This window comes from Carassius auratus, chromosome 13 (assembly GCF_003368295.1).
Source record: "Carassius auratus strain Wakin chromosome 13, ASM336829v1, whole genome shotgun sequence".
NCBI classification, from domain to species: Eukaryota; Metazoa; Chordata; class Actinopteri; order Cypriniformes; family Cyprinidae; genus Carassius; species Carassius auratus.
In genome coordinates this window covers 7,308,404-7,432,803 of record NC_039255.1, presented here as the reverse complement: position 1 = coordinate 7,432,803, position 124,400 = coordinate 7,308,404, and the positions used below count along the sequence as shown (strand labels likewise).

At 37.5% G+C, this 124,400-nt stretch overlaps 6 protein-coding genes across 11 annotated transcripts; 1 reads left to right on the top strand and 5 right to left on the bottom strand.

Moving 5' to 3' along the window:
- Nucleotides 1-6,720: 6,720 nt before the first annotated feature.
- On the bottom strand, nt 6,721-13,622 carry LOC113112495 (legumain-like). Of its 2 annotated transcripts, none has more exons than XM_026278125.1 (14): nt 13,480-13,622; nt 12,566-12,725; nt 12,340-12,437; nt 11,253-11,334; nt 11,077-11,159; nt 10,737-10,812; nt 10,184-10,246; nt 10,030-10,096; nt 9,826-9,944; nt 9,596-9,685; nt 8,928-9,137; nt 8,162-8,332; nt 8,013-8,080; nt 6,721-7,772 (listed from the first exon to the last, which is right to left on the bottom strand). In XM_026278125.1, exons 2-14 carry the CDS (start codon nt 12,710-12,712, stop codon nt 7,718-7,720), a joined length of 1,329 nt encoding a protein of 442 aa, XP_026133910.1. In that variant the 5' UTR covers nt 12,713-12,725; nt 13,480-13,622; the 3' UTR covers nt 6,721-7,717. The 2 variants fall into 2 exon arrangements, with proteins under 2 accessions (XP_026133910.1, XP_026133911.1); XM_026278126.1 differs by having other exon boundaries at nt 12,566-12,721; nt 13,480-13,620.
- A 1,803-nt stretch (nt 13,623-15,425) lies between these two features.
- Nucleotides 15,426-51,596, bottom strand: LOC113112493 (pecanex-like protein 1). 2 transcript variants are annotated; one of them, XM_026278123.1, is made up of 36 exons: nt 51,311-51,596; nt 48,256-48,470; nt 46,931-47,036; nt 44,357-44,390; nt 43,786-43,842; nt 40,586-42,205; nt 34,959-35,088; nt 32,792-32,985; nt 31,203-31,296; nt 30,877-30,934; nt 30,416-30,648; nt 30,182-30,335; nt 30,072-30,104; nt 26,322-26,493; nt 26,007-26,117; nt 25,641-25,732; nt 25,435-25,544; nt 25,137-25,242; nt 24,947-25,039; nt 24,249-24,399; nt 23,994-24,135; nt 23,647-23,824; nt 23,425-23,533; nt 23,182-23,311; nt 23,023-23,081; nt 22,685-22,900; nt 21,550-21,803; nt 21,219-21,449; nt 20,585-20,685; nt 20,336-20,486; nt 19,984-20,214; nt 19,602-19,876; nt 19,350-19,522; nt 17,146-17,600; nt 16,920-17,060; nt 15,426-16,524 (listed from the first exon to the last, which is right to left on the bottom strand). In XM_026278123.1, exons 1-36 carry the CDS (start codon nt 51,461-51,463, stop codon nt 16,384-16,386), a joined length of 6,903 nt encoding a protein of 2,300 aa, XP_026133908.1. In that variant the 5' UTR covers nt 51,464-51,596; the 3' UTR covers nt 15,426-16,383. The 2 variants fall into 2 exon arrangements, with proteins under 2 accessions (XP_026133908.1, XP_026133907.1); XM_026278122.1 differs by having other exon boundaries at nt 16,384-16,524; nt 30,416-30,663; nt 51,311-51,463.
- A 629-nt stretch (nt 51,597-52,225) lies between these two features.
- Nucleotides 52,226-55,785, bottom strand: LOC113112494 (mediator of RNA polymerase II transcription subunit 6-like). The gene is made up of 8 exons (XM_026278124.1): nt 55,701-55,785; nt 55,263-55,422; nt 54,973-55,064; nt 54,164-54,246; nt 53,969-54,077; nt 53,762-53,877; nt 53,639-53,666; nt 52,226-52,638 (listed from the first exon to the last, which is right to left on the bottom strand). The coding sequence occupies exons 1-8, from the start codon at nt 55,720-55,722 to the stop codon at nt 52,484-52,486; spliced, it is 765 nt and encodes a 254-aa protein (XP_026133909.1). The 5' UTR covers nt 55,723-55,785; the 3' UTR covers nt 52,226-52,483.
- Nucleotides 55,786-57,431: 1,646 nt separating this feature from the next.
- On the top strand, nt 57,432-60,088 carry LOC113112492 (tetratricopeptide repeat protein 9A-like). The gene is made up of 3 exons (XM_026278121.1): nt 57,432-58,425; nt 58,812-58,994; nt 59,280-60,088. The coding sequence occupies exons 1-3, from the start codon at nt 57,984-57,986 to the stop codon at nt 59,360-59,362; spliced, it is 708 nt and encodes a 235-aa protein (XP_026133906.1). The 5' UTR covers nt 57,432-57,983; the 3' UTR covers nt 59,363-60,088.
- Nucleotides 60,089-64,123: 4,035 nt separating this feature from the next.
- Nucleotides 64,124-73,745, bottom strand: LOC113112491 (mitogen-activated protein kinase kinase kinase 9-like). The gene is made up of 11 exons (XM_026278120.1): nt 73,049-73,745; nt 71,553-71,966; nt 70,046-70,226; nt 68,575-68,723; nt 67,901-68,076; nt 66,929-67,169; nt 66,581-66,703; nt 66,354-66,477; nt 66,159-66,271; nt 64,836-65,564; nt 64,124-64,292 (listed from the first exon to the last, which is right to left on the bottom strand). The coding sequence occupies exons 1-11, from the start codon at nt 73,425-73,427 to the stop codon at nt 64,252-64,254; spliced, it is 2,670 nt and encodes an 889-aa protein (XP_026133905.1). The 5' UTR covers nt 73,428-73,745; the 3' UTR covers nt 64,124-64,251.
- A 693-nt stretch (nt 73,746-74,438) lies between these two features.
- On the bottom strand, nt 74,439-113,805 carry LOC113112490 (sodium/calcium exchanger 3). Of its 4 annotated transcripts, none has more exons than XM_026278115.1 (8): nt 113,120-113,805; nt 99,913-101,769; nt 87,394-87,500; nt 82,035-82,052; nt 81,142-81,266; nt 80,931-81,030; nt 79,561-79,833; nt 74,439-78,764 (listed from the first exon to the last, which is right to left on the bottom strand). In XM_026278115.1, the coding sequence occupies exons 2-8, from the start codon at nt 101,682-101,684 to the stop codon at nt 78,388-78,390; spliced, it is 2,772 nt and encodes a 923-aa protein (XP_026133900.1). In that variant the 5' UTR covers nt 101,685-101,769; nt 113,120-113,805; the 3' UTR covers nt 74,439-78,387. The 4 variants fall into 4 exon arrangements, with proteins under 4 accessions (XP_026133900.1, XP_026133901.1, XP_026133902.1 ...); XM_026278116.1 differs by having other exon boundaries at nt 79,561-79,830; XM_026278117.1 differs by lacking the exon at nt 82,035-82,052.
- Between the last annotated feature and the right edge of the window lie 10,595 nt (nt 113,806-124,400).

Genomic DNA, 124,400 nt, shown 5'->3' with positions numbered 1-124,400 from the left:
AAATATATAACTTTAACAGCATTAAAATACATTATAGCTACACATAAGATAGACTCAAAATACTGTATATAGAATTAAATATCTATTATATTTATATATGTAGTGTTTTATACACAGGTCTAATTTTCAATTACAATCTCTTGTTTTTAAGTGTCTGAGTATGTAGTAAATACAGATCTAGTGCAGGATCTCATTGTAGTTTTATCAATATCAGGCAGTCAGACATTGGTACCACAACATAATGCATCAAAGAACATGTCGTCATTCCCACCACAGTCACGTCCATGATTATGGACTTGCATGTATAAACACAATCCAAACATGATGAACATTGTGATCTTGTGGAAACCGCTGTGAGTCAAGTTTCCTGGCTTGTGAAATGTGCTGCTTTTTTTCTTTTTCTTTTTTGAGAACGTAAGGGTTGAATTATACCTTGTTGATTCTTGAATCATCACTTTCTGTTTTTTTTTTTTGTTTTTTTTGATGGACAGATCATCCACCCTCTACGTGCATTTCTCATATTTCTTTTGCATTGTGGAAAACTTGTAAGTTGCTACTATTTGTTCCTCTATGAAACATAAGCTATCATTCAAACCTATTATTCTAGATTTGGACAACTTTCTTCCTCCCATGTTATGTAGCATATTGGGCAGCAATCATTTTCCATCAACTTCGGTCTTGGGTGGCATCCCATGCTGTGTTAATGGTCTTCAGATCTTGTAGGAACATTCTTTGCCAGGTGCCAGGTGAGCACGTCCTCGTGGTTGTTTGGCGCCAAGGGGGACTCATCGCAACGATGTTATGAAGTTTGTACGCGCCACTCTTTAGAAGTACCTCTTCACTGATAATGTGTTCGTAAAATCTGATCTTCAGAATTTGGCGTAGACACCTCTGCTTCCTGACACCTTCCAGGTCTCACTGGTGTAGATGGCAGTCGGAACCACGATTGAGGAGATTAGTCAAAGCTTGACTTTCAACGAGATGGTCCAGATCTTATTCATCCTCTGAAAAAACGGCTGCCACCTTCCCAATGCGGCACTTGATGTCCAACTCTGTGTCGCTGTTCTGGGAGATCACACTACCCAAGTAGGTACATTTCTCTACTTCCTCCAATTTCTGTGGCCTGACTTTGACTCCCCATGTCTGGGCACGTGGATGATCTTAGACTTCTCGGCACTGATCCTGAGGCCAACTTTGCCTGCTTCTCCTTCCAGTGCGGTAATGGCATGCTACAACTTTGATTAATCTTCTTCAAGCAGAGCGATGTCATCTGTGCAATCCAGGTCACCGAGATGATCAAGTTCGAACCAGTGGATGCTGGCTAGGCCCCAACACATGCTCCAGCTCACCACGTGACATAATTGAGGGTGATAAGGAAGAGGAGGGTTACAGGATGCATCCTAGCCTGACCCCAGTCACAATCTTGAAGAAGTCTGTGTGGCCATTTTCGGTCTTGATGCAGATTTGCAATATTTTACAATATGTCTGTAAAGATAAACAGCTGGGAAAGAAATTGCATTCTTATATTAGATCTCTGTGGCAGGAGTCTAATATACAGTAAATACATCAACTTCTTCTTGTCTCTTCTAAGCTGGGACTCTAAATAGTGTTACACTATCCTGGCTCTTTTATCCAGGTTGGAGTGACTCCCTGACCTTCCACTTCTTAATAACGTACTTCACTGTGCTTCCATGCATTGATCAAGCCTTTGAAAAAATTTTTTTATTCATCTCCTGACTTGTGCCTGTCCACAACTTTATCCTTGATCTTTTGACAGTGCCTTGCCTCCCATAGTTGATTGTTTGCTTCAATTGCACATACAAGGACTGAAATGCTGAGCTAATCAAAATAAGCACCGCTGACCACTGTTGAAAGTCAAATGGCTTTTTGTGCCAAGAAGGTGATTAGCTACAACTGATTAAGTTTGCAAGTCATTTTTAGGAGACGGGTGATCAATCACTCTGTTTTTGCTTTTCTGACATGGTGTTATATCTTTCACTTGGTTGTTAGAAGTTGCACTTTGTAAATACAGCTGGATGAAACAAAAACTGTGTACATCATTATTTCAGCCTGCAAAGCAACAACATTTTATTATTGTAAAGGGGGTGATTCTTTTCTATACTGAATCACTGTATGTATTGCAAATATTCCCTACAACTAATGAGTTTTGTTGCTACATAATAAATGTTTTATATAATTTAATCTAATATGGCCAGGGGCGGATCTAGAAAAATATTGAAGGGGTGGCGAGAAGGGGGAAGGAATTTTTGAGGGGTGGCAACATATGGCAGACGTATATATACTGAATTTAGTCACAGTTATCACAGTTTGATGATAAATATATGTGCACACTACAAAAGGACACAGGCTGCCATTAACAAACTTAATCTCATGCAATCAATGTCTTGCATTTGAAACAGTTAATGTAAGGAATAAGTGACCATACCCGATAAGCACCACCACACTCACTAATGTATGCAGTATGCATCAACATGTAATTAAGAGCATAATAAAAAGGTTCAGTGTTATCAATATGTCAATTTATTATAAGAAACACAAGAATTTAACAGCCAATGACATTTACAGATGGGGAGACTCAACTGATTTTCTACTGTTTAGTGTTAATCACCATCTAACTCAACCAGTCAAGAGCTACATTTAGCCTTAGATATTATATGAATATGGTCCCTGAAGCATAGGTTTTATTAGCTGACAATAATAATAAATAAATAAGCATTATAGGCACAAATACAAATGTACTTTTAGAAATTGTTTTTGAAAAATATGGTGTTATTGGTTTGGCAAGCTTAAATTAAAACTCTGTCTATGAAAACTTGTGTGAAATTCCTTTAAAATAATGTTTTAGTATATCTTTTTTAAAGTGGGCTATATTTTACTGTGCAATTTCTTACATAATTTCTTCGAGTTAGACCAAACTTTTATTTTGGTGGGTTGTAACCAGAGTTTCTGTGTTTTTTAATTAACTATTATTATTAGCTATTAAGCCTACTTGACGTATAGCATACTCTACTGTGCAATAGTACTATAGTTCTGTTTGAATGTCTTCAAGTTATACCGAGATTTTATTTTGACAGGTTGTCATTAAGAAATTGCAGTTTCTGTCAGTCTGTGTATACGATAAGAATGAATGACGATAGTTTTATCAAATTAAATGGTGAAATCCTCTCATAGTGCGCTGACGTGCACATGTGTAGCCCACATCATGTGTCAATATAGTGAAGAGTTGAAAGACAAAACGTGCTTCAGTGTGTGTGTGTGTGTGTGTGTGTGTGTAGTAGTAGTAGAGCAGAGACGTGTATATCAACACCTTCAGGGCCGCTGCTGGCCAAATGGGTGTCCTGAGCAGGATTGTATTGTTGTGCCCCCTTCCTCAAATATGATGATGATAAAAACACCTACTATAGGCTGAAAAAAGAACTTTAATCAAATAAAAAAGTAAATGAATAAATTGTATTATTTACAAATCATAATTAATAGCTCTCGACATTTACCTATGGCTATGACTTTATTATGACTCAAATTTATTTTATAGTCTCAAGCATTCAGAAATCATGCAAAAGGAAATTAAGCATGTTTTTTAATAATGTTTTTTTTTTTGCAAGGGTTGTGATATGCACATTTTTTGTTGAAGAAATTATAAAGGCTGTGTCATCTATGGCAAAAAGGTGTCCAAAAATGAAAGATTTAGTGAATATTTGAATTAAATGTTTGGTCAGTAGCCTAAACAAGGATTTGATCGTCCTGTAAGTGTCACAGCAGCAATTACATGGCATTGGTAATAACATGTACATAAATTGTTTATTTTGTATTTGCCTACATTATGTATTGTAACAGTATTATTATTAACCAATCATTATTGCCTCATTATTTTTTTATATAATGCATTTTAAGTCGTTTTAAAGGCTTAGGTCTGTTTTTATAGCAACAACAACAACAACAACAAAAAATATTCCAGTATATAAATACTTTGTAAATTATTATTTGAAGTAACAAAATCATGGTTGATTTGCAGTTACCATGGCTACAAAAATAATAATTTGTGGTGTTATTGTTAAAACCATGTGTAATTTTCGTAAGGAAACCTGAAAAAAAAAAAAACTTTCACAGGAATGTGCCTGAAAGTGATAAACGGGCCTCATTTTTACCTAAATGATTTATACTTTATTTTAATATATATTAAAAATGTATAAGGTGTGAAATAGTAGCATAATTTACATATGATTTACAGATTATTTGAATAAATATCAAACATTTAATTAAATTGTGCATTATAGCTGACACCTACATGAACAATTACAGTTGTTTTTATGACTATAAGTCATTCTCCTCAAATGCTACTGACGTTAGAAAAGTGTATACCAATATCGCATGTAACTTTAAAGATGGTCCCTAAATTTGAGACTCGTCGTCCAACATCAAAGCCAACTTTATGTCTGTTTTTTTTTTTTTTACTTTTACTTTTCTTTTCTCTTTGCTGGATTGGATTCATCCATTAATTGTGAACATTCAGCCACAAAAATGAGGTGCGAGCGGTCGCGAGCGCGGATGGGAGAATGGAGGGAGTTTTTTTTTTTTTTTTTTTTTGGAGCAACTGGGATGGTGCCCCCTCTGGGAGTTGGTGCCCTAGGCAGATTCAGTCAGTTCGGGAGTTCGTGGGATCGCGAATCATTTGAGTCAGTTATGGGAATTGCGAATCATTTGAGTCAGTTTGGGAATTCGGAGCGGGTTCGCGAATCATTTGAGTCAGTTTGGGGATCAAAAATCATTTGAATCAGTTCGGGAGTTCGAAGCGGCTTCGCGGATCATTTGAGTCAATTCGAGAGTTCGGAGCGGGTTCGCGAATCATTTGAGTCAGTTATGGGGATTGCGAATCATTTGAATCAGTTTGAGAGTTCGGAGCGGGATCGCGAATCATTTGAGTCAGTTATGGGGATCGCGAATCATTTGAGTCAGTTTGAGAGTTCGGAGCGGGACCGCGAATCATTTGAGTTAGTTTGGGGATCGCAAATCATTTGAATCAGTTCGGGAGTTTCGGAGCGGCTTCGCGGATCATTTGAGTCAGTTATGGGGATCGCGAATCATTTGAGTCAGTTTGAGAGTTCGGAGCGGGATCGCGAATCATTTGAGTCAGTTTGAGAGTTCGGAGCGGGATCGCGAATCATTTGAGTTAGTTTGGGGATCGCAAATCATTTGAATCAGTTCGGGAGTTCGGAGCGGCTTCGCGGATCATTTGAATCAATTCGAGAGTTCGGAGGGGGTTCGCGAATCATTTGAATCAGTTCGGGAGTTCAAAGCGGGTTCGCGAATCACTTGAGTCAGTTTGGGGATCGCAAATCATTTGAATCAGTCCGGGAGTTCGGAGCGGGATCACGAATCATTTGAGTCAGTTTGGGGATCGCAAATCATTTGAGTCAGTTTGGGAATTCGGAGCGGGTTCGCGAATCATTTGAGTCAGTTTGGGGATCAAAAATCATTTGAATCAGTTCGGGAGTTCGAAGCGGCTTCGCGGATCATTTGAGTCAATTCGAGAGTTCGGAGCGGGTTCGCGAATCATTTGAGTCAGTTATGGGGATTGCGAATCATTTGAATCAGTTTGAGAGTTCGGAGCGGGATCGCGAATCATTTGAGTCAGTTATGGGGATCGCGAATCATTTGAGTCAGTTTGAGAGTTCGGAGCGGGACCGCGAATCATTTGAGTTAGTTTGGGGATCGCAAATCATTTGAATCAGTTCGGGAGTTCGGAGCGGCTTCGCGGATCATTTGAGTCAGTTATGGGGATCGCGAATCATTTGAGTCAGTTTGAGAGTTCGGAGCGGGATCGCGAATCATTTGAGTCAGTTTGAGAGTTCGGAGCGGGATCGCGAATCATTTGAGTTAGTTTGGGGATCGCAAATAATTTGAATCAGTTCGGGAGTTCGGAGCGGCTTCGCGGATCATTTGAATCAATTCGAGAGTTCGGAGGGGGTTCGCGAATCATTTGAATCAGTTCGGGAGTTCAAAGCGGGTTCGCGAATCACTTGAGTCAGTTTGGGGATCGCAAATCATTTGAATCAGTCCGGGAGTTCGGAGCGGGATCACGAATCATTTGAGTCAGTTTGGGGATCGCAAATCATTTGAATCAGTTCGGGAGTTCGGAGCGGGTTCGCAAATCATTTGAGTCAGTTTGAGAGTTCGGAGAGGGATCACGAATCATTTGAGTCAGTTTGGGGATCGCAAATCATTTGAAACAGTTCGGGAGTTCAGAGGTAAATTGTCAAAATGGCCATAAGCTTAATTCGTTGAGGGGTGGCAAGGCTTTCTTTTAGGGTGGTATTACACACCCTATGCCACCCCTTACGAAAATTAACCATGGTTTTACTACAAATAAAACCAAAAAACCATGGTTACTGTAGTTAAACCATGGTAACCACAAATTAACCATGGTTTTGCTATATTAACCATAGTTTAACCATGGTATTTGTAGTAAATCTGTGGTTTTACAAATGGCAGTCAATACGCCAAAAAACCATGGGTTACTACAGTTTTACTATAATAAAACCATGGTTATTAGATCCGCCCCTGAGAAAGAAAATGGGTTGCTATATGACATAAGAGAAAAAAAATGCAATTAAAATTTCCATCTAGTAACAAGTTTTTATTTGTCAGCAGAATTAAGCTGTAACTTGGACAGAAAGAAAATGAAAAAATACATTCAACAAATTCACCATTCAATTCAGGTTTATTATGGCTTTTATACTCAATAAATCACTGCTTAACACTGACAGTAGTTCAGTGTATCGTTTCACAAAGTGTTTAACCCATGTTGTCAGTGCAAAGTCACTTTTCTTACAGAGCTCAAACTCCAGCAAACACTCCTCAAACATTACATCTCCCTCAAGTTCAGTGGTCTCAAATTATTTTAAACAGAGGGCACTTGACATAATAGCACATCAACCATTACACTAAACACACCCACTCATTAACTGCTCAAACTACAGCTGTTTTCAAGCAGTGATCTCAGTTATTTAAGACACTTATTGTTATGTATGACCACAGCCTTCAGATATTTAGGTTAGTTTGCATTTTAGTTTAATAAGTATACATTTAGTCAGTAACCAAGGAAAAGTTCTTTGATTTAACTACAGGAAAGAAATTGTGTATTGTCATGGCTCTGTCAACAAGCGGATAAAAAAAAATAAAAATTTAAAATTAAATCTTAGTGCAGCGTTTAGTTAAACGTGTAGCTAGTGTTTGTTTTACATTGTTTGAATGCACCTGTTCAACATCCTGCGAGATTGGACTTCATTCACTGATTGGACATTTGGCTTCCAAAAACATCTTAAAATGTATTTTTAATTATGGTGACAGTAACTGAAGTGCAAAAATTGTGTCATTCTAAAGCTTTACTGACAAAATTTCTGTTGGTCTCATTAAGGAGGCATCTGAAGGGGGGAAAAATACACATAAAAAAAATATGAACAAATGTTAATGGCCCAAAGTGTTTGTCAGTGGTCACCGGGCGGCATCTTAAAGCACATTTCTTTCTTTAAAACAAAACAAAGATCAGTAAAACATCCCATTACATTTTCAGAAGTGCAAATCCTCATTAAAAGTAACATTTTCAAAAAGATCAGTCAAATTTGAAAGATGATAGAGATTTTCCCAACATTGTGATACTTTTGGGCAAAGTGAAGTCCATTCAAAAGTCCTCAGTGGCTCACAAGTTCATGTTTCTACTGAAGTAACACACATCATCCATGGCTGCTGTGATTCTGTGAGAAAGGACAGATATGAGATTTAAATAACAGATAAAAATGAGCTTTTCCATTCACATTCTAGAATAAAACATAACTCACTATCATGGGCAGGGGGCACAGTTTAAAATGGGATAACACTTCACAGCTTTTATGGTTCATTGTTTACAAAGTTTATAGACATCATCTAGACTAGAGAAAAGACATGGAAATGGAGAGAGAGAGAGAAAAAAAAAAAAAAGAGAGGTGTTTTTTTACCTCTGGGCCTGGTATCCTCCCTGACACAGGTTTACTAAAGCATACAGGTGTCTCAGAGCATATTCATACTGCAACAAGAGAGAAAAGATGTCACACAAAGCACAACACAACGAATCATGCAGATAATAGAGAACAAGGACTGTTCATACCTCCTGCTGGTGCCAGTTGAAGCAGTGTTTCTTGTAGTGCTCGACAGCAGTTTTGTAACATTCATACTCTGTGAGTTCTTCATGTCCATTCAGGTAATCCTGCACTTCCTCTTTTTCCTGCACCACACGCTCCACGATCTTACGCATGGTGTTACCAAGCAGCTCACGTACCTACACACACACACACACACAACAACATAAAATCCATTATAATATGATCATCTTGCCTGAAATGTATATCACATACATCACTTTCAGTATATGTTACAAACACTAGCATTTAAAAGTTTGGGGTCAGTAAGCTTTAAGTCTTTTAAAGAAGTATTTTATCCTTATCAAGGCTGTTTTTATTTGATCAAAAATGTAAAACTGGCAATAATGTTTATTTATTTAATATATTAAAAAGTAATTAATTTCTGCAATGCCAATGGAGAATTTTCAGCATCATTACTCCAGTCTTCAGTGTCACATGATCCTTCAGAAATCATTCTGATTGCTGATCTGGTGCCCAAGAAACATTTCTCATGATTATAAGAAACATCACTTATTTTAAATAATTTTTTTTTTTTTTTACATAAATGTCTTTACTCTCAGTTGATCAATTTAATTCATCCTTGCTGAATAAAAGTATTAATTTCATTAAAGAAATCTTAATGACACCATTCTTTTGAACGATAGTGTTAATTAACTTAACAAGTAAAATAAATGAATAAATCAATAATAATTATTTGTTTAAATTGTTTGGTAAAAAAGTAGTGCTTCAAACCTTTAGATGTTCATGGATTTCTTTCATGTAACCAACAACAGCATTAATGTCATTGGACTTCTGCAGTTTTCTCTTCATGATTGCAAGGGGCACATCGGGGCTGCTCATGAGGTCATGTTCAGTAATCACAGGCAACGACAGCGGCTCAGGTGCCTTCTCAAGACCTTTCGAATTACCCTGGAACACAATCACCTTCATGTGGGACAGCGTCTAAAACACAAACAAACCAAGAGAGTTACATTGGGCAAGTACAGACATGCAGACAGTACTCAGAGCAGCTATTTTGCTTTTATCAAACACTTCCTTGTCAAAATATACATGACTATAAATGGAAACTTTCTGAACTAGCCGAGAATGAGGCCAATGCTAAACCTTAACTCATAAAGAACTTCACAGCAGATCAATATACACCATACTGTTGATAAACTATTTTTAGGATGCTGTTCACAGATGCTACAATTTAGGGACCAGAATTAAATTAATATTTTTGTTCTTGTGACTAACTGCTTTAGTAATTTAGTAAATTAATTACTTCACAGCATCACTAATGCGAATCAACCTTGCATTTGGTGCTTGGGAGTGTAAAGACAGTGTTTGTTTTATTAATGCATGTGTTAATTTTTAATATTTATGAAATGTATTTCACATCTTGGTGTTTGTGAGTGTACCTTGTTTCCATACTGCATTACATGGCTGGTGTTGGTTTTGGCCTTTACGATTTTGAACTGTTTGGCCAAAGTCTCTTTATTCAAATCCTCCTAAAGAGACAAAATCGCACAACACCATTTAAACCACATTCCCACAGTCAGATGGCTCATGCTGAATAAATGCACTTTTCTATCTTCCGTCTCTTTGAAGATAGAATCTACACAAGGTTTGCTGTTAGAGATGTACGAACCACGTCGGAGTCTTCCATCCAGTTGACACTGTACCAGTCTCCCAGGTAGGTGTCTCTGGCCTCGTCATAATAACAGGCATATGAGGACTCATGAGGGTTGGCAGCAGTGGTAGCATAGACTGAGACACACAGAGAGAACACAGCCTGATTAAACATATGGTTATTTACACACAGCAGCATGTATGATGTCAAAGAAAAACTCACCATTAATGTTAGCTGGCAGAGGCTTCATCATAGAGCCAGATTCACAAGCTTCAATATACAAAACCATCTATGTGTGCGAGAAAAAAATAAAAAATGGCAACAGAAAATCTAGACTGTATCTTAATATCGATGAGCAAACACATTTAACAGTCACCTCCTTGTATTTGTTGTTTTGGTGCATGTACTTTAAGGTTTTCATCAGGTCGTCTACATGAAGCTAAAAACAGAAAAAAAGAAGTATGATTTACTGTTTGTTTCTAGAGATAAAGCCATCTATTTGACATTTACAACATTCCCATTAATTTATAAACTCACCATGCATAGGGAAGTGAAGCAATAACCCTCCCAACCCAATGATCATGCACGATTACCAGAAAAGTTGTCAGTGCAGCAAGTTTTTAATGCAACTCACAGCTAAAACTCCTACAAGTCAAATGTGTTACTCAACATTAAATCTTTCTAGCAGCTGACCTACTGTTTGAATGTTTTCAAAGTGTCAAATTAAGACCATCTGGGATTTTTTGTTTTTCAAATAAACTAACTACTTATGTTGATTAGAAAATTTGTAATGAAGTTAGATAAATATATTAGATAGAAGCATTTGCACTAGTAGTCTGAAACTTTGGAAAGAACTGTATACTGTGTGTAAAAAGGATCTGAAAGGATCACACTCAGCTAAACGACCACAGAAAGCAGAAAATGCTTACATCATCATTAGGGAAGGCCAGCAGACCCGGGGCTCCATGATCAGTGAAATACACAAACACATGATCATTTGGACCACTGCCAGTAGAAAGAACAATAAAAATACACTGAGAAAGGAAAGTATATCACAAGAGCTGTTTTTCCATGTATCTGCCTTAACATGCACAAACAGAAACAAAAGAGACAGAGATTTCACAGGGCAATACATTTAGTAAGTCACTACAATCTTATCAAAATGTACATTTCAAAACACACACCATCAACTCCCACCCCCCCAAAGAAATAAAAAAACATGCAAATGACCTCTAGCCCCCCTGTGCCAAAGTTTTTATGGTAACTTGCCTTTTGAGCACTTTTCCAGAGCCTCCCTTCACACCAGCAGAATCACCTTTCAACACTGCCAGGAAGTTCTGAGGAGTCACGTCCTATATTAAAAACAAACACTATTTTAATGAATGGCCAGCAAACACACCATTTCCCAACTCAATTCTCAGATTCAGAGGTACACGTTGACTCACATCACCAGTGTAGTCCTTCAGCACTCCTTTGTAAACATCCGTTCCATTGGGTCGGTTTATGATCACTCCTTTAGTAGGGTTTCTGGACACAAACAAAGACACCGTGTCATATGAACCTCTGCACTGTAAAGGCTTTTGGTTTTCAAGAATAAAAACTGGCTGATTGATTATTAAAAAGCATAACGATTATAAAAATACCGCAAACATAGGTTAAAATTTAACCATAAAACCATGTGGCTAAGTCAACAATCACCTCATCTCTTTCTTTCATTGTTTAATTCAGTTGGAACACCTGACCTACATATGAATTCATCAAAAAAAGCCACTGAAGCAATTAATGTCACAGCGATCCAACTTCCAAAAAATGTTTTACTTCTTTCAATCTGAGAAATATAAATATATATATTATATTATATAAATAACAATAACAATTAATCCATTTTTCCTGTTGGCACACTTAAATATTCTGGTGGTTGGATTAGATAGTTATGACTTCTGCAAAGGAACTGACTCAAAGCTTTGTTTCTGTGTGCGTGTGTGTACGCACCAATGCACGTGGTGGAGCTAAATAATTTTTCATGTCTGCCTTTGGAAGTCATCACTTCAACAAAACGATTTAGGGGAAGTGCACATTTTGGTGTTAGTGAGAAATTACCCAGATATATTTTTTCATATCTGAAACAGCTAACGGCAAATTTTCTACAATCTGAGGCCATGTGGGGTAAAGTGCTTCTGCATCACTATTGCATTTGCCCAAAGCAACTGGATATCATGACTCTCTTACATTAATCCAATAGCTCTTAGGTTACCAGTCCAGATCTCACTATACCATTGGTTCTCAACCAGGGGGGCCCCAATAAGTCTTAAAATTAATAGTATTGTTAATATACTAAATCTAAACTCTTAATTAACCAACAAACACAAATTATGTACAAGATTTTTTTTAAGTTTACGGATTTTAATTAAAACTAAAGTACCAGAGTACATATAAGCTTAAATAAAAGGGATTTTGAATATTGTTTTAGACATAGGAGGGCCTTGGAGTCATTACACAACAATTAGATTAAATCATAGATTTCATACTCACTCTTCGTTCTGAGCAAGATCGTCATACATCATCACCACAATCTGCTCATCGGGAATTCCATTTCTATGGACAATCTGATACGCATGGCACACATCGGCCTATTCACACACACACACACAAATAAAACACAATAAAAATCTAAAAAGACTTCAGATATGACACCTGACGAACAGTTTGGAAAAACCCATGTGCTTTTTCCACCTCGAAGATCCAGGTCAACTCTCACCTGGTGTCTGTAATTGTACCAGCCATTCGATCCGGCCACAATGACGACCCAGTGCTTCCCAGTATCTGACTGCTCGGCAGGAAAACCACTCGCTACCAGCCCCAGGCTCAGGGCGAGACCTAAAACCGCTCCTATCTGGGGACTCATCTCTGCGATCTACCTGGAACAGAGATGAATAATAACCAGCATTCTTGCAACATAATGCTTGCTATTATAAGTTTAAAGATTGTAAACTTCCTTTAAAAAGCATTTGTATTTATCAGAATACAAAAAGTACTTAACTTAATGACTTTAATTTTACTAATAATATAATATACATGTATATTTTAATTTAGGTATACTGTAAATACCCAACACAGTTTCATTTTCACTAAGCCTTTATAGTTATGCAAATTAAGCGGTGTTGACTTTATCATGTGACAACACATGCCTAAGGGTCTGTTTACAGTAAGCCAGAAATGAAGTATGAAGTGTGAAATTTTAAAATCTGTAAGCAAAGTTTCCCACTCTGCTGAACATTTCATATTTACAAAAATCAACCATAGTTAATTACAGTTATTGTTACACTATAAAACCATAACGAATTTCCTTCAAACAGAATAAGATTTTAAAAATTAGTTAAATGTCTTATTTAAGATGATAATGGTAGGAAACACTAACGGTTTAACAGACACAAATGACTGTTTACTATGGTATATTTTTGTTAGTGGTCTCGTGATCATCATATAAACATACAAGGACACCAGGCTACAATAATAGCACAGGCCATAGGGGGATTTAAACTGTACTCGTGTTAGCTGAATTTGGCATTTACCCCGGAGTTGACTAATTATACAAACTTCAACCAAACAAAATAAGTAGAACTAATTTAATTTACAATTAAATATAAATAATCGTCGTTTCAATGTTCTTACCTGTTCTGTACGCGCTGCCCGAGCTGCCCGTGGTGGAGCGACGCGACGCTTTACAGACGAGGACGCATACAAAGCAGCCAATCAGCGACACACAGCTCTGTGCAGCAACCAATCACATATGACTCCTGGGCGGAGCCTCAACTGACCGCGTGACTAGCCGGTCATGTGCAACGAGTTTGACTGAAAACAAAACAAGAAAAGAGGAAGCGTTTCTGAGCTTTTCGAAAGTTGTGCGTTGAAGTGGTCTGCCATTTGACAAGGAAAGTTGTTTTGTTTCAGGGGAAAAGCCTCAACTGTTTTAGGGGATTTAATAATGGTTAAAAAAACGAGAAGCCTCAGCATAAATATCTGCATGCCCTTCTTTTGTAATTATCTGAGCAGAAAATAATCGAGCACATGATCAGGTCGTCCGTTTGTCATATGATGATATTTCACTACACCACACATATTTTTATAGTTGGATTGATCTCACCTGTTGTGCTGTTTTTGCAGGTGTTGTAACAGTAACGTTAAAGCAGGAACAGACCATTTACATGCAACACTGAGACAAAATAGACCTGATACTCACTGTTGTTTCAGATCAGGCTATGTACTGTTTCTCACGGGTAAATCCCTTTTGCATCTTAAGTAATTTACCGAGTCTCATGGCTGGATTACTTTAAAAAAAACACACAGACTAATAATTGGAACATGAACAATTTATAATAACTTTGCCAAAACTCTTCATTTGATCTGATAAAGAAGCGTTCATCTGCTAATTTTATACAGTCTGTGCTTTTATCACTTTAAAGCGGCTCCTGCTGGCAGAGAACGAATTTACATTTTCAATAAGCCCGTCTCCAGCAACATTTCCTGGTTTTATTGTTGTTCAGTTTTTTTGTTGTTTTCTGTAGCACTTTTCATACTCTTTTTTTTTTTTTTTTTTTTTTGTCTATAAGAATAATCACCCTATACTAACAGTCAAACATATTTAAACAGTAAGATTTTTAGAATAAGAAATTATAAATTACTACTTTTATTTAGCAAGGATACATTAAACTGATCAGAAGTAATGCTAAAAACATTTACGTTATAAAAGATATCTATTTCAGATTAATTTTGTTCTTCTAAACTATTCATCAAAGAAACCTGAAAAATTATCCAGTGTTTTCAACACAATAATAAATGTGTTTTTTTTTAGCAGCAAATCAGAATATTAGAATGATTAGATTCAGTTTGATTTGGTGACCTGAATGATTCGTTTGCAAACCGGATATCACAAACTGCTTTGTTTTGATCTCTCTCACAACAAACACGGAAGAGAAGACAATACTGAATAAAGTCATAGTTTTTGCTATTTTTGGATCAAAATGTATTTTCGATGCTTCAAAAAATTCTAACTGACCCTCTGATGTCACATGGACTACTTTGATGATGTTTTTCTTACCTTTCTGGACATGGACAGTAGACCGTACACACAGCTTCAATGGAGGTACTGAGAGCTCTCGGACTAAATCTAAAATATCTTTAAACTGTGTTCCAAAGATAAACGGATGTCTCAGGAGTTATTAATGACATATTTAGATTTTTGGGTGAACTATCTCTTTAAGTGTAATAGGAAACCAGTTAAACAGGTTTAGCACACTGTGAAATGTAACATCTTCCCAAAATATCTTTATGTTTTTCTATTTCGAGATATCGGCTTTATACTAACTGCTTTTCTTTATCCTAAAGACATGATACTGATATACAGATTATGCAAGTGATCACAGCCAAAGCATTGAATCGCCACACTCAATAAGCATAAAAAAACATTAGTGATCAGCAAATTGAGCAATTTCCTTGTTTCCCAGTCTATTTAAGTGCTGCGTCCCCAAATCACATGAATAAGAGTTCATGTCCCAGATGCACTTAAATTCATCCTTCTCATAAAAGAATAACATCAATCACTTAGGAACAGGACTAAATCATATTTATGCATTGTCTTTATTTGTCCTGTAAATGAAAAACAATATAACAAAATGTAAATACAATAATAAATATTCAAAGCCAAATCTTTTTACAGACACATTTATATATTCATACATAACTACATGTGGTTAAACACCACTTCTGTCCGCAAGCTAAAGAAATAACTGTCAAAATGGCAGAAAAGAATGTTGATGATTTCGCATTTTGCATTCCAAAGGCATCGGTAACCATGATGATTCAAACCGTAGAGGAATAAATAAGGTGTGATCGTAGAAAGTAGTGCACAGCTGCAAATCAAAAACAAAACAAATCGTAGTGCAAGTTAAAGTCTCTCATAACACCTCTCTGTTGTCAAATGGATCCTCAAAAAAATAAACAAGGACGAAGAATAAGAATGACATAAGTGAGCTCCGTATCAGAAGCACCTGCTTCCGTTTTAATCCTCAGCATCCTCATCCTCAACGTGATCATCTGTCTGTCTTGGCAGCTAGTAAAAAACAGTCTGTCACATGATTCACTGCATGTCCAGGGCAGCACTGTGCGCCTGACTTAATTTGGCAGAAATACAAAATAAAACTTAATTATAGCTGTAATAAAAAAAACTCTTCTCTGCGTGAACATCAAGCTCGTTTGTAGTGTTCCCTGTGAGTGTGTTTACAGACTTCTGATGAGATGCATAGAACCTAAAAAAACCCCAATGAGACCGCAGCTGCTCGTAAAGGAGAGAAAAAGAGAGAGAAGAGTTTATAGAAGCTGATCTCTCATGCAGCATATCTGAGGAACACAAAGCAAGGCAGCTTTCTGTCCAGATTTGAGCAAGTGTGCTTCTTGCAGCGTGTGTGAGTGTGTATGCTCTCCATTTGCACGATTCCCTGGCATCCTGCGCCCTGATCAGCAGCTGGAAGTGAGTGTGGCCTCATTCTTCTTCTGGTCTGACATTTTACGAGTGTGTCCTCACACCTCTGCCCCCAGTTCAATCACTCCTGTCTCTATAATGGGAACCAGTTTATCATCCACCTGGACCAGCAGGATGGTCTTATCAATGTGAGACCGACTAACCGGATCACGACTGCAAGGCACCCAACGATGAACCACCTTATGTAGAGAGAGTGAGTAGTGGGAAATTAGGAAAGCAGGGTGAATCTGGGGGAAGAATGCTTAACTGTCCAAAAAGTCCAATAATATGGTCCTAAAACATGCTTTAATTCCTTAAAAAATATTCTAATTTTTCCCCCCTTTGATTTCAATGTGAAATTCACAGAGCGTGTTTTTTTATTTATTTATTTTTTATGTTTTTTATTTAGCTTTAATATATTTTTCATTATGTGTTAGTTTTAGTAATTGCAGTATTACTTTAAGACATTTTTAATATTAGTTTTTTCACTTTTTTCATTTTATTCAAATTACAATTTTTTTTTTTTCAATTTCAAAAATGTTTTTTTTTTTACATTTCAGTTAATAATAACAACACTAGTGTGTGATGTACTCACGTGACCCTCCATGCCTTCTAGGGGACTCCAGTCCCTCCAAAAGTTGCGTCCAGATCTTAGTCTCATGCTCTCATCTGGCCACACCAGCTCCTTCCTCCTGGGATGATTCATTACATCCAACACCTGACTCACATCCACAATCTACACACAAAACGTGCATATGCTTCATTATAACATTACATTTCACACAGTTAAAGGGCCAAATACGAGAAGGCCAGCTGCTCACCTGCACCCTGTAGGAGATGTCATCCCTTCTCAGACAGGACAGCGAGGGATTGTGATGATGATGGTGGATGTAGTGAAGATGATAGTGGGGGTGAGGATGGTTGTCCGTCCCCAGCCCTAAGGCTTCGTTTCCCAGAAGGCTGGCGAGTGTGTGGGTGTGTCGTTTGCAGGGTGGGATGGAGTGGGCGGAGAGGGAGCTGGAGGGGCCTGGCGGGTCGGAGCTGGCGGCTGAGGCGTTGGTGCCCAGCCGGAGTTGGAGGGAGGTTGGCAGCGTGCGGAGAGAAAGCTGGCTGCTGGAGGAACGTCTGCAGGGCTCCAGACCCGTCACAGATGTTCGGAGTGATGACTGGCGGCTGCTGCTGTGACGATATGAGGACGACTGACTGACGACAGACGCACGAGCAGGAGACTGACGAACCAAACCAGACTGCACTGACTGTGAACTCTGACTCGTACCTAAAGAGAGAGAGACTGTAGGTTACTTTCTTTCTTTTCTATCTATCTATGCATTTTCATCTTTTCATCCTTCCATCAATCTATCCATCATTCTTGTTCTCTTGTTATTTATCTATCTATCTGTTAATTTATTTTTTATATCTACCATGCTTCATCGATTAATTTATATATCCATCAGTCAGTCAATCCATCTGCTTACCTATTCTTTTTATCTATCATCCATCCATATATTTATCTTTTTATTTGTCCATCCATGAGATTATCTACCTTTTTTGTCCATCCATCAATATTTTTTTTATCTTTTTACACGTCCATCCAGCCATCAGTACAGAAAAGAATCACCCACTTTAAAATAATCACATTTTGTTGCTTTGCAGCCTGAAATGAAGATGGACACAGTTTTTGTGTTATCCAGCTGTATTTACACAGTAAAAAATTATTTGTGAACTCAATCAGTTGCCGCTAATCACCTTCTCAATGGCACACAAAGTCATTTGACTTTCAACCAAGATCAGCTTTTGTTATTTTGATAAGCTCAGCATGAAAAGAGCTTTCCTGGAGCATTTCAGTCCCTGGTAGTTCAGTTGAAGCTAACAATCAACTATGGGCATCCATCAAAAGATCTCCAGGATAAGTTGTGGAGAGGAACAAGTCAGTAGATGGATACCAAAAAAGCTTTATCAATGCCTAGAAGTCCATTATTAAGAAGAATTTGGTACAACACAGACCCTCCCTGGATCAGGACGTCAGTCCAAACTGAATGATAGAGCCTGGAGGAAACTGGTTACAGAGGCGACCAAGAGGCCTACAGCAACACTGAAGCAGCTGCAGGAATTTATGACAAAGAGTGGTCACTGTGTGCATGTGACAACAATATCACAAATTCTCCCCAAATATGACTATTGGAGGGTTGCAAGAAAAAAGCCAGTCCTCAAGAAAGACCACATGTAGTCACGACTGAGCTTTGCCAAAACACACCTTAAAGATCCTGAGGCAGATGAGACTAAAATTGAATTATTTGTCTTCAACACTAAATGGAAGAAGTCTGGAGGAAATCCAATACAGCTCACCATCCAAATAACAGCATTCCTCCAGTAAAGCATGGAGGTGGTGATATCGGATGTTTCTCTGTAGCAGGGACTGGAGCACTTGTCAGGATAGAAGGAAAAATGGATGGGTCATAATACTGTCAAATTAAGGAAAATCTGCTGCCCTCTGCTAGAAAGTTGTCAATGGGAAGAAGGTTTACCTTCCAACATGACAATGACACAAAGCACACAGGAAAACTGAGCACACAGTGATTGGAGGAGAAAGGTGAATGTCCTTGCATGGCCTAGTCAGAACCCAGACTTAAACCCCACTGAAAATCTGTGTAATGACTTGAAGATTGCAGTCCACAAACGGTCACCATCAAATTTAACTGAACTTAAGCATTTCTGCAAAGTCTACATGTGCAAAGTTAGTAGAGACATATCCCAACAGACTTAAAGGCTGTAATTAAAACAAAAGGTGGTTAAGTAAAATGCAGACACAAGGGGGTGATCTTTTTCAATTCTGATACTGATTTTAGATTTTTTTTCTGATATGTTGGTGTTATATCTTTCACAAGTTGCTAAAACAGCTGGAAAAAAAAACTGTGTCCATCTTCAGGCTGCAAAGCAACAAAATGTAACTACTTTAAAGAGGGTGATGAGAATTACACAGTAAACGTGCGTATGTACAACCAGCAAGTGACTGTGTTGACTTTACCTAGAGAATGAGGTGTGTAAGCGTGCAGTGCTGTGTGTCCCGAGCTGTGCTGGGAATCACTCGCTGCTGTCCCAGAATTCCCAGAATTCCCACTGCCACATGACAAGCCACCTGCATCACAATCTTCAACATTCCCGCCACTGTTACAGCCAGCACCGCAACCCTTACGCAGTCTGCAGTGAGAAAGATGAGCGTCATTATTATTCCTATCAAAACATGTCAATTCTCATTCATTCAACCACACACACAAACCTGTGCCACGTGTTGACAATAAAGTTTCGTATGTTGGCAATGCTGATTGGTCCTCCCAGTATGCGTCTTAGCTGTGGGTGTGTATTACAGTAAGATGTTGTCAGAGGCGACACATAGATGGGGTATCCGATTGGCTGGTCACATGAAGAATTTATCATGTTGCGTAGTGCTTGTTTGGCATTCTGGATGCTTCCACGCTCTGGGTTTCGGTTCCGCAAAAACACCAATTCCTGCTGCTGTCCCGCCCACAGGCCGCGTACACACTCCTTATTCACCTATGAACATGTAGATATAGAAAATCATTTACATGCTAATAAAATAAGTTGTCTTTTCTCTGCCAGTCTACTTTCTTCCATTTTATCCCATCTTTTTTGTTGCTCACTTTTATGACCCTGAAGCTGAGGTAGCGTCTGTTAAGCATGATGATCTTATATTCATTGGTCCCTTCGTCTAACACATGTCTAAGGGCGAGCAGAGAGGGAGAGTTGGACAGGACAGCACTGCGCCAGGCCGGGTCACCCTCGTGAGCGATCACCAGTGTCTGCTCGTGTGAAAAGATCGCCTCAAACAACACAGACGATTCCTCATACTCATCAGGGGAGGTGAAGTGATCCTGCAGAGAAAGTTTTAACTCTGGTTAAAATCAGAACCAAAAGCATAAAATAATAAGTCATATTTGATATGACACAGAGAACAGATGACATTAATATTTGTTTCACACACAAATGTCTCACCTGGTGCAGTTTAAGTGACATGCGAATTCCAGGGACAACCACCTTTCTCAGCAGTTCCATGTCAGTAAAGATCCACTCGTCTCTTACAGATGAGATCCGGAAATCTCCCTTAAACAAGGCATGCAGCCCATACAGGAAAGACTCCAGATTACTGTAAAAACACACCATTAGAACAAAACAAACCGCAAACAATGTCTTCAATTTGTTTTGGAAAAACTCCAGCACAGTAAATGATTTTTGCTCCCCCACCTGGACATATGGTGAGATGCAGTTCCTAGAGCTCTCCTTCCCAGGACACACAGGCCGTAACACAACAAAACCAACAGAGAGTCTTTCTCACTGTCCAGTGGCTGAGAGAAATAGAGAGACAGCAGTAAGGTAAAAAGTTTGTTTACTAACATTACAGTTCAAATGTTTGGGGTCAGTACCATTAGTTTTATTATATTTTTTCCAAAATAATTCATACTTTTATACAGCAAGGATGCATTAAATGTAAAACAAAAAAAAAACAAAAACTTTAAAATGCAGTTTGTCTTAATTTTCTAATGATAAATGGGTCCTTAAAAACATGTCACGGTTTCCTTATAATAGTAATAAACATGTCCTGAGACTCGTGTAATGATGCAAAAAAAAAAATCAGGTTTGTAGTCACAGGAATAAATTACATTTATTTTTTAATATAAAACAGAAAACAGGTATTTTAAAATAGCAATGATATTTAACAGGATTACTGGGTCTTTTTTTGTTGTTGTTGATCAGTTAAATGGAGTCTTGGTGAGCATCACTCACAAACTTACAAAAAACCTTACAGACACCAAACTTTTAAAAGGCAGTGTAGATGACTTTTCACCAGCTGACATGTTGTGTGGCTGAACATGTCTACCTTCTCTCTCCGTGAGTTGCAGTACTGGATCCAGCTGAGGTAGACAGAGCAGAAACTGTCTCTGGAGATTCCAGCCAGTCTGTGGTCATAGTCTTCATCAATATTGGGGTTGAAAGTCGGATCCAAGTCAACATAGTTTCGCTCTCTGCAGCTCTTCAAGCCCTCAAGAAGGCCTTCGTTTGCCAGCCACTCCTCCAGTTTAGGAGATGCAATGACATAATAAATTATGCCCTACAAACAAACAAACAAACATAAATAATAAAACAAATGATTTTCAACAATTTCAGGACAGAGCAGTTACAGGGACAGGACTGGAAGGTTGTCTGCTGACCTTAACGTAGTAGGTGGTGAGGATTCGCCGCAGATCAAACACCTGCAGCATTGACGCCGCACTGTTATCGGTGATGCTGTAGCCCTCCAGGGCGTATTTAGTGACCAGAACCTCCCAGGCCAGCCAGCGCTGTCCGAATGCAGCATTGAAGGACAGCAGATGGGGGAGATGACCGGGCTCACAGCAACAACAGCTTTCATCTTCTTCAACTCCCTCTGTTATCGCCTCCACCTCCCTCTGCTGGCAGTACGTCCCTGAGATAGAGAGGAGAAGGAAGGAGACAGAATATTTTAACTAGACTCATATAATCCTTTCAAAATTAACAACTAATTTAAATTGTTATAAATGTCTGTTTTGCTACTATGCGTGAAGATATGTAAATGATCTCTCTTAGGCCGGTGACACACTGGCTGCGTGGCGTCTCTGCTGCGTGCCAGAAGCGTGGCACGCGTGTCACACATGTGTCGCGTGAAAAATAGGCGTCGGTTCTATTTCTAGCATGCACGCGTTTTCCGCACGCACGTCTCACACAAGCAGTCTGCATGCTCTAACCTGTTAACATGGGAGCCGAATAAAAAACAGACACGCCACACAGCTGAGACGCTTGCGCCACGCATCCAGTGTGTCGTCGGCCTTATGAATGGTTACCTCCTCAAATCTCAATAACCACACCAGCTTATTATTTACAAATGGTTTGAGTGGATTGAGGAGAGAGCTTTAATTTCTAAATTTAGAGAACAGTGACCATTTCATTTAAAAAGAGCAAGAAAAATCCTGTTTTTACCTAATATGTAGGTAATAATTCTAAAATGCCAATTTCATACTCAAGAAACAAGTTTCTTATTTTGTTATTATGTTGAAAACTCCTTAATATTTGTGTGGAAATCATGATACATTTTTTTCAGCATTCTTTGATGAGTTTGAATTAGTTTGAAATATTAACATTAGGATTTTTTTTACATTATAAATATCTTTATTTTTATTTTTGATAAACTGAATGCATCTGTAATGAATAAAAGTATTAATTTCTTTAAAAAAGAAAAATTTTGTAATAAGTGTAACTATTTGATTTAGTGTATATTTCTCTTTCAAATGCTCATTTAGTCTCTCTCTCCTTAGCTTTTTCTCTCCTCACCTCTAAACTCAAGTCCTCTGAGCTGAAAGGTGATGAGGCCATTGCCGATCTCAACAAGGTGAACGAGAGCATTGAGGTAATCAGATGCCAGGATGAAGCAGTCTCCAATGCTGTAGTTTCCCCAGCGGCCCAGCTGCAGGTCTCCACACAGAGAATGCTGCAGGGAGCGCGTCAAATGCTCATAGAAGATGGAGTTCAAGTTATTATCATCTGAACCTGACAACATGAGAGATGAGAAGTGATGCCAAAGTCATGCCACACAAATCTACAACACCACAGGCAAGAAACTAAATTAAGAATGATTTTACATTTACAACATTCAGTGTATGTAGTTGTACCTGGGTTTCTGTCAAGCTGCGAAGCAAGTCTAGTGTTGGAGTGATCGACTCGCTTAGTACTAAAACACAAAAATTACATTCGAATCGTATAAATGTTTTGTGGTCTGGGCTAAAAAGGCTAAAGAAAACAGGAGATACTGATATTCAAGAGTGTCTTACTTGTATTCTCTCTCCCAAAAGCGCACCGGTCGTACATATGAGCTGATGAAGATGGCACTGCCAAGAAAAGGGTTTAATGGAGTGGAGAACACCGCAGACACAATGGCCTGTACGAACAACATGGCAGAGTCTGGAGTGGACCAAGTCAAGGAAGCACAGCACGAAACAACAAGAAAGACACCTGAATTTGACAAAGCCTGTAAACTGTGTTAAATCTAAAGCAGGTTTGTGTGTTCGGGATACGTGGCACTGCAAACGGCTGGGCGAAGGCATGGAAGGCAGAGCCCCAGGTAATCTGCCAGGGCGCGATGTAGGTATAAACAAACTTTAACTTGTAAAAGAGCTCCCATAACTACAAAAAACACAACACATCACACAGTTATACAACAGAACTTCTTAAAAAAAAAAAAAAAAAAAAAAAAAAAAAAAAAAAAGTAAAAGGATGCTATAGGAATTAGGACTGACCTTGCTGAAAACGATGGACATAATGAAAAGGTCCAGCAGCAAAGTCTCGGAAAACTGCCGGTAATCAAATGTGAAGAACAGGACCGTGAAGAGGACAGTGACATACTGATATGTTGGACTACTGAAGGAAGAACGCAGCAGCTTCAGTCCAGCAATGGTTATTACTAGAGCCCCGACCCTGAGAGAGAAAAATTATTAGCTGACTGCGTGTAAATGATAGCGCAGAACAATGTTGAGCTAATACACAATGATCTGGTGCAGACAGTCAGTCAGTTAGTCGATTAAACATCGTAACACTGGATGTAAGGAAGTAAGACAGGAGGTCAGATTGAAGAGGCAATACTGACTCTGTGTTGAGTTTCTTGGGGCTGGCAAGCTCCTGTGCGCTGCCACTCAGCTCATTAAGCACAATGAGTGGATAGAGGATGTTTTTCTCCACAAACAGCAGCCACACATGTGTACGCTCAAACCACATGACATGGGCGGCACCTAAATACAGAAAACACATGCTTCAGTACTGTTTGTGCTAACCGAGTCCCAGCAGAAAAAAAAGTGTTATCTTTGCATAACAATCAATTTGCAAAATCTGTAGGGTGACTTACCCCGGATTTCAAACTGATAGTACTCCCTGGTTTTGAGCAGCGGGTGTGAGAAGCAGTACCAGGGCAACTGTTTCCTCATCTGGGGCAACAGGTAGTGAGTTAACAGGCCTACTGCCCCAACCAGACCGTACAGAACATAGCTCAAAAAAGGCTAAAATAGAGGAAAGAGGGACAAGAAGTGTCAAGACCTGCCTATTTATTATCCTTTGGATATTTCACTACAGTTTTATTTGGACAGTTATTAACATTTTAAAGAGCTGTTTTCCATTTTAATTGTAATTTATTTCTGTGATGGCAAAGCTAAAACAAAATTTAATGGAATACTTAATGGAAGATTTATTATGCATGCTTATTTCTCCTAATTTATTTATTGATTTATTTTTATTTTTTACCTTTGCTGTAATCTTACACTCTCAGTTAATATTTAAAAACATGAATGATTTAATAACACTGTTAAATGTAATGTATAGCTAATCTCCAAATGAATATTAACTTTTAATAGTGTACATTATAATGCTGTGATGCCAAAATTAACTTGCAATGACTGATTTTAATTTTTAGCATTTTTTATTTTAGCAAAATAATGTAGAACATATTTTAATATGGCCATGTATCGGTTATCACCCACACAAATTAAAATTATCAGCATTTTATCACAAAATGTTAACATTGCTGCATTACTAATCATAATGTTTTACCTGTAAGGCAATGAAGACAGTGCTGACGTGAATAGCGAAATACAGGACAGCAATGACAACACACACAATCACATCTGACTGTAGTCTGTCATTCTGCAGTCAAAGAGAAAAACAGAGACACAGATGCATCATTCACAACAGAAGAGAGCATTGTATCTATGTTTGAGAGATTTATGTGTACATCACTCACCACAGAGCTGCGGAGTTTTTCTGGTAAAGGATCCTGAACTTCAGAAAGGGGATCCTCTGGATTTTTCTCTTTCACATTAGGGAAGACCTTTGATTGCACTAACGAACTATACAAACACAGGATAATATTCAAATTCAGAAAATTCTAATTAACCACTCTGCAGTCAAACAACAAAAGCTCCTGAGGCACTGAATCCCGAGAGGATACAAAGTCAAAGAACCTAAACTACTTAAAGCTGGAAAAGTGCAAGAATTATCTATCAAAAGCACAGACCCACACACTCAGAGTTAAGACTTACATGAGAACAGAGGGGTCACTGCTTTGGCGGCTGAGATGGTATGAAACAGCAACCAACAGCCCACAAAACACTGAGAAAAGCACAGGGATGTGTTGAGGATCCCACGAGTCCTGAAAACAAACATAATATTCAGAGGAATATTAATGTGCTCAACACAGAACAATCCAGCATCCATACAAATACAACCAAAATCAAGAAAGAATCACCTTTAGAGCACCATAGCAGAACCCATAGAGCATCGCTATGGTGATGATGCTGCGCACAACACTATAGAGAGCTGAGAGCAGACTGGTGCTCGCTGGGAGTGAAGACAGACATAATGAGTCTCTAAAACACAACACAGTTTTGTAGTTTATGAAATTAAATAGTAGAAACATTGGTAACTTTACGATGAGGTTCTATTTTTCCACATTAATTAACTAGATTTTTAAAAATGAGTTCATGTTCATTTCAAATTTTATTAAGACATTATTAATAACAATTTGTAACAATTCAAAGGAAAGAAAAGAAAGAATCCCAGTGCATATGCTTATTTTCCCCAGTCCTAATGTCAAAGTGTGCATATGTTTCACCGTTTCCTCCGAAGACATGAATATCAAGTTGCTCAAGCAGGTACATGACGAAAGTATTAATCTGAGGAAGCAGCCCAATGAAGAAGATGATGGGAAAGCACAAAGTGAAAACTGGAGAGAGAGAGAGAGAGAGATAATGTAACACTCGAGTACTTAAGTCTCGTCACATCAGCAGGATTTTCTCTGTACTCAGCTCTAGAATGTCTTTACTCTTTCATAGGAATGCTGAGAAAAATCGTACTGCATGCAGATTTCAATAAAAGAGCAAAACAATAACTCCTGTGAATCTATGTCCTCATGTGTATCAGTGCTCACCAATGAGGAGATCCCGCGCCTGAGACAGCAGGACGGAGCTGGTGAGAGCGACTCCATACAGAGACACTGCGGTGGAGCTGCTGTTTACACTCCCATAGTGCAACAGCCAGATCAGTCCACAGCACAGACAGAAATACACAGGCCTGCTGTAAGCGATGATTCGATTATGACCCTAAACAAACACGGACAGAAGGGTGAGAAAAACATAGAATCTATGAATTTAGACCCCCAATCTGTCATTTAACTTAATGTGGCGAGTGGGGCGGGGCCGAGAGGCGTGGGAACGAGAAGTGAGGCCAGGTGTAGTGATTGGAGATGAGCTACACCTGCGCCCCACCGCCGGTCTTGAGTCCCACGTAGGAGATGGAAGGATATAAAACTGGAGTGACGACCGTGAAGGACGAGAGAGGACCAGGCCTGGGACATTATTTTAATGTGTGTGCTTTTTATTTATGCGCACCAGTCGGCCGTGAGGGGCTGGTGCGCCGTTTTGTATTTATTTTGGATATTAAAATGAGTTTTGATTGTGCGCCGGTTCCCGCCTCCTTCTTCCCGATGAATAGGAAGTCTTTATTGTTACACTTTATTGTTACCCCCAAAGCAATCTAAAATAGTCCGAATATAAACACTTATTATAGGTGTACCCTAGTGATTCAGGACAAGCTAAAAACACGGTTTGGAAAATGGATTCATGGTGTACTCGCTTATTATGTTCATTTTTCTACATTTTGAACACAAACATAGTTACGGACCGCAGCTCTGATTGGTTGTTTTTTACAGGGAGCGCATGACTTTCTGCAAATGGCAATAGGACCACTGGGAGGAGCCATAGGAGCTTGAGTTTTTCACAGATTATCTGTCTCATATTCTACTGTCAGGACATAATGACAGGTTTAATAAATATGTAAAAAATATTTTTTTACAAAAGTTCCCTACAGCACCTTTAAACGCAATTAATCATGCTAGGTGCTATTACTTAAATAATAGGGGTGTAACGGTTCACAAAATTCACGGTTCGGTTCGATACGATACACTGATGTCACGGTTCGGTTCGGTTCGGTTCGATACGTTTTAGATACAGCAAAATGTAAAAACATCTCAACTTTTCAGAATGCCGCAAGCGCACCGCGGGTCATGTGACAAGAACCAACCAATCAGCTTCATCCTTTCCCGTAACAACGTTGAGAGCTCAGCCAAGATGAAGGAACAGCTGATCATAGTTGTATATGGATTGCAATTTTGAAATAAATTCAGTAGCAGAGCTACTGCAAGCGATTTTTAGAGCTGCAAATCCATTTATCCTTCGCTGAAATTTCCGCGTCTCATGGAGAGAGCACGTCATTGTTGCTTAGCAAAGACAGACGCCTCATGAGCGCTTCTGCCCGAGCGCTTTGGAAAGGAGGAGAAAGACGCGCTTAGCGTTTTCCATGCGTTTTTAGGCACGATATGTGAACGGCCCCTAAGGCGCTCGCTCACTCAGCACGCGCTGAAGGCTCGTTGCAAAATGTCTAATGCATTTAACAGACCAGAAATATAAGATCCTAAAATAACCAACAGGTCTGGTGTTTGGGTTGGATTCCCTGTAAGCTATAGTGTCTAAATGCTGCAGGGATAGTTTGCTGCGTGCATGTTTCTCCTTTTTTTCGTCTTTTCCCAGATAGTACTGACGCATATATCCCAGATATTCCCGCTGTTTTTTTTTTTTTTTTTTTTTTTGTAATCCCGCTGGTGTACCCTGTCATGTTGCAGATGCGACATACCGTTGTTTTTTTATCCACCACTCTCTTGCCATCACTATTATAGCTTAAAGCAGTGGTTTTCAACCTGTGGTCCGCGGCCTTGCAGGTGGGCCGCCAATTATTTTCTGTTCATTTCCAGTCCATTCTAGGGCTGTGCGATTAAAAGAAAACGTCCTAAAATCACGATTTGAGCGTGCGCATATGCCTAACTCCAGGTTCACACACTGTCTGTGATGCTCCTTTTTTTCTGAGCCAATGTTGATGGATCAGAGCGTTCTCACTGCGGTAAAAGGCTAGAAATAAAACGTGCGAAAATAATTCATGTCTAACACATGAGCATAGAGTGAATTTGTTAGTGAACAGGATGCAGTTTAAGTGAGAGGAGACACGTTTTAAGTGTGCACACTCTCTCCTCGCAAAGCAGCGTGTATCTGAGCAAGCACGTCCGGTTTTGTGACAGAGCAAAGGAAATCTGCTGCGAACAGAGAGATTCACACTCGTGCATTATTTTAATGTGCTTTCGCGTTATATTTATGCGCTCTCACTGCTGACCGCATACACATACTGTATACACACTGCAAACACCTGAGGCACCGCTACAATTAATGAGCTCTATGAACAATGCATGGCAAAAAAGAAAAAAAAGTCCCTGTATACAGGATTTTTTATTTATTTATTTTTTTTGCCACAAGTCTATAAATTTTTTTACATCTTCACTATAGTGATAATTTTGACTTATGTCTGTTCTAGAGATGTTACAACTTTTTGATAAAGCTCTGATTGGTTTTCTTTTGGAAATATGTTTCAAATTAATCCTGAATGCATTTATGACTGTAAAAGCACAATTGCAAAATTGATCAAAAAAATCGCGATAGTTTTTTTTTTTTTTTTTGTCCATATCGCACAGCCCTAGTTTATTCAATAAATATAGTTTAAAATCTAGCTTCTGAGTACTAAGTTATTAACCCAACAATAGCGGGGTCAGTTAATTTTTTTGAAGTGGGCCGCGCAAACATATGTGTTTGGTTGTGTGGGCCGCGAGTTGAAAAAGGTTGGGAACCACTGGCTTAAAGGGAATCCAAAGTGCACCCAAACACCAGACCTGTTGGTTATTGGAGGATCTTCTCATTTCTAGTCTGTTAAACGCATTGGCTATTTTGCAACGAGCCTTCAGCGTGTACTGAGTGAGCGAGCGCCTGCTGAGTAGCCTAACATAAACATATAAGATGTTGTTTTTTTCTTCTTCGGGAGTGTCAGGGGCGTTGCCTGTTACGTTGTTTGGGTTATTGGGCTACCTTGTTGAACGCATATCATTATATTTCTTTCTCTCTCTCTCTTTTTTTTTTTTTTCAAATATAATTAATTACTCCAACGAACCGTTCGGTATACATAATGCGTACCGCGTACCGAACCGAAAGCGTCGTACCGAACGGTTCAATACGAATACGCGTATCGTTACACCCCTATTAAATAATGTATAATCACGAATATACACCAAAGGGTTGAGGGCAATATGACTTAAATGTTTTTGAAAGAAGTCGATTTTCCTCATCAAGGCTGCATTTATTTGATCAACAATAAAGCAAAAACAGTAATACTGTGAAATTTTACTACAATTCAAAATGTAACTTTTTTTCGATTTTAAAATATTTTAGAAAGTAAATACATTTTGTGCGATGGCAAAGCCCCATTTTTAAGCAGCCATTACTCCAGACATTACAGACATTAATGTGATGATATGTTGCTCAAGAGACATTCTTTTCATTTTCAATGTTGAAAATGCTTTTGCAGCTCAATATTTTTTTGTAACGGTGTGGTTATCAACATTATACAATTTTCTTTTGTTTTCAGCAGAACAAAGAAATTCATACAGGTTTGAAACAAATTAAAGGTGATTAAATAATATCAGAACTTTCATTTTTGGGTTATTGATTTTTCCACCACTGATGTACATGCTTTTAGCTCACTGTAATGAAGTGTGTTATTGTATATGAATGTGTGTGTTACTCACATGTCGTGGTGATGAAGAGTCAGGTTGGACACTCTAATTGAAGAACAGAAATGTTTCATTAAAAATTAATCATTAGATTTGTATGTTTTTGAAAAGTGTGTGATTTTCACCTTCAGCAATGAGTACTGGCAACTGGCAATAACGAGGCAGAACTGAAAGACCCAAATGTCTGTGAAGAACCCATGAACTAGCAGCACAGAACCCAGGAAGGCCACGAGAACCGCCAGAGCCACTGAGAGCACATTCTCCAGAACCTCCCGGTTCCTGACAAACACATGCAGCATCATCAGGATATGAGCTGAGACACATCAGTAATACACATTAATGTGTGGGTTTGTGTGTACCTGTCGAAGAGGGCAAGTAATGTGAGTCTGTCAAAGTGCAGCCCGACCCACAGGTACGGCAGCAGCCAGAGGCGGTAGTACTGCTTGGTTTTGTGTGGGTGTGTGTGTGAGTGTGTGTGATTATGTGTGGAGTCCTGCGTGCAGTGCGGCGCCTCCTGCAGGTCAGGACTCCCGTCCACATCGTGCTGTTCCAACAATTCTGGGTCCATGGACAGCAAACGATTCAGACGCATCTGAGGAAAGGAGAACTAAGCCAGGGTGAGTTTACACACACACACACACACACACTGAGCTCATTGTTTCAACTGTGCTGCTTCTCATACAAGTGTTATTGTGAGCAATGCATAATCTTACTAACTAAACACTAAGTCAAATATTCAGTCTGTGGCTGAATTATATCTCAGAGTGTTTGCATGAAGAAAACATTCAGTCTGTGTTTGTGTGTATATGATAGCACTCACCAGATCATGAGGGTAAAAACGAACTGAGGTAGAACTGGAGAGGTGAGAGTCTGTTTCCCTGCAGAGATAAAGACTTTGTTAGTTCTGGGATATTTAACAAAGGATTCTGTTCTGCATTACAGTTAACTAAATCTAAAACAATTTAAGAAAACAATTAGTTATGTGTATATATACACACATTCACAAACACAAACACATATATACACTAATAATAATGACAAAACAACATTTTGTATGAAAAATATAATAAGTAATAATGTTTATAAAATACAAATATTAATGCTAATTATAGTAGTATCTCAAAGATAACACTAGGTGTAACTCACCAGAGGTTGTTGGATGCTCGTCTGGTTGTGGGCTCAAAATTCACCATGGACATGTCACATCCTCCGACCTCATAGAGAGGCGGTGTCAGCTTCCCTGAGTAACACAAACACACAGGGGGTCAGGGGTCACATAGCAGACATCACAAAGTGTCACATAAGTGTGGTACTTAAGCCTTTTGCCACATACAGGACACTGACCCCCAATGCCAGCTGGTTTTCAGAACAACAAGACCTCAATCTTGCAAGGCAGATGCCAACAAAACTAGATCACTCTAATCAGGAAAACTGTCTAAACTGAAAACACCCTACTATTCGGGTCCCTCTTCTGTGAATAATGCATTGCAAAGCGGCTTTAAAAGTTTTCTATAATAAAACCTTTTTATTTATACATTACATGTTACAGTTGATTACTATAAACTTTATTTCATGATTTAGTTTAATGACAATAACTAAATCATGTCTCTTATGCTCACCAGGGCTGCATTCATTTGATTAAAAATACTGTGAAAAAAGGTACTTTAATGTAATTTTTGATCAATTTAATACATCCATGGGGAACAAAAGTGTCAATTTCTTTAAAAAATAAAAATAAAAATGACTAAGAATGTTAAAATGTTCTTAAAATTAGGAATATGATATGACATCTAATTTGGAAGGGGTATGAGAGAACCACTGAGAATTTCTACACTACAGCATAACAAATTCTTAATATAATACAGCTGCAAGAATAAAATTCTAGAGGAAATTAAAAGAAATTTACACTTGACTGCCAGTAACAACATTAATTGTTATGGTTTACATTAAGTGATCTAAACACAAGTTGACAGCACTTTATACACGTGTAAATGGGGTCAAAAAAATTAGTGATCAGACAAAATAAAACCACTTTCAGACAAAATCTGAAACTCATGTTCAAATTTAAGCCAATAAATAGTCAAAAGAGCCAATAAGCCAATAAAATTCATGAATCATCTTCAATGCGACCAAAGTTAATACCAGGTGCACACAAAACCTAAACAATCCTTTCTTTACAAATGCAATGAGCCTCATCCACTCACAAAAACCCACTATACTGTGATTTTGTTCTCTTTGTCTATTCAAAAACAAGAGATATTTATAGACATATAGATGCATTATTGATCATGGGAGGAAACAAGCAAGCATGTTCCTTGACCGGAAGCAAACCTTAACCGCAGCAGTGGGAGTGCATCAATACCTCTAGACCACCAGGGAAAAGTTTGACTGACCAAAGAAAGACAATGTCACATGCACATGCATGCAAAATACGATATAAGATCATTATGTTAGTGGTGTAATCAGTGTGATCCCAAACACAGAAATACATGCAAAAAAAATCGGTAAACTGATAAATAACGATTAAGTTCCACAGCCAATTCAACCTGATGAAAACCTACAGATGCATACTGACTGAATATTTATACCAGAAAATTACATGCAAATGGAATGTGATAAGAAACAGCATGCAGTCGTGACAAATAGTGTGACTGACAGCATGCAAATGTGAGACACACAGGATGCAAATATAACAGGAAGGTGTGACAGACAGCAGGCAATTTTACAGTGCATACCAAAGTCATCCTGCAGGCTGGCCACGCCCACAGTGGACGCCTTATCCAGACAGCCCTCCAGCTGCGCACTTCCATTCCTGACCAGCAGGGAGGTGCTAGTGCTCAATACCGTCACTTGAGACGGTGTGCGGGATGGCTGACCTCTGACCTGTGACCCTGAAGCTTGAGATACCTGACTCAGAGCTTCCTGCAGACTGGAGGAGCAGATATATTCATGATTCAGAATGAGTAACAGACGTGAGTAACAGATGTGGGACACAGGGATGGGCGCTTTGGTCAACTTTAGTACTCGACAAAGAAGTCAACGGAGTACTCAGTACTCACCCTTTGATTGTGTACCCTTTGATGATAATGTTGCACCTGTGTTGTTATTGTTAACTACAATTAAGGCTGTTAGTTATTATTATTTTTTGGTTTTTTGATAATGAAAAAAAACATACATTTTAGATGGAAAAAATTTAAATACTCATTTAAAATACTAATAAATACTATAATAGTATATAAAATTACTACAACAACACTGATTGCATCATAAGCTTTACATTCAGTTTTGGTGTCAACAAAAAAATAGTTAAAATTTAAAAATGCTAATAATCTAATCTAATCTAATCAAATCAATCTAATATAATATGATATATGTTCAGTGGAATTTTTGGAAGGAGAAAAAGAACTGAATTTTTATGTTTTTGTGCCCATCCATAAAGTAAGAATGAGTGTGTGTGTGCGTGTATAAAGATAAGGAGCACAAAAATAGCACAAGATGCTGGAAGGAAGGGCAAGGTCAGATTTTAGAGAGGAAAAACAGACAAATGGTTGTGATAGAAGAAAGGGGGTTCTGGAGGTGTTATGAGAGCTGACAGGAAGTGTAAAATGAGAGGGGAGCTGAACGGGAAGAAAAGAGGATGAGTATTCTGATTTCACTGCTAGAAAAAGCACAAGCGATTTTGAGGTTTGTGTGTGTGTCTGTGTGTGTGTGTGTGCAAACAGAACAAACATTAACAAAAAAAGTGTAGTAAGGGAGTTGCTCACTGTCATTTTGGAAAGAGATGACGGAAAAATAGAAAACTGCTGAACTCATCAGTGCAACATAAGTGTTAGAGGCATCACTGTGTTTACACATTCATTTGGACGGTGTGTTAAATGCACACTTGCTTGCTCATTCACCATTATTACTATCATTGAAAATAGCTGCTTAATATTTTTGTGGAAACTGTTATGCATTTATCAGGATTCCTTGATGAATATAAAGTAAAAAAAAAAAAAAAAAGCATTACATTTATTTATTTTTTCGATCAACTTAATGCATCTTTCCTGAATAAAAAATAAACCCTAAACTTTTGTACTGTGGATTTGGTTTGGATCAGGTTTGTAGAAATAAATCTCCATGTGGATTTTACTCTTTGGCCGAAAAAACAACAAAACAAATTAAGTTGGATATGACAAAAAAATGAAATGGATTCTTGCTGACTGTCTGAACGAAGCCTGTGAGTGATTTCAGAGAACTTGACTGGAGAACCTGAAAGTTAGTCCACTGAAAGCATCATGATGATACTACTTCAAGAGAGACAGACATGCCCCAGGCCTGATGTTAAAACAAAGCACTCAAACACTCTCTCAGCATCTGAAGCGGTCTATGATGGCAAGGATGACTGTGTCTGGGGGTTATGGAGAAATTTAGTATATGAGAGAAGGACGCAGTGACTGTAACTCTTCAGGATACAGTAGTAAAGACCCCAGAAGCAGCATGTGTAAGTGTGTGACAGTGAGGGTGAAGTTAGACACCATGTGACGTGGTTCATCAGAACAGGATAAAACAAGTGAAAGCACATGAATAGATACTGGGCAAAAATAAACAGAAGTATGGAAACAACTCATGCAAGAAGAAAATAAGACTTGAATTGCATTGAAAAGGCAACATGCAAGAATGTTGGTTTCCTGTACCAGCAGAAGCAGAAAGAGATCAGCTTGGGCTTTAAGTCCGTACAGTAGTAAGAAGAGGGTAGCAAGCAAATTAAGGATTACATTTCATGCAATGCCCCAGAGAAGTGTGTTAGCAAAAGAGAAAGGAGGTGAAATGTGCTGATAAGAATAATGATGTGGGCATCAGCACAGATGAGTCAAAGCTGGTGTTCTGCAGCCATTCAATCCCTCCCCGGGTGAGTCGTACCTGAGTGGGGATCCGATGAGAGAGGCTGGGGGCGTGGAGTTACTTCCTGCGTTGTGCCGTCTACGCACCGCTTGTCGACGAAACGTACTTCGTTCTCTGCGAAACGTGACTGTGTCGTCATTCCCAGGGGCTGCCGTAAGAAGACAAAGACAGGAGGGCCACCAAAAATAAGCTTTTATTAAACTAGCAAAATGCAATGCTGCATGCAAGACCAGTGTAGACACAAGAATCATCAAACACACCGATTAAAAACAAAATGCAAAGAGCCTGATGATTTCATGCCATATGGTCAGGGGTGCACATAAATGGTCCGCAGGTCCGCATGCGCGACCAAAATAAAAAATATGTTCTGACAGCGCGTTTGCGAACCGAGATGGTTGACAGCTGTTAATACACAAATTACCATTTTAGATCACAAACTATACTACATAAGTTTTATTTTCAACCTGAAAGCATAAATCTTGGCTATGCCATGCTGTTTTCAAAGCACAATGCAAAACTGTAACATTCATCGGTAGCGCATATACTTACTTGCTGGCAACCTACCAAAATAAAAGCCTGCTGATTTTAAGTTTGAATATGATGAAATCGATTTTATTTATTTATTTTTAGATGCCTAAATGTTTTAAGTGACTTAAAACTGGGGAATACATAAAGCGGTTCTTCTTAAAGAGGCAAACAAAATAGTAGTAAATATTAGCATTTTATTTTTTAGTTTACTATAAAATAAATATATTTGTATTTAATTCTAGGACTGACTTATTTTTAATAATTTTATCACACAGTATTATTTGGTTTATTTACTATTATTTTATATATATATAACAAAATAAAGTGCAATCATATTTTAACTATTATTAATTCATTTTTTATAGTTATATTTAATGGGTCACGCTATATGCAGTGTGAGGACCAAACCAAATCTCCAGGTTCTCTTATGAGAACCAGGCTGAAAAAATTATGTGCACCCTTGCATATGGTATCAAAGAAAACATAAAAAAAAAAAAAAAAAAAAAATGCAAAAAAAGTAAATTCTAAGGCACAAGAAGTATAGTTTATTTGCACTACCGGTCAAAAGTTTGGAGTCAGTAAGACTTGTAATGTTTTCTCTTCTGTTCATCAAGGCTGCATTTATTTGATCAAAAATACAGAAAAATAAATGTAGCCTTGATGAGCACAAGAAACTCCTGTAAAAAAAATAAAATAAACATTAAAACTCTTTCTGATCCCAAACTTTTGTAATGTATATAGTTTATATATAAACACACACACTCATCTATTGTTTTAATGTATATACTTAATAAACTGTTATATAACATTAAATGAAAAAACTGATAATATTAAAATATATGTATACAGTATTTTTACATATTTATTTTTGAAATATATATATATATATATATATATATATATATATATATATATATATATATATACACACACACACACACACACACACACACACACATTTAAAATGTAATATCATAATAACTATATGTCCACAAAGTCTCCCAAAGTTTTCCTGAACATGGCACAGGCCAAGGAGAACTTGCAAAATTCAAGGTAATGTGGTTTCAACTTCCTGTGATAATTGCATTTTATAAACTAAATCTGCTTTGACATCTTCCTACAGATGGTTAAACGCATCGCCTTTGCAAGCAGTGTTAAACATGGACTTTAACTGCAGCACTCCCACTGCGGATGAACTTTGACCTTACCCGATGACTTATCACTGAAAGTAAAATGTTATTACTACAATAAAACAGTCTAAACAATCTCACGCTGGACTAAAAGGGGTGTTAGGACAGAATGGTTTACTCTAGAACAATACTTTTGCTATGTTCAGACCATTTAATTTGTGAGCAATAAGAAAGACATCAGAAGCATGACAACGAACATGAGACATTGCTCCCTCAAACGTTATCTAGTTACTGGTGCTGTGGAATAAACATCACACAGAAATGCACAGAGCTAAAATGTAAAACTCTCTAAACATTTGAACAAACTCACAAGAAAAGATATCAAACACGACACACGCATCTAAACATCACACACAACTCTGTATATCACATTCTGTGCATCCAAACACAGAAACACTGATGGAGAATGGAGAAAGAGGGCATTTATAAATTTGAAATTAAGATCCATTTCAAAACATCTGATCACAAGTGATTAGCAGTGGGTAAAGTTTTAAATAGGGGCCAAAGTGTTTTATGATTACTGAATCCACATTCACACTGCAATTCACAAGCAAATGCTGCACAAAGACTGTGGACCAGAGGAAAGAACAAACCCTGCAGATCTCCTATATATAGATTCAACAGGCTGTCAGAGTAAGACTTCAGTAATTCTGCAGGGGTTTGTAGGTCACAGCTGCACTGGCAAAACACACTGCTTGTACAGCTACAAGCTTCTGGGCAAAGCTTGTTTATCTGATCGGCTCCATTCTGCTGAAAAACATCCATCTGTGCTCTGACCTGCTGCAGACCTCCGATGTCTAGCACTTCAGACTGATCTCAGAATGAGATCATGACTTACAGTGATAGTTCACCCAGTAATTAAAATGTTGTCATCATTTACTCACCCTCATTTTATTCCAAACCTCTAAGATTTTCTTTCTTTTCATGTTGGGCAGAATGTGGTATGTTTTTTGCAATTCGTTGAAAGTGAAAGGTGACCAATGGCTTTCAAGACAAATATCTGTGAGGAATAGTCTTTTTTTACTGAAAATTTCATTTGTGTGATTCGATGTGCGCATATTCAGAATGGGTTAACAATCAGTTACAAATCATGGTGTACTGATCACTGCCTGCATTACTGATGTCAAACCTGCAATGCCATGTCTTGTCATGCACTATTTTAAAATATGCAAACATAAATGAGATTTGAAAGTGAATAATGACCTGGCGGCATGAAATGGAAACTATCCATGAAATGGGTTTCATTTATTCACCTCATAAATTTTAATAAAACTGCAATAACTGAATTTTTCATTAAAGCATCTCTGGACTCACTGATGACATATACCAGACTTCTCTCATCATTCAGTCTGCTTAAACCCCACTTCTTCTTACAACCCAACTGCAAGATTGCATTCAGATCTGCCTCCATCCATTCAGCAACCAGTGGACTGAACCAAGTCCCCATCCTACATTTTTTATTTTCGATAATCCATTTTACTTGCTTTATTTTCAGGTACAATAGGTGTATTTAGCAGGAACATTCAAAAACTGAATGAACAAATATAAACATAAAACACTATATAAACTGATTCCTGAAGCAACTGTATTAAATTTCTTCATTCAAGACCAGTGATTGGTTTTTCTCTTTGTGTTTTGTTGTTTTATTAACGTTAAAAGAATAGTTCACCCAAAAATAAAAATTCTGTCAGCTGTCTGTCAATTCTGTCATAATTTTTTATTTTAAAGGTCCCATGACATGGATAATTTCCTTTTCTTTAAATGCTTTTTAATGTTTCCTTAGGTGTACTTATATTGTTAGTATGATTTTTAGATTTAAAATTTAGAAATAAAAAAGCATTTTTTAGATCCTGATATTAGCCCTCTGGCTTGAATGCTCTGTTTGAAGGGGCGTGTCTGCTGTGAGACTCCGAGTAAACTACAACTGTTGTGATTGGCTGACATCTTTGCATTCAAAATGCGTATTACATGTGGAACCCCTCTCAAATATATATATATATATATATATATATATATATATATATATATATACTATAACGGCTGTCGAGATTAACAAATCGTGGATTTGTTGATTATATAATTATTTTTGCGATCTTTTCCCATCACATGAAAGGCTGCAGTGATGAGCACTGAGTAGACAGAGTCTGTTTATCGCGTGAATGCAGTGATCTCGTCATTATTGCAACACGTTTTCTCTCACAAAATGCTTTCACCACAGCTAACAGCAAACACATGAATACAGTAAGAGCTCCGTTGTGCAGCATAACAGCGTCATTCATTGTAACGGCAGTTTGGGCAAGTGTGCAGATATACTAGCGATGTGTAACAGCTCCGGAAAAAAAGGGAGCATTCTTTGATCGCTCTCTGTAGTTAAATCACAATTTAAATAACAGATTTGTTTAATGCTACTAAGAGAAACAACGTGAAGTTGATCGTTTAGTCACTGGCTTGATTCACTGATGCATAAACAGTATTAAACGATTTAGAAAGAAAGTCTGTGTGAACTTGAATGATTAGCTACACATCAGAAATCACTGATCACAGATCAGGCATTAATGAACACTGTTACTCACTGTTTGTGGCTGTGCTGTCGAATCCATATCATAAAAGTCTGTTTGTAACGCCTGTGCTGACATTGCGACTGAATTATGTGTAAGTACTTGGGCGGTCAAAGCAGAGAAAGGGGAGGTAACAATTCTCCTTACAACGTCACAATGAGGAGATTCAAGATCAGCCCGGTTGAGCTTCCATTTTCTCAAAGGCAGAGAAAGATAGCAAAATCTCAATTTACACCAATTTAAATTTCTAGAAACTTGGGCACCATATACAGGCTAGGAGAACTCATATTAATGTTAAAAAACCTCAGAAAGTGAAACTTTAATACCACCATTTACTCACTCAAAAGTGCTTTTAAACCTGAATGAGTTTCTTTCTTCTTCTGAACATAAATGCTATTTTAAGGGATAGGGGAAACTAAACAGTGACTTCCATAGTATTTTTTGTTACTATCAAATTCAATGTGGACCAGCAACTGTTTGGTTACCCATATTCTTCAAAATATATTCTTTTGTGTTCAGCAAAAGAAAGAAATTAATACAGGTTTGGAAATTTAATTTTAGGGTGATCTATGCCTTGACAGTAATGACAGTAAGCTGCATGTTTAATAGGCCTGCTGTCCCTTTAAGACCTGATATTCATAATATAGTAACCGTTTACTTTCATTTTAGACATAATCAACTGAGTCTACATGTAAACCTTGTGTGTTTTGACAGCATTAGCACAAAAGATAACTTAGTTCAATAATCAGGCGCCGTTGGACAAGCTTTAGTGCGTGCGCTTCGGGTGTACAGAAAAAGCACAGGTCAGACCAGTGCGGCAATGAAAAATTTAAAACCACATGCAAATAATGCGATAGTAACTCTACTGCTGAGTTAACACTGCTGTGAATGCATGTGGCGTTGTACAGTATATGACAGAACTGCAGCTGACAGAATGTGCGCTGTAGCACGATACTTTCTTCAAAAGCAGATTGTGGAGAGATTTTTATCATCCACTATCAAAAATCGCCATATTGCACACCCTTAGCCATAACATGAAATAAATTATCTGTCTATAGTTCTGTTACATTGCATCTTTAAATGTAAGTATGTTCCTGACACAAAGCTGTATGGCTTGGGTGTTTTATGTTTTAATCATTTGGACAGCTCCAGGTCACCATCCACTTCCAATATATCGAAAAGAGCAGCGTGAACATCCTGATAAACTTCGCCTTTTTGTGGGTTCATGAAACTAAATATACAGTTTGGATTGACATGAGGTTGAGTAAAGAATGACAGAACTTTTATTTCTAGGTTAACTACCATTTGAATCATCTCCCAGCCCTTAATGAATAAGTGCATGCACAAACTCGCATTACTGTGTGCTCACCTCGAGATCCCGTTGTTGCCTCTTGCGTTTGACTAAGGGAAATAGGGCAGGGCAGACTGTTTCTCGACCGGGTCACGGACTCAAGCTGAGAGGCCCTTCCCAGCAGGGAAGCCGCATCCAACACCTCCCCCTCTTTTGCCTCCAGGTCTGACTTGGAGGTGGTAAGGGGTCTGGAACTTGCTGGTGCCCCCAAATGGTGGGGGTCATTAAGGCAAGCAGTAGTGCTGCTGTCCAGGCTCAAGACCCGGGCATGAGTTTTGGCACTGCCTGTACTTGGAGTGCGTCGTGAAGCTTTGTGTTTGCCCTTTTCCTTGTCTTTCTCCCGTTCCTTTTCCTTGTACTTCTGACCGTGGGTTTGTACACCATTCATTTTGGGCCGTAACGAGGGGCCACGCCGATCCTCTGGAGAGGGGCAGGAGTGGAGTGTGCTGGATGAGGAGTCTGTGCTAAGCTGGTGGGAGGAGTGCAGGCTGGAGGCACAACTAAGTTCACTCTGATCACTGGAGTCTTCTTTCATGAACACTGCAGAGCGAGGCTTTGCCATGCCACGTCCGCAAATGTATTCCCGGTGTCTGCTGGCGTCAAAACTGCTTGCGCGCTGCTTACCATTGCGTCGCCGGCCACTATGGCTAGCGGCAGATGAGGAGGCAGCCCGGTGAACAAGATTGCCTGTTTTGGGACGCATTTTGTCTGGATCTGCCTCCTGGTGCTGGTGGGCAACAGCAGCAGAGACATCTGCACTAGTCCTTGATGCCGCCTCCACAGTTCCTTCCCCCTTTTGGCCCTCTAAGTTTGTGGGTTTGGAAGCATCGCCGACAGGCAATTTGGTAGCAAGTTCATTGGCATGGGGGTTTTTATTAGCCTCCCCCGAGGCCACATTAGAGTTACGTGGGTCGGTATGTCCTGCATTTGCCTTCTCATCCCCAGACAATGACAGTAGACTCTCTACATGTGTGGAGCTTGTCTGCTCGCTGTGCAGGCTGCTCAGAGTACTGTTGGTATCCCGGTCCGTCCCACTGCAGTAGCTTTCGGTGGAGCCACTACTGCGTGTGCTTAAACTCCGCAAACTTTCAGCACTTCGTCCACCTTTTCTTTCCCGACCACCCTGTACACCCTCTGACTGGTACAACCCAGAACCCCCTTCCCCAGCACACCCTCCTTCCCCTGTCTCTCGGGAAACAGATCGTGATACCCTGTGGTGCTCCTTCGGATGATATCTGTGATATTCCGTTCCTGAAGTGCTGGGAGTTCCAGAGTCTGGCTGCTCAGAGCTCTCTGTCGCCTTTTGTGACCTGGAGGCCTCCATTTCGCAGACAGGATCCAGTCCTCCCCGACGAGGTGGAGGGTACAGGCTGAACTCAGGCAGAGAAGGGTCTGGAAAAGCAGATCCAGCAGAACTTGAGGTCCGAGGCAATCCACGAGGTCGAGATGACTCTTTCCGGAAAGACTGTGAGTGAGTGGAAAGATGGGCAGTAATTTCTGTGTCACAAGAGGACAGGGACTGACTAAAAGGGTGAGGAGTGGAGCCATAAAGGTCCTGAGCCAATGAGGTTGATGGCTGCATGGAGGCAAAAGAGTCATTGGAGATGAGACAGAACATCTTTGGGTCTGACATCAAATCTAGAGGGAAAGAGAAATGTAAAAAAAAGTGTATGAAAATTAAAAATGTAAAATGTAATGACTTGCTCTTCCTGTGACTTTCCTTTTTCACTGAAGTCAGTTATGATGCATTTACTTTGGCAAAGATTGAGAGGAGGAGAGTGGGCGCTTTCAATTAATTCCTATGGGAGTCAAGCAACAAGCTTTTGCAATTGATTGTGAGATTGATAGCGGAAAAGAGAAACTGTTGAAAGGGTAAAACATTTCAGAATCATCAACTTTATATAGATGAATGCAGATTGTGCACAGATTTCTGCTGGATTTAGTGTGTAAATCATATTGTTTATGTTTACATATTGCACGCTTTCCAGTTGTTACATATAAGTTAAATATTCATTGTGAATGACGACTTGCAGACCTGGGTTAAGAAAATTATTAAATTGACACTGTATCTTTACTTTGGGCATTCGGAAGAAAAGCTTGAATCTTTCCAAATCTAACTGTGTGCATATATAACTGCTTATACTAGTAGTGTACTGAGAAAAACTAAAACTCATTTCACAACCCAAAGTGGCAGTGTTGTAGTATTTTGAATGTTACTGAGCTAAGTTTTTCCACTGCAATGTTCATGCATTGTTAGGCAGTGAAGGTTTTATGATAAAGTTAATCAATAACCAAATAGCCACTTTTTAATCACTGGATCACTGATTATCCAGCATTACAGTCCAAAATTTAAAAACAAGCCTGAGACCCCGTTGTGCTCCATTTAGCAGTTTTTGAATTCAAAAACATGTTTAAACTGCTTAAAGAAATCAGGATCAAGTCAAAATGTAGTCCTGTACATCCCTAATAAACACACAGTTTGCTGAGCACTAATGCAGTGTTAATAACCGATACAGTCATCTGCCAAAATCATTTGACCTACATACCCAAGAATCCATTCAGCACACTGTCCAAACACCACACTGTCCATAAGGTCTTTTGATTAAGTGCTTTAGAAAGGTGTGCAGTGCTGACATTACCTCTGTGTGTCATCTCATTATTCTCAAAAAGCTTTTATAGTGATCACAAACTTCTGGTTTGGAGAGACAGACATCCATTTTCATGTTAGTAAAATGAAACACTTTGCAGTTGAATAAAATTGTGGTCAGTAAGAATACGAGCCTAACCGACCAGTTCTCAGTTCTGCTAAGGACATGAAGACATATGTTCTAGTGCATTTGTAAATGAGAAACTTTCCCAAACCACCAAAGCACCTTGTGAGCCAGTAAAAAAAACACACACACACACACACACACACACAAAAATTGCCCATTTTCATTGCCATTAAAGTGAATGGAGAAACTGATTCCTGATGTTAATATCTTTTAAATCTATTCTATAAAAAAAGGATTTGACATGCATCAGGGTCTGTCTGGATGTTACATTAAAAAAAAATTATAATAATAATTTAGAATGGCACGAGGTTGCATAAACAATGACAGCATTTTCATTTTTGTGTGAACTATTTGTTAAAGAGAGATCAGTTGTGAACTTTTAGAGTTTTTAGAGCCTAATTTGCATTGCATTATATTATGGCTGATGGCAATTAAGATTCACACCTTGGTCCTGACTGCAAGTCAAACTGATATCATCGGGAGCCTTTCCAACACCTGCCCCTGAAAACACAGAGAGAGAAACAGAAGGTCAAGTTTTATAACTTATTCATTAACCTAACACATCCGCCCCCTCTCTCACACTCTCTCTCCTGCTCACCTTTGCAACTTTATTCAAACACATCCCTGACCTGGCCCTTGTCCGCAGTACTGCAGGTCTTCTGACATATCACTACTGTCTGCAGAAAACCTCTTCTCTTAGATCCTAAACACTTCTATTTATGGCTACAGTAAACCTGGTTCACAACACAGTGTCCTCTTTGTTTTTTAACAACTCAAAAAAAGTCGTACAACTATTACTGTACACTAAAGAATACCCTGTAATGTTCCTGCTGCTGTTATTTGACTCATCTTGTATATGCACACAGTTAATCAAGAGTGATCAAGAAACAGAAGATTAGTAATTTGTGTAAATGCAGGTAAATAATGTCAGAATTTTCCAGTTTCAACTATTCCTTAATTTTGTTGCCAGATACTAATACTGTCAGAAGTTTAAAAAACAAAATCTATGTCTCACGTTTGGTTGTGACAGAGCCTCCATGGGATGTTGTCTGTAGGGAAAGAAAGACAGATGAGATCAATGAAACAAGCTCCGATGAGTCATTTACATGAGATCATGACGTTTCTAACTTCCCATCACTGATACTAATTTAGCAGACTTGCACAAAAACACATCACAGTCATTTAATCACATGACATGACATTCAGCTTGAGATTCCTCTCTATGATTTCATTATTCAACCAACAGTTTCTGACCCAACACACACACAGACAGACTGCTTGTCTGGGACAAGCAGTACTATAATTCTGGGTACACACCAAAAGATTTTTTACATCTTTTAAGGTTTTTTTAAAATGTGATAGACCAAAAACAGGATAAAAAATCCTAGATTTAACCGTTTGCTCCTATAGTGTGTGGTGTGCCATGATGTGACAAAGACAGCACACGAACAGATTTTCAACCAGAGTCTCGACTGTGAACACAGGAAATATCGCAAGACTTCAGAATAAGCATTGCAGACTATTCGCGATCAGGGCTGCTCCGATGTTCTTTCGATCAAGTTAGGACACTCTTAACACATCTCACACCAAGGGTAAATCTGATAATACTCTATAGAACCATCAAGATAATCAGGACATAGCTAGGATTGTCGGAATGGGGGAAATCGGCCCAAATTCAGCTCGATTATCTTTTGGTGTGTACCCAGCATAAGCCAGAACATAACACCCTTGAGGTTTCACCAATTAAACTTCAGCGAAAGGCAAAGATTCTGACTGAAGGGCTGAACTCAAACAGACAAATACTCTAAACCAGGACAGCTTTATTTAGCTAATAACACTAATATTCACAAATGTTACAACCCAATCAGTGCGGGTATATGCAAAAAGTAGTACATAATAATAGGTATGTGAAATATAAAAAATATATATAAGTTAATATAAATATATATAATATATAAAATAGTTGAATATTATAAACATTGTGTAATTAAAATATTTATAAAAAATATATTATTTATATTCATTACACTGTAAAAAATAAGTGTAATTTTAACTGTAAAATTTTGTAAAAACGCTACGGAAAAAAACTGATAATAGGTTAACAGTAAGTTCCCGTACTATATACAGGGAAAAACTGTAAAAGATCTAACAAAGCATTTAATGTAAATTTACAGTAAAATTATGTTAATTATACAGCTTTTAGAAGTAAAAAAAGAACAAATCAATGTATAATTTACAGTCTAAAACTGTAAACTGATATTCCCAGAATTCCCTGCGTGACACTCCACGTTTGAAAGTATTTTGTTTAAATAATCATGTTTTTAAATAGTTCTTGTTATCAGTTATGTACATTTGAGCTTTATGTTACATCTTCTGTTGCTTAATGAAAGTTTTCTGCATTATTTAAGTATCACGTGTGTTACCATGATGGTGTTTTGTGTTTCCATAAATGTGCACCTTCTATATGTTAATATATACTTCTGCTTGTGGTGAAGCTACTTGTGATGAGCTTTGATACTTCATGTGGCTTTCTCTTATACAGTACCATCTTTATTATTATGGTGGTTGTCAGTATTTTCAAGGTACAAAACAGATTTAATTTTGTGTGTTGTTGAATTTACTGGTTTATATTCACATTTTCTTGTTTGTAAATTACAGCTTTATATTGTAAAATTAACAGTTTTTGACGTAAATGTGTTTACAGTTTTCTGTATTTTTACAAAATTATTCTGGCAACCACAGCTGCCAAAAAGTTTTTGTAAAAACAACAAGAAATTTTTTACAGTGTACCATACTAAAATTATATTAAATGTAATGTTAGAATCAGTGTTGGGTAAGTTACTCTAACAAAGTAATTAATTGCTAACTACTAATAACATCTTCAACAGTGTAATTATATTACTTTACTAAAGTATCGCAAATACTAATTTCTAATACTACAATCTCATATCAGCCTTGACCAGTTTTAAAGTACAAGGATTGACATGAAACGTTTTTTTTAATGCTTTCAAATAAATAATATAAAATTGCATTAATTATTTTTGAACTGTCCAATATATTTAAAGGGAGGTTACATCAAAAACATATATTTCAACATTAGATGTTAAACTTCGATGTTAAATCCACTAATGTTTTCTACAGAATTGCATTTAATGCAATAACATCAGAACTAACAGAAACAAAATTACTTTTACTTAATTATAGTAATTAATTACTTAGTAATACATTATCCCAACTCTGTTTAAAATGAACAATGCAATTTATAATAAATGTTCTCATTAGCAATTTCAGATGTTCTAGAAAATAAGATTTTTTACATTCAAGGTAACTAACTATTTCTGGGACAAAACAATTATTTCAGTCTTGTCTAATTGTGAAGAAAAGAAGTATTATTGTTAGATTCGAATTTATGGTCCCATTTGTAGCTAGTCCTCATCTGTTAGCATAATTGTTGTGACCTCCAAAAACATTTTTCACTGTGGTGGTACTGGTATATTGGAGTGGTAATGAATTTCTGTGAACTATATCACATTTTAGGAAAGATTTGGTTAATTAATCAAATCAGGTTATAAAGCACACACAAACACACCTGATGGTTGGAGTCCATTCCTACGTAAGAGTTTCGTGAACTGCAGTCGACCGGTGGCGTCTCCTCCCGTGCAAAATCAGACATCTCCATTCCACCCCCTGGATCCCTGCACACACACACACACACACACAAGGTTAGTTACCTAGCAACACTAACAGAGGAACAGCCCAAAGGGTTCAAGAGAGTTACCAATGTCATTTATGATCAAACTAGCAAAGCAGCTCAGGCATCGACAGAGAGATCATTTCTAGCGTCTCTCTATCTAATGTCTGCCACCCATTAGACAGAGATCCACCCATCCTCCCTATGGGAGATTATACCATTTTTTATATTTTTAGGAGGTTTATTTCGCTTGGCCCCCCCAAATGATAAAATGTTGTGGTGAATGGTAATCCCACGGCTAGAAATGGGCGGTTCATTAATTTCATTCAGGACGTCTCTGGAACAATTGGGAACACATGAGCTCTTCATATCAAGGGTCTGAAGCAGAAATATCATATATTTCCTCAATTACTGCTGACCATGTACAGACCTGGACAACCAGGAATGGCCCTGCAGATGTGAGTACATTTAAGACTCTCCATTTCTCTTTTACATATAGATAAGATTGCAAGAAAAAAAAGCCATGTGTTGTGGTCTAATAGATGAAGAGTTGTTGATGTCTTAATAAAAACTTTGCTAAAGTGCTTAATTCATTGATTTGAGCTACAGTGTTTAATGTGCTCTGACTCTGTCAGCAATGCTTGTTCTCGTAGAAAATGTGCAACCTAGCAATTATCTCACCTCTGAAAGTTTGCAGACTGTTTCTGACTCCTCTGAGTGAATGAGCAAAAGTATCAGCCCGTGTGTGTTGGTTTGTGATGCTCTATTTCAGTTCTCCTGATTAACACACCCATTTCCCTCCTCCCTTTTTCTCTGTCTCAGCGGGTGATGAATAGATCCAGCATGACAGCAGATTAGTTCTCAGAAACATCCCTACCGCTGAGCAACAGCACTGTCCCTTTATTCAGAGCTTTACCGAGCGGAACCAGAACCTTTCTGAGCAGAATCAGAATCTTTCCTGTGAAGATTCTAAACGTGAGATGATTTAAAAAGCTTTTCTTAAATTGAATCCTGAGCAAAAATCGGAACGTTTTCTGAGAAGATTCACAATGTGTCTTGGGATGATTCAGACTATGAGACGATTCAAACCTGTGTCTGAGCCAAAATCAGTGCCTTCCTAGGTTAAATCAAATCTGTTTATACAATATAAAAAATATTAACCTGTGCAGTGACTCTTTGGCTTATAACCGCTTTGGCTTATAAGAGAAACCCGTGATTCTTACCCAGGCCCGTTTGAGTCTTCCTGCCGGGTGCTGGTACCCTCACGTTGGCGCTCTGCCCCCTGGCCCCGTCCCACGCTTCCTTTGGCCCGCAGCTCCACCACCTCCCCTTCATCCAACGCAGTGTGCAGGCGATAATTCACTGCCTTCAGCAGTGCAAACATTCCTGCTATCACCCCGCAATAGATACCCACAATCACCAATGTGGGGGGCAATGCCTACAGAAAAAGAGAGACACAGCAGGAGATTTCAAATGAGTTGAGGTAAAAAGCATTTTTGTGATTTTGAACAAATATATATTTTTTACGTTTAAAGAAAATAACACTTTCATTCAGCAAAGAATGTATTAAATTGATAGTGATGTCAGACTTCCTCTGTCAAGTTCTTTTGAACTTTAAAATAACCCTGAAAAAAAGAAAATGCATCACAGCTTCCACAACAATATTAATCAGCATAACACATTTCAATATTACTGATAATAATAAAAAGATGTTTCTTCAGCAACAAATCAGCAAATCAGAATGATTTTTGAGGGATCATAGGACACTGAAGACTAGAGTAACCGCTGCTGAAAATTCAGCTTACTCCTTACAGAAATAATATATATTTTTAAATATAATAAAACAGAAAGCAGTTATTTAAACTTGTAAAAACAAAATTCTCTGGTTTTCACTGTATAAAATGCAGCCTTGGTGGCCAGAAAAGTCCTCTTTAAAAACATGAAAAAACCTTACCGACATAGACCTGCTCAGATACCTCACCCACAGAAAGAGCATGGCTAAAATTAATACAGAGCATTGTCTATTACAAGTATCTTCTTAAAAATAGACTGCAAACTGGAGTATAATGTTACATGGTCAAGGATTTCAATATGATGAAGGAGAGCGCAAGAGTTGTTATGACAAAGATGGAATCTGTACAGTTTTTCCTGCATTTTTTGTAATGGTTTTGGTGTGAAATATGTTGAATTACTTTAAATATGGTAAACTGTGTCTACAACTACACTTTGGTGGCTGAAAGCATAATAAAAATGAGCTGATATGCGTTATAAACAAAGCCACAGTGGGATGGTGGGAAGGTTTTGACAACTATGTTTCCATGTTAAAATCTTTAACATTTGGAAGGAAATGCAGGAAGAGAGTAGAAAACAAGCCATTTTGGTACATTTGGGGTCAGTATTATTCGTTTTAAATAATTCAGCAAAAACCATTCACTGTAAAAAACTGAACGAGCTATTTACTTAAAAATTTATGGTAACAATATTACACATAACACTTTTGAGTAGTTTTTCCAGGATTTAATTTTAATGGAATCACATGAAATCTCCTAAACTAATTAATCTATGACACAATGAATTTAATATAAATAGTGAAATGTGCTCATTTATTTTATGCTGATTCTCAAAAAGATTTTGAGTGAGGTCGTATTTGATGTCAAGTTTTTTTGTACATTTAAAAGACTGTATACAGCTAAACAAATCAAGTGGGAAAATATTGCACTAGCACTAGCAAAGCTACTGCACGTTGATCAAGGCTTAATGCTTTAGAGTAGTATCCATAACCATAAGCTCTACTCTTCTGCACAATGGTAATGATTACACTAAGCAATGGAAACTACTGTGTAACAGAAACTCTTTCAAATGTCAAACATAACTGAACATTAATCATTAATAGAAGTTTCCCTTCACTAAAAACACATAAAATAACATTTAATTAAAAAATCTTATCTACATATCCAGCCATATACAAAACATGCTGGGAACTAACAATCACCTCCAAGGAGGAAAACACATCTCTTGTTTTTATTGGTAAAAAGTCCTCAATATTTTCTCTACAACACTGAATCACAGTTTCTTTAATTAAATATACACAATATTTTTGATTATCATCTTCATTTTTTTTAATTAAAAGTACACCTTTTTTCAGTAAAGACAATTATAATGTAAAAAATATATATTTACAGAAATGTATCCTGGTTTCCACATCATTATTTAATCAGCAGATCTATTTTCAACATTCATAACAAGAATGTTTCTTGAGTACTAAATCAGAATATTAGAATGACTTCTGAAAGGATCATGTGACACTGAAGACTGAAGTAATGATGCTGAAAATTCAGCTAAATTTTATGGGACTACGCCACCTTTACTTACATAAAGTTTTTTTGTAGTGGAAAAGGGTTTTTGAGATTATTAGTATTATTGTATTTTATTAACTATTGATTAAAAAGTTCTTTTTTAAAGCCAAAATGTGTCTTCTATGGCAGGGTCAGTGTGTTAATGTATGGTAAAGTTCTTTATTCTGTGTATTTCTTTCTAAACAAGAGAAGTCAAACAGTTTGGCCCACTACAATTCTTTAAAATAACTTATTTTGTGTTCCACAAGTCAGTCAGTCATACAGTTTTGAGAAGACATGAGGGTCAATTCTGACAGAATATTCATATTCATATTTGTGTGAACTATCCTTTTAAAGCAGACAGAGACCAAACACAGACCAAACCGCATGACAGCAGGTCTGAAACACCCAACTCTGCTGAAAAACCAAATCAAAACCACAACAAATACCCGTCAAACCAGAACAGAACTGATTCAGCGGTTTGACCCTCATCGCTGTCAAGGACTCCACACCTTTGGAACAACACATTTCCACGACTCTTCCAATTGTTTGCGAACACTGGAAATTCTGTTTTTTTCAGAATACTACATTAGCAGAAATTCCATTCACATAAAACAATGGATAAGCAATGAACTATCACAGACCTGAGCATAACCAGAAAACACACACGTCATATAAATTTCCTTGACCTTCTCAGATCTGCAAATCACATTTCTAAAATTCACTGATATTTCTGGGTTTTCCTTGACCACGGAAACACCGTGGGGGGGGAGATGAAGAGAAATACAGCCTGTGTGTGTACTGGAAACAGAGAGATGAGCTAGAGAGAAACAGAGGGGGATGGAGAGGCAGATGAAGAATGAGGAAAGAACAGACAGATAAAGACGGGCTGATAACGACTAAAGGATGGAGAGAAGAAAACACCGACGGCTGCGTCTCTCACCATGTACAGCGTGAACGGGAGGCAGAGCAGCAGCAGCCACAGGTAAAGGTGAAGCGCGTTCACGAAGGTGTTCTGGTGGGGGTCGTAGTACCATCCTCCCGTCACCGACGCCCACACGCCCTGCCGCAGGATCTGGAGGGTCTGCGACCCCATATTTACCCCCTGTCCCCCCTCTAACCGTCTCGGCGCAGGAGATACTGCGCTGGCCCGTCAAGACCCGTCGCAGCCATCTTCTTCTCTGTGGTCCTCCAGCGCTGCGCTTCCCGTCCCATCGTGCTATGCGCGCACCCGCCAGCTCGCGTACAGCTCGCGCAGAGAGTGGCGCTGCGAGTGCTAGAGATGCGTTATTTTGCAGCGCCCCCGCGTGACGAACGCGAGTATCGACGAACAAAAACATCTGGGGCGATACTGTGATTTTTTTTATTATTTTTTTTTTTTGCAACCTGTTTACTTAAATACATTATTTAATAAATAAGCCAATCCCTCTCGAGATTCCTTTAGTCCATTTGATTGTACACGAATAAATATCGTGGAAACGTTTAAAAAGAAGTGAATATATCCCGTTATGTATGTTATGTTTACTGTAAGCATGATTACCGTGCGCATCCAGTTGCAATAAATTAGGTCAGGTCTGGCAGTATTTGAGTTGAGCTAATTTTTACAGTTATATGAAGAAAAAAACGAAATTCTCTTCAGAACATTTCTGCTGGCTATGAATATGTTTTAGTGCACTAAAGAGAGTTCACATTCACGAAGCAGAGCAAGAGATGCTCGTACCCATATGAACACAAGAGGGCGCTGTCTTATCTTTATCGGAAACCATTACACGCAATCAAATAGACATTTTTTTTATTGAATCACTCACAAAGGACATATATGAACATTTTAATCAGAAAAAAAAACAACAACAACCCGTTACAGGTATTGAATTATAATTTTTTTTTTACTTTGAGTGACAGAATTGTATAATATTACAACTCAGTAACACTGAAATATAGAAAATAACGTGATACAGACACATTTCTGTTCCCTTATTACAAAAAGTATTAAATTATAAAGAAAAGGTCTTTATGTACAATAACCGTAACAGTCCACCCTTGGTTAGCTGGTGCAAAGAACGGTCCACATAAGTCCTGCAACATCACAGTTGTTTGTGGCTGGCCAGTATGTGTGTCACTGTAAGCGTGCACGTTTCTCAGGTGGAGGTTTGTTGGGTGTAGTTTGTGGGGCTGGCCGAGCAGGGCCGGGAGGGGCCGGGGGCTTTGTTTCTCGCTCTTCTGGAGGCTTCACGATCTCAACTGGCACTTCAGGTTCTTTCTTTACCTCCACTATGGATATAGAATAAGAGTTTTTTTAATATATATATATATATATATATATATATATATATATTTATATATATATATATATACATAAACCCTTCTCATCAGCACTGAGCGAAGGATACTTCTATTGCCAACAAAGCTTTAACTTTCTTGTCTTCTGTATTAGAGATGAAATTATTTATTCTGCTAAATTTTTTAACGGCTTGTCAAGTCTTCAATCAAACCACATATAAACAGTAATACCAGGCTCATCTCTATAAATTAGAATGTCGTGGAGAAGTTAGTTTATTTTAGTAATTCAACTCAAATTGTGAAACTTGTGTATTTAATAAATTCATTGCACACAGACTGAAGTAGTTTCTTTCTTTTCATTCATGAAGTATTTGGTTCTTTTAATTGTGTTCATTTTGGCTCACATTTAACAAAAACCCACCAATTCACTATCTCAACAAATTAAAATACTTCATGTATTTTACAAAGACCAATGTAAAAAACTATTTTAGTGAATTGTTGGCCTTCTGGAAAGTATGTTCATTTACTTTACATGTACTCAGTACTTGTTAGGGGCTCCTTTAGCTTTAATTACTGCCTCAATTCGGCGTGGCATGGAGGTGATCAGTTTGTGGCACTGCTGAGGTGGTATGGAAGTTGATTAGTTGATTGGCATATTCTAATTTGCTGAGATGGTGGGTTTTTGTTAAATGTGAGCCAAAATCATCACAATTAAAAGAACCAAAGACTTAAACTACTTCAGTCTGTGTGAATTGAATTCATTTAATATACAAGTTTCACAATTTGAGTTGAATTACTGAAATAAATGAACTTTTCCACAACATTATCATTTATTGAGATGCACCTGTATATTATGCTGCTTTTTCAAATATACGAATTACACATGTAATTACATTCAAGTATTTTTTAAATGCCTATATACAGATGAGTTTAATCATTTACAAATTTTCAGCTATAGCATGCAATGAGACGGAGTCAAGTATTTGGGTACCTGGGACAGGCTTCTCTCCTGGTTTGGGCTGAAACAGACATAAAATGAGAATTTAAATGTTGCTCTAATTAGAACAAGATTCATAAACCAGTTAGAAATGTTTCATGTGCATATTAGTAATACCTGATAGAAAGTTGGGGGAAATTTATTGCGCAGGTCCAGTAGCAGCGTGTCAACTCTCTGCCTTTGGAACAAAGAACTCGGCTCCTCTTTCCGCTTAGATTTAGGCTTTACCCTTTCTATAAATACCAAAAACAAAACACAATTTAAGATAGGTACAGTTGTACTTGGTGAATGATGCTTCCTGCTGCTGTGTGTGTGTGTTCTCACCTCTCTCCTCCTGGTCTTTAAAGTGCCACCAGTACCCTTTGGATGGGTGGTACCTGCAGAAGGACATCGACTCATCAAACGCAGACTGAATCCCATGAACCGCTGAGAGCTAGGACACAACAAAACAAACAAAATATTAAATATCATACTGATAGAGGTAGAAGTTAGAGAGATTGTTCTAGGGTTATAACGCACCAATCTGGAACTGATGACTGATCCCAGGTCAGGAGCTTGATACACCACTCCAGCTATGATATAGTAGTCAGCAAGAGGGATAACTGCAGGAAAAGTACAGCAAGGGAAACACATACATGTTTTTATTCTGCAAAGAAATGTAACGGAAGCATATTTAATGTAAAGGCAACAAAAAGGATTCCATTTATTGTGATAAAGAACATTCCTGGTCTTTCAGAATTAAAAAAATTGTATTGCAATAACAATAATAGTAGTAGGTAATACTAAAATGCAAGAATTCACCTAAAATTCTCTTGCAATTCAGTCTCTCAAAGATTTAATGTATAAGCGAAAAAACTTGATGTATTAGTGATGAAAGCATTTGATCTATTAAATCTTCAAATTCATAGTCATAGTCAGCAAACCACATGTAGAAAGCTTGCAAATATGCTAAAACATCATTCTATGTTTAAAATGTTTTGAAATTGCATTATTGTTCTTTTTTTTATTCTCGTGCACTTTGAGAGCAAAATTAAGAGACTGAACCTTTTCAGTGTTCTTTAGTGCTAGTGTCTCATTCCACATTAAACATTTATTAGTATTACTTTTATTAATATGCCTAACAATCAAGCTATCCCGTTGAAACTGTATCAGACAATGTCCTTTGTTTTAAGTATCATGTCAAACTCTACTTGACCTGGACTGACAGTCAACATTACACCTAATACAAAAAAGCATAATCTGAAAATACAATGCAGACCCCAAACAAAAAATATCCTTATTTTACAATATTAAAAGCAAATACATCAACACAGGCAGCAGAAACTCACCTTGTGTTGGTGACTGTCTCTGCTGTTTTCTGATGATGTACAGAATCGGCTCCTGTGCGTGAAGTAAAATATATTCCACACCCACCATCTGACTATACACACAGAAAACACAATTAGACACAAACAACACAGCTCTGCCTGTTTTATCGAAAAATAAATAAATCAGTAGTGAGAGTAAAATAAACACACGTGCATGCTTTATACATCTATTTCAAAAATATAACCGACATGACTAAGAGTATACATCTGATTCATGCATAACAGTTTTAATGGCATAGTGCAGTGCTTACTTGAGGTGATCCAGGGTTAATCTCTGCATTTTCACCACCTCGTTGTTGCAGGTTCGATCATAGAAGGGGTTGCTCCTTTCGGAGAAATAATCCAACACGTTGCTGGGGTTCAGGATGGGCACCCAGCCACTGTCCACCCACGAGATGCCCAGCAAATTGTCTGACCGACACAAAACACAAAACCATATTCAAATGGGGCAAGGAATGAAAAAATAAAATAAAAACATTGTATAAATGCAGATAATTCTGCTCGCCTACTTCTACAACAAACTATAGTGACAATGCAAGAGCAGTAATGGGATTGCCTTATCCTGATAAAGCAAACATTCTGATAAGATGTTTTACATTTATTTTACAGCATTTTAATATGACGAAGAAAGGAAATTAACAGAAATAAAGATAAAACTATTTGTAAAATAATTCGCGAAGTATAAGTACCTCTTAAATCCACCGACGCCATCTTCGCATTCAGACGCAGGCTGATGACGCAATAATCGTCGACACTCTATGACGCTTTACTTTCATTTACTACATATAGCAGCCTACAATAACAAAACAAAACCAATCCAAATTATGAATAAAAAAAACACATTCTATTTTGTTTTACAATTAACATTCAGGATTGAAAAATTCTCATACTGAGGGGCATCCATATCATTTTGTGTGGTTCTTTTTTAATTAAAAAAGATTTGCTGATAGTCTACTTTTCTCACTCTCTTTTGAATATACAAAACAAAATAGTTTTTCTATCTTTTTTTATTTCTTAATGTTTTAATCAACACTTATTTGATTTGCTCCTGTAACCTAGTTTGCTTAAAGTATTGCCTATTTAATATGTTTTATTAGGCTATCATGTCTGCATTGTGTGTGTAAATATGACATTTTATAAATTCAGTCCTTTAATTGCAAGTCTTTAATTCAGTTAAAATCATAGATTAGTCTAAGTTGAATCTGCAAAATAAGAATGATTACCCCTTAGTTAACAGCTAGTCGGCTAATTCTTATGACACAGTCTTAACGTAGCCCCCATGAATAAGATCATATATTAATACTACATCAGTAAGGTCTTGCTATGTTACATGTGTTCATTCACACACACACACAACAATATTATTTTAAAAGAGTGCAGTTAAGACAAAAATAATTATATATTCTTAAAAAGGCATAGTCAACATGACCATGAAAGCAATTTTTTGAATTGCATTTGGACATAATTAAAAATGCATTGGAACATCATCACTACAGAAGAATTCATCAGATGGGACAAATTCCCAAAAAACTCCCTGCAGGCACAATTCTGTAAGAATATCCTATATGAGTGTGGCGCAGTAGAAAACACCACATAATTCCTACAGAGCAAAAATAGGATTAAACTCATAAAAGCCCAGAAAATCACTGACTTTAACATTTTCTAGTTTAAATTAAAATAAAAAAAAATTAAAAATAGAAAGAAAATTCTATCTGTTCCTAAACAGAATTTTCAATTATGTGACTGTGAACAAACAAAAATAAGTAAAGTCCTGACTACTGTGTACAAACTCAGCATGCTTTGCCATAAAGACAGGCGGAGCAAGCTGTGCTCTGTGCTCTAATCATAGAAGCAATTATAACATTTTCCTTTATAATGTACACATATACACTAAGAAAGACAGCATTTTATTAAAACATATTGATCAGGAAATATACTGTAGAATAGGATATAAATAAAAATATATTTAAATAATATCAGCTACCACCCTGCAGTCACATTAAAATTGTATGAGTTAAGCATCTGACATTAGAGCAAACTTTCAATCAGTTGTGATAAAACAGAAGAAAAAAAAATGAAAAACTTAGACAGTAGAGGAAAAGTACTGGATAATAAAGAAAGACACTAATGCCCTTGGTTTTTTCTCAGTCCGATCGAACTATAATATGTGCATGACATGCAAATGTGTTTGTAAGTGAAGAAAATAACAGACTGAGCAAGGCAGAGCTCCCCTCCCAGCACGATTTACCGCAATCACGACACACCCAGACACAACCTCTTATAACACACACACCCAGACACACACACACACACACACACACACCTGTGGGACAAACATGACGTTTATTCCATGAAGCAGATGTTCAAAATGACTTATTAAATAAATAAATGTGGGTAACAATAACTCTATTGCTAGCATAATGAAAGAGAGAAGACCAGCTCTTCTGAATCAAGGGAAGATCAAAAGAAATAGGGATAAACTGTGTTTAAACAGCTGTTTTCAGTGTCCAGCAGCAGCTGTTTTGTGTTTTGGCGACAGAAATCACAGCACACTAAATCGTTTGAGCAAGTGAATACGCGTTTGTTAACGGCTGAGTTGCGCTCAGCTGGATTTCAATGAAAACGGGACCTCGCGCAGGGGGGCTGACAGACCAGTTAGCGCGCACCATCCGTGATGACCGCATTTCTTGAGGGCAGCGCGTGCTGTGGCTTCATGCGCACGCTCACTCCCTTCTGAATCATTTGGTGAGAACAGGACGTACCGATCTCTATCCGTTCCTCCAGACAAGAAAAAAGACAGAGGAGGCGAAAAAGAGGAAAAAAATCACAGAATTGTGTGTTTGAATCAGCCGGGAATCCATCTTTAAAACAGGACCGTGTAGACGTGGTCGTCACGCGGGCATGTAAACGCGCAAAGAGGCAACGAACGGATCTCGGAAACGTGAGTTTTAGAGAATTATCAAATCGGTGGGATGAGTGTGGAGCAGGGCAGATTTGAAGGAATGATTCGTAAGGGAAACGGCGCGATGAGCGTCATTAGCGGCAGCGCGAACTCCACCGTCGTGCAGCTTCCCGGTGGCCGGAGCCGCGGAGACGCGCGCTACCAGCAGCACGCACCCCATCAGAGCGGTTCGATGGTGAAACCCCAAAATGAACCCGCGGACCTGGTGAAACGAGCACTGGACTTCAAGACGCAAGGCACGCAGTGCTACAAGGATAAAAAATACCGCGAGGCCATCGGCAAGTACCACCGCGCGCTGCTGGAAATGAAGGGTCTGTGTCGCGTGCTGGGGGATCCGGACACCAGTAAGTCCCCGTCTGCCGTCCTGACCAGCATCAGCAAGTCCAGCCTGACGGACGAGCAGAAGGGCGCGGTGGAGAACGCGGAGCTGGAGTGCTACAACAGCCTTGCAGGTGGGAACACACATCATGTTTACCACTTTGACCCGAGGATTTTCAATGCACTTAGGTCTGTTTTCTATGTATCCCACCTGTTAAGACTGAATGCAGACCAAAATTTTAAAATAAGCACTGGGTTCCAGTGGCAAACTGCTAGATTTGTCCACCCGATCTTGAAAATGCCTTGAAAGAAAGTGATCTGTGAGAGAATGTCTTAAATTCTGCATGCAGAATGATGTCATGGTTTGTCTGTATTACAGGACCTATACCTACATTTCATTATTAAACTGTAAAAACGTGATTTAGTCATGTAAAAACAAAACAAAAAAAAACATGATATTACAAACTCATATCCTCAAATTTGCATTGGTGTAATTTGTTTTGTCTGTGTTTGTATGTAGCATGTCTGTTGCAGATGGAGCTAGTGAATTATGAACGAGTGAAGGAGTACTGTCTGAAGGTTTTGAGAAAGGAGGGTGAGAATTTTAAAGCCCTGTATCGCTCCGGTGTGGCATATTATCATCTGGGAGACTTCAACAAAGCCCTGCACTACCTAAAAGAGTCACACAAACAGCAGCCCACAGGTCAGTCAAATCAAACTCTCACACATACATCAGCGTTTCTCAAACTGGGGTTCATGGACCTCTGGAAGTCTGTCTCAAATCGTTAAATCTCACTACTAAACCAAAAGCCATTAGAGTGCAACACCAAACACAACATTTTCCAGTGGCCCTGGTTCCATAATGTATTTGCTGACAAGTTAATAATAAATCATCACTAACTGAAATGATTTATATTTCACTACACTTCCTCCACACACTTTCTCAGTTAAATCAGCTGTTTCCTCTTTGTCCATGCATGTGGAACAGACACAAATGTCATCCGCTACATCCAACTCACGGAAATGAAGATTCGACGAAATGCCCAGAGAGAGAAATCAGAAGTTCCATAAAAACAGCTCCCGCTCGAAAAGCTTTCCACTGCGGACACCCCACACTTCCCTCATCACACTCTCTGTGGACGAGGTTCGGCATTTCATGGAAGACTTTATTCCAGTGCAGCTCAACACACCTGTCTCAGTCCTGTCAGAAACAGTCTGGCTAAGACTGAAGAGCTGAATCAGGTGTGCTGTGCCCTGCAGTAGACTGTGGAGAACAGGGATGGAGGCCACCAGAGATCTCAATGGCATTTGGTATGCTTTTTGAAGTAAAGTAGTGCTGTCAAAATGTTTGCTTTTGTTCCTCAATTAAAAACCGATGTAGGTCTCTTAAGGTGGTTGGGGTCTGAATATGTGCTCCACAGAACACCCTCAGATCATTTTGTGGCTGGTGAAATACATGTACTGTACATATTCCTGCATTTTCGTTCGCATATTGTTTCCAGATCATGACAAAGATGTTTTATTAGAGATTCTGCTTGAGTTTTGCTAGAAACACCTGAAGCTTCTTCATTTGAAGTGCAGTTAAGAGAAAACGATGCCAATCATATACAACCTACTCTTCACTTAACACCCACATTCAAATCGCAGTGGGAAAGATCTCACACGCACAGAGTGGGCGTAAGTGTACAAACATACACACATACACACAGTGGACATGAGTGTAAGCATGTGAATAAAACACAGTCTGACACACATATACAAAAGCATGGAGTACAATAAACTGTAGTCATTTTTATATTTAGGAGTGTGTGTTTTTGTTCATGCTGGCTGATTTATCTCTGATTCTTACTGAGAGTGAGAACAGAGAAGGGAGTTTTTATATATTTCCACTGTTCCCAACTGTTTATTATGGGTTTTACTTGCAGCTAAACAGCAGGTTTACAAAACAGTCCAATTCAGCGCTCCATTCTGGTTGCTATGGTGAGGTTGCACAGAAATCATTCTTGGAGACAGATGGGGATGGTGTCCTAGACATGCTCGCTTAGACAGATCTGTGTAAAACAGAAGAATGAAATTTTAATCTGTTGAATGTTTAAATTACATTAAATTGCTGATGAAGTATTTCGTATTGCAGTGATGAGAGCCAGTGAAGCTGTATTGCTACAGAGCAATAATCTCACACTAAATAAGTCCCACATATCTATAATTATTATCTATAATTAACAGTACATTGATTGTTTTTTTAACAGTTTATTTGTGCTATGCATTTAACCCATAAAAGTGCACACACACAGCAGTGAGTAGTGAACACACATACACACACACACAGAGAGAGCAGTGGCCAGCCATGTGCTGTGGCACGCAGGGAGCAGTTTGGGGGCCTTGCACTCGTCATTCACTCCCCCCACCTACAATCCTACAATCCATTCACATCCCCCTCCTACAATCTTTGGGTTACATGTCCGACTCTAACCATCAGGCCACGACTGACCCCAGAATGCCCAGAACAGAAATCTGAACACTAAATAAACCCAGGTTCAAAATGTTTATTTTTTTATTTTTTAAATTCTTGTTTTATATAATATATATTTTGATCCCTTCCATAAATCAGAAAATACTGTCCACTGCCACAAAATAAATTCAACATTTTGATGAATTATAAATAAATAACAAACTTTAGAATATAGTTGTTGTTGTTGTTTTTTAAATGGGAAGGTTTGGTGTACGTAAGTGAAGGGGAGAAGAGATTTCTGGCTCGGTGCATGAAAAAAATTTTTTTTTTAAGAAAATCTTTTAAAATACATTACTGTAATCTACAGATTCAAACAGATAAAGTAATAAAACAAACACTTAAATGTGTATTTTTGGATGTTTTCCATTTACTAGTTTTAAACGAGACTAGTGCATGGAAAAATAATGGGGTTGTCTTTTCTTAATGCTTATGTTAAGTGAAACAGAGAATGCATTTAGTCTAGTCTCATTCACCTGCTGTGATGATTATAATAATATGTGTAAATCATCCTCTAGTACTCTACCCCAAGACAGTCAGTCACAAAACACCACATCTCAGCATTTCAGGGCTTTAATTCAGCTCTTACACAAGTCTAATGTGCTCAGGTGCAAATACAAGTTTCCTAACAGCAGCGTCTGAACCCAAAATATCTGCTCTTCAGGACAACAGTGATTGTGCTGATAAATGATAGCAGATGCTACTGATGATGGCTACACATTCCTTTAAGCCAGAAAAATACACCCTGTTCCACATCCAGATGGAATGAAGTGAAAGTTCGTCAGCCAAATTTCCTTGCCAGTACTCTGCATTCTACTGCTAGTTCATTTTGTTATGTGCATGAAAAATTAGGTTCTAAATCTGGTTTCAGGTGAAAGAAATGGGTAGACAGAAACAAGCACTACTGTGTTTTGGCTAAAAAATTTTGTTTTGTCTTTTAGAGGACATTTTTGCCAGTGTAGAGTTGAAAGACTGGATTGAGAGACGGAGGATAACACTGCTGTGAATATGAGCAAAAGAATGTTCACCTTGCATGTCTGAACATGTCCAGAAATTCAGACAGAAAAGTTTCTTAGCAATTTGTCAAAAATAATAATAATTTAAATAAATAAATATGTGTAAACTTACATTAACAAATATAGCAAAAAAACCTACTAAAAATTTAAAACTACTTCAATATGAATTCTCAAAAATGTCCAACAAAATTCAATGTACGTACACCTTGAAAACCACCAGTTACATTGAATTGCATGCATAACAGCACACACACACACACACACATACTCATCACACCACACATACTGCCAATGCACAACTCCGAAAGACTGCAATAATGTACCTGATTATTGTATAGCTGCAAATTTAGAGCCAATAAATTCTAACCTTTCTCTTAAAGATGTTTCCCCATGTTTAATTCTGGTGGTTTGGATGGTGAAGAGGTCACTAAACAAGCATATTATTTGTAAAGACTATGTGTTTTATGCTACAGTGAAAACCACAAAAAAATGTGTGATCTCGAATGGTCTAAATATGACAAGTATGACAGAACTATACATTCATGAGACTGGAAGAAGCATTTCTAAAGGTGTACAATCTGAATCATGTATGACAAATAAAACCTGAAAACTGCAAAGAGTACCAGAAATAAACTGTCCAATATTCCCCAGCTAATTCAGTGCCGTGTTCAGGGAGCTAAATCTACTATAAACACGCAGAGCTGTGTACAGTACATACAGAGAGGAAGTCAATACAGTGCAGCAGGACAGCTGAGATAATACACTCTCAGTAAGAATAAAAAAATAAGTTTTTTTTTGCAAATAAAAAAAGCTGCAGACCCTGTACTTTTTTTCTATAGCACTCAGAAATCAGTCCGGCAATTAAAGAAACATTTGGACTGTATTTTTATATGATAGCTTATTATTCCCGCTGGAGATTCGATTGACATTACTCAAGAAGAGTTTTTCAAACAGTTAGGCCCCACTCTGCAAAAAAAAAAACAACACATATTCTTTCTCAGTATATTTGTCTTGTTTCCCAGAATAAATATCTAAACATTCTTAAATAAAGACAAAAACGTTTTAGCAGCAAAATTACTAAATCGTTTCTGTAAAAAAATAAAAAAATTGGATTAACTTTTTTTCTTTTTTTCTTTTTCTCTTTTCTAACAGGACTTAAAATCTTAAGTCATTTTGATTCCCAAGTTAATGTATCTTGATTTAAGAATGTTTAGATATTTAAACTGGAAAGTGAGACAAAAAAAAACTGAGGAGTGTACGTGTGTGTTGAAAATCTGTAATATTAAATTGAATATTGAATAGTTTAGACCAGAACAGCATCTGGATTATGCAAAACCAAGCACCTTTGGTTTATGCAGGGTAATTAATCCATATCACTAAGATCAATTCTTAACATAGAGAATAGTTATATACACATCGAAAAAAAAAACCGGGAAAAAAAAACCTTTCCAACCAGGCCAAGTTCGTTTGCTGGTCTTAGATGGTCTTCTAGTCCAATATAGTTGGTCTGTTAAGAGGGGTTTTGAGCACTTGAGCGACCAGTTGTCCATCTTGACCAAGCTTGGAGACTATCTTAAACCAGCTAAAACCATCTTTAATCTAAAGTTTGCTGAAGGTAAAGAAACATTCTTAGTCTGGTTTAAGCAGGGTTTTGTTCTCCATGGTATCCAGAATTCCCCCTTGCATTGACTTGATAGTCTAAGTGCTACATCTGATACCAAGTAGGATAAAATTATGAGCGAGGGGTGAAATCAGGAGCAAAACCCTGATCGCACTCTGCAAGGTGAGTCTCTGGGATCTGATGAGAGAGACCGTGTCCCATCCCTGTATTGTCCTTTATCCAGTTGGTCCCAAGGGGAACCGGGGGTTGGTGGTTCCATTGGTGTAGGCAGGACAGCCACACCTCCTCCAAACTTCACAGTGGATTGCGTTTAAGTGCTGGACGTGTGGGTGGGAGATTCACCCCACTGGGATCCACAGCGAGCTCGTGGACAAGTACGGGGCCTACCCAGGAAGTCCAGAGTCTTGGGACGCTCAGGTAGGAAGCGCTAACATGGGCGTAGGTGGGAAGATCCAAGATTTGCAAGTCACTGCACAAACAGCATTACAGAAGGCACAAAATGAAAACAAATTATAGCTATGAACTGAATCAATTTATGTAAAATGAATTCAAACCACTTGTTGTGTTAATTTAAAGGGGGCATAGGATGCAAAATTCACTTTTACATGTTGTTTGAATACAAATGTGTCTTATCAGCGTATGTACACAACCACCCCACAATGATACAAATCCATTCACTTCTCTTTTTTTTTTAATCCCCCCAAAAACTTAAACAGTCTCAATTATCAAGTCATCCATCATACCGTCATACTGCTCAAGCCCCACCCAGGAACGCTAACGGTCTGTCCCGTATTTGTATATTTCTGCCCATCAGTCAGTTGTACGCTGTCCACCATTTTCTCCGTGCTTGAGCAGCTGTAGTGACAATAAATTTCTTGTAAGCAATGCAGGTGTTTTGTAGTTGAATGAAAGTGTGAACAAGAGTCAGATCCACTGAGGATGTAATGGATTAGTATATATATATATATATTATATTTGTATTTATTTATAATATATGAATTAATATGACAATTAATGAATCTAATTTTAAAAGACTTGTGATTTTGAAACAGTCAAAGTCCTAAAATATATATATATATATTTCTGTATTTTTGGCATGTTGGTTGCCACATGACTTTGACAACTATTTGAAACAAAAAAGTTAACAATTATTATTTTACAAATATTGAGGAATATTTTAATATGAATAAACAAGAAAGTTGCTTTTTTTCTGAATAAATATTAATGAAAGATGATGCCAAACTACCTAATAAGAGTTCATTTTTAAGAATGGCATTCTTCTATTGAGACTTATTCTTTATTATATCAGAACAGTACCAAGCCTATTTTTTTTATTAATATCCAGGCAAAAACATAAGCATCCTGTCATTGACCCAGAGGTTTGCATTAATTTCTCACCTGTTGTTTTGGAGGGTGTGGTAGGGGTGGGATTGTGGTTGTTAGGGAGCGGTGGGCACCCCATATTTATCGCGCCATCTGAAGGTGTACGATGAAGCCTGCAGGCAGCAATAGGCACAGAGGGCAAGTGTGTGGGCGTCAGAGACTGCCAAGGGTGGCATTTAAAGCTCTCCAGATGGGTTATAACCAGTGGGTTCAGTGGAGGTGGGGTCTGTCTAGGGAGCGGAGCAAGGGGCATAGGTGGATGTAGCACAAGCAGCTCTTCACTGTCAGAGTGCAGGAGAGAACGGGTTGAGTTACAATCAGACACAGATGAATGAGACAGGAGTGTGAGAGATGTGGGGAGAGGGGGAGGGCGACGGGGGCTTTCCCGTTTGAACAGTTTGCGCATGGGGGGACTGGCGCCATGACTTTGACCCCCGGTACGGTGAAACAACCCTTCCCATCGGGGACGTACACTCTCTTCCACACGCACCAGGTCCAATAGATTTTGACCTAAACTGACAGCAGCCAGAGCCGCCCCGCAGCTCAGCAACACCAGTTCTGATCTACGGCATCCACTGGGGCTCCGCCGTGTATAACTGGGGGAAACATCAGGATCCATTCCAGTTATGCCACACTCCATGCCGTAACTGTCCACAGTGGATCCATCCCTGTGGAACGGGATGCAGAGGTACGATTGGCCAGGGGAGTCAGCTGACTCTGAGTGGAAGCAGCAGTCCTCATTTTCTACAGAGACGGGTGGCGAGAGAAAGATTTCACAATGTTGCACCATAACCACCATAACTCACATCTTGTCAGTTACATGATGAAGTTTTTTGATTTATGTTTTTTTTCCCTTTGTTGTTTATATTATAATGTAAAAATATGTGACATTTCTGTGACATTTCTGCCTCATTAGATGAGCTTAAACTAGTCTATTATTAGTGAGATGACAGAAATGTCAAAATAATGAAAACATTTCATCAGCATGATGCAATGATGCCAACATAATGTCAGCGTCACAAATTTTCAATGTTATGTGATTGAAAGTATCCACTTAGGAGTGCATGGCCTTGTGACACAGAGTTGGGCAAAAATGTAAATTTTTCCAGAATCCACAGGTTGCAGAATTGGAATTTTAACTTGAATTACTGAATTTATTTGTGGATTATTTTTTCACAATAAGATCAATAAGATGCATTTAGAAAATTGACGTGTGAAGTCCAGTGCATCAGTATTATTGTGACTGCATCTAGGAGGTAGTGTAGGCAAAAATTACAAATGGAGATTCTAAAAAGAAAACATTCCGAATCCAAAAATCAAGTGTAATGTGATTGTTACCCGTCTCTGCCAGGCTGCACACGCCAGGAACAGCAGGACTGTGTCTGGGGGAACGTCGCAGGTTTGGAGCACTGCAGGAACGTTGCCGACTGTCCTCTTTAGGAGTCCTCAGACTGAGTGAGGAATACATGCTGTTATTGAATAAACATTTGATAAAGGTTTATGCTTTGTTTAGAAACACACATAAACGCACACCTCTCATCAGCGCTGTGTTCCCTTTGCGTTCTGCCTTTCTTACAAGTCTTCCTCTCCTCCTCTTCGTCATACTGGAATGCAGCAGCATTACGACCCCAGGCTTGACCTCCAACCCCAGGGGTCACTGTCAGCATGAAGGATGTTCTATATCAAGAACTTGGCCATATACAGACCCAAATATTCACAATTATATACACAAAATCAAACAGATCCATGAACACACTTACATTGGATTGCTCGGAGGCGTGGCAGAACAGAGGGGCTGTTTGGAGGGGTGGAGTTACTGCCCAAGAGACTCCACCTCCTGTCCAAAGAAGGAGAAGCTTGGACTGTAATCTTATGCTGGAAATCTGAAACATATACATACCATTATATAAACAAACATTCATATTACATAAACTTGCATTCAGGCAATTCCACAATACACTGTGAAAAACTCCAAGATAACAGACAAAGTGTGAGAAATGCTTCAATTACTGTAATTTATTTAAGAGCAAGGAGTATCAATAAAATAGTCAAAGTACTTAGTACTGCTATTTGTATGAATTCTTCATTTAATACTATGAAATATTAACCAGAGGGCAGGCTGATGCGGTTCCCATCACGCAGTTTGAGTCGACTGCACCTGAACTTTCCATGACGGTTTTGAACCTGTGGTTTCTCTTGGTACAGCTGGTGAATGATGACATTGAGCTCTCGCTCCAGAATGTGAATTTCTCTCTCTGCCAGTTCCTGTTCCCGCTGCCGTAAAGCCTCTTCCTGGTACTTCTGCTGTACAGCTGCACGACTCAGTTCTTCCTCCCAGGATCTCAACTCCTACAGCAAGACAGAGAAGTTGTGAGATCCAGCCTACTCATCATTGTGCTCTATGTAGTGTGTATAGTCTGCTAAATTCTTTTGGCACACATCCATTAAGGAGTTTAATGAGCATTACCACCACAACAGTAAATTGAACAGAGATTAGACTGCAAATAAAATGTTTACTCAATGTTTTGACTGCTGTGTCCTGATACTTTTTCTGATTAATATATTTCAAGATGAAATTAAAGTTCTTTTGCTACTTTTACTTAGTAAGTGTGAGTGATTTAAGAATTTTATTGAAAGAAATGAATACTTCCATGCATTAAATTTATGAAATATGTGACATAAAAGACAATGTTACAACAGATTTCAATCTCAAATAAATGCTTTCTAAATATCAAAGAATCTTAATTTATCACGGTTTCTACAAAAATTGTTAAGCAGCACAGGAATAAATTACATTTTAAAGTATAAGAAAACAGAAACTATTTGTTTAAACTGTAACAATATTTCCCAACATATGTGCTTTTACTGTATTTGTGATCAAATAAAAAGCAAACCTTTTTAAATCGCAAACTTTTGATAAGTATATGCTTTTTTATTTTAAAAATACAAAAGGTTTTCTTTGAGGCTTTGAGGCAAAGTGTTTGAATTATTCAGTAGTACAATGTATTTTTATAGTTTTATATATATAAAAAAAGTCAATGGTATGTCCTTATTTAGACAGCTTTTGAGAACACGTAAACCTTCTCTTTGGCTCTGAGCTGGCTGAACATCTCCTGAACCTCCAGCTTCCAGTCATCCTGCAGGGATTGGAAGGATTCTGCCGGCATTTCAAAGAAGCCCGACTCCTCGATAGCCGTCAGCTGGTCTAGAACACTGGTGAAGAGGGGTCTTGCATGAGGGTCCACATTCCAGCAGTCTACAGCAGGTGAGAAAAACAAACACTTCAGACTGACGGTCAGCTGAAAAGAACACCAGCTGAGCACTCAGAGATGGGGTGTGAGTGGGACAATGAGCCTTCTATATATTGTCTTCAAACTTATTCAATTTAAAAGAAAGTTCGAACAAAAATGAAAATTTTATGTTAACCTTAAGAGCTAAATTACTTCTATTTAGTATTACTTCATTATTAAAAAGTTTTTAAAATAAACTGTATATATATTTTATATAGTATTTAATTTTGTTCTATTTATTTATTTAACGTTGTAAAATATTAAGGCGTCCCAATACTACAAACAATGTCAAAATACTTTTTATGGTGAATTTCTGGCAAGCATAGCTGCCGGTTTTTGATACTTGTTATGCTGACTTGTCACTTTTGGAGGTCGAGTAAATGATGACAGTATTTTAATTTAGTTACATACAGTTCTTAAGTTAATATGTTACAGTAGAACTGTTGTATATGAGATTTTCATGCCTTCCATCAGCCGGGCAAATGGCTCAGGGCATGTGGAGGGGATCGGCAGGGACAGTTTGTTCATGGCCACACCATAAGCTACTGCCAGACCATCAATGCCACGAAATGGAACCTCTCCTGTCAGCAGCTCCCACAGCAAAACACCATAACTGAGAGAAAGAGACAGACAGACAGAGAGTTTGAAGTTTAAACAAAACTACTAATGTAATAAGCTGTCACCAACATTTTTTGTACAGTGACTAGCAGAATCCTATAAAAATGCAACACTATAAAATGGATGACAGGTATTGTGTTCCCAAGTAAACAGAAAAACTTGTATTAACATTTCAAAATGTGTCTTTGTAGTGTCATATTCTTTCAAAATGTAAAATATGTGCTTCAGTGGCAAACTGGGCAAAAAAGATTTGCCTTGTTGACAGTCTGAAAGAATCCTGATAGAAAAGACAGAAAGACATGAGCAACTGTTTGGTGAAAAAAAAAAGGTTTGGTACAGTTTGGCTATAAATGAACACTAAAAAACACTATAAATTATACATATACATATATATGTATAATTATATATATACATATATATATATATATATATATATATATATATATATATATATATATATATATATATATATATATATATATATATATTACTGTAGATTTAAACTTACAGTAACAGTAAATCAAACGGAGTACAACCAGCTGTTTCTGCAGCCACACAGACACAACAGACACATCACACCTTGTTAATGCAGGTAGAGAACAAAGTATCTAAAGAAGTTAAGAACCACAGTGCTTTGACACGTATCGAGAAGCTTTCTATTTATATCTCTTTACTATCCATCACTCCTCTTCTGTACTCTGTAATCAGAACTTGTGATGAGAAGCAAAATTCAGACACTAATAGCTAAGCACAGCACAGCACCAAAAACTGGGCTAATGACACCATTTGTTTGTTACCATGGTAACCAAAACCTTTATTGGACACTGCTATCTGAGACCTATAGTTTGATAAATAAAACTGTACTTTGGTTATACAAGTCGTGTTACAACTGTATGATTTTCTCCCTTTATATATATATTTATATAATACATATAATAAGGTGATTGTAAGGTAAACTGTGTGTGTGTTTGTATGTGTGTGTATACATACACATGCAAATTGTAAAAAAACAAATACTATATGGAAAAAAAAAAGATTTCATATAGTATTTATAGCAAATGACAGAAACTACAGACTAATCAAAAACTAATCTAATTTCATTGTATGGACATTTCATAAACAATATATGTTTTTGACGTTTATTTTAACCTTTATGACATTTCTGGAGAATATTCTCAAATGAATTGTGTTATTTTTTTTACACAGGGACAGTATAAGATGCTGAAGCCAAGATGGCTGCCATGTGGAATAACTTGCCTTTAGTATAGCTAGGTCACAAACACACACACAAACACACACACATTTCTTTGCACCTACCTCCAAACATCACTGCCCTTGGAGAAGGTAGAGGAGCGTATGACCTCAGGGGCCATCCAGGCATACGTCCCCGCCGCGCTCATCTTGGTGGTCCGATGCCATTCCCGAGCCAAACCGAAATCTGTCACCTTCAGAGTCTTGTTGCTCAGATCATCATTCTCCACACGCTCCAGAATCAGAACTGTGGGACGGAGTTAATGTCAATAGTGATGATGAAGTACATGAAACAGAGGTTTGGCATTTAAATGACAGCCAGCTTTGTATAAGAGCTGTCCACCAGAGTGGTGCTGAATTGGTCAAAGCCGTCACTGTAACAACTTCAGCAACTCTAAACCTCATTAGAACATTGTATTACATGAATGAAAAAGGTAATGAATTAAATCCAGTGATGGTTGGTTGAGTAGATTTACAGTTCAAATGCTTCTTTATGTACATCACAACTTGGATGTGACATTATGCGTGTTTTTGTCTAAGTTTGGGTTATTAAAATTAAATGACTTAGTTTTTCATAACACAGCCAATGAAAAGCTTATAGACTTATCTTTGAACTACATCATCCAATTGTCAGCAAGGTCCTATCCTAAACATAACTAAATGGCCTATGAGAGGCCAGGACATGCTTCGAGAGGCCAATCAAGTGGCAGGGAGTGAAGGTGAGAGCAAATCCTCTGTAAAATGCTTTGGGTTTACAGGATCCAATCAGACAAGTCAACTGCCAAACATAGGATTACAAACCACTTACACACATTTATAGAGCCAATACACCAGCCAAGCCCTCCAGCTACAAAAACACACACCAACACACACTCCTTCCATTAATACATTACAATACACAAACAACCACATACACATGAAAAAAGCAGACAATAAAACTGCTCCATGTTCCATGAGTTTTCAAATCTGGGGCCACAAAGGGGTGTTGGGGGAAATCTGAGAACAAAAAAAAAGGTTTTGCAAAATTATTATTATTATTTTTAAAGTTGTCAAAGTTACCATTTTAACTTTTGGTATTAATTATCTGAATATCTCAGAATTAAATGTTAACAAAATACTAATAATAATACATTTGAGATTATTTCTGTTTCATTCATTTTCATTTTACTTTTTAAACATTTATTGAAAACTTATTTAATTCCATTGAAAGTCCTAGTATACTAAATTTGAAAACAAATCGTTTTAAAGGTTCGTACATCTTACATTATTCTAATAGTGGGCAGAAAGAAAACGGAAATATATTTAAGATACACTATCAACTTAATATAAAATAAATACTCTGCTTTCTTTACATAAAATATATCAAAATATAAATTATATTATCCTATTAATTTATTTTAGAAACAAAATTTATTCTCTTTATAATATGTACAAATGTATATTTCTACTTGAATTTATATGGCTGCCATTATATTTTAGGAAGAGGGGCCCTAGAAAGGAGATTATAATAATTTTGGGCACTTGGCACTAAAACTTTTTAAAATGGCTGGCATAGGGTCTAATAATATCTTACTGTTGCTGGACTTGAGGTCTCTGTGAATGACGGGTACAATGGCCTGGCAGTGCAGGTACAGCATGGCATGTGCGATCTGTACCGCCCAGTCCACCAGTATGCTTGGAGGGATGCGTTTCCCAGCCAGGGCCCGGTTGAGCGGCCCACCACGTGCATATTCCATCACTAGGCAGAGGTTGGGCTCCTGCAGACAAACTCCCAGAAGGCCCATGATGTTAGGGTGTTTTAGCATGGCAAAGAGCTTGGCCTCCTGACGGACACTCTCCAGTGTCTGCGATATATCCTCATCGGGGTCCCGTTGAGCTGCTTTCACTGCCACCTCCTTCCCTTTCCAAATGGCACGGTACACTTTTCCAAAACCTCCTACCCCAATCATTTCCTCCAGCACCAGCTCACTGAAATCTATCTGAAGAACTGAAGAGAAAGAGAGAATATAGGTTAAAAACACTGCTACAGATGTGTCCTGTTTACTTTAAATAATTAATTGATAACACAAGGGCACTAAGATGATAACAGAGAGCATGAAAGGATGCAAAACATAACAGATATGCTTCTAAATCTCAAGCATAGAGCACAACACAAACACACATTAAATTTGCATAAAAATAATTAAAGGAAGACCCCTTATCAACAAACACACTATATGACCTAAAGTATGAGGAAAAACCTTGCCACCAATAAAATGTTTTACTAGTCTGGTGTGGCATACGAATCGAGATGTGCACTGCACTGAATAACGCTGGAATGAATTGGAATGAGACCCATCAATAAAAATCAGTGCCTGACTTGAATCTGAATGTGAGGAGGCTGCTGGAAAATCCTTATGAAGGGAACATTCACCCAAAATGAAAAATATTTTGAAAAATGTCTCAGGTTTTTTTTGTCGATACAGTGAAGTCAATGGGGCCCAATCCTGTTTTCAAAATATCTTATTTTGTGTTGCAAATAGATAAAAGTAAGTCATTCAGGTTTGGAGTAAATATGGGTCAGTAAATGATGACAAAATTATAATTTTAAGGTGAACTATTCCTTTAAGATTGTAGCAGTCTTTTGGAACATGACAGCTATTAGCTGATAGTCAATCTTTGACTAGATATCAGCTGGTTTTTGGAAAACAAGTGCTGATAAACCAGCTAAAGACCATTTTGGGACAGCCTGAAACCTGTTACCATGTCTAAGCTTGTTTGGTCTTAGTCTTCTAACATAGTCAGTTGACTGAATTTAGAGGGTTTTTTGGGACTTCTTAACTAGTCAGGTTGGGAGGCCAGAACTCCAATTTAGACATGATGGAAGATCAGCAAACTATCTTAGATTGGTTTAGGGATTTTTCCCCCCTCAGTAACGTTAGATGGAGAACATGTGCAGTACAAGCTGTGTTAATGTGGTTACTGATTAGTGTGGGGCACAACAACTAAACCCAATACATAAAGCATACTACGAAGGTAAATGTATTATATGTTTATGTAGTAGGCCTACATAGGTATAAGGTTACTTACAGTGTAACCGAGGCAACGAATAATCGCAATAGGCCTGCGGCGTGTCCCGAATCTTCTCCGAGATGTCGTTACTCACGTAGTTACTAGGGAAAATACCGACCCGGTCCCCGATCACACCTGTCCACCACCCCTCATCCCCGGACACCAGCGAGTCCTTGGACAGCACCTCTACCCGATCCCCCTTCCGCAGGCTGAGCTCATCCTCGGCGGTAGCTTCGTAATCGAACACAGCGGTCCAGTATCCGGCTCCGGACGGGGTCGCCACCGCCTCAGGGCCAATCCCGAGGAGACAAGCTCCCGGCCAGGGCTCTGCGGCTTCATCGCCGTCTTTGCTGTCCGGGTCGCCGCTGCTGTTAAAGGGGAAACTGAAAGCATCCATGCTGCCGATCCATAAGGGAGACCCGCCCCGGTTCAGCTCCTCACCTGTCGCAGGACTCAAGACCGGGCGCAAAGCCGCAGCATTAGTAGCAATTAATCCGAGAAACCTCTCGCCTCAACGAGCTCCAGACCTGCTGCACGTTAGATGATCATTAGATGATCTTTCGGTCCCGAACATAGGCCACATTTTGCTGTAATTGACTACAACAATGTCCCGCACCCCTCATCCTCTCCTGAGCCAGCATTCAACCCCTCCCAGTCCCAGCACGATTCCAGTGCGTTAACGAATTCCTGATTGCTGCGCTTTGATTGACGCAGTAGTGCATCAATCGTCTCTCCTCTTTATTAGACCCGCCCACTAAATCTCTATCACAGCAAATGCGGGAGAATCATTTCAGCACCACGGGGCTGGACAGCGCGCCGTCGCACTAGAAAAAGGTTGAGTCGAGAAGAAAGATCAATACATTTCTGACACAACAAATAGTCCAAAATACCGTTAGTAGCTTGTTTTAGCACATTTTCTTTGAAAGGGACAAGGAGATCAGTTTATAAAACTAGATTGGGGTTAGTTGTCACACATTTTCACCAGTGAATAGCTTTTTGTACATACTCTATACGACTTTAAATAACATGCCACAATCAGGAAAATAATTATGAAAAAAAAATCCAGCAACAAAAATAATCCATGCAATAATAATAATAAAAAAAAAAATCTTTATCACACAAACATCGTATTTAAGAAATGTGTTTTAATATAAGTATTTATGGTATTATAACATGCGTGACAACTTTCCCCACCCATGACTTATGAAAAAAAAAGTTTTTGCTAAGAAAGCTAAAGTGTGAGGTTAAAATGTACTTAATTATATATTCAGTTACCTCAATTGTTACCCTACTAATATAGCAAGAATGTGATTTTATGATCAAATGAGATACATTTGTAACTGTCGGTGACAATGTGGCACAATCTGATGGAAATACTTAGACCAGATAAAATGAATCCAAACTGATATCAGATTTTTCAAATACATTTTATTTTTTATTTTTCTGTTGACCAAAAGAATTCAAAATAAATCAGCGGACATAAATTAAGGTAAATTTCATGCATAATTCCCTGAAAATAAAACATTTTTTTTTGTTTTTGTTTTGGTGAGAGAAGAGTAAAAAACAAAACAAAAAGAAAGAAAACAACAATAGATGAATATAACCACCATCTGCTTCATCACCAGGCTGAAGAGGAGTGTGTTTGTGTGTGAGAGAGAGAGACTCAGACCCCTGATACATTTATAAGACTTGTGTGACTTTACGGTTATAAGTGACATCATCTGAAATCTCTTGTAAACCAGTTCACCTGCATCTAAACAGCTGGAAGTGTTAGCTGGCAGTAGAAAAAGTTCAAAGCTGGTAGTTGCAGCTGATTTTCATGCTCAACCATCCTATATGAAGGCCCACCCCAATATTCATAATAACCCTCAGTAATGTTTAGTTAACTCAAGTGTGCATGTGTGAGTGCATAGGTGTGTGTGTGTGTGATCTGATCCAGGCTGATACAGAGTCCTAAACACACTAAGTTAAAGCCGAACTCTGAGCGTGACCATAAGCCAAGTCAGCCAAACTGGCAAAGAAGGTTCATAAGACTGCTATTTTACCACCAACCATCTCAAAAATACACATGCACACATGTGCACAGATGTGGTGAAGATCTGCTGTGATCTACTTTAGCTGCCCACTGACTCACACCAAACACAATCAACAACACATGCTGGCAGAATACAAGTGGTTCGCTGAAAGTAGCAGAGCATTCAAGCTGAATACTGTGTTAATTATATTTCTTCATTTACATTTTTTTTATCATGCCTAATACTGGTGCACAGAACAGCTTATGAGGTGTGTGAGTGGCTGTGTTCCAGAACCTTGTGAGCTGCCTTGCTGTCTACTGCCTACACAGGGAACATCAAAAGTGACTGATTTGGAACACTTTACATTGGCAGCAAATCATGTACTAAATTGTGCTCCTTGGGTGTCTCGACCACTGATCTATATCAGTGGTCTCGACTCATAAATGATTCAATGGAGTTTGCTGTTATCATGTTGCTAAGATAAAAATGTGATTGCATAAAAAATACAGAGCAAGGCTGCATCTGTTTGGTCAAAAATGCAGTAAGCAGTTATGTATTGAAATTTTTACAACTGAAATAAAATGTTCTATTTTAATATAATAAAAAATGTCTTATCATTATCAATGTCAAAAACAGTTGCACAGCTTAATATTTTTGTGTAAAGGATTATACAGTTTTTCCAGGATTCTTTGATGATTAGAAATTTTAAGCAGCACTTATTTGTAACATTAATGGTCTTTACTGTCACTTTTGATCAATTAATATAAATAATACATTTGTGAATAAATTAAAAATTATTTATATTTAAAAAACCAACAAAGAAAAAATCTTACTGACTTGTCAGAATGGTAGTGTACATATCAGGTAATATAAATTACTTATAGATTTATTTATTTTTATTTTTTTTTAGGGGGGGCACATTTTAAATTAGACTAATAAACAATTTTTAACAATACTTTTTGGAAAATAAGATATTTTCCTTAACGAACACCACCAAAACAAAGCATCTTAGAAAGCAACATAATTAGTTGCATATAGTAGATGTAAATGAAGCTGTCTGTGTAGGCAGTACATGCTCGCAATGTCATTGTGTGTGGATAAAGAAAGTGTTTGTGGTTTAGCTAAGCTAATACACACTCCTGCCTTTCTGCATACAACAAGTTCAAACACTAAAAATTAATGAACATGAGCCTGTATGAGTCATAAAGAGCAGATTCTTGTACGTTTTTCTGTAAAACATCGATTATGAACTGAGTAGTCACTGAGTAGGAAGCACAGAGCAGGCTGAAGCGATGCCAGCAGGTCCATTTGCAATTTGGATGAAGGGATTTTCAGACAATAAATGTGTTTTCAACTACCCTCACCCACAAGCAATACATACACAGCTGTACTGTATTTGAATGTAAACATAATAAAAATGAAGTACATATGTAGTTGTTGTAATCCCAACACTGGTGTCCTGGATACAACTGATTTGGCCTGTATTTGAAATGAGCAAACAAGAAACATGTCAAAACACACACACACATACACACACACACACACACACAAAATGTAAGAGTTGTACGAACATACAAGGGTGGAAAGCTCACTAACCCAGGGAACCACTGCAGCTTCTGAGTTGCAGTCTAAGTTCTGTTCTTTGGTTCTGGGCTCTTATTGGCCATCCTAAACAATTCTTTATGACATCCCTTCCCCAAATAATACAGAAATCCCACCCACTTCATTGCTTTTCAGCTCACTACAGCAAAAATAGGCACAGAAACACTTTAGTCAGTCAGATGAATTGATGACTGCTTTTTAATAGAATAATTCACCCCAAAATGAAAAAACTGCTGAAAATATACTCACACTCTAGGGCAGAAGTGACAGTTTAAAGTAAAAACTTTGTTTGTTACAAACAGCAGATTTTCACAAGAAATCAAATGATGAACTGGAGTCATTTGGATTCCTTTTGGATTATTGTGATGTTTTTATCAGCTGTTTGGATTCTCATTCTGATGGCACCCATTCACTGCAGAGGATCCATTGGTGAGCAAGTGACTCATCTAATGTACAATTTTGGATGGTCTGAGGGTGAGTACATTTCCAGCCAATGTTTAATTTTTAGGTGAACCATTTATTTAAACTTTTGCCAAAAATTTCTCTACTGCTTCCTGAAATCCAAAAAACTCTCATCACTACGTTAAATTAATCTGTTTGTACTGATCCATTCTCAGTCTTTCCTGGACTGAAGGCCAGTAAACATTACAAACCACATTAAAGGACCCAATGAAAAATACTCAGAATTCACCACCAACGATCACTGACACTTCAGACACTGTTTAGATGCGCACTTAAGGAGTTCCTGGTAAAATGGTCATGTGACTCCATATAGAGGGACTCACTAAGGTAAAGTGGGGGTGGGAGTTTTCTTCAGGGGTGCTTTATGTTTGTTCAACCACACTGAAAGACTGAAACACAAACAAAAAACAACAACTGTAATAGCAGATGCAGTGCACTCTCCTCCACGGTGTTATCAGAAAATACACTAGTGATTCATTTTGATGAATGTTCAATTGCAAAGAAAGGCCTCATTTTCCCCCTGTATAAATTTTTGCATTCTGTTCTTCTGCAACCCTCTGAAGCTTCCATGATTCTTGAAATAACAACACTCGGCAAGGAAATACACAAAAATACAGAAAAAATATGGAAGCAGATTGTATCCATACAGGAATATCAGGGAGAAAATGCAGTGTTCAGCCATTGTTCATATTCATCTCGATTCTTCGTTTGTCTACTCAGCGTTGTGTGTTTCCGAGCCACTCTCCCTAGCTGGGACCTGATGGTAAAAGCTGTAATCTCTGTGAGTTCTTACCAAACTAAACAAGGAAAAAAATAAATAATAACGTTATGGGTCCATCAAAAATGTCACTCAATAACAGATTCCATGTAGTCATATATTTAAATTTTTTTGTTGAAATATTATTTATAATCCTGGAAGCAGATTTGAAAATAGTCCTTTGTATCCTTTAATTCTTTTTGTTATTTTTTATGCATTTTTTTCCCAAAATACTTCATTACAAAAAAGTCGTTCTCAGCAGGTGTTGAGAAAAATATAGACTGTGAAAAGCTCCGACTCCAGGTTAAGACTGTCCCACCCCTTAGAGAAATGTTTCACACTCTTCATCTTCAGCGTGAAGGCATCTGAAGAATAAATCTCCTTTTTTAAAGCTCAAATCCATGCCTGCTTAGCGACCTTACTGAATTATTCCTTAGCTCTTAGTCTGTCATTTACAGATAGAAGTTTCCTCCCATATATCTCTTTCCAACCCCCACCCGTTCCCACCCCATCTCTTCTCTTCAGAAGCCCTTTATATGACAGTAAGCCTCAAGACTGGAGAAAAGGATGTAGAGAAACCAGAGACTGAAGAAAAAGAGTGTTGTGAAGATGCGCTGTGTGCGCGGGCCGCCCAGCTCTCCACCGATGTGAGGCCTGCGTCGGTACAGAAGGACACTCACCGCCAGGAAGGCAAAGATAGTGAAGAGAGTGACAGAAAATGCCAGGGAACCTGCTTGCACCTCGAACGCACGGCCCTGCATGTTCCAGTAGATGGCAGCCACTGACCAGGCCACACCGATTCCCAAGAAAACGTTCACAGCATTACTACCGGTCACGTTACCGATAGCCGCGTCTGCGTAACTGTCCTGCACCGCTGCAACTTTACTGGCAAAGGTGTCTGAGGAGAAAAGAGAGATGTGATGTAGATGCTTTCATAAAATAGTGTAATAATCTATGATTAACAAGCAATAAAAGGATGCAATTCAGGAGAAATCTGATTTATGAGCATAATATAGTTAATTGTATGATAAACACATACTGTAACTGTATGTTAAATAAGGAGCATTTATTAAAACTAAGCAGCACAACTGACTTGTGAACCCTCACAGTTTTTTTATGTCAGACAGATTGACCTCAGTAAATTCAAGAGACAGTGAGGGGGTTGAAATGGTCATACAAAACCAAATTATGATTGATTTTGGCAGAAACAACTTTATTAATTATATGTGGACCTCTGGGAAAAAACTAAACACAGTAAGATATGTTAATGTTTTTGGACGGAGTCTCTTAAAGCTGCATTTATTTGATAAAAATAAATTAAAAATATTTTCTTTTTATTATTTTATTACTGTCATGGCAAAGCACCAGTCACATGATCCTTCAGAAATCATTTTTATATGCTGATTTGATGCTCAAGAAACCTTTTTTTATAATGTTGAAAAAAGCTGTGCTGCTTAATTTTGTTGTTGGAAACTAATAGTTTTTTTTTTCAGGATTCTTTGATGATTAGAAGGTTTAAAAGAACAGCATTCATTTAAAATAGAAATCCTGTCACATTATAAATATCTTTACCTTTCGGTCAATTTAATGCGACTGCTGAATAAAAGTCATTCTTACTGACCATAAACTAAAAGTAGCATAATTATATGATATGGTCCATTTAAAATGGCAAATAAGAGCATACACAAACTCACCAGGGATAGATGTTCCCAGGGCTACAAACACCACAGCGGTGACCGAGTCCTTCAGGCCAATGGTGCAGCCAAAGTGACTGGCCAGGTCACCGATCACAGCAGTCAAAAGACCGATGATCACTATGGAAACAATGAAGCATGCCCACCCGTTCCAGTATTCCGTGGGTGGGACACAGGCAAACAGAACCTTCCAGAACACAGTCAGGAAGTGCATGACGTAGTCAAAACAAGATGGCAGACGTTCCTCTCCCCCTTCATCCTCATCCTCATCTCCTGAGATAAAGACAGGAAGACAGGAAGAAAGAAAGGAAGCAAGAAGGAAAGGCAGGCCGAATGGGAGTAGAAAGATAAGAACATGAAAAATGTTAGTATTGGGGTGTCGCCCACATTACATAAGTTGCATACCTGAGCAAAGCTATCTATTTGACACCATGGTGATTTGGGGGTCCTGTTGCCTTGGTAACACCGGCTGTTTGATAGTCACGGTAACTGAAGGCTACACACTGTGAGAGCAGCATTTTTATTTCGACACGGGGTCATAAAAGACTAATATGTAGGACATTTCCATTTTGATTTGGGGGAAAATCTATAGGAATTAATTTAAACAAAGTGAAACGTATCACACAGAGCTGATAATACCACATTCTTATTGATATCTCAAAAGATCAAATTAGTAAAAATGTTTAGAGTATAGAAGGGTTGTAGGATGGAAGAGAACCGTGTAGGAGATCTGTAGGCTCAGTTTTCATGTGGGCCGTGTAATATTTCACAACATAAATAGAACATTTTGTGTGCAATATGAACATGAGCGTATGTTTATATGATAAGTGAGTTTTGTTTCTTTCAGTACGTTTCTGTGAGTTTTGAGACGAGCTACAGTACACTACTGTTCATATGTTTGAGGTAGCTAGTATTTTTTCAAAACAATATTGGTATGTAACCAAAGCTGCATATATTATATCAGAATAGTAATATTGTGAGTTATTATAAATAATTTAGAATAACTTTTCCATTTGAATTTATTTTCAAATGTAACTTTTGTGATGGTAAAGCTGAATTTTCATCATAATTACTCTAGTCTTCAGTGTCAAATGATCCTTCAGAAATCATTCTAATATACTGATTTCCTGCTGATGAAACATTTCTTCTTATTATTATTATATTGAATATATGAATATAAAGTTCAAAAGAACAGAATTAATTTGCAGAATAAATATTTTTTAACATTATAAATGCCTTTATTATTACTTTTGATCAGTTTAATACATCCTTGTTGAATAAAAGTATAATTGCTGAATAAAAGCAACATTTTTTGGGTACGGGTTGAGTTTTTTGGGTTTGAATACTTTTTGTACAGTGCTGGTAATCACCTGCGCTGACAGTTATGGCCTCCATGAATTGTTCTCTCCAGGAATTTGTGCCCACAACCAGAGCCAAGTTAGTCTTCTTAATCAGCTTATCTACTGTACTCTACAACAAGCACACAAAAAAACAAAATGTATCACGTTAACATAAATACGAATAAAGAAAATTATTCCATAAAGCGAAAGACTGCTGTTCTCTGGCATTGTGTGTGTGTACCTTAAATTCATACGACTCTTCAATGATGATCTCTATTTTCGCATGCTCGCCCAATACAGGCTTTCCCATCTCTGCTATTCTTCTTGCTTCCTCCTCTTCTGATGAAAACTTCCTGTCTGGAATATCTACAAGAGATAAAGAGACAAAAGGAAACTTCTGTGTTGGATCATGTCATAATAGTTTATCAAAGATACACAAATGCTGATCACTTACATGCATCAATCAGCATCTGTCTCTACACTCTACACAACAAGTGGGCTTTTTGTCCCTTTTAAAGCACTTTGTGATTTATGCACTTGCAATAATTCTTTGGAATATTCATTAATACATGGTCACTTCAAACTAAACATCATGTGCATATTTAGTGTTCATTCATGATGAAACAAAAGGACAGAGAATTCATGTAAAATGTTCATAAAGACATTCTTACGTAACTTGTCGCATTGAATCGAATGTGACTACTTACGTAACACCATTTTTACAAACAAATTTGTACAGAAATTGGTGCCGCTTTTATTTTATGAATGAGGTGAACTGTCATTATAGTTTTTGTTATTAGGAAGATTGCACATGCAAACACACACAATAGATTAACAGCCAAACTTTGTTCGACTGAACCCAGTGTGAGTTGTGCTATAAAAACGAGCAATTCAGAAGGACAACAGAACAAAATGCACACCAAAAATACACACCAAAAAGCCTGAAAGATGGGATGAACTTTCAAAATCCCCTGCAACCCAAATATTATCTTCTCGTGCATGTGTTACAACACACACACACACAAACCTGGAGACACACGTGTGTGTTCATCCAGAAAGTGAGGCAGACAAGACCACAATTACTGCAGATGGCCTCATCTTACCTCACACATACACATAAACACACACACTTACCGTCAGCTAATAACAGAGCTGTGTGGGGGAAAAAAAGAGAGGGAGGAGTGGAATGACATGAAGAAAACACTAGACAGATAATGATGAAGGGAAATGCAATGAGATACTGGACAGGATGTATTTACTCAGATAAACACGAATGAAAATATTTGCAGCCTTCAGCGTTTCATCACCCTGCCCGGAATCTCTGAGCCAGACAGGTGCGACAGGTGTGACCGAGCAGATGTGATCAGATGTGATAGTGTGGGCCGATCCAGAGCGCTGGAGCAGGTGGTTGCCCCTAGCAACAGGAGTGTCGTAGTAGCATTTGAGATGTAGCGCCAGAACTAAGACGTGCTAAACCTAAGCTAATTATTCACACACATTTGCTTTCCTGTCGTGATGCTTTTTTTTCCGTAGACTTCAATTGCTTGTGTTGAGATAATGATATTGTCCATCCACTAATCTTCAGAAAAACCTTTTTGCATTTTAGTTTTATATTAAAATAGAAAATTGGTAACCCTTAAAGGGATATTTTATACACAAAAATGTCAGTGTTTAAAAAAAAAAAAACATTATTCACACTTATGCTGTTCCAAATATGTAAGACATTGTTTTTTTTATCTTGTGGAACACAAAAGAATATTATAAAATATTTATAAAGTATTAAATTATTTGTAAAACTTTTTGCCCAAACAATTAACACAATTTGGGTAAATTATTTTAACTACTTTACTCTATAATTTTTTTTTTATATAATAATTATAATCACTATATAAATGCCTATGGAGTTTTTAGGTTTTTAAGAGGGAGTCCTGATTATTTAAAGAGAAGACAGATTGGGGGTGACTTACAATAAGAAATATCTTGACATTAATATAAGCATATTTTAAATCTAGTTTAGTCTTATTTTAAGGAATTTTGAGGTCCCCCGGATGAACCTCTGGACTAAATAATGAGAAATTTTATTTTTGGGTAAGCTGTCCTTATAACAATAAGGTTCAATTGGTTTAGTACATCAGGTTTCCTGAATTAACAAACAAAACAAAACAAATATATATATATATATATATATATATATATATATATATACTATATATATAGTAACCAAACCCACACACATTTACAAATGAGAAAAAAAAATGTGTCTCTCTTTTTTTTCTTTATCTGTGTATAATGACTTTAATAGTTCTGTAATCAGTGCTGTAATTTTCTGTCGCTGAGGATGAATGAGATAGTGAACAAACAAGCTTTGATTAAGTGTATGTATGTGTGTGTGTGCGTGTGTGCTGAGATGAAAATGTCAACCTATAATGAGAAGCTGGTTGTGTAAATAAGCTCATAATTTATGCTCAAATGTGTGTGCTAGTAGGGTTGGTGGTGGAGGGGGGATGTGTCTTGATGCACATTATTAACCTGCAATTTGTGTATAGCATCGTCAGCTCTAGGCTCTTCACCGTAACACACAAAGACGTGGCAAATGCACAAAGGAATTCATTTCATCTATTCGCCACATTTTCTCTCTCACAGTTCTTTCCTGGAAGCTTCGACTCAAAGGTTCAGTGTAAATCTATTGCACATCAGCGCTAGCAACAGCTGATGGTACCCTGGCAACAGATCCCAGACAGCTCTCTCCTCCCTGCATTCTGTGAGGTAATGAGATCGTGGGATGTAGGTGTCGATATTCAGACGAAAACCCCCGTCGCTGGCTCATTCACAGTTATTCCATCATCACACACATATAAACGCACAGATCTCTTCCTCTAACAAACAAACACACACACTTACACAGAGTGAAGTGATATTTTGGTGAGCTGTTAGCAATTCTGTGATAAAATGATTCACTTCTGATGATCTTCTCATTTAACACACTCATCTGGGACATGTGGAAGGGGTGTTGCAGGTTTGGGCTCCATGGGATATTAATTGCACACAGATGCAGCACAACAGATCTCTCCTGTCTGTCTCTCTGTCCTCAGTTGTATCACCCCTCTCCTACTGTTCTCATGTGTCTCTCACACTATTCTTTCTTTCATTCTCTCCTCATCTGTCTCACCCCTTTCCTGTATGACTTTTCTAGATAATTTATTTCCTTTTATACTTTAGTAATGCTTTTTTATTGAGCATTTATGTTTTCGTAATTTTTTCATATGTGTATAGGTGTAATGATGCTTTGCTTTAGGGTGACTTTTTAACATTCTGCCAAGGGATGAAAAATAGCCTCTTTGGCTAATTCTGGCACATTTACAGTTATGTTTATTAATGTGCATTGTCCCTGTAAACTAAACTAAACTAAACCTGTCTCACCCTTTTCTGTTTATTTGTCTCACAGCTCTTGTGCTTGTCCTTCTCTCGTCATCTTTCTCACCATCTCCTGTCTGTCTCACACTGTATTTCTTTAAAGCCTCAGTGTTAAGGTCGTATGAATGTCTGACAAAAATGTTAGGAAACAAAATAACAAAGATGAGATGAAAAATGAGGATCATGACACAAATTAAATGTAATTAAAATACACTATTGAGTTTGTATATATTTGAATATACTAACAATGTTTTTAAAGAAAATCTGAAATATGAAGAATATGACTGTCAATTAAGCTAATCATAGACAACAATGTGGAAATGAAAAGGAATCTATAGTTTTTTTGTACACATTTTTGTTAAAATGCATATACATGCTTAAATATAAAATTCATTTTTACACCAAAAAGTTTTCATAAATTTTGCACTTAACTTTTTAAATCACTAAATAAAGTAAAATGGACTAAAATCTATAAATATGATTTAATGATTTTTTTTTTGTCTAAGGAATAATACTTTTACATTTTTTAAAAATTTTAAATATTTTTTCAGAATTAATTTTTGTCAAAAGTGAAAAAATGTGACTAAAACTAAATTAACTAAACAAACGGTGTAAAATTAACAAAAAACTCTTTCCTGTTTTTCTCTGATCTCCATTTCCTGTCTTTTTTTCATTGCTCACCCTGTCTCTCTCTCATTTTCTCCTGTCTCACAGCTTTCCTGCCTGTCTCTACCACCACATTTTTATATTTAATCCAGTTGGTGTATAAGAGGGTTCAATGCCAAAGAAAGCATCCTGTATTTAGATGTATAAAGCTGGAAGTGTTTCTTAAGATCCTTCAACCGCTCACACATATTTTGCGGCGACAGCACAGGATCAGCAGTTCTAAAGTCATGTTTGGATGTAGGACAAGTGATGTGTATTATATTACAGGTTCGGTGTCAAAAACACATACAACCCATTTGATACAAAGTTGTATCTATCTGTCTGCAAAGAAAACTGAATCTACAGCGTGAATCATACCAGTGCAAATAAAAAACCCTTATGAGTGAGTCAGGTCAGTTACTAAATTTAAGGAATACAAATTGAAAGGAAAAGTTAAAGTGTTTGGAAAGACATGAAGACAGAAAGAATTTTCATTTTCGTTTGAACACTTTCCTCGATCTGACTCATTCACTGAATTATTTAAATTGTTCACTTAATAATCATCAAAGATCCAGAATTATTAGGAGCAATCAGAATCTGAACCACAATCATTAAATAACAAACAGCACTATATACAATTCCCCATGGAAACAGATTTACAATGTTCATATTTTGCTAATTATTGGTTGTCAAACAAATGATAATTGTGAACGCACATATGACTTTGAGGTACTTTTTCCCCCGGGATTTCTCAAAATATATCAAAATTCAATCACATTCGAATCTGTGTTGGCATGAAAATAAAGACATATCTAATGAATAATTTATAAACTTCTTATTTACGAGCACACTAGTGAGGAGACGGCCAACATGTTGTTTTGTGTGCTTAGGTACGTTAATAAGTAGGTTGTGTAGTGTTGTCCAGACGAGATGAGAGCTCAAACAGAGAGGACCAGCTGTTCTTCATCTCTCATTCTTTCTGAAGGGTATAATACTGGGACAAGGACACATACATACATGCAAACACACACACACACACACAGTATGTCTGCCTGATTTATGGAGAGATTTTGAGAGACAAACTTGACTACTTGGGTGAGGGGGAGGTTGTGCATGCGCACGTGTATTCATTTCTCACACTATTTCAGATCTGGCACTGGCGATTAAGGTCAATGAATACTGAAACTTCAAAGAAGTCAATGAAAAAGCAACACTGCTAGCTAATCCTTCACATAGTTCTCTAAACTATAACCTCAAGACATTTAGGAAACTATATTAAAACTGGAAGATAAAAACAGGAACGTTGACATTTTTAAAGCAATACAAAAACGTCATCGCAGCATTTCTTGTATGAGTCGGAGATGAGTCAGTTTGAGAGCTGCGCTCTGTGGGTCTTCACTGAATTCATGTGCTTTAAGTCAAAGTCCCTTTAAGGCAAGTCACCATGCCGCTGGGTAGCTATATTTTATCTAGGCAATAGGCATCATATCTGCTTGAATTGGGAAATCTCAGAAACTGTTGGCTGACGTTATGTTTCTATAATTATGTAGGAAATAAAATCTGACAAAAACTGTTTAAAAATGTTGCTTCTTCAGCTCAAAGAATGGCAAAATGCATATTTTTTCCCCATTTATTTTTCGATGAGTAGTCAGTCCATTTCTAAATACTGACTCTATTTGAACCTGTAGGGCCATCCTGGGTGCCCTCTACTGGTAGCATCTATTCATAGAGACAGAAAATTTGCTTCATTATTCAAAAGACATTGAAAGCAGAAATAGGCCACCATTCAAAATTTTGGAATAAGTATGTTTTTTTTTTTTTTTATGTCTTTGACATAGGTCTTTTTATGGTCCACAAGGCTGCATTTATTTGATCAAACATACAGTAAAACAGAAATATTGTGAAATGTTACTACATTTTAAAATAACTGTTTCAAATTTGATCTATTATTCCAGTGTTCAGTGTCACATGATCCATCAGAAATCATTCTAATATGCTGATTTGGTGTTTTACTAAACATTTCTTATTATTATCAATGTTGAAATCAGCTTTGCTGCTTAATATTTTTGTGAAAACTGATTTTTGTTGTTGTTTTTTTCAGGATTCTTTGATGACTAGAAAAAACAGCATTTACTTTCACCGTCACTGATCAATTCAATGTGTCCTTGTTGAATAAAATTAAAATGTCTTGACCCAAACCTTTGAAAGAGACTGTATGTGAATATACTATATAGTGGATCTTAAATAAATAGAAGACTCTTGCTACTCCCAATAAAAAAAATCACGTGAAGACATAAAACATGAACTGAGAAAGAGCCACTGGATGAATGGAAATAAACGTAGAAATGAGAAAACAGATTAAATGAACAGCAAAAGTGGACGATGGTCACAGGATGTGATCTTACTGTGAGTACACTATGTGTGTGTGTTTTACCTTTCTGAAGGCTCATGTCCACCATGCGTGGTTCTGCTAGCTCCAGATAGAAGTTTTTGTTTTTTTCATACTCCTCATCATCGATGATTTTAACTTGTATGGTTTTACTAAGAGAGGAAGAGAGAGAGAAACACAACATCAGGGGTCACTGATCAAGTGAGGGGTCAGTGGGCTGTCCTGAGGTCAGAGGTCAAACAGCTCATTCAAACACACTACATCATCTTTCTATGATTCATTTCGCTTGCTGTCTTGTACCATCAATCTTGTTAGCTGCAAAATAAAAAAAACAGTGGTATATGGGTTTCAGATAAATCAAAACTGTTTGTAGCATTTTTACAAATAATAAATGAATAATAATTAATAAACTGTTTTCAGCCTTGATAATAATAATAAATGTTTCTTAAGCACCAAATGAGCATTTTAAAATGAATTCTGATTGATCATGTGATACTAAAGACTGATGTAATATGCTGAAAATTCAGCTTTGCATTACAGAAATAAATATAATAAAAATATAAAAATTAAATAATTCACAATTATACGGTATTTCAAATAAATGATCAAATAAATGGAAACACATTTCAAAACCACTGGAATGGTAGTACATGTACATAGATAAAAACAGCCAATAAATGTTTGATCTGTTGTCTATTGGAGATGATTTTGGTTCATCATTAAACATGTATTGGATCAAACTATATGAAAAATTATAAAGTATCCTAAATGTAGCAAGCTAGTTATCTAACGGCTAGCTTTCAACTTACCTTAGCTAATTTCCCTAGCTAGCAACAAAGTAGAAGCCGAACAAATTGTGATCAGCCTACATGGGTGTTTATTTAAAGAATCAATCTCTTAACAACTCTTATAACATCCATTCCTCTCTCATACTCTGTCACTATTTCACTGCTAAATTCTCAGCATGTGTGTGTGTGTGTGTGTATTTATAACTCAGCATGTGATTGATGTTGACCTGGTTTCTCTGTGACTGTGAGTAACACCTGTTTCAGTTGTTTCAATGAGAGTTTCTGTATGTGTGTGCGCATGTTTGACCTGTGAATATCCCCCACCCTTCATTCAGATCAGTTACTCACAGTTCAGCTGTCCGCAGACCCACACCACTTCATCTCTCTCTAATATGTCTTTAAGTCTAACATACTCATGTTCACATTCCCTTCTGCTCTGCCCTGTTTCCCCTCCATTAGCGGTCACATTACACTCAGATGTCCTCTCAGCCTCTCTCACTCGCTCTCACACAGTGAAGGGAGAGACAGCGTGCAAAGAGAGACTGTGACAGGGCTGCATGTTTGGATCTGTGATCTGATATAGGTCATTCCTACCATGCAGTACAGTTTTGTGTCTCCATCATATCTAAAGGAATGGTACAATTAGCTGAATTGACTCGTCTTCTGTGTCACATGATCCTTCAGAAAAATGTCCTAATATTACCCATTATGTTGAAAACAGTAGTGCATCTTAATATTTTAGTATGAACTCCAGGATTCTTTAAAGAATAAGAAGTTCAAAACATTGTTTATTTAAAATAGAAATATCGTGTAACCATATAAGCCTTTATTGTTACTTTTCGTCAATTTAATGCATATTTGCTGAATAAAAGTATTAATTTCATTTGAAATATAATAAAGAAGTCTGTATATTTAAAATTCCAAGCCACTTAAAGCCTTATAATAGCTTTTTGTGTAAGAAAATAATGACAGAAGTTTCATTTTATGCTGAACTAATAATTACAAAATATTTTGCATCAAAATGTCACAATTAAGTGAAGGGTAAACATTTATTTTTATTTGTTTTTGCATCTTGTACAATATCATATGTTCAGTGCTTTTTGTTTATAATTTGTTCTACATGGTTTAATGTATAAAGTCATTTATAATTTGGTTTGCAAAGTGCTTAACTGTGATTCTGAAAATATAAAAGCACATCAAAATGCAGAAATTTCTCTTGTACATCCGAGTTTTCTATTCATAAAGGTCTCTAGATCCTTTCAAAACAGTCCGATAATGGCATTTTCCATAATGATGTAAGACATTACATTACATAATTTTTTTATAAAATTACAGAAATCAGTAGGCCTATGGTTTAAAAAAAAATCAAAATATTAAAATAAGTTTTCACTAGGTCTTTATTTCCATTCTGTTAGACATTCTGCTTTCTTGCCAATGTGTTTGTTGATTTTGACCAGACTGATTTATAAAAAGTCAGAGAATGTATAAAAATTTGTATATTTAAATATAAAGTTAAAAAAGTGCTGCATAAAAGGAATGACACATGTGCTTTGGTTAACAATCTCACACCCACATGCCTGGGCCAAGACGTGTAGGTGTGTGTGTGTGTTTGAGTGTGCATGCTAAAAAGTATGGAATTTACAGTAAACAAGATTTATTCCTGTATTGTAAAAAAATCCCTACAGTGGCTCCTTTACCTGCTTCGAGTTGTAGTGACTCGGCAGACTGCCTGAGCTTACCACAAACAAATCTTTCTAAACCTTCGAAATCAGAAAAGACAATGTTCCTCCTCTGTTCTTTTCCTACTCCAGGAATTAAATGGAATCTTAAGCCTGAAACACACTTTCACGCGCCACTGCATTTCGAAATGTGATCTAGGATGATCAGACGTCCCTTTTACCTGAGACAAACCCAGTTTCACAAGGTGTGTGTGTCCTAGTGCCTTGGAGATGCACTAAAAAGCATAAATACCACCAAGTTTCAGCTGTCTGCAGTCTCTGGTATCATTTGTGATTCTCAGTAGAATGACCCTGCAGAACTGTAACGTTGCCATTGCAAGCTGACTTGCCGATACCTTCATTCTAGAACATCTATCAGCAAATCAGCTTGGAATGTATCTGGTTGCCATAACAACTCGAGCCGCTCTGCCATCCCAGAAAGAACTAGCACTAGAATGTTAGATCTGGATTTGAATTTAACAGTTTTAGGTTCCAATGTGGTTTAAAAATTATTTTTTAAAACAATTAACATAAAGTACTATCAAGACAGATAAAAGGTGTTCTCTGCACATATTTGTTTAATACAGCCACAATACGCAGACACTATTTTACATGCTTTTAGATATCACATTCATCAATCTCCAGTCCATCCCCCAACTCCTTCTGCTCCTCACGGCATAATCATCCAAAAAAATATATATATTTAAAAGAATACACATTCCCACTTTCCACATATTCACATTGCCCAACAGGCTCTTCCCTCTTTTAGAAAAAACTGTTAGATAGAGAATCTGTGATTCTTTAAGACAGTCCAGTCAACTCCATCCTCAAAACTCAGAGCAAACAACATCCATTCAAATCCAACATCATTAAATCAAGATATCTGACATTTGTTATTTCTATCTGCACTAAAGCTGCCCACTTCAGCCAAGGTCATTTTGTTGCATTGACAAAAACACAGCCAATATATTTCTTAGTAGACTTGACTACTAATGGTATTTATTCTACACATGGGAGAAATATAAGAGAATGGTGCTTTGATTTCAAATGCACACTGCCCCAATCCTTCTGTACTCATTTTATACACTTATTTTCCAAACTGTGCAGTCAATATCCAGTATATTTACCGGCAACACTTTAGAATAAGGTTCCAGTTAATGTATTAATTAACATGAACAAACAATGAATAATACATTTATTATTTATTCATCTTCGTTAATGTTAGTTATGAAAATACAGTTATTCATTGTTAGTTCATGGTAATTCACAGTGCATTAACTAATGTTAACAAGCACAACTTTTGATTTAAATAATGCATTAGTAAATGTTGAAATTAACATGAACTAAGACTTATAAATGCTGTAGAAGGATTGTTCTTGCTTAGTTCATGTTAACGAAAGTAGTTAACTAACATTAACTAATGGAACCTTATTCTAAAGTGTTACCTATTTACCTTGGATAAAGTCAGCACAATACCAAGAGATAATACAGTAGTAGTTACAGTGGAAAGAAAAGATGAAAAACATTTTAAGTCCACTTATCCTGACATGTGGTGGATTGCATGAGGAACATGCATTTTCATTCATGCATATCCTACGTTCAGGACCACTTACTCATTCACTCAATCCCCATTCATACATAGTAAATGTCACATGTGAGTGGAAATAAATGAATTCAGACACAGCTGTAAGAAATAAGCTTGGCGTAACTGACTTGTCTATTTAGACAAAAAAAATAAAAAATCCCTGTCACGTACAACACGATCCTGGAACAACATTCCAATCAACCAATCAGAATTGAGATATAATTTTTCAGGAAATGTCAGTTTTAGGCTTAAAATCAGGGTTAGGTGCTTCTACATCCTTGTTATTCAGCTATCATTTCCCACTGATTTAAAAAAAAAATATGGGTAGTGTTAAGTTTAGGGGTAGGCAGATTGGTTTAAGTCTATATTTTTGGAGAATAATGTTGATCCAGGATCATCAGAAGATGTTGATCCAGGAACATGTCTTACTTGGCAAAATCACGATGACTCTGTCTGAGCACAGCTTCACATCATGTCCAAACCAAGCGTGATACAGCGACAAATGATAAAATCTTGGTCACATTAATGCGAATTTGTGTCCTGAACAGCTGTGCCAATGATAAGCAGTGGGACATTCTGTGTTCAAATGTCCTAATTAATTTATTCATACAAATCAAAACCTGAGATATTTCAGCGCTCACAGAGTTTAGTGCCAGCTCTAATCAAACACACCTGAACCAATTAATCAAGGGTTCAGCGGAAAATTAAGTACAGTGGAGGCTAAACTCAGGTTAGCAGATCTACAGAGAACGAGAACGAAGAAAGTAGGAGCAAATGGAGAAGATAAAAAAGAGAAAGAACAAAATGGATGATGGAAGAAGAAAGAGAGAGTGGGGGAAAGGGTTGAAAAAAGATGGGGTTTTTATAGATAGTAATTTTTTCTTTTTTTTCATTCAGTTTTATGTAAAAATGCTCATTTTAGCCAGTCCAACCGATTAATAAAAAATTAATGAGTCAAAAAGCATGTTTTGCATGCATATAAAATGACATTTACTGTTGCTTCCGGTTCATTTGTTACACTGAAAATGAAAGGTCATGCTGAGTGCTCGGGATGCAATGTACTGTGCTTGGCATGTGACTCGTTTGCATGGAATTCCCAGATAACCCTGTATAATATATTTATATTTAATCATTTAGCAGATGCTTTTATCTGAAGTGACTTACAAATGAGGACAATAAATGCCAAACAGAATACCCAGACTAAAATGTGCAGTATACAAACAAAGTTACTAAATACTTGTGGATCAGTGGATCAGTGGTTCATGTAGTTTGTCTACAAACCAGAAGGTTGGTGATTCAATCCCCGCCTCCACCTGACCAAGTGTCGAGGTGTCCTTGAGCAAGACACCTAACCCCAGCTGCTCACGACGAGCTGGACGGTGCCCTCAATGGCTGACACCGCAGTCGGTGTATGAGTGAGTGAGTGAATGGGCGAATGTAAGGCAACTTGTAAAGCACTTTGGATGGCCATGGGTCTGTTGAAAGTGCTATATAAATGCAGTCCATTTTCCAATTACTACATACTACATTATACCAAGTATACTACATACTTCTTTAAACAATGAAAAAGTTCCAGTGTCACACTGATTTACTGTCAAGTTTGAAGGCAAAGTGCTATGAAGCAATGTTATTTTAGTATTATTTATTTACTAGTATTAAGTATATAATATTAAGTGCAAATAAGTATTTATTGATTTAATTTTATATATAATTAGGTTTATTTTATTTAAACATTTTTTATCTGCCAAGGCAACATTTCGTATTTTCTTTAAGTTTTTCATCTAATATGTGTTTTATTTTATTTCATTTCAGCTTTTTTTAATAGATGGAAATGTTTTTAATAGGTTTTGCTTTTAGTTTTAGTTAACATTTTTAGTTTCTTTTAAATTTTATTTAGTTTTAGTAATTTGTCATGTGCTCTTAAATATTTCTATTTAGGTAAAACTATTACTTAAACTTATTTTATTTTAGTTAGTTACTAAGGAAACAATTCTCATTTTCGTTTATGCTTTTGAATTTTACGTCTAACATATAATCTTATATATTTTTTTCAGCTTTATTTCACTTAACGAAAATTATTTTAACAATTTTAGTTTCAGCTAACAACAACATTGCTGAAGTGGACTATCATCAGGCCCTGAGTTGACTGACACCGATTTCATTTTAAAACTAGTGTAAACTTGCAAACACAATGCGTAGTGTTGTGTGTCTATGAGGTGTTCTGTGCATACTGGTTGTGTTTATGCAGCATATTTTCCTCTATATTCAGTAATTCAGACCTGCAGGCACAGAGACACTCTCGAGCATCATTACTGCACCAGAAATATGCAACTAAGAAAACCTCTGTCTCATCTGCGTACAACACACACACACACACACAGAGATATCCAAATCAAGAGTGAGTAGGAAGGAAAGAAAGAGAGTCTATGTTCTCCCCAGTGTCACCCTGATTATATAAGAGGCACGTGCTAAAAATAAACCCTGCAGTGAAAAGGGTGTGTGTGTGTGAGTGAGTGCATGCATGTCTGCAATGATGGGCAAATACACACACACATCGAGAGATACACGTTCACATACTAATTTGACTCAACGCAAACACAAACACACACTGTGCACACGCACATGCCTGCGAGCTCGTGTTCTCTGTGGTTGCCAAGGAGACACAGCTTCCTTCAGCTGAAAAGGAGCAAAGCTCTGCACACACACATGCACACTATAGCCTTCCCAGATACTTTCTCGAATCGGTATGCTAACACACACATTTGTGTGCAAAAATGTCTATATAAGATAACTTACTCTTGTTAGTGTTGTTTCCTGGAGCTCACCTCAGGCAACATTCCACTGGCGGCTATTAACAATAGACTGGAACCTCTACCCCAGGGTGGTCAGTGCTAGTGGCGCTAATAACATGCTTAGCTAGCTGCTAGTGTGACGCTGAGACTCAGATGGGGCCACTTCTGTACTCAACTGTGAGTATTACCCTCTGATTAACCTGCAACCTACCGGCAGGGTTCATATTAACACGTGCTAAGTACCAAATGCAAGTAAAAATTGGCTTTGGCAAGATAATAAAATGGTTACTCGCCAGTGGCTGGAACTGCAGTGTGATACAAGGTTAAATCTATTTTAAGGATGATATATAATCTGTGATTCAATCCAAAACACATACAAGCTGACAGCAACTAAAAAAATATCCGACATCCAACTTTTACTTTTTTTTCTTAGAAATGTAATAGGATATCTAAAGTTAAAATATATAAATTATTATTTATTTTATATAGACTACCATTTGAAAGTTAGGGGGCAGAAAGATTAATACTTCAGTAAGAAAACATTAAACTGATTAAAAGGGACAGTAAAACATTTATAATGTTTCAATTTCAAATATATTGTTTTTTTTTTCTATTCATCAAAGAATCCTGAAAATAAAAATGTATCACATTTTCCTCAAAAAATATTAAGCAGCACATCTGTTTTCAAAATTGATGATAATAAGAAATGTTTCTCGAGCACCAAATATTAGAATATTAGAATGATTTCTGAAAGATCACGTGACACTGAAGACTGGAGCAATTCAGCTTTACCATCACAGGAATAAATTGTATTACAAACATATTACAATGGTATAAAACATTTCACAATATTACTGTTTTTTAACTGTATTTTTGATCAAATAAATAAAGCCTTGTTGAGTATATGAGACTTCTTTCAAAAGCATAAACAAATCGTACCTACCAAACTTTTTTTTTGGGAAGTCGTGGCCTAATGGTTAGAGGGTAGGACTCCCAATCAAAGGGTTGTGAGTTCTAGTCCCGGGCCGGGCCGGACGGAATTGTGGGTGGGGGGAGTGCATGTACAGTTCTCTCTCTACCTTCAATACCACGACTTAGGTGCCCTTGAGCAAGGCATCGAACCCCCAACTGCTCCCCGGGCGCCACAGCATAAATGGCTGCCCACTGCTCCGGGTGTGTGCACACAGTGTGTGTGTGTGTTCACTGCTCTGTGTGTGTGCATTTCGGATGGGTTAAATGCAGAGCACAAATTCTGAGTATGGGTCACCATACTTGGCTGAATGTCACTTCACTTTCACTTTCACTTTTCACTTTAAATCCTTGGATCCCAACACGGTACTCAGGGAAATGTTCCAGTAAGCCACTGGTTTGACCCACGCTATGATTCACAGTGTAGCCTCAGTGTTTGTTATTTAAGCATGTCCTTAATCAGCTATTCCTCTTTGGAAAATGGCTGTAGAGACTCTCGGATGGGATTCTGATTCACGGTGGAGGGTGCTGTAATCATTTCATTGATCGATCCCTGTCTGTAATGTTAATGCCGGTGTTCAGTCCAACTGTCTTTTAGATTACAAAGGGAGTTCCAAAGGGCTCCTCTGTGTCTTTCTGTGTTTGTTAATTATAACGCCTCAGTGGTCAGAAACTCAATGAAACTCGCAGATGACTTTGTGCTGCATACTTCAGTCTTGAAGTCTTGACTGTGACCTAGGTTAAAGCTTACAAAGATTGTAAACAGCACAAAAGGAACGTGACATGGATTTGAGCGGGTAAATAATGACAGAACTTTCACTTTTGGATGAACCATTCCTTGAAATCCAAAATTATTTATAATTTACATCATATATTCATCCTCTTTGCTGTTCAATCCATTATTCAAGCAGCTCTCCTTGTCTGCTCCCTCACTCCATGTCACCAGGGAGTTTTCCAATCACAGGAGTCACTAAGATGATGTCTGGAGTAAATGTAGTATAAAGCAAGTGAAGTGAACTCAAATTCACACAGACACAAGCACAGTTCCTCTATATAATCCTAGATCCTTGCATGTATTTCTTTTAACTGTGTCAGACGGCTTGGAAGTTATAAATAAAGGTAGCAGTAAATATAGAAGATAAGACAGTTTTAAAATAATGCAATTACACATACCACATAGAATTAGTCATAATTCAATGAAAAATTAATAATTGCAAGATATAAACACAGGACTGAAAAACTCAGACTTTCTACAAACCTCAGAATTCTTAGTTTACATCTCGCAATTCTTAATTGAAAAAGACAGTTTCAACTTCTTATCTCACAATTCTGACTTTTCTTCTCATAATTTGTATATTACAAGATCTGAATTGTAATATATAAACACAGAATTGTGAGAAAAGGTCAGAAAAACAAATACAATTCCTTTCTTATTTTTTTATTCTGTGGCGGAAACAGGCTTCCATACAGCACATACAGGAAGAATTTAAAAAAATCATTGTATTAAGCACAATGTAGTTCTGGACATCTTTCTAACTTTACAAAATTACTTATGAGCCATATGCCTACAAAGACCTTACGCCAGCAGCTTATTGCACTTCATAATAGCTCAGCTACTATTGAAGAACTCAAAATATATTCGCTAGAAGCACCTATTAATTCATTATAATAAATGAGTAATGTTTACTTTTCTAAATGATTCATTACACAGTGGAGCTCTGCTATAAATGCAGATTTACAAAAACTGTTTAAATGTCCAAAGAGAGGCAAGAGACAATGAGGCAATGACGAACTGAGAAGAAGGCTAATGATACACATCCTCTTTCTACTGTTGCGTTCCTTTCATTGTTCTACCAAACACTGACTGAACTACAGGCACAATAATTAAAGCTACTAATACACAAACTCCAGGTACTGTAGTCACAGCAAATAACTCCAGTGTGTGACAATGCATTTATATATATATATATATAAAAAAAATCCCAACACATTGTTTTCAGAAATCATTGAAACCTGCTGATTTAGTGCTCAAAATTTATTTATTTTTTTTAACTGTTGTGCTGATTAATATTTTTGTGACCTTTTGATGAATAAAACTTATAAACATTATAAATGTCTTTACGGTCACTTTTCATCAGTTTAATGTGTGTGCTAAATATATTTTAAAAAAATATGAATTATGAATATCAATCAAAACTGCATCTGAATTTAAATATACTGTATGTACAATGTAATACTTAATCCCCAGTGACTTTATTTACAGCAAACTAAATTACAACTAATAAATCTACCTGACTATAACCACAGCTATTTATAAACCAGTGTCTAAGCTTAGTCATAAAGTAACTTGCCTTTCATCTACTTAAACTTTGTGGGCTCAAATTACAGAAAGTAATAAACTACAACAACTCAAATCACAGCTAATTATTAATAAACTCAAATTAAGCTAAAATAATTACTACCAAACAACAAAAGTAATATAATCAATCAAAGCTGATAAAACCGGGACAGAAAGACATAACTTGTGGTGATATGAAATGAAAGTACTTGAGAGAAAAAGAGACAAAGAGAAAAGTGGTTCCTGGTGCATTCTGGTGCATCGTGCTGCAGCATCATGGGAATATAACAAGCACCAGCCGAGAAGGAGATCCCCGACACACACACACACACACACACACACAAATACTATGCACACGCTTTCTCAAAATCACACTTACACATTGTATTTAACACAATGACAGTGTTCACAGATGGGTATAAAGAGATGGAGAGGTGGGGCTCTTTTCTTTACTCTGTCAGCTTTAGTATGTTACAAGCATCATCTGATGAATACATTTTTCTCTAAATATCTTTCTTTCCTGGTCTCTCATCTACTGTCTCTATCTCCAAAGGGTTTAATGGTCATTGAAGAGGGGTCACAGCGACATAAGAAGCCTACTATGAAAAAGAGAGAGAGACAAATTGTGTATATCTACCTTGTGCTGACAGCTGACCTTTCTTAAAGCAGAACAGAAGGCAGGATAACTCCATATAATCTAGTTAGTTGGCGTACTGGTTAGGGTGCCAGTGATTTAAAACCTGTTTGTGGCAATGGCAGGTGCTTGGTTATGCCTTTTACTCAACTTTCTCTCTGCAAGTAGTCCATTGGCTCGAATGTAACTTTAGGATTGGTGCCTGCTAGTCGTGTACTAGTATTGAAATTATACCTTCATCACTATTTAGGGTACGGCACAAGCTGAATTGTCACTTTCAATACATGATACCACTCGTGCTGTTTGGATGCATTGTTCTTTACACCACTTTGCAATGAGAAGCAGATTATCTACGCCTCCTGAGATTTTTCAGCCCAGTGTACGGTACTCTGAATGAATATTTTAATTATTATTTTGTGTATCTTTTATAATTCAAAAGTAGGTCAAATGTGTTAATCTAAAACACCGGAGGAATAATGCATTCATGTCTAAATGTGGTCAGTTCAATCAAACCACTCCTTACGCAGGATAATTTGCTTTAATTTTGTAAACTAAAAATGGGATTAAAATAGCTGAAACACTTAATGACCACAAAAAAAAAAAAAAAAGATATACATACCCCCTTAAATATTTATATAAAGTCTAACCAAAAATCTTGATTTTAATTAAACAAAAAGTCCATGGATACATTATGTGACAGCTACTCAAATACTCTTACTGTACATATAGACTGTGGGTGGGTTGGAGTGTCATGTGGAATATGGTGTGAACATTCTTACTGTACTATTAATAACCAGCAGGATATCTGGACCAGCAGTCCATGTGTTACTGAATTACTGGATCTGTTTCCAAATCTCACATGAATGAACTGAATTTAATTAAATACCAACAATCCTGAGAGAGATTTCAGACCCCCTCCCTACACCTCTCTGGAGTGACTATGTGTGCTTAAATACAGAAAATGTATGTATGTAAAAGTGATTAAATTGCATACAACTCATTCTGGAAGCCACAAAAGATTTAGAAAAAAGATAGAATAGAAACAGCAGGAAATAAGTCTTTGTAACTTCCAGCACATGTGCCTTTCTATTACAGCCATTATAACTCAGCATTACATGACCAAATAATACATGATCAAATCTGACAAACTAAACATCCACAAATTTTAAACCTAAAAACCTACTACCTGCAAGCATCCTTACAGTGGCTCCAAAAACTATTTGTACATCTCAAATTGGACTTAGAAATCCATGAATGACTTTGCAAAAATAAAAAAATATAGTGTAAATACACTTGTTATGCAAAGCATTTCCCAAAAAAAGGTATTAAGACTGAAATTAAGACTAGAATGTATTTGGATTTAGAAGTAATTTAGTACTTAGAATTCTGGTTCTCAAATATTGGGAAATAATTTCCCTGTGATTAACTATACCTGTGGTTTCTCTGCTAGGACACCTGTGTGACTTCATACATCCATTAACTTGACACCAGCTGGGCAAAAGTAATGGCAAATTGGTTCAGAAAGGTGAAGTTAGTTAGCTTTAGCATCATCTGTTTGCAGGTGACACTTGGTTTGACATTTTTCAATGACATCTAATGCAACGGCATTTCAAAATGTATCCAAAAACTTCCAAGTACTTTTTCGGGCCACTGTATATTTCAAGCTTAATAAATCTTACCTTCTTTACCATCTGGACTTGTAAAAAGGGAATAAATGTGAATTAAATAAAGTGTATTTACCAGGTCTCATCGTTTTTGAACTCTAGCTCTCCGTACGCATCCTCGAAGTCCTCTCCACCACCTTTAGCGAGTCCCTCCACTGTGCGGAACGGAATGATGACCGTCCCTCTCGCTCCGGACGTCCGCAGCACTTTCACTTCCATGACGCCCACACTCTCACTCACGTGCATGGACTCGCTTTCAAAAGTGAAGATGCCTGCATGGTCATCGTCGAGGATGGTAACCGTGGCAACAGCAGGAAATCCTATCAAGGCCTTTGGGTACGGAAGGCTACTGGGCGACAACACCTCATCCTCAGTCTCCAAAACACGGACGTTACTGAGCCGCACAAAGAAATGTTCATCCTCTTCAAAGATGTCGTCATCAATTATGCCAACAGTAATCTCCTTGACAACCTCGCCAGGTTTGAACACCACCATGCCCTCGGTGAACTCATAGTCCGCACCGGCATTCGCTGAGCCATCTTCCGTTTTATAATCCACATAGATTGTATTTGCGATGTCACCACCTTTACGCACTATTGTAAGCAGAACAGCTCCACAGTTCTCCAGACACTGGTAAATGGCAGGCTCAAACATAATGCGGGACACAAACTCATCAGGTTCTTCTGTGCGAATTTCTTGAACACTAGTGCTGCATTTGGCTTGCTCGGCCACATGCTTCTTAAGAATGTTCCCTGCACCGGTCATCATCCTCGTGGCCTGGATACGATAAAACGCTCTGCTTTTCTGCTGGTGTGACAGTGCATAGTAGTTAGCCATCTCCACCAACTGATCAAGCTCCTTCTCCGGGTGTTTCTGCTTCAGGTCCTTCAGGATACGGATCATATCTCTGCGAGACTCATCCACCTCCTTGCCCTCAATCAGGCCCATCAAATTACTAGCAGCTCCGCCATCAACAAAATGAGAATTCATCATCTTTCCGTCCATTTCGATGCCTTTTGAACGGTCCCCCTCTGTCTCAATAATGACGCCTCGGTGCTTGTCTGTGCGATATTTCTTGTGCATAAACTTGTAGAAGAGCAGGCGACGGTCAGCAACCCAAGCTAGAACGACACAGATTGGGAAGAACGCCAAGGTGAGAAGCCCTTCCCATACTTGGACTACATTGGGCGAGAACACAGCCAGGATCATGTAGAGCCAGATGTAAGCAAATATGCTCCACGCCGCTGTCACGAAAAACACACGCAAGTGTTTTACCCTCCGGACCTCCCCTTCCGGGATCACCGACACACAAAGGCCGATGATCACAAACATGTTGAAGGCAGCGCTGCCTACGATGGTGGATGGACCGAGTTCGCCGGCGTGGAACTCATGCCCGCAAATCTCGATAACAGAGAGAAGGATCTCAGGGGTAGAAGAGCCCAACGCCATGAGTGTGAGGTTGGACACGGTCTCGTTCCACACTCGGATTGTCGTTGTTGTCGTCTCACCATTTGGACGCTTGATGATTATTTCCTTTTCCTGGGAGGTAATGACTTCAATGGCGGCCATAAAGCGATCCGCAATAATCGATACCCCCAGGAACATGTAGATTAGTGCCACAAAGTACACAATGACCCTGGCGATCTTGTCACCCATGGAAGGGTCCTCGGGGTACCAAATTGGTAAGATAATGCCAGGCTTGCATCGATCTGCCTCCCCGATGCATGTGATGTTATGTGAGAGGGATGGGCTTGGTGTGACACCTGCCTCTGCGCAGAAGAAAGTTGCTGCCACGGAGACCACGCCCAACCAGAGGTAGGCAGAAGTCTTTGTCCTTGAGTGATCCATGCAACCTCTTTCACCTCAAGGGTCTGTGATCTCTAGCTGTCCTTTGGGAATCCAGCACTGGGCTGTCTTTGGTTCCACACGCCACCTGTGAGATAAGAAAATCAGGGAGTGAATCAGAGAACAAGAAATCGGTACGTAACTAATCAAAACACCTTCCTAATGGCAGAGGAAAGACACCTGACATCAGGGGTCAGGAGTACGAGTAGTGCAAAAGTAATGTAAACAAACGCATTTGAGAATACTGCAAAGAAAAACATAATACTTTGTTAGATTTGCAAGTAGTGCATGTGTGTAATATAAAATGGTGAAATACTAAAGGTTCACACAGCAAAAAAAAACTAAAAGGCTCACTCAGCAGGTGTGAATGTTTCCAGACTAAGCAATGTCCGAAACGACGCACAGAAAAACATCAACAGCAGCGCAAGGGTAGCCTGTCCTTCTGTTCCAACTATGTTTTTTGAGAAAAGTAAATTGCCCTCAGTTAAAAAATAAACCCAAGCTGGTGGATGATGTTAAATAAATACTGAAAAGAATTATAGAAATGGTTCAGGTCAATACTAATAATCTCGCTAAGTTTTGTAACAGATCTTTATGGCTGTTCTAGAAAATAAATGTCTGCATGTTTTACCCATAGAGCTGGGAATAATTAACTAATATGGACACAGATTATTTCATTACATTTTTATCCCACTGCACCAGTGGAGATCAGAGTGTGTATTTGGGAGAGTGTGGAAGCAGCTCTAAAGAATCCACATGGAGATAGAGATTATATGTGTGTGTGTGTGGTTCATTTGCTCTTTCTCTAACACAGAAATTCACCCAGAGGAAATTTGTGTTGCTCAAGGGGCTGCTCTTTGAAAACTCAGAATGGATGTCTCATTAAAGTATCCACTATGTCTCATGTTTCTTATTAAATTCCTTAGGAGAAGTGATTCAAATACACCACTGTTGAAAAGTTTGGGGTCTGTAAGATTTTTGTAATCCAAATTTTTATAGGATATCAATACTTTTATCCTGCAAGGATGCATTCAATTGATCAAAAGTTACAGACATATTTATAATTATTTGAACTGACTTTTGAACTGAAGATTTTGAAAATATAAAAAAAAAATACAAATGTATTAATCAGCATAACTGCTTTAAACATTAATAAAAAGAAATGTTTCTTGAACACCAAATAAGCGTATTAGAACAATTTCTGTGACACTGAAGACTGGTGTAATGTTTGCTTAAAATGCACTTTTGCCATCACATGACTGCAGAAATATACAGTATATATATATATATATATATATATATATATATATATATATATATATATATTAGTGCTGTCAATCGATTAAAAAAAATTAACTAATTAATCGCACAATTTTTAAAAATTAATCGCGATTAATCGCGATTAATCGAAATTAAAAGACTGAAACTTTTTGGATATGTAAATGTAAAATGTAAATAATTAATGTAAACTCAAGACATTTACATTTAAATTCAAAATATTTAAATTCAAAATATGATTGTTTATTGGAATTTTTGTTTAACTTGTAACACAGATTTTCTCATGTAAACAACATACCTGCAATAAACCATCAATATCCTCCAAATTAACTGTTGGCTTGAAAGCCATATTTATTACAGAAATAAAAACACAGGCATGTAAGTACCATTTGAATTTCAAAACAATCAATGCCAATGAAAAACAAAAATGATTTCCATGTTGAATTCTAAGTGGACTGCAAAAAAATTCCAAAGTATAGTCATTGCCAGTGCTTTAAGTGGGCCAGTACGCACCAGTACTCAGTACCGTCACTTCCAAATATAGCTCTTGAGCGTACCGCCACCTCTCTGTGCGCCCAGAACGTACTTGTAGCGTACCGGTACGCTCATTTGGACATCTGTTTTAATAGAGGTTTTAATCTTTTACCTGCACCGCCGATTTTCAGAGCGCCCTTCACAATGCAAGCTTCCTAATTCATCCCACCCAGGGCAGAAACTACATTACCCATTCACCCTTAAGTTATACAAGTGAATAGCGCATGTGTCGCTTTTCCCGCTGTTAAGTGTCAACAACTCAACGTGGCCGGAGAAGGTGTGTGAAACTCGTTGTGAGTTATACTAAAGCAAAATCTTGAGTATTTATTGTCTGATAAACATTAAAAACTGTCTGCGGAGGTTGAGTCGTCCTGCAGCCCCCGCTGGCTGTTCATTGGCTGCAGCATCTTTTTTCTAAGTTCTAAAAAAATACCGTAGACGGCAAGGCACAAATTTAGATATTCATTTATCTAATTAATCTATAGCCTATGCACAAAGACAATATGATCTTTTTGTCCCCTTTTTGTTTTAAAGCTTGATGAAGAGAGAGAGCGCAAGTTGCTGCAGCTGCGAGGAGGACAGTGATGCACGCGCACAGGAGTGATTGACAGTTCGCGGCACTGTGTACAAAAAATACTCCGCTACACAATTATTTCGTTTAAGCTTATTAACGTTAGCGTTACAGAAAGGTCTGATTTACGCACTGTTACAGTCATTTTTTTTTTTTTCATTTTTTTTTTTTAAACAATGACATTTGAGTTCATGATTTTAATGTTGCTGTTTCTTGTGGCAGACTAAATGAAGAGTAATGTTTCTTGTGGCAGACTGAAGAGTAATCCGGCAGAGTTTTATACTGAAACTTTCCGTCTAAAAGTCCTTCCTTGGTCTTATCCATATTTCTTTGCACGTTGAACACACATAGGCCACAACTGGAAATAAAAAAAACTGCAACCGCGTTAATTGCGTTATTTTATTTTAACGCGTTAAATATTTCAAATTAATCGAATGCGTTAACGCGCTAATTTTGACAGCACTAATATATATACATATATATATATATATATATATACATATATATATATATATATACATATATACATATATATATATATATACATATATATACATATATATATACATATATATACATATATATATATATATACATATATATATATATATATATATATATATATATATATATATACATATATATATATTTATACTTATACAGTATATATATATACTATACTATATATACTTATGACATTTAAAAAATATTACTGTATATACAGCATATTTCAGATAATTTGGTCTTGAGAGAATCGAAAGACATGTTTGAGTTTGTACTGATTCTCTGAATTTTTAAATGCAGGCTTCAGTATTTTGGCAAGTATAAGCACTGATTCTAGAGGGGACACATGTGATATCTTAATTTGTGAAAAGCCTGCATTTAATCTTAATTATATATTTCTACAAATTGGTAAGAAGTCCCATGAAGTAACTACAATCATTAAATATTTTATGATTCCTGCAACTACTGTAACATTCAAGAAGCAGTTTAAATACGATGCACGATCAAACTCCAAAAACGTATAAACCCAGAAGATGTTGCAAGGAAGATGCAGATGAGCATAAATGGACTATGCGAGAGTTGTCAGGCTAAACCTGATAATAGTGAGTAAAACAAACACTCTCATACTCACACATATGCAGTGGGTTGTAAGTAAACAGCACAGTGTAGAAACAGAAGGCCTAATGAGGAAAAACTGTTTTGTAAAGCGAAAGAGCCCAGCCTGAAGCCTTGAGCTGCCCCCAACTCCCTCCTCTCTGTCTACACTACATATGTGACAATAAATAAAGGGTGAAAGAAGAGAGGAAGAGGAGGAAGCCTGTAATCACATGATGTGTGTTATACTGTGTTAACAGACACAAACTTTACACATGAAAGATTATTACCATCCACGTCAGCTCATGCGTCAGCAGCACCACACATGTAGTAGTACTCTTATTGCGAAGACTGACACGGAAGAGAAGAAATTGTTGAATAAAATAATTATTTTTGGTTTCTTTGAGCACAAAAGGTATTCTTGTGGCTTCATATAATTAAGGTAAAACATCTGATGTTATATTGATTATTTTAACAATACCCTTACTACCTTTCTGGGCCTTAAATGTGTGATGTCCATGGGAGGGTCAGAAAGCTCTCGGATTTCATCAAAAATATCTAAACTTGCGTTCCGAAGATGAATGAAGGTCTTACTGGTTTGAAATGACATGAGGGTGAGTAATTAATGATGACATTTTTGAAAGTGACATGACATACAGCCAAGTATGGTGACCCATACTCAGAATTCGTGCTCTGCATTTAACCCATCCAAAGTGTGTTAAATGCAGTTTGGCAGCCATTTATGCTGCGGCGCCCAGAGAGCAGTTGGGGGTTCGGTGCCTTGCTCAAAGGCACCTCAGTCATTGTACTGCCAGCCCGGGACTCAAACCCACAACCTTATGTTTAGGATTCAAATTCTCTAACCATTAGGCCACAACACCCTCACAGTTTGGGCGAACTATCCCTTTAATTCTTGCAGCTGTATGCTCAAATCAGTCAAAAAAGTCAAAATTATTTTCTGTGGTAATCAACACCATCTCACAGTCACAGATGTTGAGAGAACTGAAGTGAAATGTTAGAAGCTGAAATATTTAAACATGGATAGAGGAATGCTTCAAAGCAAGGCCGCGGTGGTCTACCATGCAGTTAAATAGGATTTCCTGTCTGTTGTGTATGTATGTATGTGAAATGTGCCTGTAACAAGAAGTTATGGAAGTAGCAAGCCGATTAATTATAGATGATTAGATTTAGACTGATGCAATTTAGACTGTGTGTGTGTGTGTGTGAGAGAGAGAGAGAGAGAGAGAGAGAGAGAGAGAAACCCACTACTGGCAAGTTAGATAAATTAGTCAAAACAAATAGTGGGTTATAACTGGTGAAACTCTAATTTACTACAAATACACTGCCACACACACAGACACAATCTTGTCTGTGTTTATAACCCCTCTTTATCTTTTCCTGTTACTTTTAGGACACTAAACATGTCCCTTACACTAATATGACAGGCATCAGCAAACAATCCCGAATGACAACACTTCAGTTAGAAACACTAAAACAAGAGGAGCTAATGAAAAGTGTGTGTGTCTGAGGTATTGTAGCATATCTGAATAGTCTGAAGCTATCTGAAAGATTTGTCTTATCCCTCGATATATAGTCAGCACCTGTTACCATAGCAACACAATGGAACGCGTGGGACAGGAATATTTTTATGGGTCTCTGAAATCATGCTCATAAAAATCAAACAAAGCTTGGATACGTTTTGGGGCCCAGCGTGGGTTTGCATCTCCTCATCAGAGAAACTGAATCCCATCCACTGGACCACAGTGACTGTTTATTTACTGCCAAACAACCAAACTATCACACAACATTACCATCCAAGCATAGTGAGTGTTATATGTAGTTGATGTCATATGGGTATAAAATTACTACTGTTCCACTACGATTGCTAAATAAACATACATGCAAAAAAAAAACACAAGCATTCACAGCATTCACATTTGCTGCTTAGCAAAGTTCAAATGTTGTGGGAATTTATATAGTGTGACATCTAAGCCTCAGTTTGACCTATTCATGATACATTTGGGGTCAGTAAGATTAGTTTCTAGGAAATCAGTATTGTTATTTAGCAAAGATGCATTCAATGTAAATAGATTTATAATTAAAAATATAATTATAATAATTTATAATTTAGAACTTTCTATTTATCAAAGAATTCCTACAAATGTAAAAAAAAAACAAAAAAACATTGATAATAGTAAAAAATGTTTCTTGAGCAGGAAATCTGCAAGAATCTACTTTCTGAAAGATCATGTGGGACTGAAGGCTGGAGTCATGATGCTGAAAATTCAGCTTTGTATCACAGGAATGAATTACATTTTAAAATATAGTCAAATAGAAAACAGGTATATTAAACTGTAATAATATTTTACAATATTACTGTATTTTTCATCAAATAAATCAGAATCAGAAAGTGCTTTATTGCCAAGTGTGTTTACCCACACAAGGACTTTGTTTTGGTGTCAGGAGCTTCCATTACAGAAAGTACAAACACAGTGCAGACATACATATAATTTAAGGTAATAAAAACACTAATAATAAAGAGAATAGACAATAAATCATAAATAACAATATACTATTAAAACACAGAGAAAAAAAGAAAATGTCAGTAAACAGAACTCTGAATGAACATAAGTGCTATTTACAGAGTTATTTACAGATGTACAGTCCTGAGGTGTGTTATGTGGTGTACAGGTTTGTTAGGTTAATCCAGCCTTGTTAAGCATAAATATTTTCACATGCTTAAAATCTACAGTAGTCTGAATGCTCATTTACAGCACTTCCTCTGAGTTGTTTTAAACTTAAACTGTTCAGTTTATGCTCACAAATCATACGACACTGAACCTGCAGTCTGTCTGGCCATTATTTGAAAATTAAACATCTTGAAAGGCAGAAATACAACAAAAATGTCCTCTGTGAGCAGCTCATCTCCACACTCATCTGTGGCTTTTCAAGACAAATACAGTATAGTAATAGCTATGGCTTTGATGACGACTGCAGATTTTCAAAAAACAAAAAGGTGATACTTAAATCATAATTTGCTCCGATATTTTACATACACTAAAAAAAAAAATCCTTTGATTATTAAAGCCTCTGAAGTTAAAGACGACTCTGGTCAAATGCATTCATATGTGTGTAAGAGTGTTATCCCAATTTGACCCTCAAAAAACACTGTGTATTAAAACCTCAATTTGGTTCTCCAAGTCTCAAGGTACAGGTCTTGTGTGTGTGTGTGTGTGTGTGTGTGTGTGTGTGTACATGTGTTGATGCACTCTTGGAGGTAAGCAAACACACTTAAGAACATGAAAAAAATCGTATACATTATTTCAAATACACCCGTGAGACGGTAGAGTGCTGACAGAGATGACAACACACATGCATACCGACTCTTTCACTCTCTCAGCATCAGAGTCAATGCCAGCATGAAAAGTAATGCACTAAAAACACAGTAGAAGAGACGGCACACACACTTTCACACAGCATTGCATGGAAAGCCCACACAGAGATTCTTACAATTACACATTTCTCCTTTCATCATCCTACCACTCTTGGTCTGTTTTTCTTACTCTTTTTCAGTCAGATGCCAACTCATTGGTTCGAAATCTGATAATTTGATATTTAAAGACCCTCGGCATACTATGTTTTAACTATGTGGATTGGTAAAAGATTGTATGAGTGACTTCTGTGAAAGAAGAAAAAATTATATTCTGAAGAATATTGCAGTCCAAACTGAATGGGACCAGTGTTATTTTAGTATAATTTATATACTAATTTATAAAATGTAATAATATTATGAACTAACGTTGATTTTCATTCTCATCTTAATTTAGGTTTTAGCAATTTTGTTAAGTGCTTTTGTCATTTTTGTAATTTTTATAAGTAAATTTAGTTGCTTTAGTTTTAGTAATGTATTACTTACCGTAGTACTACTTACTAATTTTACTACTTAGTTTACAACTAATGTAGTAAAACATTTCAAGGTTTTAAAGTTTTTCTTAGTTTTAAGTTCATCTAATGTTTATATTTTACATTTACATTTAAATTAATGCAGCTGGCAGACCAGAGTGATCTAAAAAATGTTTTCCTCGGAATCAAACCTATGACCTTGGCGTTGCTAGCACCATACTCTGCTATAATTAGTAATTTTATTTTATTTAAAACACCTTTTAGGGTTCCATAGAAAAAACTAAGTAATGCAGGTTTGTATCAACATGAGGATGAGTAAATGATGCCAGAATTGTCATTTTTGGGTAAATGACTTTTTTGGGGGGTTAACTACTTTTAATGGGGTCTTATTATGCTCTTTTACAAAGTCTTGATTTTGTTTTGGGGGTGTACTAGAACATGTTCTCATGCTCTCATCGCATTATTTTTCACATGATTTTCATTATTATAATACCTTTAATAATAAATATAACAATAATAATAATTATAATAATAAATAATAAATCAACAATAACTGCATTTACTATGTACAGATAAGTGCAACGGTAATATATATTATGTTTATTGTTCTTTAATTCTAACATTATGACATGAATTGCGTTGAAACTGTTATACAGCTGAATTTATTTCTACCATAATCTCATAATTTAAGTGTAAATTCTGCAGATTACATCATTGTCCAGTATTGTCCTGCCAGCAATTTATAAAAATGTTTTCATAACTGTTATTTATATTTACATACATAACTATTATTCAGGGTCATGTGTAATAATGCCCAGTGAGGTAAAAAAAACATCTGCTGCAAGGAAATTCAAAAGGCACGGGGGTGAAAAAAACGAGACGAAAACTTGACGCTACAGCAGCACTTCTTCTTCATCGTCATCTTGTCTGATGCACTCAACCAAGCCACGACCTTAATCCTCCCCACCCCCCAGCTATTTGAATTTCCGTAGGCGGGAATTATTTTAAAGTGTCCTATTATGCTATTTTTACCGATCTAAATATTGTTTTGGGAGACTCCTACAATAGGATTATAAATGCAAGGTCAAAGAATGCTTTCTTTTTCTCAAAATATGTATTTAATATCACCTCATTTTCCAACGATTCTCAAACTCTGCTCTGGTCGGTGTTGGAAACTATAAACCTATTTCAGTAGTTTTGTATATTGAACGCTCTATACAACATATAATCATCTATTATTTATCATACTCACAGGTCGTGATTCAGTGGAGCAGCTGGTCCAAATTAACAGGATCCTGATCCACCTTTCAATAGCAAGCGTTTTGTAAAACCCGTGATGAACTCCCAGAGATTAGAGAAGCAGTAGTCACTATAATGACGTATTTGTGGGCGGGGTCAAGTCATTCTTTATTTTGCGAGACAATAACTTTATTTATTGCAAAACTTTATTTAAAAGCAATACTGGAAATGGCATAATAAGGGCACTTTAATGATATTCTATGGACCACTTTGTGACATCACAAAACCCGGAAAACATCTCTGTAGTCCAAACGAGCCTTTGGATGTAGTTCTTGAAAAGGGATTTTTTTTTTTTTTTTTAATGAAATATCTCCCTTTGGAGTGGACTTTGAGATTTGTAACTGTGAAGATCTTTTTTTTTTTTTTTTTGCCCAAACATACACACTACACACTGACTAAAATTAAAAAAGTGAAAGATCATAATAGGAATCCTTTAATTATAAGTAGTTTATAGCTACATCTCCAATACTGGTCCAATGAAATTAATTCAATAGATTAAAGTAGGAGCCATGTCTTGATCCAATCACACAGATTGTGAGTCTGAATCTCATTCATACCAAGATCAGGTCAGACCTCTCAAGAAACATGACTGGCAGCGTTTCAGCACGGTGAGCCAATCGTGGGTAGCCTCCTTTCTACCGCCTCAGCTGTTCCCATAGCAATGAGATGCCTGTGGGTTGCAGGCTAATACGATCATGTGGATCTCAGCATGTGTTAAAGTACCTTGTTGGCACCTGTAATCAATGGGCAAATAGCAAATAGCTGCCTTGATGTTTTTCGAAGCATACAAATTCTCTATGACAAGGACTTACTAGTAAACAGGCAACACGCTAGGCATAAATTGTGGGGGAAAAGTAAGTTTGGAAACCGTCTTCCGTCTTCACTCTTCCGGTCTCTCCTTCTTGTATATATCACACCTCATCCTGCGTCGCAGAACCCTCAACAAATCTGTTCATAAGCAACTGTTGACAACTGCTGCTGAGAGGCATCTTAGTGATCACTTCAGACAATAAACAGACTACAAATATTCACACAAAAGGCCTATGAACAACTCAGGCTAATTAACATACTAATGAGGCCCTTAAGCTAACGAATTGTGTGTGCTCATTAGAGAAAAAATTGGAGGCAGTCAGTCATGTCTGCTAATGTGTGTAAAAATGTATGTTTTTTTGCCGTACACACTCACAGCTGCAAATGACACTGTAAAGTCAAATACCACACAAATGCATAACAGCATGTTTGCTGCCAGCAGCACTTCTGTTTCCCAAAGTTTTGGCTTTCACTGGCATGGTGAAGAAAGAAGAAGAACTACATGTCTCTCAGGGTAACAGGAGACAGGGCAAGTTAGAGACACCCACAAACATGAGCCTCCCTCCACCCTATTTTAAGAAATGCCCAGTTGGGGCGACACCTGATAGGGGTATAAACAGAGTGAAGGAGAGTGTGGCAGGTGGCAGCTGTTCTGAATTAATCACATATCTCAGCAAATTCTCTTTTACCTGTTCGGACCCCAAAGAACATGAGGAACTCATCAGATGACTAACTCTACAATAACATATGTACATCTTACAAAACCCATTTTACCTCAAGTTTTACCATCGTGTTTGACATAAATACAGCATGAGGGACCTAAAAACTGGTGGACCACATATGCTGTGTAGGATGCTGGGATTTTGTGAGGGACGTTTTGATATGTACTTAGAAAAGCACACATCCTCCATTTAAAAGAAAAATGGAGAAACTGTCAAAAAACTGAGCGACATTTCTCCTTATAAACGTTCCACAGGGATGGAAGTAAAATTTAATGATACTGGTTGATATTGTAATTCTATATGAGCGTTTTTTTGTACATTTGAAGACAACAAATAGACATAAGAATTATTCATATTTACTTCCTTCAGCAGTCAAAAGATGAGCATGATAAAAATAATCAATTGTGGTTCAGTAAGTGACTCAAATAAATTTACTTACGCTCAGAGTGATTTATGTGTTTTTGATTCGCTAAGAGAACCGGCTCATAAGAGTCATTCGTTCGAATCGAACTAGAATGGCCGAACTGAATGTTTTGGATCACTTAAAAGAACCGACTCAAACGAGTAAATCGTTCGGGAATCGGTCTACATTGGCCGCGCGGTATGTGGTTGATTCAGTCAAAAAGATTCGGCTCACAATAGTCATTTGTTCGGGAATCGAACTATTCTGATCACTAGATTCGGTGGCAGTGTTGCCGCTGAATAGTAGTGCAGGAAACACTGTCAAAGAGTTTTTGGTACGGAGATCTGTCCGCATTAGCGAATGATGATGGCACGTTCGAAAACCGTTGACGGAAACGTGATGAAATTATTCGTTTAAAAATGGAAACGGTTCTCGGTTCTCAGTCCAGATGATCCGTTTGAGTTTTCTAAATCAGCATAAACTAAATCCACATTTTATCATAAAAAATAAAGGCATAGAAATCATTATGGTTCTTTCGGTAATCACTACAATGACGAATTCATCACTGCCAGAGATTATTTTACGTTTGAGTGGCATTATGGTGGAAATGATCCTGTGACGCAAATTTGGAGACATCTCGCTCCACAGTAATTCCACATCGCGCTGATCAAATCCACTCCGAACAGCGCCTGCCGTTTACCGAGGAAAATTCGCTACATTCCAGCTTCTCCTAAATAAAGCCGGTAGCGCCTCTAACTGCACTAATTATCGCTGACTAACCAATAGCGACTAGCAAACGCAATGAACGGAAGGTACGTACCTGTGATTTAAGCAAATGAGGAATGCTTTCCTGCTAAATGATTTTTGGCAATGCCAAATATTCCATCCAGATCCGTTTCCTCTCCGTTACGCGTGCAACTGACTGTTTCTCGGTGGCAGAAATACCCCAGGGCCGCTTTCGCCCTCCTTCGCACACACAGACCGACTCTGGTGCCTGCTCAGTTCCGGCAGATCGATGGAACCGGCGAAGTGATGCCTCTTTCCCTCGCGCGCCTCTGATGGATGCGCTGGTCACTGGGGCTGTCAGCGCGCGCTCAGATCGAAGCGCTGTTGAAAAATGGAACCTTGGAATCCATGTGATCGGTTCTTCCGCGAGCCCCGAGCAACAGCGGCGAACGAACGCTCGCGCCCCCTCCTCCCCCCTCTCTCTCTGTCCGTCTCACGTTATAGCGCAGGAAACAAGTTGGTGTTCTCACAACCGAGCGGGTCTCGTTTCATTTCATGACCAAGCATCCCGATTCAGCACCAGTGCAACCGCTGCATCTGAAGCCTTCCATCCGTCAGCATCTGTGCATTTCTTCTGCATGCATTACAAACCCGCTTGCTTAATTAGGCTACCGCTTCATTTGATCATGCAGCTGAGAGCGTTTTCCCGTGCATCACAAGAGGGACGATTTTAAGATGGCAAATATTAAGAATTAAATTATCCTCTCTGTCCCCCTTGAATCTCCGCCCCCCTTCTCCAGATTTCGCCTTGGAAACACACCCTCCGCCGAACACACGCGGACACACGCGTCTACGTCATAGCATCAGCTGGGACCGATTAGATGCACCATAATTCATGTGCATGTAATATCACATCTGCGCGCGTGCCTTGAAACAATGTTTAAAATACCAAGCATGACGATATGTGGAATAATTGCGTGGAGCAAAAATATTTAGTTTCGTCAAGAAGCCTTAAGTCTTTAATGCTGCATGTTTGTATGTTGTTCTTGAGCTTACATCTGTGCTCCTACAATTACCTTCCGCAAAATGTGTAATTGTATGATTTTATGATAGCGTGATCTAATTTAATATCACATTTCGTCTTACTGATAGACTGATACATAAAATAATGTATAACATTATTGGACCATTTTGAGACTGTGGACCAGAAACTGGCAGACTGGACGAATAATAGAACTGTCCACCCATAAATAGAGTTTGTTTCAGAACCTACCTACAGCCATATCAGAGAACTGAAAAAAAAGTTAAATTGTATAATTATAATAATAATAATAATATGTACATTTATAATCATTAATTATGTGTAAATCCTAGGCCATTTGTTATCATTAAAGGAATAGTTCAAACAAAAAAGGACATTTTGTCCTCATCTACTCACCCTTATGTTGTACCAAATCTATATGGTTTTCTTTTTTCCATGGAATATAAAATAATTTTAAAGAACACTGGGATCCAAACAACATTGCCTCTTTTGTGTTGCTCAAAATAAAGAAAGTCACAGCTTTGGAACGATATTGAGACACACCAATTAAGACAGAATTTACCATTTTTGGTTATTAAATAGCATATTTCATACTACTTTTTTCTGTGAATATCCAAAAAAATGCCTATTTGTTTTCATAATAGTTAATTAACGTGTAAAAATATTCTCAACTGAAACATTTTTTAAGCCAACATATCCAAACCCACGACTTCCCATGACTGTGATGCCAAGGTCAACTGAAATATCATACTGATAAAAATTATACACTGAAAGTTGCACTGTAAGTAACTTTGAATAAAAGCATCTGCTGTAAGCATAAATGTAACAAAATGGGTTTCAAACACATTTAATGTTAACTATAAAACTCCCTGAGATGCTACAGAACATATTCTGAGGATATAACATTTACATTAGAAAACATAATAGAGAGTTTTGAATTTAAGCTCAATTTCATTGACATAATAGGGCTGTACAGGGTTAACAAACGATCTCAGTTTAGCTGTTTACAAGTGAAAATCTGTGAGGCCTTTTACTGACAATCAGATCCAAAACATTTCAGTCACCTAATCTGTGTTCCTGCAGACATCATTAATGCTGATATTATCAGTCCTCCTTCCAGCCAAGGAAAGTGTGTTTGTGTGTGTAAGAGAGAGAAAGACTGTGCCCAGGGTAAGCAGCCCACTTTACCAGCCTCTTCTAATTATGACTGCCCTTCACATGACCAAATCATTTATCACACATATAACAAAGCTAAAACAAATTGCCACAGACACACACACGTAATGACTTACACACACACACACCAGCTGTTCTGTTGAGGAGGACTGTGGGTATTTTGAGTGAAGGACAAATCAGATCAGGATTGAATCAATGAATGCATCAATCGTTGCTGAGCTGATAGTCAAACATTTCTCAGGTGTTCGGTAATAAAACCTTATAATTTTTGACCACTCGTTAGCAGTTGCTTCCAAATCACTGGATCACTGATGCTCAACTGGCTGCTTAATGTGAGTCTTATAATAATTGTAATGAAAGCAAACACACCAAACAGACACAAACATTAACCAACTAACAAACAAGGGATTTGAACAAACCACTAACCTTAAATATTGAACAATGGCAATAACTCAGTGTGTAAAGCCTCATTCACACTGACACCAATTAAATCTGTGAAGTTCATTGCTAGAACCATTCCTATTACATATTCAACTAATTCAGATAACATGGTTGTGGGGAATTTTCTTTCAATTCATTAAAAAAAAAACATCTACATGAAGTATAACTGGGTTTTGAATTGGAATGGCAGGAAGAAAGAATTTACAATGTAATAAAATACTGAAAAAAAAATAGGACATTAATTCACAGAAACGAACTAGGGTTGTAACCATAAAAGTAATTTTTAAATATGATCAAATATATTCAATGACTGGGGTCAGTAGGATAAATAAAAAATATACAAAAATTGTCAAGCCAACATTCAAAGTCCTTGCTTATCCCTTCTGTCATCTTTTCCAGAGCTCAAACCATGTGTGTATCCTCACTCGCCCCTCTGACTCCAGCAGTCATGAAGAGGCTAATCCAGTGAGAGCCAGAGAACAGCAGATATAGACCTCAGCTGTCTGTCTTCACCTGCAGTAAGACGGCCATGTGGCAGGCAAAAAGGCCATCAGCTGACTAAGCACGTCTGTCCAGTGTCCGCCATCAGTCATCTTACCTACTGGGGACAACACCTATAGCAGTCAGTGCTAATGCACATTGATGGAATATTAACACACAGAAACATACAACAAATTAAGGGACATTAATATCTTCTGTCATCTTTAACAGAGGTTAAACTGTGTGTGTATCCTCTTACTCCTCAAAATCACAGCTGCCCCAAAGAACATCTGCTATCTAGAACATCCTACATACACACATTCCCATGTTTTAAGGGGACATTCCATACACATAATGATTTTATACTGTACAACCTGTATTTTCTGTCCCCTGTATACTCACAGAAATACTTTCTGCTATTTTAGATTTTTTTTTTTAATTCTGTATGATTCATAAGCTGTCAGGTATTACTTGTATTACTTGTTGGGATATTTGGTTTCAGTGTAGTAATACCATGGTAAACACACACACACACACACACACTACAGGCAAGCAGCAAGGTTTAAGGCTTATAGACAAATAACTTGGACAATCAGTGCTTTAGAAGTGTAAATACATCTGAAATTAGTTATGAAATACATCATGAAAATAGTTATCATGAGACATTTTTCCATAATGTTCCATAATGTGTTTTCACTGCATGAAAACGAAAGCAAAATCTAAATGAAAATATTCATAAACTGAAATGAAAAAAACGTTTACAAAATATGTTAACTAGAAAAAAAACACCTGCATTAAGCATCAAAATGTCACTTGACAGCAATTACACTATGTGAAATTACATAAAATTAACAAACATTTTTAAAATGATACCTGCACATTATACCTTGCACATTATCTTTAGCAGCTTTGAAATTCTGAACAAATCTGAAAAAAAAAACAAGAATAATTTCAAAACTAATTAAAACTAATCTCAAACTGAAAAAACAAAAACAAATTTTAAATAAAAGAGAAATAAAAACATTACTGTTCAAAAGTTTGGGATAGGTAAGTTTTAAGGAAATTAATACTTTTATTAGTAAGAATGCATTAAACTGCTGTTCTTTTGAACTTTCTATTCACCAAAGAATTATGGGGGAAAATGCATCATGGTTTCAACAGAATATTGAGAATAACTGAATAACGGAAACAGAACAACTGTTTTCAGCACTGATAATAATAAATATTGCTTGAGCATCAAATCAGCATATTTAAGAAGAATTTCTGAAGGATCATGACACCGAACACTGGAGTAATGACTGCTGAAAATTCAGCTTTGCAATCACAGGAATACAAAAGAAGTTATTTAAAATGGTAAAAATATGTGTATCTGTGGCGTAACATCACCACAGTATTGTATATATCTGTGTAGTGATGCCAAAGATTAAAGGGATGGAGAAAGTCTTTGCTCTGTGCGTAAATGCCCAGATGGCTTGTTAGTGCCAGTATAGTTGTGTGTGCAAACATGATTGGCAGAGCTGAAATGTGTGTGTGCTGAAGTATGAATGAATCTGAGATTGTGTGTCTACGAGATAATGCATTCATCTGTGTGCTGTGCCATAGTTCTGCCAGTGAGTATGTATTTTCTGCCTGAGCAGTCCTTCTGCTGCAGAGCATCAGGATATTTATAGAACACAGAATTATGACAAAGAAAAACAATAAGTTATGCATATAAAGCATCACATACATGAAGAGGATTATCAGTTTAGTACCGGTGCAGTGTGAGTATAATTTAGTTGGATATAATAGTTTGTGTGTGTGTGATACTGATGTTATCTGTTTCAGTGTGGAGGTGTGTGTGTGTCATGCTAATTATGTGTTACAAGCTCTAAAATATAATTACAAAACTAAGAGTTCATGTGGGTGTTTGTTCTACAAGGGGGAAGAGGAGTTTTTCTCTAAACATTGCCAATTTCACAGCAGGGCCCTTTGTGTAACCTTTACACACACACACACACACACACACACACACACCTTTCTGTCCTATCTGCCATGTGATTTGCTTTCCCAAGAAGTATGCAGTACATATTGAATTTGATTTCTTCTTTTCTTAGTGCTGCAATTAAAAATGTATGGAGTTTTCTTGCAGTTTGTGATGAAAAATTAAAGCACACGTGTGAGGGAGTCTCAAACCACAGTCTGAGAACATGACTACACACTTACAAATATGAAACGATTATATCTGATGCAGAAAAGCTAGTTCATGCATTCATGACCTCTAGACTGGACTATAGTACTGCACTCATAGGTGGTTGTCCTGCAACTTCAGTAAACAAGCTACAGGTAGCCCAAAATGCAGTGGCTAGAGTCCTTACCAGGTCAAGATACAAATTATTATTACTTACAAACTCTAGAATAGCCTTCCTGATAATGTTTGTGGTTCAGATGTACTCTCTCTGTTTAAATCTAGATTAAAAACAGAAGCATTCGAATAATGCATTTCATAATTTGTGACTGCAGTTGTATCTGATCAAATGCACATTATAAATCTTTAAGCTTGGGTTAAACAAATTAATTTTACTTTGTTGGAACAGCAGCTATGCTAATTATGTCTCTATTTGTTTCTCTGTTTTTCCACGGGTAACTAGGATTTACACAAGCTTCAGTCTGGATCCAGAACACCTGAGAAGAGATGATGCCAACCCTGAACTGACAGACACCACTTATACTAAATATTGTAGAAACATAATTTTCTGTAGAGTTGCTTTGCAGTGATTTGTATCGTAAAAAGTTCTATAAAAATAAACTTGAATACACACACACTATGTTTGACATACAATAGTCCTACATACCATATGTAAGAAAGTTCAAATGCCACATATAGGTATGTTTATGGAAGTGATTGAAAGAGAGCACTATATTGATATTCCCCCACCTACAATTCCTGTCGGCATGAGACTCGAACTCACAACCCTTCGATTGCGAGTCTGACTCTCTAACCATAAGGCCACGACTTACCACATATTCGTCAAACATTCGGGCTAGGGTTTATTTTAAACCCCAAACCCTAATTATTAAATATCACACCTAACTTCTGAATCATCTGTGAAATATACAGACTTTCGTCAAAGTTGGTATTAATGTCAGAAATAATTTTGAGAAACATTTATGTTTTTATAAATATTGTTAAATATCACAAGGAGTATGCAAACATGTAGAAGCCGATCAATAGCAGTTCAGACATCCCAAGTCTCCCGGAAGTTCCGGGAGTCTCCCGCATATTGAAAGCGGCTCCCTGAGACCCGCAAATCTCCCGGAATCTAGACCGAGCGAGCAAAAGCGCGAATGCGAAACAGACAGTGTTTCAAACCGTGTAGCGCACGCACGGCAGAGAGGGAGAGGGAGCGAGATACCTTGCGTGTGTGTGCAAATGTGCGTGTGTGCGAAGCGCATGTCAGACAGAGAGCATCCTGATTGGCCTGTTTCTGCAAATCAACCAATCAATTGTCAGTGTGGGCGGGCTTTTATCTCTTCTCCCGTACAAAATTAATCAGTTATGTCTATCTAGAAACAATGAACTTTTGCTGTTCCAAAACTGTCTTATAAAGGTTGAGAATGCCCAGGCTAAAAAAAACTGTATAAACATTTAATAACACTTCAGATATGATGAGTCCCTTTTATTTGGTTTGTTTTATTTTATTTATTTTGTTTTAGCTTATTCTTATTGTTTTTTTTTTTCAATCTAATTTGTTCTCCCTTGTCATGTGAACAGTATAGAAAATGTCTTCTCAGATGATTTGCTGGAGGTGTGACTCTTAGTTTATGATACAATAAGATTTATATTGTACATTTTTAGGATGTAATATTTTTTTTCTTCTTTTTTGTCAGATGTTTTTCATTGTTTATTGTGATAAGAAATAAAAAAAAATAAAAAATAAAGTCTATCTAGAAACAGGAGCACCATGGCAGAGGGAAAGTGACACACACACATAAAAGTATAAGACACATTTTACGGCAGACTACACGGAAGTGTACCCCTGTCTTATAGATGTAAAACATAATGAGTCTTGCTCAAGCATTGCCCATGGCAGGTTAAATGATTGCAAAAGGCATGTTGAGGTGAGTGGACAAGTTTCATTTCATCTGCATATTATTCAGGCTAGTTGCCAAGGCTACATGAAAACAACAAACTCTTTAGACCTGTTAGACCTGCACTCATAGGTGGTTGTCCTGCAACTTCAGTAAACAAGCTACAGGTAGCCCAAAATGCAGTGGCTAGAGTCCTTACCAGGTCAAGATACAAATTATTATTACTTACAAACTCTAGAATAGCCTTCCTGATAATGTTTGTGGTTCAGATGTACTCTCTCTGTTTAAATCTAGATTAAAAACAGAAGCATTCGAATAATGCATTTCATAATTTGTGACTGCAGTTGTATCTGATCAAATGCACATTATAAATCTTTAAGCTTGGGTTAAACAAATTAATTTTACTTTGTTGGAACAGCAGCTATGCTAATTATGTCTCTATTTGTTTCTCTGTTTTTCCACGGGTAACTAGGATTTACACAAGCTTCAGTCTGGATCCAGAACACCTGAGAAGAGATGATGCCAACCCTGAACTGACAGACACCACTTATACTAAATATTGTAGAAACATAATTTTCTGTAGAGTTGCTTTGCAGTGATTTGTATCGTAAAAAGTTCTATAAAAATAAACTTGAATACACACACTATGTTTGACATACAATAGTCCTACATACCATATGTAAGAAAGTTCAAACGCCACATATAGGTATGTTTATGGAAGTGATTGAAAGAGAGCACTATATTGATATTCCCCCACCTACAATTCCTGTCGGCATGAGACTCGAACTCACAACCCTTCGATTGCGAGTCTGACTCTCTAACCATAAGGCCACGACTTACCACATATTCGTCAAACATTCGGGCTAGGGTTTATTTTAAACCCCAAACCCTAATTATTAAATATCACACCTAACTTCTGAATCATCTGTGAAATATACAGACTTTCGTCAAAGTTGGTATTAATGTCAGAAATAATTTTGAGAAACATTTATGTTTTTATAAATATTGTTAAATATCACAAGGAGTATGCAAACATGTAGAAGCCGATCAATAGCAGTTCAGACATCCCAAGTATCCCGGAAGTTCCGGGAGTCTCCCGCATATTGAAAGCGGCTCCCTGAGACCCGCAAATCTCCCGGAATCTAGACCGAGCGAGCAAAAGCGCGAATGCGAAACAGACAGTGTTTCAAACCGTGTAGCGCACGCACGGCAGAGAGGGAGAGGGAGCGAGATACCTTGCGTGTGTGTGCAAATGTGCGTGTGTGCGAAGCGCATGTCAGACAGAGAGCATCCTGATTGGCCTGTTTCTGCAAATCAACCAATCAATTGTCAGTGTGGGCGGGCTTTTATCTCTTCTCCCGTACAAAATTAATCAGTTATGTCTATCTAGAAACAATGAACTTTTGCTGTTCCAAAACTGTCTTATAAAGGTTGAGAATGCCCAGGCTAAAAAAAACTGTATAAACATTTAATAACACTTCAGATATGATGAGTCCCTTTTATTTGGTTTGTTTTATTTTATTTATTTTGTTTTAGCTTATTCTTATTGTTTTTTTTTCAATCTAATTTGTTCTCCCTTGTCATGTGAACAGTATAGAAAATGTCTTCTCAGATGATTTGCTGGAGGTGTGACTCTTAGTTTATGATACAATAAGATTTATATTGTACATTTTTAGGATGTAATATTTTTTTTCTTCTTTTTTGTCAGATGTTTTTCATTGTTTATTGTGATAAGAAATAAAAAAAAAATAAAAAATAAAGTCTATCTAGAAACAGGAGCACCATGGCAGAGGGAAAGTGACACACACACATAAAAGTATAAGACACATTTTACGGCAGACTACACGAAAGTGTACCCCTGTCTTATAGATGTAAAACATAATGAGTCTTGCTCAAGCATTGCCCATGGCAGGTTAAATGATTGCAAAAGGCATGTTGAGGTGAGTGGACAAGTTTCATTTCATCTGCATATTATTCAGGCTAGTTGCCAAGGCTACATGAAAACAACAAACTCTTTAGACCTGTTAGACCTGCACTCATAGGTGGTTGTCCTGCAACTTCAGTAAACAAGCTACAGGTAGCCCAAAATGCAGTGGCTAGAGTCCTTACCAGGTCAAGATACAAATTATTATTACTTACAAACTCTAGAATAGCCTTCCTGATAATGTTTGTGGTTCAGATGTACTCTCTCTGTTTAAATCTAGATTAAAAACACAAGCATTCGAATAATGCATTTCATAATTTGTGACTGCAGTTGTATCTGATCAAATGCACATTATAAATCTTTAAGCTTGGGTTAAACAAATTAATTTTACTTTGTTGGAACAGCAGCTATGCTAATTATGTCTCTATTTGTTTCTCTGTTTTTCCACGGGTAACTAGGATTTACACAAGCTTCAGTCTGGATCCAGAACACCTGAGAAGAGATGATGCCAACCCTGAACTGACAGACACCACTTATACTAAATATTGTAGAAACATAATTTTCTGTAGAGTTGCTTTGCAGTGATTTGTATCGTAAAAAGTTCTATAAAAATAAACTTGAATACACACACACTATGTTTGACATACAATAGTCCTACATACCATATGTAAGAAAGTTCAAATGCCACATATAGGTATGTTTACGGAAGTGATTGAAAGAGAGCACTATATTGATATTCCCCCACCTACAATTCCTGTCGGAATTGCATATTATTCAGGCTAGTTGCCAATACATGAAAACAACAAACTCTTTAGACCTGTTTAAAGTTGCAATGGAAAATAAATAAAAGCAGTTTACATAAATTGTATAACCAGATTATATAAATAGTAAAAGTAATTTACCTATTTAAACATAATTAACGAATAATTATAGAGGCCTATAGCTTATAGAAATAATATTTTATGCTATATCTTTTAGGGACCACAACATGTTAGGGAGGCTAAGTGCAGGGAAGTTCTCCCATTAAGATAGGCAAAGTCTCACTGATAAGGTGACTACATCTGAGATGTATTTCCTTCCTTTTTTTGTGGGGGGGGGGGGGGGTGACTTTTTGCAGGTTGGGATGTCTGGCAGTTCAACATGCAATAATAGGATTACGTCGATATCCATCTCAAGCCATCCTATGTGCATATAACTTTTTCTTCTTTCAGACAAACATAATCTGATTTATATTCAAACATGATTGGCTTTTCCAAGGTTTATAATGGCAGTGAATGGGTGTTATTTTTTTTAAGTCCAATAAAGTGTGTCTATCCATCATTAAAAAGTGTCCCACACAGCTCCAGGAGTTTAATAAAGGTCTCCTGAAATCAAATCTATGTTTTTGTAAGAAAAAAAATATTCATACTTAAAACTTTACAGACAGTGAAAGTGAAGTGACATTCAGCCAAGTATGGTGACCCATACTCAGAATTTGTGCTCTGCATTTAACCCATCCGAAATGCACACACACAGAGCAGTGAACACACACACACACTCACTGTGAGTACACACCCGGAGCAGTGGGCAGCCATTTAAGCTGCGGCACCCGGGGAGCAGTTGGGGGTTCAGTGCCTTGCTCAAGGGCACCTAAGTCGTGGTATTGAAGGTGGAGAGAGAGAACTGTACATGCATTCCCCCCACCCACAATTCCATCCGGCCCGAGACTAAAACTCACAACCCTTCGATTAGGAGTCCGACGCTCTAACCATTAGGCCACGACTTCCCCTTCCTCCTAGAGTCTAGTAGCTTCCACTGTAATATGTCTCTTTTAACTTTTAAAATATTTAAAATGTGTTTGTATTAAGTGCTATTTTATAAGAATCTTGTAACCTTGTAATTTTGTAATCTAATCTTTAATCACAATTAGAATGCAAACATGAAGATGATCAATAGCAGTTCAACGTGCAATAATAGAATTACGTTGATATAGCACATCTAAGATGCATCTTAACCTTAAAGGGATAGTTCATCCAAAAATGAAAACTACCCCATAATTGGCTCCGTGGTTCATATGGGTTGTCTACAAACTGGAAGGTTGGTGATTCAATCCCCGGCTCCTTGAGCAAGACACCTAACCCCAGCTGCTCCCGACGAGCTGGATGGCGCCTTGCATGGCTGACACCACTGCAGTCGGTGTATGAGTGAGTGAGTGAATGGGTGAATGTGAGGCAACTTGTAAAGCGCTTTGAATGGCCATGGGTC

Excerpts from the sequence above, each read along its gene's own strand:
- LOC113112493 (XM_026278122.1), bottom strand. The coding sequence starts at position 51,463 with ATGGGGTCGCAGACCCTCCAGATCCTGCGGCAGGGCGTGTGGGCGTCG. Across the intron at positions 22,901-23,022 it reads GCAGCTTGACAGAAACCCAG|GTTCAGATGATAATAACTTG; the intron begins GTACAACTACAT and ends TCATGTTGTCAG. Across the intron at positions 20,215-20,335 it reads TGTCACTTAAACTGCACCAG|GATCACTTCACCTCCCCTGA; the intron begins GTGAGACATTTG and ends CTTTCTCTGCAG.
- LOC113112491 (XM_026278120.1), bottom strand. The coding sequence starts at position 73,427 with ATGGATGCTTTCAGTTTCCCCTTTAACAGCAGCGGCGACCCGGACAGC. Across the intron at positions 71,967-73,048 it reads TTCGTTGCCTCGGTTACACT|TTCTTCAGATAGATTTCAGT; the intron begins GTAAGTAACCTT and ends CTTTCTCTTCAG. Across the intron at positions 66,272-66,353 it reads GAACACAGCGCTGATGAGAG|TCTGAGGACTCCTAAAGAGG; the intron begins GTGTGCGTTTAT and ends TTCCTCACTCAG.
- LOC113112492 (XM_026278121.1), top strand. The coding sequence starts at position 57,984 with ATGAGTGTGGAGCAGGGCAGATTTGAAGGAATGATTCGTAAGGGAAAC. Across the intron at positions 58,426-58,811 it reads GTGCTACAACAGCCTTGCAG|CATGTCTGTTGCAGATGGAG; the intron begins GTGGGAACACAC and ends GTTTGTATGTAG. Across the intron at positions 58,995-59,279 it reads ACACAAACAGCAGCCCACAG|ACACAAATGTCATCCGCTAC; the intron begins GTCAGTCAAATC and ends CATGTGGAACAG.
- LOC113112495 (XM_026278125.1), bottom strand. The coding sequence starts at position 12,712 with ATGAGTCCCCAGATAGGAGCGGTTTTAGGTCTCGCCCTGAGCCTGGGG. Across the intron at positions 8,081-8,161 it reads TCAACTGGCACCAGCAGGAG|TATGAATATGCTCTGAGACA; the intron begins GTATGAACAGTC and ends CTCTTGTTGCAG. Across the intron at positions 7,773-8,012 it reads GGAGGATACCAGGCCCAGAG|AATCACAGCAGCCATGGATG; the intron begins GTAAAAAAACAC and ends CCTTTCTCACAG.
- LOC113112494 (XM_026278124.1), bottom strand. The coding sequence starts at position 55,722 with ATGGCGTCGGTGGATTTAAGAG. Across the intron at positions 54,247-54,972 it reads GAGACAGTCACCAACACAAG|TTATCCCTCTTGCTGACTAC; the intron begins GTGAGTTTCTGC and ends CTTTTCCTGCAG. Across the intron at positions 54,078-54,163 it reads CAGTCATCAGTTCCAGATTG|CTCTCAGCGGTTCATGGGAT; the intron begins GTGCGTTATAAC and ends GTTGTGTCCTAG.
- LOC113112490 (XM_026278115.1), bottom strand. The coding sequence starts at position 101,684 with ATGGATCACTCAAGGACAAAGACTTCTGCCTACCTCTGGTTGGGCGTG. Across the intron at positions 87,501-99,912 it reads TTCAAAAACGATGAGACCTG|TAAAACCATACAAGTTAAAA; the intron begins GTAAATACACTT and ends TTCCTCTCTTAG. Across the intron at positions 81,031-81,141 it reads AAGAGTCGTATGAATTTAAG|AGTACAGTAGATAAGCTGAT; the intron begins GTACACACACAC and ends TGCTTGTTGTAG.